The sequence below is a fragment of the Pezoporus occidentalis genome, unplaced genomic scaffold (assembly GCF_034315485.1).
Source record: "Pezoporus occidentalis ecotype Australia unplaced genomic scaffold, CSIRO_AGI_Poc_V1 ctg334, whole genome shotgun sequence".
NCBI classification, from domain to species: domain Eukaryota; kingdom Metazoa; phylum Chordata; class Aves; order Psittaciformes; family Psittacidae; genus Pezoporus; species Pezoporus occidentalis.
Window position 1 is genome coordinate 296603 of NW_026915313.1, and position 144179 is coordinate 440781.

The 144179-nt window shown below is 40.4% G+C and overlaps 1 protein-coding gene across 3 annotated transcripts; it reads right to left on the bottom strand.

Annotated features, from left to right (window-relative positions):
• Positions 1–58737: 58737 nt before the first annotated feature.
• On the bottom strand, positions 58738–108519 carry PCGF3 (polycomb group ring finger 3). 3 transcript variants are annotated; one of them, XM_062629387.1, is made up of 12 exons: positions 108368–108519; positions 103727–103785; positions 103212–103267; positions 76466–76557; positions 71817–71934; positions 70461–70557; positions 68130–68185; positions 67097–67207; positions 66534–66622; positions 65139–65276; positions 63085–63165; positions 58738–61671 (listed from the first exon to the last, which is right to left on the bottom strand). In XM_062629387.1, exons 4-12 carry the CDS (start codon positions 76466–76468, stop codon positions 61624–61626), a joined length of 741 nt encoding a protein of 246 aa, XP_062485371.1. In that variant the 5' UTR covers positions 76469–76557; positions 103212–103267; positions 103727–103785; positions 108368–108519; the 3' UTR covers positions 58738–61623. The 3 variants fall into 3 exon arrangements, with proteins under 3 accessions (XP_062485371.1, XP_062485372.1, XP_062485370.1); XM_062629388.1 differs by having other exon boundaries at positions 76515–76557; positions 108368–108518; XM_062629386.1 differs by lacking the exons at positions 76466–76557; positions 103212–103267; positions 103727–103785; positions 108368–108519 and having other exon boundaries at positions 71817–71949.
• Positions 108520–144179: the final 35660 nt, after the last annotated feature.

Below are 144179 nucleotides of genomic sequence, written 5' to 3' on the forward strand. Positions count from 1 at the left end.
TTTTATGTATTTCAACATTTTTTCTTTTCTGCACTGATTTGAGCTATTCCACATGAATACACGATTGAATATGAATTGTGCCCAGAAGGACACTAGTTCTATCATCCTTATAAGAGGATATAATATTTTTTTCAAATGTACAGGAGATGGAAGTTCAAATCTCTACTCTCACCTATATGTTCTGTATAATGAATATGAGAAATGCATCCATTTAAACAATGCTTCTTCTATTGTTTCAACTGCATAATTGTTGCTTCAATTTCCAAAACACAGACTCTTACCTTCATACAATATTCAAACTTATCAACCCTCCCAGCAGTATGACTTATTAGCCTTGTGCTTATTTTATCATTAAACATTATACGGTTTCCTTGGTTTCTGCTTGTGCCTCCCTTCACTATGCATGACAGTGTCTTTTCTATAGGTTCACCAAGGACCATTGAGACCCTATATTTTTGCACTTACTTGAAAACTGTGCTGCTAACATTGACCTGGATTAAGTTATATGTCAGTTTCTATTACCATATCTGAGCACTTCCCAGTCATCTGCTTAGTTTTACAGTTCTCTTCATGGATACCCCTCTGATGCAGCAAAAACAATTGCCTACCGTCTGTTTCAGAAAGAACAAACTCTGCATTAGACATGGAAGAGTTTTGAACTGGCCCTATCTTCATGTATCAGACATTGTAGGACTGCTGTCTAATATTTAGGATCTTACAACTCAAGTACCAGGACAGAGAGTTCTTTTTGTCAGTATAAGTGCCACAAAACAAAACTAAACCAAACAAAAAACCCCAAACAAAAAAGACACATACACCCCCGCCCCAAATCAACAACAAAAAATCCACAGCAATCATTGTTTAAACTACATATTTAGCCATTTTTAAAAATTGGGAAATAATACCTCATATTTCTTAAGAAAGCATTGTAGATTACCTATATATTTTAATAGAATCTATTTAATTTAATTTCTTTTTTTTCTTTGTTTTGTTAGGAATAATTAATTTCATCTGACTTTCTGTAACTCTTGATCGCATCTGCTTTGATTTTAGTATATTTTACACCAAGCCCTACAAGAAAACGAGATGCCTTCAGACTTCTGTATGGTTGGCTGCTGCAGTTCATATCACAAACATGCTCATCTATGCCATTCCATATCATGGCAATGCGTACATAGGCTTTCTCGTAAGACATGCTCTCAAGCTATCATCACATGTCTCTTCACTCTCTTCTTCTAACGATCTACCATTTTTCTCAGCCCCTCTCAATAGGCTGAAGTTACTATTTTTCTTTCCCATGTTCATAATTCTTTGTGTTTACCTCTCTGTTATGATTATGTTTTGGTTTTTTTCCCGTGCTATGTCCACCATCTTGTTTCACTCCTGAGCCCTGACATTTGCCTTCTAACATTATACCTGAGATTCTTTTTTCTGCATTTTCTTATAGACAAAACCTTAAAAACAAATGCTGTGATCATATATTTATCTATTCTTACAAGTTATTTTTCTGGCCAAACTAAGCAAAAGTGAAAAATGAAACCCAGATTTTTTTTTTGTATGTTTTATTCTTTAAATGCACAGATGAACAGATACAAACACCTATCCTAGCCCTCACTTTAACAGCAAATTGGAACCACATAATCCAAAGAGCTCGCTGCCCTCTAGGAAGTTACCTAAGAACTTGGGCTGCCTGGTAAATTCATTCCTTGCATACACACATGCAACAGCAGATTTTTTTTCAGGGTTTGTTTCATTTTTTGATGTGAAAAGATAACAATAAATACGAAGAAACAGGAGACAAAAGTATTTTAATTAGAATTTTCTGTTTAAAGGTAACATTGAGATTATGCGTGCTAAATCTATGTAAAAAAAAAAAAAAAATTATATATTAGACTATCACAGTCAGATTTCACTTCATTTCTCACCAGAAAATAAATTTTGAGAAATTAAGAATTCTTTGAATAAGTAAAACTGGAAGGGCTTCTATTAGGTGCTCCCAAGGCCCATATACGTTGCTTTCTTTAATGTGGACTACTCTTCCGAAAAATAAGTAGGTACCTTACACCCCTAGAAAGGCTGAGGGTCAGATTTTTAAGACCTAAATACTCAGCTGGTCACTTAACAAATGATGTTTTACCTAAAGACTTATTTCAACATCTGCTGGAGGCTTTGAAGGGATTGTGGGGTTTAGTGTGTATGCCCGAGCCCTGGAAGTTTCTGAGGAACATCATATGGCTTTCTCTCATTTTCTTTATTTGAAACAGTACCTTTCATAACGAAGTATATGTAGCTTTCACCTGTTCTTAACAGTGAGTTAGCTTCATTAAGGTTGTTATTTCTGCTTTTATTTCTTGATCTGGTTTGAAATTATTAGGAAAGGAGACGCTGAAAACTGCCTTCGTGAGTGTTATCTTGGCTGCTTCAGAAGGTGGTCTGTCTGAGCTCAGAAGTCAAAGGCAGATTTACTTTCTTGGGGATGTGAACACAACCAATGTACCTGTGCCATAGACAAGCTGAGCTCTGGCATCCTGCCGCTGACACAGGGAACAGGGCTCTCCTTCAGAGGGGAGAAACAAGACCAGTTTTCAAAAGCTTCTCAGAGTGGGATCTGGTTGTGGTTTTGTCCTTCTCAAAGTTCATGTATGATACACAGAGAGAGAGTATGCTGGGTTCTAGTTGTCTTCTGTTGCACTTTTGGAATTAGATGGTAGAAGGAAACACGGAATGAAAGCTTCTTTTCACTCTAATGGTAGAAAATAATAAAATCTGAGTATGCTTTATGTAAAAGGTAAAAATATTCAATTTTTTTATTCCCAGAAGCTTGAAGGAAAATATTAAAACTGGATTGGTTTTGGTTTTATCTTTAGTTGTCCATTATGTAAAATAGAGAACAAAAAAGAAGAAATAACACTACCTTCTATTAAAAATGCAACTCAACTTTTGTCACTATAGAATAGAGGCTTTCTTGACCTCCTTGAATTTCTTCTCAAGTGAAGTTTTGGGAACAGTGGAGATTTTGCCTAATGTGTCTTACTGTCCTGGGTTCAGCAGTAGCAGTCATGTTTTTCCTTTGTGGTAGCTGGTGCAGTGCTGTGTTTTGACTTCCAGCCTGGGAACAGTGTTGGTGAAGCCGATGTTTTCAGTTGTTGCTAAGTGATGTTTACCCTGACCAAGGACTTTGTGAGGCTCATGCTCTGCCAGGGAGGAGGGGAAGCCGTGAGGAAGCAGAGATGGGGGGCCTGACCCGGGCTAGCCAGGGAGGTATTCCATACCACAGCACGTCATGCCCGGGGTGGGGGGTAACTGGGAGTTACCCGGAAGGACACGGGCTTCGCTCACTGACCCGGGCTGGCCAGGGAGCCAGCCCGGCCCCTGTGGCGCGGTGCCGCCTTGGGCCATCCATTGGATCATCAGCTCTGTGCCACAGTGCCTGAAGGACACGGGCTTCCGGGTGGAACTCGTTTTCTTGGCCGGTGGTATTGTATTCTCTTCCCTTGTTATTTTCCCCTATCATTGTTGTTGGTGGTGGTAGCGGTGGTGATTTGTGCTGTACATTGGTTGCTGGACTGTTCTTGTCTCAACCCGTAGGAGTTGCACTCTTTCGATCCTCCTCCCCGTTCCTCTGGGAGCGGGGAAGGGGAGAGCGCCGGTGGGGGGGATGGGGGCCCTCGATTGTTGTCAGCCCTGCACCGCTCACTGGGAGTGAGTGAACAAGTTGCCTGACTGGGTTTAAACCACGACACTTACAAACTCTTATAATTTGGAGAAATAAGGGTCCAGAAGAGAGCAAACAAAAGGCAGACACTTGAAGATGTAAATGAGCAGAACATAAGACCTCTGGTTACATAAAATCCTGCAAGAAGTGACCAGCCCCCAAGGCTGCTACTTCCTACTGCAGTAGTCCATCACTCGTCTCTGTCTGCTCTCTGCTGGGTTCATTCTGCTGCTTTGGATGACACAGTCTCAGCCCTGAAAAGGGCTCTGAAGTCTTGTGTTCTCTACTTACCTCTCTCTGTCTTAAATCTCTATCAACATTAAAAAAAAACAACAAAACAAACCAAAACCAACAAAGATCATCTATCTACTGGCTTGGCAATGTACCAGCTGCATCCTCATACACCAGCATCAGCAAGAGGAGGTGGGAAGGTAAGGAACATGGATGAGTACGTCAGCAACTTGATCTTGTCTAGACAGAGACTTAGACTACCTTGAGAATATTACCAAGGCAAAGCAAAATTATTATTTAACAGGGCAAACACTTTTTCTACTTTTTTTTTTCTAGGAAGACTTGTGAACATAAAATGTTCTGTGCATTTTTGCCTGGCTCTAGTTCATCCAGTATCTTTGAGCAGTCTGTCTGTTTGTGGTTCATGAAATTTATATTGCCTAACATAGGGGATGACATCACACACTGTTTTGTGCAACTACCTAAATCACCACAGGTAGCAGATGATTGACAGAAAACCATGAATGCCATGGTTAAGCAGAGCTGTATATTTGTCTTTTACAGAGATTAATTCATTTCAGCTTTTATACACAATTTTAAGTAGTGAAAAAAAAGACATGCCTTGGCAGAAAAATACGTATACTTACAACCAACTCGATTATTTTCTGCCTTTTTTTCTGCAGGGTACAAGTAGTGCTGTATTATATCACAAATAGAGCTGTGTCGGAAGAAAAAAGATTACATTTATTTGCCATTCATAACAGACATAAGAAACATGAGTCATAACAACTGCTTTTTGTACATGATAGAAGAAATTAAATTCATACAAAATTCATCTAGAAAGACACTGCTGAGATTTAAGCTTCAAATTAAAAGTAATGACATATATGAATTTTAACTAGAGTATAATTTTATGTTCAGATATTTCTTCACTTTAAAAATAACTGAACTTTGCATCAGGAAATCTTCTAAAAGCATTGTGTGAGGGATAGGATTGCCTGTGGTAGTGGAATACAGAGTCCCTGTTTCTGTTTCAAGTCATATACACAATCTTGATAAATTATCATGTACAAAGCTAGCATTTTACTGTTCTAGTGAAATAAATAGTTAAAAGCATGGAGTTCCATAATATATTGTAAGAATTTGAAAGAGTAACTTAATTTCTCTTGATGAACAGCTAGCTTGGAGAGTGAAACATGAAATAAATATAAGCCACCAATACAAGGAAAGCTACTCGGTTTCTTGTGATGCACAAGAATGAGACACGACAACCCAGATGGCCAGTGCACTTACCCATGTAAGTTAAAAGGCAAGACTCAGCTCTTGAATGTAGACTTTTCTCCCCAGAAGTCAGTTAGCTGATGGACAGTAGCCGAGAAACTTTCCATCTGTAAATGACATATTGACATTTATGACAGCATGACGTAAATCAGAAAAAGCTGAAGGTGAAAGGTGAAAAAAGTCAGTTTCTATAGATCACAGATAAATGGTTTCCCCATTGTTGCCCCAAGGAAATAAATAAAAGAAAGAGATGTAACCAAAGGAGCTAGAAGACAGCTCTACACACTTACATTTTCTTGCACTGACTGCAAAGCCAGAGAGACACTATGAAAACAAAAGCTTTGGAGGAGGAAGGGACATAGCCACTGTCTTGGAGACTGATTCAATCTGGGAATGTCAGAAGCAAAACAATGCTCTGTCCAGCTGCCATTTCTGACAAAGCTTTTTTCCAGGTTTCCTGTCCCCCTTACAGTTTATAGAGCAGCAGATGGTGTTTTGTAAATAATTGTCCCAAATAATGGAGAGATACTGCTCTAAAAGTTTTTCTTCAGTGCTAAAAAATCTCCAGAAAAAAATACAGAATCTGTTTGAGAAAAGAAAAAAAAAAAAAAAAAAGTAAATTAAACTTTTCTCTAACAAAGAAATTAGCTCTAAAAGAAGGGTGCTGAAAGCTTTCCCTAAATGCAGGACGGTTCATTCTGGTTTTACCAGAGCTGAAACTAAAACCTTAAACTCTCACAGAACCAGTTAGTTTAGGAAACAGCTCTTGCGAATGGAAATGTCACTGCTATGCACTGATAAAAGTTTAGAGACCAGAAAAAGAAATTGTTAAATTCAGAGCTGTGTTTTAATTTCCCTGCTTAACCAACAACTATCTATATGATTGTTGATTTGTAGAAAAACTCTAAGAACTCACCAACAAAGTTTAAGTTGACAAGCAGGTATTCTTTATTGCGGCACCAGGAGGCACTGGGGATAGCTGCTCCAAGCGTGTCTCGCTCAAGCACCAAACAAGCCATGATTGTATAGTCATCAAAGAGTGTCAATGGCACAATGTCCAGCTGGAGACCAGTAACAAGTGGTGTTCCTCAGGGATCGGTGTTGGGATCAGTCTTGTTCAACATATTTGTCAGTGACATGGACAGCGGGATTGAATGCACAAGTTTCTGATGACACCAAGCTGTGTGGTTCAGTTGATACACTGGAGGGAAGGAATGCCATCCAGAGGGACCTTGACGCACTTGTGAGGTGGGCTGATGCCAGCCTCATGAAGTTTAACCATGCCAAGTGCAAAGTCCAACGCCTGGGTCGGAGCGATCCCAAACACAGCTACAGGTTGGGCAGAGAAGAGATTCAGAGCAGCCCTAAAGAGAAGGACTTGGGGGTGTTGGTCAACAAGAAACTTAACGTGAGCCAGCAGTGTGCGCTCACAGCCCAGAAAGCCAACCATATCCTGGGCTGCATCAAAAGGAGCGTGACCAGCAGGTAGAAGGAGGTGATCCTGGCCCTCTACTCTGCTCTCATGAGACCTCACTTGGAGTATTGTGTGCAGTTCTGGTGTCCTCAATATAAAAAGGACATGGAACTGTTGGAACAAGTCCAGAGAAGGGCCATGAGGATGATCAGGGGACTGGAGCACCTCCCATATGAAGACAGGCTGAGAAAGTTGGGGCTGTTCAGCCTGGAGAAGAGAAGGCTGCGTGCAGACCTCATAGCAGCCTTCCAGTATCTGAAAGGGGTCTACAGGGATGCTGGGGAGGGACTCTTCATTAGGGACTGTAGTGACAGGACAAGGGGTAATGGGCTCAAACTTAAACAGGGGAAGTTTAGATTCGATATAAAGAAGAAGTTCTTTACTGTTAGGCTGATGAGGTACTGGAATGGGTTGCCCAGGGAAGTTGTGAATGCTCCATCATTGGCGGTGTTCAAGGCCAGGTTGGACAAAGCCTTGGGTGAGATGGTTTAGTGTGAGGTGTCTCTGCCCATGGCAGGGGCATTGGAACTAGATGATCTTAAGGTCCTTTCCAACCCTAACTATTCTATGATTCTATATTAATTACATTACATGCATATTCATAAAACAACTTATACATGACAACATTCTTCTAGAAAATTCCTCCCGCATGCTCACAATAATGTGGTAGTGGTCTTTGGGACCCCTGGTGGTAGTTTCTTCATCATCTTCCTCTTCATCGCTTTGTCCTCTGGCTGAACTTTGGGGTTGGCTAGCCTTGTTGTTCTTTTGCCAGCTCCTTTGCTGGCTCTGACTGGTTTCCCTAAACATTAACTGAAGAGTTCTCTTCCTTATTATTATTACAGAGTCTACCTAGAATCCAGGCTGATTAGTTGCAAGCAGAAGGTTCGCTCTATATACAATGATCTGTCCTTCATTCTGTATTTCTTGTTCTTTCCCTATCTCATTATGTATGAACCAGTGAGGTTATTCACTAAAGCGATGAAGGCTTTCACAGCATTATCTCCACAGAATCAGAGAATCATTAGGGTTGGAAGGGACCTCTGGAGGTCATGCAGTTCAACCTTTCTGCCAAGGCAGGGCCACCTAAAGCAGGTTATACAGAAACGTGTCCCGGTGGGTTTTGAATGTCTCCAGAGGAGACTCCACACCCTCCCTGGTCAGCCTTTTCTGATGCTCTGCTACCCTCAACATAAAGAAGTTCTTCCTCTAAAATATATAACACATTAAAAAATGTAGCAGACATATAATTTAAAATTACGTAATTTAAAATTCATTTAACCAACTTGGTTTTCCAGAACTGAAAATTCTGGATTGCATTTGTTATTGCTTATTTAACTTGGAATTGGGCCTTTTAGGTCTGGTTTTGATTTGTGATTCTCATTGTCATCACTGGTTCACTCACCCCCTAACATTGGAGGTACATTTTATTCACATCTCCTCTACTTGCTTTTATTTTTATGCCTTTTGTTAGTTTCTCTGTTGTAATTCTCTTTTTTTATTTTCATAACTTCATCTTATAACAAGTTTGAGTTAATTCGAATGCAGTTTGACAGAACTTTGTTCTGTAGCTATAAGAAAACGTATGGCTGGGCCAGAGGCATATTTGGTTGCCAAACATTGTAACTAGATACATACAAAATTAATTGTAGATAAGGCTGGAATAATTATTGTTTCACCCAGGGAAGGAACTAACTGAACTGAGTTGTTTCTACGTGCTTGCATGCCACTGTTTTGAGGGTACTGGGATGGGAATTGGGCACAATTCTAAGAATTAAAATACATTGAAGGGGAAAGGCCTAATGAAACAGGACCTATTCCAACAGCCATGTGGTGGACTGTACAGTGATATACCATTCAGGAAGAGGCAGAGTGCTTCTGCCACTTCAACTCCCCCTGAATTAGATGAAGTGAGTTAACCTGCTCTGTTTTAGGAGGATGTCAGGCTCCAGACAAACTTCAGATTTTGACGTTCAAACTCCCCCTTGAACTTTAACACCTGTGAAAGTGCTCAGCACAGAAGAATTCAAGACCATCTCACTTGCTGATGCCCTCAGCATTTTCTTAATGTCCTGTCACTTTCTGGCTTCTTGCTCAGTGTCTGCATTACAGAGAAAGCCAAGTCAACCAGCTTTGGGATTTAAGTCTCCTCATGCACCAGCTACCCAGTTTCCTGACACCTCTGTACTCGGTAGCATTCACAGCTTGCTTGGGCAACCCATTCCAGTGTCTCACCACCCTCACAGGAAAGAATTTCTTCTTTATATCCAATCTAAACTTCCTCTGTTGTAGTCCCTCCCCAGCATCCCTATAGCCCCCCTTCAGCATCTATGACATCTCAGTTTTCAGTCTGGAGTTTTACTTCACTGTCTATAACTGATGGGAAAACTGGGGCTGCCAGAACAAGTTATGACTCTGGGAAACTGGAGCAGGATATTCTCCAAAATGTGCTCTGAACCCAGGGCAAAGGTGTAGGATTCTTTGTCACTTCAGTATAGCATTAATAATTGAACTAAACATGTTTAAAATCTCAGTGTTCTCTGTGAATACAGAATCATCACGGAAACCTTTCTTCTAGGGATGAATGAGACAGTTTTGTTCTGGGAACAAAGCAAACATAGTTAACTCTACAAAATGGCATATTAGGAGTAAGAAGTGATTTTCTATGTAATACTTGAATAAAGGCTGAAGCAAGCTGTGAAATATATTGCAAATAAAGGTACAGCTTCAGATTCACCAGGCAACATATCTTTCAAATAAAACAAGTCATTGAAAATGTCTTATTTTTCACAAGGAAAAAAGAGAGACAGGAGGTACTTCCTATGCTATTGTTCTCTTTAAGAGAAATGCCTTTGATATCACCAGGTTGTTTATCTCAGGAAGGAAAATTCATTCTTGAAGGAAAAAAAAGATGGGTTTATTTCAGGTTGTACAGACTTTTGTCTGCTTAAAACCTTCAATAGCAGTGACATCTTCAGTAATCAGAACAATTTATCATGAAAGAGCTGGAAATCATTTCTGCACTGCCCACCACCATCTTAATAAAAATGTTACAAACACCATGGAACCTTACCATACTCAAATATGCAAATGCCTGTGAGTAAGGCAGAAATTTCCTTTGATCCTTAAGTCACTGCAAGCATTTGTGTGTGTTGTGGACAGAAATAATTAATTTTTTGGTTTTGTCTTCCCCAAACATGTTGATTCCCAATGACAGAAGTCAATACTATAGCTGCAAAACAAAGGCTCATACCTTGCAGCAATGCAGCAATGCAGTATATCACTAACCCATACAAACTGTAGGAGTTCATATTAGTGTAACTAACACACCCATGTGCCATAGCCTGGGCCTGAGAGGATGCTACTCTAGATATAAACCCCTAGCACACATAGCTAATAGTTTTTAGCTGGATCAGCCACAGCTCTCTTGCATCCGCACAGCAGGATGTCCATGCCCGTCAAAGGCAGCAGAGGGCTGAGATCTGAGGCTGGTGCCAATGGCCTCACCTGGTCTTCACACAGGCAACATGGCAAATGGCTGGAATGCAGGTCTCCGTGTCTCATATGTGCAGTGCTCCACACTCAGTGAGTCAGGGCCACTCCTTCAATTGACTTCTATCCCATGTGGGTCCCTGGTTGGCATGTTTGTAATGCAACATGAACAATGACCTGTTTTCTTGGTAACCTTGTGAACTCCCTATAGTGTTTTAACTTGGCTTTGTTTCTACTGGGGGGGGGGATTTTTTAGTAGCTGCCCTCAGTAACTCTTGTGTTACTGTGCACATGGTTTGATAAAGGCTTGTTTGGGGCTGCTTCAAGCAGTCTGGAGGACCTGGTGCTGTGGGCCAGGAAAGCTGGATCCTCCCTAACTAGCATTTTGATCCCAACCATCTGCTGCAGCAGGATGCACACCCAGCAGGGATGCCCATGTTTCAGCAGTGCAACTGCCAGGAGACAAACAGCCAGAAAGAAACAAAACTACCATACAAAATGGGTTATCAACCATCTCTTCTTCCAAACAGAGGTAGTAAGCTTTGAACGCAGCTCAAGTCTAGCAAGTGACATGCTAAATACCAGTCTGGGAAAATTTTATATGCTTCCTGAATACAGCAGAATACTAATATCAGACTACTGTCAGTTAAAATAAATATTCAATTCAAAAAAGTCCTTAGCTTTTGCATACAGCTCTTGAATTGTGCTGAGAGGTATGCACTAATACCTACTCCATTATTACATTTGTTAGAGCTTTATAATAATAATAATAGTAAGTGCTGAACTACTGCATTTCATTGACAGGTCTCCATTTATGGAAGAACTTGATCTCTCTACCTGGGACTCCAACCACAGTGTCCATATACTTCACCCTCTTATAATTGGCTTGGCTGTAGTTTCCAAGTCCGTATATTGTGGAGGAGCTGAATGCTCACAGCCCAGATGACAGCCAGCAATTAAAACCTGAGTGCTTGTTTTTTGAAAATTTCAAACCAAGCTAATGGCACAGCAGTTGGATTTACTAGCTCAATGAGGTGATCTGCACTGCTGTTCAGATCATCTGTGGTTTTGGAATGTATCTTGAGCTAATGAATCTGCTTATTGGTAAAGCAAACTACATAAAATGGTCTTCAGCAAATATACATCTCTAATTAATTTTATTTAGTGTCACCTCTTTAAATGAACATCAAGTAGACCCACTGAAAATTAACTTGGAGCATCCTAATATTCCTCACTTCTTTAACTGAACAGCAAGTGAACTCACTGAAAATTAACTTGGAGTTACCTAATATCCCTTGTCTTTAGATGTTTGGGGTTTTATTTGTTAGCTTTTCTCTTGATGTCAATTATAACCTAAGCTGTCATGGAATACAAACAAAACACCCATAAATAAAGGTGTGTGGCATATGGATATAGTCTGGCTACATGTAGTGCATTGCTTAAAGATATACCCCAAAGAGAGAAAATAGTTTGCATATTTTCTGCCTGCCTTTACAAACTAACATCCTATTACCATTGATTCAATTGTCAAAAATAATTGATTATGCTTTCTAATCACTTACCATGCAATTTTCAGAAGTATTCTATCATATGTTTTGAAAAACTGATCACACATTTGATAGAGTGAAAGCAAAATACAGAGCACATCCAAGAATCTAGCCCATAGAAGAAATTAAAATACACCTGTATTTATGAATCCAGAATTAGAGGTGAAGTAAGCACAGCATATTTTCAGAGTCCTGGAGTGGTTAATGTTCTCAGCTGGTCTGAACTCATAACCTCTTGGAAGTCCACAGAACTAATATATACCTTTCTGTGAGGACAATGTAGCCATAAAAAAAAATGGTTCATTCTTTGCACGTCATCTTAATAATTATCATTGGTACAAATATCACTGAAAAAAAAAAATAACATAAAGTTTCATTTTTTCTAAATTTGGCATGTTAGCAGTCTTTATGGACTATGTAACTCTTATCTGAACTTTAATATTAATCTCATTTTCATCTCCATGCTAAATATGATTTTCATGAAGCCAGACAACAATAGGGGAGCTGTTATCCAGTTAATTTAAAATCTGAACATTGCTTCAGATTAAAACCAATGACAGTGCAGCTACTTACATAGAATAAAATTGTCTGCACTGAATTTCAATGTTAATTATTTAAAATTCTGTTAAGGTGATTGGTCTGCTTTTTATTGACTTTTTCCTTTAGCACATATTATTAATTTTTCATGTATCAAGATCCTACTCATTTTCTCTCTTACTCAGTTTCTTTCATATGTCACTAAAAGAAAAACATTCTTCCTTATAGGGAAGAAGTGATAGAGATGAATAAAGTAGGATATAATTAGGGATGCAGTTAACAGTTTTCCAAATAAGTGCCCGATTCAGAGGATCCTGACTTTTCTGAGTGTCTCTAAATGTAGTTATATGCTTAATTATGTATTTGTTTTGAGAAAGCCACAGAAACATAAATATTATTCTATCAGAAATATAAATACAATAAAATGCAGGCCAATTCAAGAGGATTTAAATGATTGAAGTCTAAAGCTTATAAACTAAAATAAATTATTTAATTTTATTTAAAACTATTATACCTGTGAACATCTTGAAACTGGTCTTACATTGTTTTAATTCTTTTTGTCAATATTCGTTTCTTTTATCTTTCCACAAACATGTAGTTTAACTCTTGCACAATTTAGAAAAACTTTTCATGTATTAATTTAAAATCTAAAAATGCAGATTTTTTCCCTTCTTAATTTCATACATATACAAAATAAATTAAAAAAAACCCAAACCCATATATTAAAATGTTTTCTGATTAATTATGAGTAGTGCTTAAGCATGCTGCATCTTTCTCTGCTGCTGCAGAAGTAATGATGAGCCAGGAGACTGCTCTTTCTAGATATTTTTAGTTGTGGGCAGCCAGCAGCAAACTTTACATAAAACATTACTGTCCTTTACCATAACAGATGACGTAAATGAGAAAGAGATAGAAAATTTTTGTTTTCAGACTTGCCTTATTCAAAAAAGAGGTTAATATGACTGTACGTATATGAAGTTTTAATGACACTGAAAGCCATGAGTGGTATATTTTTAGTTATTCATTCCAGGGTACCTTGAATCCTTTTCTAGTGCAGCAGAAATCTAGACCTCATTTTGTCCAATGAGACCAAACTGAAATATCAGCTGCTTTTCCTTACTTGTTCTTTGTAGTACTTCACTTAAATTCTTCTGTTGAAAAATATAAGGCTGTACATACATATATATATATATATATGCTGTACATATCTCTGTGCCTTTTGTTTGTTTGTTTGGGTTTTGTTTGGGGCTTTTGTCTTGATTGGTGCATTCCTTATAATCTCCATTTTCATTAGTGCTTATTCATTAGTTGCTGACACGCTGCCTCAGATAAATCTAATCCATAGTATCACTGATGTTTAAATTTCTCAGAGAGAAAGCTTAACCATTCATGTTAAAAGACAAAATTCCTTAAGTATTGTGGAAGACAATAGTTTTTTCTGCATTGGGTCACAGTTGCTTAGACATTACTAGGTGGCTTTACACACATTCACAGCAGAGCAGCTTCTTACCGTATGGTAACTAGCTGTAGAATCTGTCACTTTGACATATTTGCTTATTGAATCTTTTATTTCAGCATCATTGAAATTGTCAGTGAATGTGCTTGGAGATCATATTTAAAAACATTTTGACTCTTTAATAATAAAGCTATTACAGCATTTTCATAGTTAGCTCAAAATAGGAAAAGCAGCCAAGCTATCCTATGTTTTCCTAAGAGTTTCAAGACTTCACTCCATGTCTGAAGTACGTGTGTAAGGGCCTTACAGTTCTCTAGCACACACAATGGAACACCTTTCCTAGGAGGAAAGGCTGAGATGGCTGGGGTCGTTCAGTCTGGAGAAGACTCCAAGGAGATTTTATTGCGGCCTCTCAGTTTTTACAAGGGGGCTATAAGAAAGATGGGGAGCGACTTTTTAGCAGGTCCTGCTGCAACAGGACAAGAGGTTAATGGTCTAAGACTGAAAGAGGGGAGATTCAGGTTGGATGTGAGAAAAAGATTCTTTACAATGAGGGTGGTAAAATACTGGCACAGATTGCCAGAGAGGTGGTGAATGCACCATCCCTGGTGACATTTAAAGCCATGTTGGATGTGATTCTGGGCAACCTGATCTAATCGAAGATATCCCCTCTTATTACAGGGGGGCTGGACTGTATGACCTTGAAGGTCACTTTCAACCCAGATGATTCTGTGATTTTATGTTTCTACTGTCCTATTACTAGAGAAAGTTCCAAATGGGTTTTGAAGAGGGAAATGAGGCTTGCTGGTGTATAGCGCAATGAAACACTGACCATTCCAGCAATATGTTGCTAGAGGTAAAATCCTTCCCCACTATCCTCCATGATGGTAGGAGCTTGAACTTCAGCTTTGGATAAAACAGATTAATTGGACACGTTCTTTTTGGTCTAAATTATCAATAAACACAATACATATTATTTGTAGGACATCTAACATCTGCTATACAAATTGTTTATTAAATACTTCATATAAAACACACACCACAGTAGAGGCTGATTAAGTAAGTTTTTCAAATTCTGCACACATAGTAGAAGACCGTATTAAGGAAAGGAGCTCAGAAAGTGCAAAATCCTCACTGGAGTGCCTCTGCAAACACACTCCTACAGTGAACTCAGTAACTTTTCTTTGGTGGTCTGGCATCCACTAGCTGGTAGGAATTGCCTTGACCTAAAGATGAGCCTGCAGTGTGCCCAGGCAGCCAAGAAGGCCAACAGCATCTTGGCCTCTATAAGAAATAGTGTAGCCAGCAGGGCCATGGAGTGATAATCCCCCTGTACTCAGCACTGGTGAGGCTACATCTGAACTGTGTTCAGTTCTGGGCCCCTCAGTACGAGACATTGAGGTGCTGCAGTGGGTCCAGAGAAGGGCAATGAAGCTGATGAAGAGTCTGTAGCATAAGTCTAATGAGGAATGGCTGAGGGAACTAGGGTTGTTTAATCTGGAGAAGGCTCAGGAGGGACCTTATTGCTCTCTACAGCTACCCGAAAAGAGGACGGAGCAAGGAGGTGACAAGTCCCTTTTCACAAGTAACAAGTGATAGGACAAGAGGAAACAGCCTCCAGCTGCACCAGAGATGGTTTAGACTTGATATTAGGAAAAATTTCTTCACCAAAAAGGTGATCAGGTATTGGAACAGGCTGTCCCTGGAAGCTTTCAAAAACCAGGTAGATGAGGCCCTTTTTTGAGACATGGTTTAGTGGTGGACTTGGCAGCCCTGAGGTAATGGTTGGATGTGATAATCTTAAAGAATTTTTCCAACCTGCCTGATTTTATGATTCTAGCGTGTAACAAAACTGAGATCAGATACTGCAATTTCTCTAAGAATATTGTAAGTGAAAGCATCCAAATATTAACAGACTCTGGCAACTTTGAAAAAACACAAGCGCTATTTTCTGTTGCAGTTATTTGTTGAAATGTTTGGCACCACTAGTGAGTTTATGTTGGACAGTTTGTCTGAGTTTCTTTCAGATTCTGGTTCAGGTCATGATCTGCTGCTTACTCTGTAAAAGATACCAGAAATGAACCTTCATGTCATGTTTTTTTCTGGGTCCCATTCAGTGAAGAATTTACTTTTGACAGTGTTGGGGTTTTTTAAATTCTTTTGTTTTGAGGTATTAAAAAATGTTTATCAATGAACGCTTTGTAGAGGCAAGATGGATATGATCCCACAAAATGCTTGAGGCCCCAATTCAGCAGGCTCACTTCAACTTGAAAGAAGGCAATATATCATCTGTGCCTGGGGACAATAATGCTTCAGTTATATTTCACAGGTATTCATGAAGAAAAACAATCAAGACCAAGTAACTCTGAGAGATTATGCTAATGGAAGTGAAAAAATAGCCTGACAGAGAAGATAGGGATACTAGTAGGGAAAAGCTTCTGATACAGCTTTCATGCATGTCATTGAGTGAAATCCCAAATAGGCTGGCCTGATAAGTCAAAAGTCTTCAGCTGAAATATGAATAAACCTCTCTTCTAAATATCATATAAGACCCATATATTTACAAAAAATGTTAGAACCTTGTGACAAGATTCATCAGTTAGCAGGAGGTTTTTTCTGTGTTATTGAGATCCTAAGAGCCTATCTACAGTAACATGGGATGGATTTTGTGACAGGTATGTTTTACCATTCAGTCACTCAGAGTCAAAACAGGAGCAAATTATACAGATGCGCAGTTATCTACCTAAAAAATCTTTACTAGCTTTCCTATTAGCCAAACAATAGTTAACACCATAGTTTTGCAGACTGTGTTAGGAGGTTTTCCTTCAGTAAATATTCGGAAAATGGGTGCTGCCACTGTTCTTCACTAGAGCTGTTACCATAAAAGAGCAATGTTACTACTTTGCTTGCTAACTGAATTGGCCCAAAGATAAACCTGAAATATTTTTTTTATATTGGGCAACAAACTTTCTTTCTTTTTTTGTTTCCTTATTTAATTGCAATAAGACAGTGATCCTTCGATGAGTTATCTTTTCTATAAGTGCTTAAATGCTTCTCTTTACAAAATGAGAGCATTTCTAATAATGCATATATTAGACAAATAAAATGGAGAGATTGTTTCCACCTCTAAATAATCTGTTCCCAGCTCAACTTACATACAAGGACCATTAAGCACAGAACAGAATTTACTTGATCTAAGCAGCACTTGGAGAGATTTAAGAGTCTTGTCCAGGCTGTACAGAAGGCTGGTAGCTTCTACCTCTGTATCCTCTATTATGACTCCATTATGAATGCTTATTTCTAATATTTTATATACCACCCTCAAAAGGTCATGTTCCATTAGTCACCCCTTTTTTACTCATTAGAGAAATCAAGCTCATCAGTACTTACAGCTTTTTAACAATGTCTCTTTAGGTGTGTTTCATACTTTCCTGATAATGGGTCCTTGACCAGTGGCAGCAGCTAAAGAGAAATGAGCCAATAACTTCTGCCATATTCTGAAAAGCATTCTGTACAGTGACTGCAGGTAACCACCAACTGGAGCTACTGAAATTCTACACACCAAGGTCACCATGGAGGGGGTCAGGCCACCTAAAGCCAAGCCAGCCTTCACACTCTTTAAAATAGTGGATGTGGTACAACACTTTTGCTTGATGGATTCTCCAAAAGGCTGACAGCAAACTGTGAGGTCATTTGTGACATTTCAATTATCAGTATAGAATGAGAAAGTGAATACTAAATAAGCAAAGGAAGTAGTTCAGATTGCTGTGAAGAGAAACACCTAAATGACTTGGTGCACTGCAAGCATTCTGTGTGGCATTTTTGCCAATATCAACCTTTGTTTCTCTTCCCATTGCCAGGATTAGATAATGCTACTATCCCTCCCTGCTTTAAACCCAAAGTAATGATTAATTGATGAACAAAGGAGTTTTCTCTTAAAAAAAAAAAAAGAAACAAAACCAAAACCAAAAACAGTTATTCTTCAATTTAGAAGAATTTGGTGAACTTCAGGAGTTAAGAACTGCAATTATTTTACAATTGTAAACTCATTTTTTCAGGTGTGGATAAAATAACAAGTACGTCTACCAAAGCATTAAATGTTTCCAGTAACAGCTCACACTTAGAGCTCTGCTTTTGCTTTTTCTCTGACATATAAACATGGGAAGCTTTGTCCAGTCTGTCTCTCATCATCGCTGCAGAACCCAAACATCAGACAGCACTGAAACACCTTCACAGTAGAGACAAGTGTTTTCTCCCAAACTCTGCAGCTCCAGTAGAGCTGCAAAAGATGGCAGATGGCCAGTGCAGGAGGAGCCCACACTGCGACCAAGCTGCCTCAGGTCTCCTGACGGCCAAAAGTTTTCTTCTCAGAGCCCCACCATGAGAAGTAGCCACTACTGGCTTGGTCCATCCTGTCCAAAACTGAGGAGTTCCATGAGCTCTAAATTGAAACTTGCCTTTAACTTGGAAAAGAAATTTCCCAAGCATCAAGACTGCACATGAGATGAAGGGAATGGAAACATGTTTCTTGAGTCCCTGCGGTTCCAGGGTGAAGTTGAGAGGTATCTGCAAAGCAGGTTAATTCCTCACAGCGGGATGAGGTTGCAGATGGCCATTTGCTTTCTGAGGCAGTTTCCTGCCATGACTGGCAGAACCCTTTGCCCTTTCTCCATATGCGTCTGCAGGTCAGCCTGCTCGTACTGCAAGTATTACCCAGGGACCTGTCCTGGGGACTGAGTCCCACAGGAGTCAAGAACCCAGGCTAGAAGGCACCAACATGCTCCGGCCAACACATCGTACTTCCCTGCACTTTTTTATGTTCCTGAAGACTTTGTCAAGTTCTTTGTGCATCAGACATAGTAGCACCAACTGCAGACAACAATCAAATACATCTTATGGGTACCATGCATTTCTGAACAGTTTGTTCATTTGCTTGTTTGAGGTTTTTTTTGCCATTCCTTAAAGAAGGCTGCTCTGTAAGCTACTATCACTGAGGAGCCCTTTCCTAATTATCAAGCTAAATTTACAGCTAGTTTATATTGCTTATTCTTCAGCTTATAATGCTTCTCTTTCTCTCTAGAATATACTTCATGCCTGTACTTAGAGACAGGAACCATAGCTTTTTGGTTTAAGCTTCATTTATTTCTACCGAGTACACAGTCAGGAAACAAATCTCTTCACGCCTGGCTAATTTGCTTGGAAAGCTCTGACCACACTTGAGATGTTGCAGCTCCTGTTCACACAGTTCTCTTTTTATCTCGAGGTTTATGAGGCGTCCCAAAATATCAGACTTTCTCCTTTTTGAGTCATATTTTTTCATATTTTAAGCTCTTAATTTCATTTGGTATCAACAGCTGTATTTAAATAAAAAAACACTGATGTTGAATGAAGGGAAAACAGTTTTCAAAGTGATTTAACCATATAATAAAAAGAAAATAAAACATGATATATATGCAATAAATTGATCTGATTATAATGCCATGCTGCAATGCAGCTAACAGATAGAAAATTACCAGATAAGTCATTGTTTCTGTTGCAATAATGAGAAATTGAGAAAATCCACCAAGGGAAAAATAATATGTACAAGTTCACAAAAACTGTGAAAAATTTTAAAAGGTTTATACCCCTAGGATATTAATATGTACAAAACTACTGAACTTGATAGACTATAATGTGGGAAAATTGCAAAGTTTTAATTAGAGCGCCTGTGATTGAAGACCTTGGATATAGTTTTATTATGCAAGAACATTTTATTTTTTAATGTGTGTTGTTTTCATGTATATTACTAAAATGCATGGCTTCCTCTTTTTGCCATTTAGAAAAACATTTGTTTGAAATCTTGCACTAAAATGTGACACACATGTAGCTGACTCTCAAAAGGCTTGTATTGTTTATAGGATGGTTTTGCACTTTATAGTTAAGAAGATGAAATGATCAGATGGCAGAGAACTGCATATCCAATAGTGTGATCCATTTTGGCACAGCAGCAAAAGAATTTGGGGAGGGTAAAACATCCAGATACTCAGTTCCATCAGAGTATCAAGTGCCCACTATCTACTGCTCGGTACCAGTCTATCACTGCAGTAGCATACTGTCTTTCCTGCTGCTTAAACCGCAATAGCATTTGGAGGTACCATTGGAAATGGATGCTCCATAGTGAATTTGGAAATCACTGCACCAATTCACAGAAGAAACTTCCATTGAAGGCTACTAAATAAATAAAAAGGCACCATCATCAGCTCTGAAAGTTCTTGACTGTCATTTCCCTACTTTCACACCTACTGTTCACACCTACTGCTGCATCTACCATGATGTATCTGCAGAGACTGATGGTCTGAATCCATGTGTCTGCTGCTAGATGATGAGTGCTTGGGAATAAAAAAGTCCTTCAGGACTAGATCTCCACTTCCAGAAGGAGGCAGTGCTCCCACTCTGCAGTAGCATTTTCTCTGGTGAAAGGTGCTGGTGGAGGAAGCCGGTTCCCATCCAGACAGAAGATTCATCTCTGTTTCACATGCCTCCTAAGGAAATTTTGTGTCATTGGAAACATGTTTAGAAAGGGGTCTTAAGATTCTGTGCTGATGGCATTTCACACTAAAAATACCTCCATGAAACAAGGATTGACATCCTTCCTGGGGGGGGTCGCATTCAGATAGGAGACTTCTCAGTCTCCTTCTCTTTATTTCACAGTATCACAGTATCACAGTATGCTAGAGATTGGAAGGGACCTCAAAAGATCATCTAGTCCAATCCCCCTGCCGGAGCAGGAACACCTAGATAATGTTACACAGGAATGTGTCCAGGTGAGTTTTGAATGTCTCCAGGGAAGGAAACTCCACAACCTCCCTGGGCAGCCTGTTCCAGTGTTCCGTCACCCTCACTGAGAAGAAGTTTCTTCTCAAGTTTGAGTGGAATCTCTTGTGTTCCAGTTTGTACCCATTACCCCTTGTCCTATCATTGTTTGCCACTGAGTAGAGCCTGGCTCCATCCTCGTGACACTCCCCCTTTATATATTTATATACACTAATAAGGTCACCCCTCAGTCTCCTCTTCTCCAAACTATAGAGACCCAGCTCCCACAGTCTTTCCTCATAAGGGAGATGCTCCACTCCCTTAATCATCTTCGTTGCCCTGTGCTGGACTCTCTCCAGCAGCTCCCTGTCCTTCTTGAACTGAGGGGCCCAGAACTGGACACACTATTCCAGATGCGGTCTCACCAGGGCAGAGTAGAGGGGAAGGAGGACCTCTCTCGACCTACTAACCACCCCCCTTCTAATACACCCCAGGATGCCATTGGCCTTCTTGGCCACAAGGGCACAGTGTTGGCTCATGGTCATCCTGTCATCCACTAGGACCCCCAGGTCCCTCTCCCCTACACTGCTCTCTAACAGGTCGTTCCCCAACCTATACTGGAACCTGGGGTTGTTCCTGCCCAGATGCAGGACTCTACACTTTCCCTTGTTATATTTCATCAAGTTATTCCCTGCCCAACTCTCCAGCCTGTCCAGGTCTCGCTGGATGGCAGCACAGCCTTCTGGCCTGTCAGCCACTCCTCCCAACTTAGTGTCACCAGCAAACTTGCTGATAGTACACTCAATTCCCTCATCTAAATCATTGATGAATATATTAAATAATACTGGTCCCAGTACTGACCCTTGAGGCACTCCACTAGTTACAGGCCTCCATTTCTGTTTAAATGCCTCTTTATTTCAGGGGTGATTGGGCCGGGGGGGGGGGGGGGGGGGGGTGAAGGGATTGCTATGAAGACAGAGTGCAGCAAAAAGAATACCTTACAATTTGCTGATTGCAAGATGAGAATGTTATGCCTATAAATCCAGGTGCTCTGTAGATGTCTGTTTTAGCATATTAATTTTCAGTTTCCCTTTGCCATACTTTCTGAATTAAACTTTTTTTTTTTTAATGCTAAGTTTAGCAATTTTCCCATTCATCCTTTAAGTGTTTAATTTGTTTTACTACTTGTGTTTGTTTGGTTCTTCTTTGTTTGCTTCTTTGTTAAATGCAGCACAACTGAATTAGGCTCCCAGTAGAGATTTTGGGGGATTGTTGGGGTGCTTTTTAGCCTCCAGACTGCATCTAGGTGCCTTCTTTTGGAATTTCTTGGTTCAGCTTTTACTAGTTGCTTCTTTTTTATGTAGTTTGCTTTCGCAAAATGGAAAACCTGCATTCAGAATTTATTTGACCTGATCTCCTGCTACAGTAATAAACCTGCCATACTCTGGTTGTTACTAAGGAGTGAATCTCCACTAATGCCTTGAATTAGGCCCTGAAAACCAATCTTAATCAAATTAGAATGACATTTTCAAAACTAAAACAAAACTGCCTTTCTGACCAGTGTTTAGTGAATGCAAGAATTCTCTCCACATCTCGACTCAAGGTTTTGACATGTTCTCTCCATAGACAGCTGAAATCTTCTACTACTATTATCTGATACCAACTTAGTAGTTAATATCGGGACATTCACCCACAAGGATTACATTGTGGGCTGCTTAATTACTTAATATCATTCTTCCTTTGGCAGCATCACCGATCATCTTGACTCTATTACTCATGTGAAGTTCATTGCAGCTAACATTATCCCACTGATCCTATTTCCACGAAGTATCCCAGGTGCTTATTTTGGCAGGGTTAAAATCTGATACCAAACACCGTAGTTCTTCTTCTTTATTTTTAATCTCATATGCCATCTTTGTCCCCAGCATAAAGTTACCTAACAGTTTTCCCTAATGTCACTAATTCTGGTGATCATGAATTCCTGCATTCACCCCCTGCTTTTCCTTGTTTTGAAAGGGCCCTCTCTGCCCCAGAAGCACGTCAGACCTTGAGTCTCACAGCCACTAAAGGGTGGGACACATCCAAGATATTAGGTTTTGCCTTCCTAGCAGGTAATTCACCTTCCTGAAGACTTACATCCTGCCTTGTAGCACAAGGAGTGCTGCAGCAAGACATCTCCATGAGCCTCCACTGTGAACCCCTGTTTCTCTCTGGTGCTTCACCTCAATCACTCTATGTCAGAAGAACAAACCCGTCCTCTTACTGGGTACATGCACATCAAGTCCAGCACCTGGTCAGGTTACACTTTGAACTTTATAGTCTGGGTGATCCCCCACACTTCTGAGGGACCTTAAACAGAAATTTGACCTAGGTTTTGTTGAGTATAGATTTTAACTTTCTCCTTTGAAAGAGTGGCTAGGATTATTCTCTGCTTCTGCTCTATCATTATTTAGACAATCAGCAATGCATGAAATCACAGAAAGATGAGGTGGAGGTGGCTGATGTTCCCGTAATTATACCTGGTACAAAATCTCTCCTTTTTGACCTACCATCTTTTGTCTTGGTGGTCCTGGGCATTCTTTACTCACTACTCAGGGTATCAGGTTTACCCTGCTCAGCCTACTCTCTCTTCTGTACATGACTGCTCAGCTCTCACAGGAGCCTCTGCAGCCCAGCAAGCTCAGACCAGCCGATCTGAGGAACCAGTCACCATCAACGAAGTGGTCACACTAAACAAACTCTGTGCACAGTATTCTGCGCTCCAGGAGCCAGACCTTGCTCTTCTTCCTCCCATGGAATCTCTCTTGCTCAATGCCCTAATACGAGAAACTTAGAGTATTTGGTAAAAGTTTCTCAGTAAGTGGCACATAATTTTTGGTTGTTGTTGCTATTTTAAGCTTTACAAAAGTTGGGTTCTCAAATATACTGCATTTATTTACAGCAGTTCCATATCATTTGGCGTTTGGTTCAGCTCAACAACTAACTCTTCATCTACTGACTGAACTGCTTTGCTAAGTAAAGGCTTCAGAGAGAGGTATCACTGAGACCGAAGAGATTGCTGTAAAATAAAAGTCATCACATAAAAGTGGAGGACGGCTAGGGAAACCACTTGGTTTTCTTTAACAGCTATACTTCTAAAATATATGTGCAACTTTGCTACTGTTTTACAACAGATGTTGTCTCTTTGGAAAACACCTGCCAACATTCAGCGAAAGATAAAATTTTTCAGTATAATAAATTCAAACGATAAAATCCAAGGACTGGCAGATAAAATTAGGTGTAGGTTCACACACCAGTGAACCGTTGCTATGTATTTATAAAATTATCTTTCAATTGTTACCTAAACAGGATTCTTGTTGAGGGTAATAGAAACAGAGCACTAATATTAGGAAGGTAGAGGGTTATATTGCTGATGTTCTTGCAATCAACTCATTTTCACTGTTAAAACATTAAATATTAAGGCGGTGAACATGAAAAATGAATCCCTGTAGGTCCAAATGGAAACTCATTTTCTTAACCATTGTGCATGTATGGCAAAGTGGCTTTCAATTTAAAATCACAAATTATAAGGCTTTAAAATAATCTAAAAAACACAGAAAGTTAAGTGCTTTATGACCTAGTCATCTTACACAAATTGGGAAGCAATATAAAATTAAAAATAAGGATTATTTATTAATGTGAGAATAAATCATTAAAATGAAGATGTTAAAATTATCAATATTAATAATATTCTAAAGTACATGACGGAATTGCCATGTATTTCTTGTGCCATAAAATCTTCTGTTACCTTTAAATACATGAGGCTGGCATGCAGTTCAATTTCTCCAGTAAGAGTTTAACATATGACTGAAGAAAAATTAAGTCTTTGAGCTCAATAGAATTTAGATGGATAAAAATTTAAATTTTGGATTCTGGTTTTGGCCTAACTAATCCAATGGTGCAAATCAATCAACCAGTAACAAGAAAACAATGTTATAATAAGGCAAAACTGTCAAAAAAAAGTATGACTCTGTAAGTTCCTCTTAAAAACATGTCAAGGAGTATATCATCTGAAGTCCCAAAGGCCAGCAGAACAGTACTGACTTTCCTGCCATGTGTCTCAAGCCACGGCTGATCACAACAATCATCTTCTGCAGAGTTTTCACGTTGCTCAAGTATTTGGGGATTCCCAAACTACTTTCTCATTTTATTCTGCAGTTTCAGTGGGTAACACAGCACAGGCTTAAAAAATTAAAAGCAAACCCTTGCAAAGCCTAAGTCTTTTCTACTAGATTCTGCAGAGAATCGATAGCATTTTCTTCTCTTGGTGTTGCATCACATTTTATATTTTCTCATCCTACTGCAGTAGATTGCAGCCAAAATAGCTCTGTGACATGGGAAAAACGGAACCAAGAGATGGAGAGTTTTGGTTTGGTTTTTTCATTGTGGGTTTTTTTTTCTATTTTCCATTCCTTTTTTTAGCCTTTACTTAGCTCTGTATTATTTTACAAAGGGTAGGTGCAACACCACAATTGTCTAGTTCTGTGACTAATAGCTACTGATTTCAAGTGGCTTTTCAATGTAGAACAAATTACCTAGGAATCTGGAATCAAAGTGAAGCACTGACTAATCAGAGATGATGGATGATAGCAAAGGCTTTGAGCGTGTGGCCACAGAATGATACCAGAGACCCTAAGAAGGTAGGCAGATCACCAATCTTCAACAGAGGAATTGAGCTTTTGCAAGATGGCTAATTTTTATTTAGAAAGAACAGAAAAAAAGGCAGAGCAAGTATCTGTTAAAGTTAAAACACATTCTGTGTAGTAAATTCTGATGAACTTACACGCCAAGAAGAGAAGAACAACGGGACTGGGTTAGCAAGCAAGAAAGGGACTTAAAGAGTAGTAAGATGCCCCCATCATCCACTTCAAACTCTCACAGTGAGGGACTTGGGATGCTGACAACAACCTGCAAGTTCTCTCTCTTCCGCTGCCTATCTCCAGGATAAATTTGTCACCCGGGGAACTCAGAAGTGCATGGGAAGGGAAACCATGGCACCACAGAGAGAAAGAAAGGTAGTAAATTATTTGTATACACCGTTTGAACTGAGTGTAATTTGAACTAAAATCATTAGCATCATTGTAATTTGACTAAGAATGGTTCTATGAATAGACTGGCAGAACCAACCTTAAGGCGTGTTTCTTTGGCTCACATGGACTATGCAATTTGTCATGTAACAATTTGGTTGAGGGTTCAGACAGCCCAGTTTGTAATTTGGCTGCAGCAGAGTGCGCATAACAGGATCAGAGAAGTTAGCTAAGTCTAGGCTCTCCCTTGAGAAGATGTGAAGTTACTCTCTTCTCAAAGAGCAGATCAGTGCAGTTGTATGTTGATCACTACAGGTGCTAAGGCAAGTCATACCCATTTGAATTCACCTTTTAATGCACTAAGCATAGCCGCTTAACTTCAGTGAAACACGTAAACCAAGACCATTTAAGTGAGGAGAGTTACACAGCTAAGACCTAAGTGACAAATCAGCAGACAGATTTGCCATCACTTCAAGTAAGACCTTATTGCAGCCTTTCAGTTCTTAAAAGGGGACTATAAGAAAGATAGGGAGAGACTTTTTATCAGGGCTTGTTGCAATAGGACATAGGGTGGTGGTTTTAAACTAAAAGAGGGGATATTAAGCCTAGATGCAAAGAAAAAATTCTTTACAATGACGGTGACCAAATACTGGAACAGGTTGCCCAGAGAAATGGAAGATGAACCACCCTAGTTTAAGTCTAGGCTGGATGTGGTTCTGGCAACCTGATCTAGTTGAAGATGTCCCTGTTTATAGTAGGGGGGTTGGATTAGATGATCTTTGAAGGTCCCTTCCAACCCATACTATTCTATGATTCTAATCCCAGAAGGATTGTATCTCTAGGGAACTGAAGAGATCTTATTTGGCTGATCTCCTTCTGGCTTTATTTCAGAGTGAGATTCTTAATTTTCTTCTGTTTCTTCAGGTTTTTAATACTCTCTCTCAAGTTATATATATCAGTATAGCACATTAAAAAAAAAAAAAAATGGGTGGGCAGATTGCAGTCTAAAGCAGGTGCAGATGGAACCTTGGAGCTCTTCATCTTCTTCTTCTATGGGAACTACTCAGTGCAAAATGAAATCTCTCTCCTCTGCTTAGAATGAGACATTTTAAAGACCTTCTCAATTTCATATAAGGTTTTGCATTTTAGAACTTTCCATTTAATTAGCTTTGGCTAAGCCACAGTTAATTTATAATTAATTGCCTACTTATCAAGAATAACCTGGTGTGGCACTTTTCAGTATAAAGCACATTTTTTTCTAATGTGAAAAACTGCACCCTCGTTGCCAGGGGAGGAAGAAAGGGGAATGAAAACAAAACTATTTAATTTTCTTAATACCCTCTCCTGGGTTCTGCTGTAGCAGTCATTTTTCTCCTTCTTAGTAGCTGGTTCAGTGCTGTGTTTTTGGCTTTAGCCTGAAAACAGTGCTAATAACACACTGGTGTTTTACTTGTTGCTAAGTAATGCTTACACCACTCAAGGACTTTTCAGTCTCCTCCATTGCCAGTGAGGAGGGGCACACAAGCCAGAAGAAAGCAGAGATAGGACACCTGACCCAAACTAGCCAAAGGTGTATTCCATACCACAACACATCATGCCTGGTGTGTAAACTGGATGGAGCTACCCGGAAGGCCCAAATCACTGTTTGGGTCAGGATGGATACTGATTGGTGCGTGGTGAGCAGTTGTCTTCTCTTCCCTTGTTATTTCCCTTATCATTATTATTATTGGTGGTAGCAGTAGTACTTTCTCTAGTTGCTTCATAAACCTTGTCTAGTCTTTTCTTTCTAGAAAATAAAATCTGATGGAGTTTCAGGGAGAACAATGTTTTCTCATTACACACGCAGCTTCTCTTCATACAGTTGCACAGCTGGGAGTGCAGAATGGTGCCACCAGCCTTTTAGCCTACAGCTCCCACACCTCCAGTGCAGATCAAGAGTAGGAGTAGTTTGAGAACAAGAACTTCAGATGTTCTTTCTGCCTATACAACTGTCCAGCACATCAGAATCTTCACTGAACACTGGAAAGATGCTCTTCTTCTGTAAGCTTTTCAGTCTTTAAAAATCATGTCCTCAACCTTCAGGAATTTAAATAAGCAAATCTGCAGTTTATAGCCTGTCACACTCTGTTAGTCAGAATTATTAAGCATAACCATGGAGCTGTATGGCCACAATTTTGCAGGTATTATTCCACTTCAAATTTATTTCTTTTAAACTGGAATGCAAAGAAAGATGAGATTCACTAGTGATGTCAAGTTATGTATGACAACAAAAAAAAATTAATATTAGTTATTAAATTAGTATTAGCTATTGGTATAAAAAGTTGCAGGAAGGTTGTCTAATGGAGTCTAGTTAGCAGATAAATTTAGTTTTCATTAAAGGAAAAATAAGGTATATGTTGTAAAAAAGATCTATGCACACACAAATTCTCAGTGAAATGTAAATAGTCAGCAGAGGCGTCAGGAGTCAGTAATGTTCACAAAATGGCAGAGCTTAAATTCCAGAAAAGTCATTCTTTAAATTTAGTACTTAGCCATTCACTGGGACTTCCCACTAGCCTGGCCAATGATAATCCAAGACAAAAAGGAAATGAAAAACCCATCAGACATCTCCAAAGGATTTGAGGATCACAATTTTATCAACCAGGTACAGAGATATCACTACTTGGACATTCACTTCATTTAATAAACAGATTGAGTTTGCACGTAGAAATAAGAAGTCTGTCACAGTTTAAGCCCATCCAGTAACTCAGAACCACACAGCTGCTCACTCACTCCCCCTCCTTTTACACCTTTGCCCATGGAGACGGGAGGAGAATGAAAAGAATGTAAATCCCACAGGTTGAGATAAAAACAGTCCAGTAACTAAGGCATATTACAAAACTACTACTACTACCAACAATAATAATAATGATAAAGGAAATAACAAAGGGAGAGAATATAAAACTAAAAGGGGAAAAGGAAAAAAAAACACAAAAAACACAACAAACACAAGTGATGCACGATACTATTGCTCACCACCACACAACTGATACCCAGCCCAACCCAAGCAGGGATCTGGGCCTTTCAAATAACTCTCTTCAGTTTATATACTGGGCATGACATGCTGTGGTATGGAATACACCTTTGGCTAGCTTGGGTCAGGTGTCCTGTCTCTGCTTTCTTCCAGCTTCGTGTGCCCCTCCTCACTGGCAGAGCAGGAGACTGAAAATTCTTTATCAGAGTAAGCAATACTTAGCAACAACTAAAACATTAGTGTGTTATCAGCGTTGTTCTCTGGCTAAAGTCAAAAACACAGCACTGAACCAGCTACTAAGAAGGAGAAAAATTACTGCTATGCCTGGACTCAGGACAAAGTCGTAGAGATAATAAAAGTTTTCATGCCATGGATGAACATTAAAAATTTACCTAAGAAAGTGCGATAAACTTTGCACTTTTCTATCACTTGATTTCTAGAGCCAGAACAAAAATATTGTGCATCTTATAATAAAGCAGGAAGAAAGAAATTCAATCACATACTATCAAGATTTAAAGCGAGATAACGTTTCACACTTTGGATCAGCTTCACATCCCATATACATGTCATATCTTCATTTTTCTGGTCAAAGTATAAAAATTTACTTCAGCTGAACATTTTCACTGCAGTCAACACTGTAAAGCTTAGTAAAACTTTTTCACTTTGTTGTGTAGGTGTAAAGAAAAAGTTTTAATGGATGCCTCTTTCATTTAGATCACTAACCCAAAGTTGGCTTGAATTAAACTGGTTTTCAGATTTTCTATTCTTTTCTTCCTGTTGGGTCCAAGAAAAACAGACTTTGCTCAATTCTTGTTTTGCTTTCTATCTAGGAAAACATGGTTCAGTGCTATGTCTGGAATATTCCTTTGGTCAGCTGGGGTCAGCTGTCCTAGCTCTGACCCCTCCCAACTCCTTGTCCATCTCCCCAGCCTGTTCACTGGTAGGGTGTAGTGAGAGGCAGAAAAGGCCTTGACTGTGTGCAATAGCTGCTCAGCAGTAACAAAAACATGCCTCTGTTATCAACACTGTTTCCAGCACAAACCCCAGACATAGCCCCCATCCTACCTGCTATGAGGAAAATTAACTCCATCCCAGCCAAAACCAGCACAAACAGCATTTAATGAAATTAATACATCCTGTAGGCTGTACTCTGATCACTCCAAGCAGCACCTCCCATACCAGATTTCCTGGCACCTGGTTTTCAGCTCCCCTTGAGCTCAGTTTCCTCAGTTCATACCATAGACATCTTTGATAATGAGACCATGAAAAAATTACTTTCTAAATATATTGTTTTTCTTTCTTTCAGTACACAAGTTTGTCTTTATCCTATAAGGCAACTCTAGAACATAGTGTTTATATATTATAAACAAACAGTTTACACGGTGTGACCAGATCCCACCTGATCAGCTGTCTTGGCTTTGCTTCATATTTCCCCATAATGTTAGCAGTGATTTCAATTTCTTCAGCACTGCTGTGCTGTGTGGGCCTGGGGCGGGGCTTTCTAAAGAACCCTGAAGATGCCACTTTGGTTTAAAAATCAAAGAGCGAGGATGTTATTCATGGCTATCATTTAAAAAAAAAACAAAAATCTTTACTATTGCTGCCAGAATATATAGCTTGTGACTGCCTTTTTCAAATTAATGTATAAGACAGAGCTTCATTTTCATGCAATTCTTCAGCCAAACTATAGATGAACACAATGGAAGGAAAACAAAGGAGGCTGAACCCCACATATCCAGGTCACTTTGAACACAACAGCTACACTGAGTCTCAGCAGAATATTTCCTTCCCAAAAGCCCTCAGCAAAAAAAAATCCACTTTTTTGTGTACAAAAAAGGAGGCACTGATGGGCACAACACACGGGCAGAGCCCTGGTAGAAATGCTCCTGAGCTGCAGGATTTAAGGCATTACTGTTCCCAACTTCTTTGCTTATATTTTATAGACTACTTGATCTATGGGTAGTAGGACCATGTAAATCAAGCCAAACCTAACTCCCCTCTTCATCACTGAAAGTTCCACATTTTCTTGAGGTGCCCGCCTGGTAGGCTAACACCCTGAGGACATCATACAATGTTGCAGTTTTAAGTGTTTTTGCAATCTCAAACCAAAATTAGCTGGTTTAGAGTAAAATACTATAACTTAAAAGTTGAGTAATATCAGTATTTCTTACTTACAGGGCTAGTTTAAAAGACAAAGGAAAAATATTGACATTTTTTGTTTTGATACTTAACACAGACTTGAAATACGAAAGCAAGAAAATATTTTTTTCCTGCAAGCATAATGCCAAATGTTGCTGAAGAAAACAAGTAAAGAATAAAAATGCATTAAAGCTCAGGGGAAAAGATCTCATCATGGCTGTCGTGGTTTAAGCCCAGCCAGTAACTCAGAGCCACGCAGCTGCTCGCTCACTCCTCCCACTTTCTTCCTCCCCGCCTCCCTGAGGGATGGGGAGGAGAATCGAAAGAATGTAACTCCCACGGACTGAGATAAGAACCGTCCAGTAACTAAGGTATATGTCCTGGGTTCAGCAGTAGCAGTCATTTTTCTCCTTCTTGGTAGCTGGTGCAGTGCAGTGTTTTGACTTTCAGCTCGGGAACAGAGCTGATAACAATGATGTTTTGGTTTGGCCAAGGACTTTGTGAGCCTCATGCTCTGCCAGGGAGGAGGGGGAGCCAGGAGGAAGCAGAGACAGGACACCTGACCCAAACTGACCAAAGAGGTATTCCATACCACAGCACGGCATGCCCAGGAGGTAACTGGGAGTTAGCCGGAAGGGCTGGGAGACTGCGGGGTTGGAGGAGGTATGGGTCAGTGCTTGGTCGGGCTGAGGGGGGGCGAGTTATCGGTCGGCTGGTGGTGAGGTGTTGTAGTCTCTTCCCTTGTTATTTCCTTTATCATTATTATCACTGGTGGTAGCAGTAGTGATCTGTGTTATACCTTAGTTACTAAACTGTTCTTATCTCAACCCGTGGGAGTTGCATTCTTTTCGATTCTCCTCTCCGTCCCTCCGAGAGCAGGGGGAGGGCAAGAAAAGGGGGGGAAGTGAGCGAACGAATTACCTGACTGGGTTTAAACCACGACAGTATAACACAAACAACTACTGCTACCACCAGTAATAATAATGATGAGGAAAAGAACAAGGGAAGAGAATACAACCTCTCACCACCTGCCAACCGATACCCAGCCCAATTCAAACATCAGTCTAGCCCTTCCAGGTAACTGTCCCCAGTTTATATACTGGGCATGACATTCTGTGGTATGGAATACCCCTTTGGCTAGTTTGGGTCAGGTGTCCTGTCTCAGCTTCCTCCCAGCTTCCCTTGCCCCTCCTCACTGGCAGAGCATGAGACTGAAAAGTCCTTAATCAGAGTAAAACATTACTTAGCAACAACTAAAAACATCGGTTTGTTATCAGCACTGTTCCCAGACTAAAGTCAAAAACACAGCACTGCACCAGTTACTAAGAAGGGGAAAAATAACTGCTACTGCTGAACCCAGGACAGTAGATTTCAGGTCCTTCTTTCATTTCATAAAGCAGAATTTGCTTCCAATGCCTGTCAAGACCAAAGGTATAAAAGTAGATTTAAAAACAGATTTAAAAGCCTGTCAAGAGTAGGTTTAAAAATTAGAGGTGATGAACTCATTTCCAATTTGAAGGTTAGTTTTTTACCAATAGTCTGGTTTACACTCTACATGGGCCATTTAGCAGTTACCTGGGATCTCTCGCTATCACTTCACCAAGAATTCTTGTTCAATCATTTTGTTTCACTGGTCTGGTTGTTTCCTGTTTTTTGGTTTTTTTTTCTTCCAGCAATGATCACTTCAGGCTTTGATTCAGTGTAGAAAAGAGGTGGGGTGAGTTGGTTGCAAGGTGACTCTGGCCTTGTAGTAAACAAAAACATCTGATCCTCTCTTGTGCTTAATTAGCTGGAACTGAGTGGATGCATCAATTGGTGAAAGCTCCTATACGAAAAAAAACAAGTTGTCAGACTTACAGTTCAGGATAAAAACTGAGAAGATGGAAAATATTATTAAGCAATTGCATAATTAGCAGGAAGACTACAAAGAATTTGAGTGTCTATTTGTTTTTTAAACTTCATTACCATGGGGGGGGAAAAAACCTTCATTACCTTCATAATCCCACAGACATTTCTCTTGACACGTAAACTGAGAGTTGCCCTGTATTTACGAAATTTACAAAACCCTGTGGAGAGCCTACAGGACTGTACTCTGTACATTGGAGGCTAGAAGGAAAGGGACAATCCAGGGAACAAAGACAGCTATCAGCTTGATGGACTGGACTTGACACCTACTCAGACCTTCCTGATCTGCATTTTTGGGAACTGAATCCTGGATTCTTAGAATTTATTTAAATTTGAAAAAAAAATAATAATTGCAAACAAAGAATGTGAATATATTTTGAAGATACGGCAATGATTTACCAAGAAATTCCTCTTTTGATTATATATCTGTAATGCTCAGCCTGAACTTACAGAATCTGTCAACTCTTTTTTATAATCATTTCATGCCTTACTTGCATTCCTGACTTTGTGTTGTGTTTCTGAAAATCAACTTATGTTAACTAAAGTTTAACAAACTTCCTTTGATTCAGGCGACACCGTGCTAGGATGGGATTTCTTTCCTATCCAATTTTGTCTGAATAGAAATCAAATACTGAGACAGATATTGGCATGACACAGCTGTTCTTATGTTTCATAGTAAATAAAATACATCTGTTTCATGAGGTCAGGTTGCATCAAGAGGGAGATGAGGGAAATGCTGAGATGGTTAAAAACCAAATATTCTTGAAAGCATAAGTCTGTTTCCTCTAAGATGGGGAAAAAAAAAAAAAATGAAGAGAGGACAGACCAGATGCTGTAATGAGAGTCTGCCTTATTTCTGGCTGGATGTACCAGCTCAGCTGCCCATTGCACATAGCTCAAAAAAAAACCCTGTTATGGATTTAAATAAAAAACAGATTTCCCCAGCTTTTTCTGGAAGGAAGCAAATTATGAGTTGCTGGCAATTCTCTGACATGCTAGTTTTTGTGAGATACGGTAGCAATGCAAATTATTATCCATTCACATCCAGCCACAATGCTCCTAGCTGACATATAAGATCACTTATATGATGTATCTACTTTTCAGATTAAATTATGCAGAGTAGCTGATGTCTAGGCATCTACAGCTGAGCTAAAATTAGAACTGAGTCTTATGGAGAACGAGTAGAATTTAAAGTAAACACCATACTTAAGCAGTGGGTTCTACTCTAAAGCCACCGAGCAGGTTGTTGTCTTAAAGACTGTTCATGGCCCTGATTCAGGGCCCTGATTCAGGGCCATGTACTGTTGTCTTCAGAACAGCAATTAAGCACTTCCCCAGAACATGGGACTTCAGTAATGTAACTGTTTGTTAGGATGCTCTTGACTCCTAGTTTCTGACAAATGAAAACAAGAGATGTGAATCTTAAGAAAATTAACCCCTCCATAAGGAACATCAAGAACATAATAAATAGGAAGGTAGAGGACTTTTGAGATCAGGTTTAAATTATCAAGAATGTTTTACACCTCTCAGTCCACTGATACATCAATTTATAGCCTACAATACAAATAAATTTTACCCTCTTAGCTTCCAAAGATGAATCCCATCATTTACATTATTATTTGGTTCTGGGCCCTGCCTTCCTGCCAGCTTTACTTTCATTTATTCAAAACTACCATGCTCCAATTATGAACAGAAATGGAACTGTAATAAAAGGAAATGGAGGAGAAAGAAACTTCATTGGACTATATTAATTGCAATTTTTTTAGGGTATCCTTCACTTCTATCTGAATATTATCTATCATATGCCCTGTATAAAATGAAAGGATGAAAAAAGGTTGCCAGAAAATAACCATAACAACATTTAATATTTAATTTGACAAGAAAATGAGGTCATGCCATGAACTGAACATATTTATTTCACACTTTATAGAAGTCTCCACTGCCAGCAACTGTTTATTGCTTTGCTTCAGGAAATTATAGCAGAAGGACAAGTCTGACAACTAAAGCACCTGCCTAACATGACATGGCACTTTCTTTAGGTAAGATAGTAACGAGGCACAGAATTTAACTCATGGTGGACTTTTCAGCAATAAACACCAAAATTACCTGTTCAAGTATTGTGGTGATGGTGCCAAAGAAAGAATCACTTAATAAGTGAAGACAAAGCTAGTCAAGACACTTCCAGCTAAAGACATTTTACACAATATTTACACTAGTCTACTTTGTCTGCAAGAACATGAAAAAGCAGATTGACAGGTTTATTTGTGATAAATCAAAACAAAATCCACAGTCTTTCTGCCTTTTTCAGAACATTCTTTGGGACAATTTTCTGAGAAAATTCAGGATAATGAATTCAGGATAATCAGTATAGTTCCTATGGATAAGGGACTCCTTTAGACAGGTAACCACACATGTTCAAGTCTCAGCTTTAATCTTTACCTCTGGTAAGAAAAATGCAGATGAAATTAAAAAAATAAATGAAAACTCATAAGGACAGACTAATTTGATTTTGGTTTTTGTTTTTTTTTGTGTGTTTTTTTTTTTTTAATCTCTGCAAAGCACAAACTGGCTCACCTCAAAAGTAGGTTTCACCTCAGTTATTCATAAATATCTGCAGTATAGGTGTCCACCTATAAGCTACTCATTTTAGTTTCATGCAGTTAGTAGAGATCGGGTCAGGACCATCACTGGTCAGTACCTACACCATCCTGTGTAGGACTATTCATAGAAGCAGATGAATATGACTGCTTTGGGATGAAACGAAATGTTCTTACAGCTTCCTTGACCATGTTGGCCAGATTACGTCTGACTCGAATGCAGGCTGATACAAGCTGATCTGTTGGCTTTTGTATTTTCAGGAACACTCACAGATCTTGCTGAACTTCCATAAATTCCTTTGCAAAGAAGAAGGGCTTCCTGAGGACTCATCAGTAAATGCAGAATCCCCCAGAAGCAAGGCAGGAGAGAAGACATATCTGGACCAGTTAATTGACCAACATCACTTACTGTTCTAATCCTTTAATTCAGGTCTTCAACTTGCAAAAGACAGAAGAAACTCCCTGATCAGCAATACCTTGCCACTGTGAAAAGCGAAGCTTCTCACAGCCGTTGTAGGACCTCACATGGGGCAAAAGAAAAACCTTCATAATTTAGCAGGAAACTTTTGCCTTCAAAATTAAAAAATGTATTTGAATAAAAAAGAAAGTCAATAGAAATCACCTCTACCAAGCACTTTAGGGTTTCTATCAAACCTACTATGTTGTTTTCATTTAAATAGCATAGGGCTGATAACTCTTCATACTTAAGAATGAGATTTGGAACTTTATCTAAGTGCTTTGTTATTGCCCACACTGATACAGAAATTAAGCACTCCAGATGTATTGTAAAACAAACCAAGACTATTATCTTTTCCTCATGTTACAGTTGAGGAACTGAGACACGAAAAACCTGACTGATATTCTTATATCCTACAGGAGTCTGTATCTGAGCAGGAATCCCAACCCACTCTCAAATCTTCAAAGCCAATGTCCGCAGTTCCTCTGTTGCTTTCATCCTCAATACTCCATGAATTGATCATGCAAGTATTACTGGGGCACGTAGGCACCCACAGGTGTCCCTTGGAACACGTGTCCATTGAGCTAAGGACTATCTGGAGCTTAACGCAACAATTATTCCAGACCATTCTGACAATCTAACAAGAACTTTAAAGGAAAAAACAGGATGTGAAAAGACTATGATGTTTCTGCTAACCATTTCAACAGAGAAGACCCTGCACTTTTCTAGGTTTCCTGCAAATGTTCTATACTTCCCTGATTACAAAAGACTTAGCATATTTAAATTGTTCTAGAAATGCAAAGAGAACAGATCTAAAACTAATTAATGCAGCATAATCTTAATCAAGTCCTCTTGAATGGCTTTAATTTAACTAAAAAGGTCCAATATATTTTGCTGTAGTTTTCAAATTAAGTAATTTGTACCAAATGTCTGTAATAGATGAGAATATTGCACACAGTAGAATTAGATCCTGAGCCATGTTTAACTGGAGGTCTGCCTCAAGTCACATCACATGAATATTATTTCACTATATGGACTATCCATGAAGCTGCTGTTTCAAGCAAAATTCAGGGCTTTTTTTTGTTAGAACTATAAAAATTATCTTCTGCTAAATATATCTACCTGAAGTATTAAATCATTATGAGTTGTACATAAGCACAGTCTTTATGCTTTTACTGTGACTTACTCCCTGAAAAAAAAAAAAAAATAAATAAATAAAACACAAAACCAAAAACACACACACAGAAAAAAACAACCAACAAACCAAACAAAAAAAAAACAAAACAACACCCAAGTAGAAAAGCACTGGAACATAGGTCAACCTGCAGGTGTGCTCCATACATGCCAAATTATGAATCTGGGAGACTGCTAAAAATAAAAAAACTAAAACATACAGAGCATTTTTAACTCTTAAAATCAGATTACTTTTCCTAAGAAAAAGAAAAAATCTTTATAGTCTGATGTGTTCTTCGAGATGGATACCAGGCTAGCAGATGGACTTCTGACTGCGTGTCTCAGCATGCAAACTTGCATTATGTTTCCTAACTGAAAATCCATTTTCTTGTTTTAATACTTCACTGTACAATTCAATATCTGTTGAGTCTACTTTGTCTGCAAGAACATGAAAAAAGCAGATTGAAAGGTTTGTCTGTGATAAATATATCACTGATTGTAGAGTCTCTGTTCTAACTCAGTGTGGTAATAAGCTCACCACCAGATACACTCTTATATGAAGGAAAGAAAGCATGACACCTAGATTCATGGAACTGTAAATTAGCCTCTTCCATGATTTCAGCAGAAACATAAGGAAAAAAAGACATACCCATGAATATTATAAATGTGCTGCAGTCCGCAGTAAATATGAGCATCACTCTACAGAAGCTCTACAGTAGCTTCTTTGCTCATCTCTGCAGATGGTGAATTGCTATGTACTTGACTCTCACAGTCATAACTTCCTGCAGTGCTATGTGTTGCCTCCCAGACACTTAAAGTCTAGCTCTGGAAAACTCCAATTTCTCTTTTTTATTTTTCATAAAAGCTTTTCACTCTGAAGCAAACTCCAAGCATGTAGAAGTAAGGCTTTATACAGTGCTGCTGTGATCCTTTTGGCATTATCTCAAGAGCTGAGTGAACATCTTTTCTTCATGCAGAGACTGTAAGAAGTCACTTATCACTGGTGGTCAGCAGCTGGTTAGTGAGCAGTTACTACTGCATGTGTTGACAATGTCAGTATACACTGAGCCCTGGCTGGCTGTACACGAAGATTTCTCCAGTCACTTCCTGGGAAGTTTAGCTCTTTGAGACATAGAGGTTCATGCCATACATTAGATAGACCTTTATTTCAGATGTTTCAATTTGCAGTTGTGGTTGCTAAATAACATTTTAACAGAGAAGGATGGCTTTTCCAATCAACAACATTAATGGTGAGACACTGAGGTTCAAGTTGAGAAAAAAAAAATTGCTGATTTCATATTGTTGATCTCTACTTTTTCATTTTAAATGTACTCCTCTTTCTAGAAGAAACTTTCCCTAAGAAACTTTCCCTAGGTGGACATTCTAAGCTACGTTACTCTCAGTTATCTCATTAATGACTGTGATTCTCTTATAAGAGCTGGGGTTTAATTGCAAGTGTTTCTTACCCATGCTATCATGCTTTTGAAAAAACAGCCTGCAATTCATCTTCTAGTAATGTATAAGAAAAAAAAGCCATGAAAAGGATGATTTTAATTTAACTATGAGTTTGAGAGTACATTTTTTTTCACCATTTCTAACTCTATTAAGCTGTTGCTTGTAACCTTTGCTTGTGCTGACAAATAGAAGAATTCAATAAAAATTTGAGACGCTGCAGATCCTTTCAACAGCTGGAAGCTTATCCTTACCTCATTTTCACATATATTTCTGGCAACTTCAGTGGAGTTTGTACTTAAAAACTCAAATGCATCTTTTGTAATGCAAATACACAGATGTACTGCATCCTCACAGTAAATTGTCATCAGCTTAACGTTGTGGTTATGAATAATTACAGCATGCCTCTGCCCTGGTATTTTTCACTTCAAAGCAGGGCAGCCTTGAAAGCTTAGCAATGAGTTTGTAAATGCCAATATTGCTAACAAAATTCAGGCTTTACAGAACCACAGCTGCTCCTCAACTTTGAAAACTGCTAGTTCCCTTTTGACTTACATTCTAATCTTAACAATCAAGGAATTTGTTACTGGTTTCCATGTCATCACAAATCAATTGAAATAATTTCATCAGATTTCAGTGGGAGCAATAGCAGACCTTGAGAAGATAGGCTGGGGTTCACAGACACACTTCATGCTGTCCAACCACTGTTCTTCTTCACTGTGAAAGATCATTTTTTTAGCTTTTTTACTGAGAGCAAAGACAGATCAACCCACAGTCCTCTTTCATCATTGTTAGGAACACGAAATCTAATTCTAATTTTTTTAGTAATAGAAACCTAAAAAAGGACAAAGAACAACAGAATACTCTTTCTTGCTATTACTAGTTCAGTACTACTTTCCTCCATGTCCTCCACAAAAAAAAAAAAAATAAGAATTTTTTTTGAGATTAAGAATATTTTGTAAAACTGTTTAGTTCATATACTGCCTGGAATTTTGCTGAAGGCATTAAGTCAATTTGTGTAATGACTATGATCAAACAATTTTGTATTTAATGACCTTCTTTAAATGCTTTCTACTTAATGAAAATGAAATTTAAGTCATTATTGCAGAATATAAAGATAACTACCACTAAATGCTATTTAAAATTATCACAAGCAAGGGTAGTAATTAATGTAACAAATCACAGACAAGAGTCAGAATGTCAATGCTGTTTTCTAAATAAGTTTATTGAATAATATGGAGTGTTTTCATCTTTGTTACTGGAGTTGGACAAATAGTTATTAGAAGAATCTACATTTGAATCTACACTACTTGGAAAAATGCTTGTAACACATTTCCTAAAGCACCTTTTTCTTACTGCTTTGTGTCTTCCTATTAATAATTACCTGCATTCAGATGAAACAAGCTGCAGAAAATATGTTATTCATTATAGGAAGCTCAGACTACAGCTGAAGGTAAAGATGGATAGGTGTGCACCCACCCAGGTTCACAGGAAGAGGGTAATTACTGCTCATCCACTGTGTCTCCTGGTAAAGAGTATGGAGTGTTGGTATTTTCCAAGGCAAAGTCACATCTGTCTAAATGTTATGTGTGTGGTGAGGGACCTAGTCACTGAAGGCTTCCTATAAAGTCAGTCAAGGGAAAGGCTCCAACATAAAATGGTACTGCTATGTGTTAGTTCCAATTGCCTTTTGGAGACTTTTGTTTATGGTTATTATAGAACAGTAGTACATTAACCTCCTAAAATTTGTAAAGCCAAACAGTATGAACACTTCATCTTCAGTTTCTATATCCTGTGTGTCTTTGCACCTGTACATTCCCTGATCAAAGTTGTATGTGAGATAAAAAATTATGTGTTTTCTGGTTTAGTTATATCATATTGAATATATGGGATATCAGTGCATAAATAGGACTTGTAAGTATTTCAATTTTATATGAAGTTAATAATTTAAAAAAGTGATGACTTGGAAGGGTCTCATAACCCCCACTGAGGAAAGGAAATAGGACAAGGTTTATCTTGGGCCATTTCAGTAAATATTCAACAGCGCTGGTTATAAATTTAAAATGATGGATCTATGGCTTAACAATAGTTAATAAAAAAATGGATCTATGACTTAATAATAGTTAAGCCTGTTAGCGGAATTGTTGCTGGATATACAGTTATAACAAATCATGTCAGATATCTTTACAGTATGTGGTAAGGCAGCACTGACCCAATGGAAGATTGTAAAATTTAGCTGGATTGAATGTGTGCCTAGATACTTCATACCAAGATTTTTGAAGACCACTTTGTTTCCAGAGGTTTTCAGGTATCATAGATTGCTATCAGATATTATCAGTCGGTATAAAATTATATAGGAGATAACACTGATAGCTTCATTAAGGGCACAGATAGTGGGATTGAGTGCACTCTCAGTAAGAGTAAGATGAGTGTTGCAGCTGATGGACTAGTGAGAAAGAATGCCATCCAGAGGGACCTTGACGGTTTGAGAAGGGTGGCCAGTAGGTTGCAGAAGCCAATTTTCTCTCTCTACTGTGCTTTCAGGATACCCCACCTGGGCATCTGCAACCAGTTCTGGGTCCCCAGCACAAGAAAGACTTGTTAGAGTGAGTGCAGAAGAGGGAAAGGAAAATGCACAGAGGGCTGGAAGACCTCTACCATGAAGAAAAGCCAAGAAAGTTGGGGTTGTTCAGCTGGAGAAGAAAAGGCTCCCAGGAGACCTTTTAGCAGCTGTCCAATACTTAATACAAGAAAGATGGAGGGGGACTTTTTGCAAGAACATATAGTGATAGGACAAGGGATAACGGCTTTAAGCTGAAAGAGGATAGATTTAAAGTAGATATTAGGAAGAAATTCTTTCCTGTGAGTGTGGTGAGGCACTGGAACAAGTTGCCCAAGAAGTAGTGGATGCCCCATCTTTAGAAATGTTCAAGACTGGGTTGGATGGGGCTTTGAGCAACCTTATCTAGTGGAAGATGTCCTTGCCCATGGCAGTGCAGTTGATCTAGATGATCCATCCAACCCAAGCTTTTCCATGATTCTATAAACTAGAAATATGAATGGAAACTAGACAGAATGACTCCTAACCCAGAAAGCCACAAGTCTCTTGCCTTTGTTCCCATCCTTCCATCCTTGATTTTTGCTTCCTCTCTTCTCCACCATCTCCACATTAAAAATAAATTAAAAAAAATAAGTAAAACAGTAATTGGGTTGTAGAGAAAACGCAATGGACAATTAAAGCCTGAAATTATGGGCAAGGCTTTTTGGTTTAACTAGGAAAGAAGACAGGTACAATAACACAGAAATATGTACTTTAATATCACATAGGACACATACTATCATGTACTAAGATGACAATAACAATAATAATGTGTAGATTTCACGTATTAATGTATAATGTATGTATGCCAGTATATGGAAGGATGGTAACCTTGCATGCTCTTTGTCCTAGAGTTCCTCAAGGACATAAGCATTCTTATATAAAGGCGTATTCTAGTTTTGCCATTAGCACTGTTGTGCTCACCTGCCAGTGCTACATATTTTGCATAATTTTCACTCATAATTGAAGCCTGCCTTTTCATAGGAGTTAACAGACATAAACCTATCAAGTAAATATGCAAGTGTTGTGATTTAAACCCAGTTGGCAACTAAGTACCAAGCAGCTGCTCACTCAACCCCTCCTCTTTTCCTCCTCCCCTCCGAGGTGAGATGGGGAGAAGAATCAAAAGAATGTAAAACCTGTGGGTTGAGATTAGAATGGTTTAATAACTAAAGTAAAACAACAACAATAATAATAAAAACATTAATAATGATGATAATGGAAATAGTAAGGAGAGAGATATAAAATTAAAAAGGAAAAGAAACAATAAACAGTAGTGATGCACAATACAACTGCTCACCACCTGCCAACCGATACCCAGCCCAACCCCAGAAGCGATCTGGCTGTCCAGGTAACTCCCTCCAGTCTACATACTGGGCATGACGTGCTGTGGTATGGAATACCTCTTTGACTGCTTTGGGTCAACTGTCCTGTCTCCACTCCCTTCCGGCTTCTCGTGGAAGAAGCAAAAGACTGAAAAAGTCTTTGATTGGAGTAAGATTATTTAACAACAACTAAAAACATCGGTGTGTTATAAGCACTGTTCTCAGGCTGAAGTCAAAAAAAACAGCACTGCACCAGCTACTAAAAAGAAAAATAACTCTGTTACAGCTGAAACCAGGACAGTGGGACAGACTAAAAACAAATACAAAATTTAAAAAAATCAGTTCAGAATTTTATCTCAGTGTAAACAAGAAAAGGTAATCTACTTAGCAAATTTTAATATGCAGATATCTTTGACACCTTTCTCCAGGCACCCTGATTTGTCTGACACAAATCACTTAATCTTTGCTTATTCCCTCTTTCCCTGCCATAATATTGGCAACAACAAAGGTCAGGCTCAACAGCCTTGTCTTATTTTCCTTTATTCTTGCAGAAAATGTTCTTAATCTGGGGAAAAAAAAAAACAAAAACACAACTCTAAAACAACAGTTTACTTTTTTTTTTTTGTTTTCCAGACATTTTTTTTCCTTTTCTTCCTACTTCTTTGACATTTTGTAAAAATGTTTGTGCAGTTACCTAGAACAGCAGTTTTTGTACAACATGGCTGCTAAATACCAAGGGGCATATGAAGTCATGCTATTTTAATGAAGATGGTGCTGCAAAGTTCATAACAGAATAGCTTGTAAAGTAATAAAGCCCCTAATTATCAGCCTATCCCAGAATTCATTGTTAAAGTGTTGTTCCAATATTTTGCATTTGAACATAACTCACATCAAGGAAAATGTTTCCCCTACTTACCCTTTCTAGTGGCTACTTTTCAAATGTGTAACTTAGCAGAATCTGCCTCAAATTACAGACCAAATTAAGACTCTGACTTATGAAAACAAGTTTTCATATGTTTAATACTATGGAAAAGAGGAAACTGTTTAGACTTGTAGGTCTAATTGGCTGGAAAGAGTTGAGAGAATAAATAACTTCTTCACTGAATTCCTTAATTAGCAATAATTTCATCTTCAGGTTTAGAAGCTGCCAAGGATAAAAAAAGTTCAGGACATTTTTTTTTACTCAAACCAAAGCAGCAGCCTGGCCAACTGTTAATAAAACAATAGTAAAGGCGATAGCTTTTCCCCTGCGTATTATTTAGTAATTTTTAGATGAGTTTTCATTTACACTCAATTTTAATAGTGCCCTTTGTGTCCCTATATTGAAACACCATGAAATTCGCAGAATCACATAGCTGAACTAAGTACTACATTCTGGGCTACCAGGATAACAGGTGCTGTAATTGCATACATGTGTTATAATAGGGGACTGAGGTGGAGAAGAAATTAAAATGATCTAGTTATGCTATTTTTATATCACTCCTTTTTATTGAAATGCATTTTTTCCTCCTTTAATGACTTGGACCACTTTTCTCTCCACTATCATGAGTCTCTTGAGAAATATAGCATAAAGCTGAAGCTTAATGGTGGCTGAACAGAGAAGCTGAAGCGTCATTTTGATGACTGACAAGAGAGAGAAAAGCAACTTAGAAAAATAATCTTATTGTGCCGCAGTGGAATTTATGATAAAGGCTTTTTATAAAACCTCTGCTGAGGCAGTCACCAAGGACTATTAGCAAAGCAAGTGAGAGGGGAAATGAATTGCAGAAATGGGGGGGGCATGAAAAAAAAAACATGGTACTTAAAAATGTAGAAATCTTATTCATCAGCAACTAAGCAAAATTACAGTTTTAGAGATTTAACATGAGTACATAGAAGAAGAGTTCACCTTTTCCTGTCCCTACCTCAGTGTCCCCTTGACTTTTTAGTTGTTTGCCCATATTTGCTTTCTATTCTTTTACATCATGTCCTTTGTACATTGATTTCTAACAGCCTAAGTACACCCATACATGTGTGTGGAGACAAGTGCACTCAGTTGTGCATTCTCTGTGAAGGAAAAGCAGTCTCCAGCTGTGCTGCCCCAGAGCTTTTTGGGTTTGATTTTCATGCCAGAGACTGGTAGCAGTTATTGCTAGGAATACCTTTGAGCCTATCACATCAGCTTGGACTGTACAAAGGGCTGGAGAAAATGCTGCTTGGTACCCAGCTACTTAGTTAAAGAAGTAGGAGATAAGGGAAAACTGTTTATCCTCAGACTGCTCAGTCTAAAAGGTAAAGCAGCTACATGCAAATAGGAGAAAGAAAATTAGAGTCTAATTGTTCTACCCCCAGGAAAAAGGTACACCACCTGAAGTGAAATCTGTTCTAAAGAAGCACAAACCCTATCAAGGCAGCAACAGGTTGTCAGTAATTACTGATGTGAAGTTAATAAGGGGGACAACACAACAGGATGAGCTTTAAAGAATGGCAGTTGCTCAGCCACTGAGCATGAAAATCAGTTATGTGAAGAATAATGGCACAAGAACGAAAATTAGTCTCATACTGGAAAGCAGTAAGAGACTAATCTAAAATAATTCCAACAAAAACAAAAAGGAGGATGTTGTGAGTAACAGGAGTGGCTTAGTGTAAAATATGGCAGCTGGTGGGTGCTGCTTTTTCAGCACTCATCACTAGTGCCACTACTTTATTCTATGCATTACCAAAAAAGATTGAGTCATAACTCACCGCTGTTCTAGGATAGAAATTAGAGAAGACCTTAACAAAACTCCCACTAGAAGTGAAATACCAAAACAAATTTTCTCCCCTCATATTCATACTTTAAAACTTTTTCAAGGCAATGACAGGGGAAAGGTATCTATCTGTTGGTCTACCTAGGAAGGAACTATCAGAAGCAATTTTTTTTAAAAATATGTGGAAAAGCAGATATAAACCATAAAACCCTTATGATAAAACAGAACTGTGGTACAGAAGAAGAGTGAGACCTGTATGACCAGTCTAGGTTAGTCAACACAGCTCTAGGTGTTAGGTATTGAAAGATAACTCCCTGAATATGCAGTAGGAATAAAGCGTAGTTGCTACTCACTCACTGTTGCCATTCAGCACATATGATAAAGAAAACATATTTTTTTACAGATCATTCTCTGAGAGAGGCAAAGATTTTCATGGAGTTACTTATTATGTATACATTTTTTTTTCAGGATTGCTAGGAGTTAGTGATTGGGTAGCAAAAGAAACAATTCCACAAGACTTGACACATATGAGTACCTATAAGTAACCCACACATTTCTGGAGAACCACATAGAGTACAAGCAAGAGAGAATCATAGAATCATAGAATAGTTAGAGTTGGAAAGGACCTTAAGATCATCTAGTTCCAACTCCCCTGCCATGGGCAGGATCACCTCACACTAAACCATCTCACCCAAGGCTCTGTCCAACCTGGCCTTGAACACTGCCAGCGATGGAGCATTAACAGCTTCCCTGGGCAACCCATTCCAGTGCCTCACCACCCTTATAGTAAAGAACTTCTTTCTTATATCCAATATAAACTTCCCCTGTTTAAGTTTGAGCCCATTACCCCTTGTCCTATCACTACAGTCCCTAATGAAGAGTCCCTCCCCAGCATCCCTGTAGACCCCTTTCAGATACTGGAAGGCTGCCATGAGGTCTCCACACAGCCTTCTCTTCTCCAGGCTGAACAGCCCCAACATCCTCAGCCTCTCTTCATACGGGAGGTGCTCCAGTCCCCTGATCATCCTCGTGGCCCTCCTCTGGACTTCTTCCAGCAGTTCCATGTCCTTTTCATGGTGAGGACACCAGAACTGTACACAATACCGCAAGTGAGGTCCCACGAGAGCAGAGTAGAGGGACAGGATCACCTCCTTCGACCTGCTGGTCACCATCCTTTTGATGCAGCCCAGGATACCATTGGCTTTCTGGGCTGTGAGTGCACACTGCTGGCTCATGTTAAGTTTCTCTCCCATCAACACCCCCAAGTCCTTCTCTGCAGGGCTGCTCTGAATCTCTTCTCTGCCCAACCTGCAGCTGTGCCTGGGATTGCTCCAACCCAGGTGTAGGAATCTGCACTTCTCATGGTTAAACTGAGATTGGCATCAGCCCACCTCACAAGCGTGTCGAGGTCCCTCTGGATGGCATTCCTTCCCTCCAGCATATCAACCAAACCACAAAGCTTGGTGTCATTGGCAAACTTGCTGAGGGCACACTCAATCCCACTGACAAAGATGTTGAACAAGACCGGTCCCAACACTGACCCCTGAGGGACACCACTTATTATTGGTCTCCAGCTGGACATTGAGCCATTGACCACGACTCTTCGCATGTGGCCATCCAGCCAGTTCTTTAACCACCGAGTGGTCCATCCATCAAATTGATGTCTCTCCCATTTAGAGGCAAGGACGTCGTGTGGGACAGTGTCGAATGCTTTGCACAAGTCCAGGTAGATGACATCAACTGCTCTACCCCTGTCCATCAGTTCGATAGCCCCATCACAGAAGGCCAACAAATTGGTCAGGCAGGAGCTCCCCTTAGATGAAGTCATGCTGGATGTCACCAAGCACCTTGCTGTTTTTCATGTGCTTCAGCATGCCTTCCAAGAGAATCTGCTCCAAGATTTTGCCAGGCACAGAGGTGAGACTGACTGGTCTGTAATTCCCTGGGTCATCCATTTTCCCCTTCTTGAAAATGGGGGTTATATTACCCTTTTTCCAGTCATCAGGAACTTCACCTGACTGCCATGATCTTCCAGATATGATGGACAGTTGCTTAGCAACTTCATTTGCCAGCTCCTTCAGGACCCGCGGATGGATTTCATCAGGTCCCATGGACTTGCATACATTAAGGCTCTTCAGATGTTCTCGAACCAGATCCTATCCAAGGTCTTCATTCTCACAGTCCCTGCGTCTGCCTTCCAAGACTTGGGTGGTGTGGTCAGATTATTTGCCAGTGAAAACTGCGGCAAAGAAGCCATTAAGAACCTCAGTCCTTCCCTTTTGGTGAGCACGAGGTCAAGCATGGCACCTCTCCTTGTTGGCTCCTTTATTCCTTGCAGAAAGAAGTTGTCTTCCACACAATCATGGAACCTCCTGGATTGCTTTTGCCAGGCCGTACCATCCCTCCAACAGATATCAGGGTGGTTGAAGTCACCCATGAGAACAAGGGCCTGTGAGCGTGAGGCTGTTCCTATCTGTCTGTAGAGTGCTTCATCTGCAGAGTCCTGTTGATCAGGCAGTCTGTAACAAATCCCCACAGTAATGTCTCCCATAGCTATATTCCCTTTAACCCTGACCCACAAGCTCTCTGTTGACTGCTCACCTGTCCCCAGACAGGGTTCCATACTTTCCAGCCTATCCCTAAGAGAAAGAGCGACTCTCCCTCCCCGCCTGCTGTGCCGGTCTTTTCTAAAGAGCCTGTAACCTTCCATTCCAACACTCCAGTCATAGGAGCCATCCCACCATGTTTGATACCTATTATATCATACCCCTTAGACATGCATACATCTCTAATTCCTCTTATTTGCTCCCAATGCTATGGGCGTTTTTATAGAGGCACCTGAGCCGACCTCCAGATGAAGCTGGCTCATTGGCTGAAGCAGCTAGAATATCTCTACATTGCTCCGAGCATTTATTATAGCTACCAGCAACTGACTGGGTGTGTTGGGATGAAATGATCCCACCCTCCCCCAACACATCTAGTTTAAAGCTTTCTTGACCAGCCTGGCAAGCCACGTACCAGCTCCACCAGCCTCCAGTAGACCTGGCCTCCCAAATCTAGTCCCATGTTCTAAATACCCAAATCCCTGACTATGGCGTTGCTGTTCGAACCATTTATTAACCTGGCAAATCTGCCTAGCCTTTTTGAGGTCCTCCCCTTTATCCTGGAGAATTGATGAAAAGACTACCTGAGCTCCAGAGCCCCTAACCACCTCGCCCAGGGCTCTGTAGTCCTTCCTAATGTTTTCTGGGCTACTGCTATCTATATCACTAGCAACGACATGGACCACTAGAAGTGGGTAGTAGTCAGTGGGCCTTACTAGAGCAGGCAGCCTCTCTTTTTTTTTTTTTTTTCTGTTACTAATTCCCAGCTTCCCAGGTTAACGGCTTCCTTCTTTCCTGCATGGGCTACGATGGACGCTCGAGGCCCCTGCAGAGTTTCAGCCTGAAGCAAGCATTCCTGCTTCCTCTCGGCTTCCCTGACATCTCGCAGCCTATTAACAGCATCCCGCAGCTCAGCCCCTGCTGCAGGAGGACCTCCACCAGGGAGCACCGGGCGCAGGCCTGCCCATTGTGCACGCTCCCGTCACGAGACCAGTGCAGGCACAATCTGTACCCCGAGCTCTGCACTGCAGCCTCCCCTCTCACCGGCTCTGTCTGGGTGCCTACGCCGGGGCAGCCAGAGTTGAGCTCCCAAACCGGGCCCTGGGCATCTGGCAATTGCTCGCCTGCCAATGGCCCTGATGCCTCGCGCTCCCTGGGTCAGGTTTTCACCCACCCAGGGCTGGTGCCGCTCCTCCTGGCTCCGCCCCCTGTGAGTCAGCTGCTCGCTCTCGTCAGCTGAGCTGCCGGCGCCTGGGCAGGTCCCGTCGAGGGCTTGAGGCTCCCTCGGTGGCTCTCGCCGTTCCGAGTGGAGGCTCCTGGACGCTGAGCTTCTCCCCACTCCGGTGTTGAAGGCGTCCACTGTGGAGCTACTCAACAACTGGAGGTTTAGCAGATCAAAGTCACCATTGCATCGCTTTCTTAAGCTTCAGCTGTGTCAGCAGAAAGTAGAATGTTTCCTGTTCATGTTGAGGACAAAAATTAATACAACGGGTGCAGGTTATTTTAGAAATACCTAAACCACTAACAAAAAAAAAAACAGCTGCAAGGATTTTTAGGCATAGTAGGATACTGCAGACCCTGGATAAAGGGACTAGGGGAGTTAAATAAGCCTTTAACAAAAGCTACCAAAGCAAAGGAAGTGGGAGCCTTTACGCTAAGGTCCAGCGAGAGAAAAGGCTTTCCAGTCTATAAAAGGAGATTTAATTTCTGCTCCGGCAATTCCTCCAAGCCTTTTTGAACTAGTTGTGCCTCAGAGCAAAGGAGTAACCAGCAGTCCTCGCTCAAAATCTAAGTCAACACCGCCACCCTGTGGTTTAGGACGTAACTCAACTAGGTCCTGTAGCTGCGCAGAAAAATTTATGTGTTGAAGCAAGAGCCTCAAGAGAGGATGTCATAAAAAGAAGCAGACCATTAGCTCTGGGCCACGTAACTACTGTGTATGTACCACATGAAGTATAATTCATTCTTCAACAACATGCTACACAAGAATTGTGCCTACAAAAGGCACATAGTTATGAATTAACAATTTTAAATGGAGACAATATCACTTGAAAGAGATGTAATGTTTTTAAGCCAGCAACTTTACTGCCTGTTTGCTCTGGTGGTGGGCCACATCATGACTGTGCTAAGGTAGTGTTTCACTCCAGCTGCCTATGAGAAGTCCTGCAAGGTCAGGTTCTGGAGAACTCATGTGCTGTTTTGACTGGGATAGAGTCAATTTTCTTCATAGTAGCTAGTATTGGGCTAGGTTTTGGATTTGGCCTGGAAACAAAACACAGCACTACACCAGCTATGAAGAAGGAGAAAAATGATTGCTACTGCTGAACCCAGGACAAAACTGTATTGATAATACAAGGACATTTTAACTACAGCTGAGCAGTGCTTACAGACTCAAGGCCTTTTCCGCTCCTCACACCAGCTCACCAGGGAGTAGACTGGGAGTGCACAAGAGGTTGGGAGGTGACAGCTGACCCCAACTGACCAAAGGGATATTCTATACCATGATACTGTGCTTAGCATATGAAGCCAGGGGAAGAAGGAGGAATAGAGAAATGTTTGGTGTGGTGGCGTTTCTTCCCAAGTAACTGTTACATGCGATGAAGCCCCACTTTCCTGGAGATGGCTGAATGCCTACCTGCCCATGGGTTGTAGTGAATGTATTCCTATTTTTTGCTTTGCTTATGTGTGTGGCTTTTGCTTTACCCATTAAATTTTTTCTCAACCCACAAGTTTTCTCACTTTTGCTCCTCAGATTCTCTGCCTCATCCTAGGATGGGGGGTGTGAGCAAGCAGCTCTGTGGGACTTAATTGACGGCTGGGGTTAAACCACAACAACTCTGATCCAACCCTTTTCACTGATGGATTTTCATATCACATGAAAAAAAAATACACACGAGCTATCCAGTGGTGAGAAACTTAGAGGTACTTGAAGCAGAAGCTTTACAACCCTCCCTGAGTGTCCAAGGAGCTGAAGTAACTGCATTAACAAAAGCAGCCTGGTTGGAATGTATTGCATAAAAGTATTACAGACCATTAATAACTGTTAGGGAACTCATACAAAGTGTTTTAGAGGCAGCTTTAACAGCACTGATTTTTAATACAAATATCTTACTTGGGTGATTCCATGATTGTGAACTCACTGGAAAACACGATGGGATCCATTCATGTCCACTGCACCCAGGGGTGGTGATGCTGTAGCAATTTGCCACCTGCTGCAACTATTTTGCATCTGTGGCATTTGCTGAGATTTGTCTTAAGGGTGGAGAGTTTTGCTTTGTAATCTCATGCATACCTTAGTGAGTTATTATACACCTGTTGGTTCATATTCTGTTAGTAGGTAACAGCAGTGACACCTTTGTGAAATATTTGTCAAAAACTTGTCTCACAGGAACCAACACAGAATCTGCCTTTGTAGAGACACCTGATCATATATGACACCCCTTCTAGCAAGGCAATTTGCAACACACTTCTGTTAAAATAAGACAAATAAATCACTGTGTGAAATCACAGCAATCCACAGCTAAATTATTACTTTTGCACAACAAATTTATTTTACTAATGTTCTTCTGTGGACAGCCTTATAAATATCACCACCTGAAGAAATACAAACACAGCTTAGGCAGTGTAAATAAACTGGCAGTAAAAGAAATAAAACCCAGGACATAAGAATTTAACTCCTGTTCATTCTTTCTATGATATTCTTCACAGTATGAGCAAAAGCCTGAGGGCTCTTATATAGCACATGCTATACAGTATAGGTAAAGCAGCTTATATTGTCAGTGATTTTATTGATGCTGAAGCATTTCTGTTTCTTGTTTCTAAGAGCTGATTAGTTGATTTTTCAGAGACAAATGAGGTGCTAAGCATGACAGATGAGAGTATTTGTGGGCTAGTATGTCTTTCCTAACCGTTTTTGGTTTGCAAAGAAAAAGTGAGGAGGGACATAAGTTATATACCACTCTTTGTTGATCAGCAAAACTATAAAGTTCTGCTTAACAAAAAATTTAGTGGCCAGCAACTCTGTGAGGGGAAACTTTATTCCCCTCAGTGAAGAACTGCAGCAGCCCTGCTAGTGCTGCTGGATGCCTGGGCCTCCTGGGCTAGCTGTCCCTGCCCCAGCTCCGAGGGGAGCAGCTGCAGCCCTGGGCAGAGGGACCTGCTGCCACCGCAGCCCTGGTTCCTTCTGGAGCTGCCCCTGCTCGTGCTCCACAGAGGCAGGCACAGGTGGGGTGCAGCCGGGAACCCCGTGGAGGGTGGTTTTGAATGTGCCCTGCTCCTGCTCCCATTCTGCATCCTCCGCTGAGGTGGTGTGGCTGGAGCTCCTGGAGGAGGCTGGGGGGGTGGCACGGCTGGAGCTGCTGGAGGAGGGCAGGGAGCTGCCACGGCTGAAGTGGGTGGAGCTGGCCACAAACCAGTCATCCTCCTCTGGGTCAGTGCAGGAGAGCAGCAGTCTCTGGGCCTCTGCAGTGCTCTGGCCCTCAATGATCCTGATGACGCCATTGACCAGCAATTCTGCATATTCCTCTAGGAAGGGGTGCAGAACTGGGACCATGAGCTGCCTATTCAGGCCATAGAGGCAGAAGGCATGCAACATTGTGGCCTCAGCATTCTCTGCCACCCGCCAATGGGCCCCATATATTGCCCCCAGCTGCTGGAGCAGCCAGGGCACTGGGATCAAGCAGACACTGGTCTCATTAAAGAAGTTCTGCTCATTCTTCAGGGAAGAGGCCGGCCAAAGCCTGTGGCCCTGCAGCCTCCTGTGGAGAAGATGGAAGGGCCGTTACCTGGCTATGGCGGCTCTTTTCCTTTGGGTGGCCAGGAGCTCCTCCTGCCTCACTGCTGGCATCTGGCAGCTCTTCCTATGAAGCACTCTATAAAGGATCATGCCAAAAGGAGCAGAAAAAAAAATTTGGGCATTGTGAGTACAGTTACTGTGGTTCATTTGGTACCAGTCAACTGGCATCCAGTCAGCTAGTCCAGCATGCTTTGCCATTGGTTAAGGCATGTTGTCGGTCTCTAATCACCCCTCTGTGAGCCATATGCTTCAACAAAACTTCCTGAAGGATCTGTTCCATGGCCTTACCAGGCACTAAGGTGACACTGACCACTCGGTTAGTTCCCAGAGGCCTCCTTATTACTCCTTTGAAAAATGGGTGCAGTTTCCCTGTTTCCAATCACCGGAACTTTGCCTGACTGACGTGACTTTTCAAATGTGCTGGAGTGCTTTGGAAACGACATCTGCCAGCTCCTTCAGGACCCTGGGAGGCTTCTCACTAGGTCCCATGAACTTAATAGAAGAATCACAGAATGGTTTGGGTTGGAAGTGACCTTAAAGATCATGTAGTACCAAGCCCCTTGCCACAGGCAGGGACACCTTCCATTGGACCAGCTTTCTCAAAGCTCCATCCAACCTGGCCTTGAACACTGCCAGGTTCTCTGGACAACCTGTTCCTCACCACCCTCATAGTAAAGAATTTCTTCCTAATGTCTCATCTAAATCTATCATCTTTCAGCTTAAAGCCATTTCCCCTTGTCCTATCACTACATGCCCTTGTAGAAAGTCTGTTCTAAGGTCTCCCTGAAGCCTTTTCTTATCTGACTTGGCCATGATCTGGTCAGTCTCTTTTGCCATTTCCTTCACCACATTTGGCATCGCTTTCCAGCAATTCTGTTCAGGTTGCATTTCTTGTTGGGTTACAAGTTGTATGGAGGACACCTTTTGGACTTCGCTCCCTTCTGTGTGGCTGGTTTGAACTCCAAATGAAACACATGGTGAATACTAAGAGCACTGCAGTAGCACCGAAGTATCTGTGCAGCTCAGCACTCAGTAAAAGGCTACTTGCCTCCATCCTGGCCTGTATCAGAAACAGCATAGCCAGCAGGGCCATGGCAGTGATCATCCCCCTGTACTGGGCACTGGTGAGGCCACACCTTGAATACTGTGTTTAGTTCTAGGGTCCCTCACTACAAGAAGGACATTGAGGTCCTGGAGCAGGTCCAGAAGAGGGCAACGATGGTGAAAGTTCTGGAACACAAGACTTACGAAGAACAACTGAGGGAACTGGGGTTGTTTAGTCTGGAGCAGAGAAGGCTCAGGGGGGACCTTACTGCTCTCTACACAAGCTGAAAGGAGGTTGTAGTGAGGTAGGGGTCGGTCTCTTCTCCCAAGTTACAAGCAATATGACAAGAGCTAACGGCCTCAGACAGCGCCAGGGGAGGCTTGGATTGGATATTAGGAGAAATTTCTTCACAGAGAGGATGCTCAGGCATTGGACCAAGCTTCCCAGGGAAGTGGTGGAATCGCCGTCTCTGGAAGTGTTCAGAAACCATGTAGATGAAACTCTCGGTGGTATGGTATAGTGGTGGTCTGGACAGTCCTGGGGTAATGGTTGGACTTGATGATCTTTAAGGTCTTCTCCAACCTAGTTGATTCTTGATTCTGATTCTTGATTCTTGTTGCTGAGGTGTAAGCAAACAGCGTACAAAAAATTCGGTGGCAGTAGTAAGCTGCTGTCTCAGACACGTGTGCTTCCCACTGCATATGTTGCTGCTAGCTAACCAAAACAAGCAAACATTTGGCTGCAGCTCTCGCAGAGTAGATGGAAGCAACCAGCACTCAGGGAAGTGTTAGAACCAGGGAACTTCCGTTCAGGGAAGTACTAGAACCACTAATACTGAGCGCATGGAAGATTTACAAAACGTAACACTTGCTCAATTAGTGGTAACATTGAGTCACTTTTAAGTGACTCTACAAAGCTAAAGGGACCTTTCTGCTCCAAGTCTCTCATGCTGGTGTCTAAGTGAAGTTATTAACTGGCAGAAGCCTGGTTTCAGGACAATTACACGTTGGTACTGTCAGTGCAACTAAGAAATACGCATGTATGAATAAAACCAGCTCATAGTTGTCAGTAGTTCCTAACAAGCCAATAGCAGGAATAAAAGCCCTTCCTACTATCTATAGGGCAGTTCACAACTATACTTTTGCAGTACTGAAATAGATCCTGTAAGAAATACAAGTAGTGTAGCATCTGCTTTGCAGCTTGCTTTCACAGAATCGCAGAATCATTAGGGTTGGAAGGGACCTCTGGAGACCATCCAGTCCAACCCTTCTGCCAAGGCAGGGCCACCAAGAGCAGGTTATACAGGAACATGTCCAGACGGGTTTTGAATGTCTCCAGTGAGGGAGACTCCACAACTCCCCTGGGCAACCTGTCTGCTGCTCTGACACCCTCAACGTAAAGTTCCTCCGCATGTTTAGGTGAAACGTCTTGTGCTTTATTTCATGGCCATTGCTTCTCATCCTGTCACTAGGCACCACTGGAAGGAGTCTAGCATCATCCTCTTTGCAGCAGTATTATCTCAACTAGGCATTTCAATTAATTTTATCTAAAAATTCCCCCATACCTTTGCTCTGTTCAGATATTAAAATAAGTGCAATGGTTTCAGCCAGCTGGTAACTCAGAAGCCACTCACTCACTACTCCCTGTGTTTCCTTCCCCCATCCCTCCAGCAAAAATCAAGGGTGGAAAATCTCCAGGGTGGAAAATCAAAAGAATGTAAACCCCATGGGTTGAGATAAGAACAGTCCAGTAACTAAGGTATAATATGAAACTATTACTAATGATAAGAGAAATAACAGGGAGAAAATACAAAACCAAAAATAGAGGAAAAAAAAAATAAACCCAAGTGATGCACAATACAATTGCTCAGCACCCACCAACCAATGCCCAGACAGACCACAGCAGTGATCTGGGCCTTCTGGATGATGTCCCTCAGTTTATATGCTGCGCATGACGTAGTATGGAATATCCCTTTGGCCAGTTTGGGTCAGGTGTCCCATGTCTCTGCTCCCTCCCAGCTTCCAGTGCCCCTCCTCACTAGCAGAACACGAGAGACTGAAAAGTCCTTGACTGGAGTAAATATTACTTAGCAACAACTAAAACATCAGTGTGTTATCAGCACTGTTCCCAGACTAAAGCCAAAACACAGACCTGCATCACCTACTAGGAAGGAGAAAAATAGCTATTACAGCTGAACCTAGTACAGTAAGTCTCAAGGATTTTGAAGGAAAAAAGGTCTTGAAGTTATGAAGAGGGCAAGCACCAATGTTTGCAATACCACAACAGACCGATTTTTTTAAAAGGCAAAATATATGCAGTTCATTAGTCAAAGCCTTCTCTAAGTAAGAGACCTTTTTTCCCCCCTAGCAGCACATCAAACTAAAGTTAAGTAAAAGTGGAATGTGTGTGGATATGCTTTTCTATTTGTCACGTATCTAAGTGAATGTGTTCTGCTATGCTGCAGTCAGCCCCTGTGTATCAACACTGCCAAGTAAGCGTAATATTGAAGTGTTCAATACATACAGGTTGGGTAAGTACCTTTCCATCCATACATAAAGACATCAGGACAGCTGTGTTATCCTTTTTCTAGCTGAAGCCGTTTCATTTCCTCACCAGCAGTTACTTGTCACACATTTGTCACAGACATATGGCCATTCCATGTAGTGGAGTAATGCTTTGGGCATGCTTGTGTCTTGAGTAAAAGGCCGATCATAATACAATGGCTCACCACCATTGTTTCCGTCATGCTTTATTCAACACTATGGTATTATGATGGCTAGGTTCCTTATGTTCTTGGGGAAAAATGGGACAATAACTTCCAGCCTGACAGTATTTCAGTTAGTTTCTCTGCTTTTATTAACAAGCATATAATATTAATTGGCAAAACACTGGATACAAGCTTCACTATCATAAAATCAAAACATTAAGCAATAATCCCCAACGGCTATTCAGACAAAACTAGCCACCAATAGTACAAAAATTACACAGCAACACAAAGCATAAAAAATTGTAAACTTTCAAATGAAGCTAAGCCAAAAATATGGTTTTACACTGTGACAGTTCCAGAATCTTTATTATGCCACATATGAGGATAAAGGCTTAGTGGTTGCACTGGCTTATTGTCCCTTAACCATAAAATCTTGTTGCAGGAAAAAAAGAACAAACTCTCCTTTTGTCCAGGTAAATCACTTGAATGTAAGATTCCACTAAACCAATGCTTTAGAGTTCCAGACTAAAAAAAATAAAAGTGGAACATCAGTACTCAAAAATCCTTCCTTCAGCCTAACCGTTCACACAAATGACCCCACTGCTTTCTGTGGACTGTTGAAGCTATTCATAAAGTTGCCAATGTAAGTTTCCATAGAACTGGATGTTTAGTTCCTATCCTACCACTACAGTCTTCTCAGGTCATTCTGGCTTCAAAAGATTTCCAAGAAGCCCTAAGAATGATCAAGCATGGCTCAAATAGCAGGACCAGAGCTTTAATCTGTGTACAGATGAAACTGGAAGTCCATAGCAAAACGTTACTGTTGGCTTGCAACAAGACGCAAGTTCCTAGAAAGCATCTGTGTCACTGGCAAGTTTTGATTAAAGCAGAGATTGAAGCTCTGTTCCATGTTTCTTCATGTTTTTCCCATTGCAACTTCTTACTTCAACAACAGATCTCAAAAAACTTAGTTACAGTTAATTATAGCTTATGTAGGGATTCTAGTGTATGGGACAGTCTTTTGCCCTGCCCTAGGTAGACTTAACTGAAGCGTAGGTGGCATCAACATTTCCATTGAAACATCCAAACTGATTACCTGAGGAAATACAGAAACTTGATTTCTCTGTACAGTCAAGGCTTCTGTACAAAATATATTTTAAGTACTTAGTAAGATTTATCTTGCTGATGTACAGATTGGTTGGCTTTTTCCTATTATCTCTAGCTCAATGGTAAGATGCTGAATGCTGTAAAACAGGCTAGTTGTACAATTTTATTAATCATCCAGTAGAAAAAAACCTCTATCAATCTCCTACGACTATGTTATAAAGACAATAAGAGCCAGATAATCTTTTAAAGGCTCATAGCCTATTGGGAAAAAATAGCACCATTATAGCTGTGGTCTGATATTTCTTATGGTCCAATATCCCCAGAGGTGAGTGTTGTGTATACTATTGCACAACCAATAAAAACAAATATTCCTAGGTTTGATGGTACACAAATATACCAGACATAACAATGGCACAAAGCATCTTCAGATAGGCTGCAAGTCTTGCTGATTGCTTCCACAATTCACATTAAGGTTTCTTGCAAGATCATTTATTTTAAAATATTGCTGACAGACAGTTCTTGTACTTACACAAATTTAAACCCCACACTTCACTCTGAAAATTAAAAATAAAAAAATAAAACTAAAAAGCAAACAAGCCCAAAACTACAAATCATGAAACAACCCCCCAAATCATAGCTCCAAATAAAAGACCCCATTTGAACAACTCAGAAAAGCCATCTACATTCCTTTTAACGGTAAGTAGATGCTACATTTACAATTTAAACATATGTCTAATAAATGCATGTTTCAAACCTATTGCACAAAAGCATAAGTAATGCTTTTTATCCATACAGAACAAAAACAAACAAAAGCTACTCAAACTCAATGTAAAAGGAAGAAGCTTGTAAAAACATCTTACAATTTCATTTTATATGCCCGTAAATAAAGCTGGATCACTGAAAGAAAAATACTTGGATGGTAAAATAAGACAGAAGGCTTAAAATAGAATAAATAATTTTATAAAGTTAACATTTAAAACCCCCAATCTTATTTAAATTCAATACTATATATTCTGTCTGAATTATCTATTTTTAATGAAACTATATTTAATGAGACTCTGAGCCTGGGTGATTTTATCAGTCTCAATTGCTGCTGAGGATAATGCAATAAGATACTTCTTTACTGCAATTATTTACCAGCAGAAGCAATTGTGATAACTAATTCACCATAATGGCATCTTCACGAAAGCCAAAATAAACTAACTTGATCTCACGAGGACAAAGAGATACCTATGCTGAGTCTTAACTCTGAAAAGTATCAGACTTGTTTTACCCAATCTAATCTTGATATAAACTAATTGTCTCTTAGGCTTCACAGAAGTGAAAAAAGGCTGTGACCCTAGGACACCTCCCTCTGACCTCCATTTAATTGCACTGTAGTCTTTTAGTAAGGCTAAAGGAAATAAATATATAGTCCAGACACAGTCACGGTTTCTGCAGGAAATACATTGTGACATGTGATTTAGAAAAATAACTGGGTGGCTTTTTATTTGTTTGTCATTTTTATTTTTCTTCTTTTTACTTGTGAGGTTTTATCAGATTAAGCACATTGCAAAAGCAGTAACACACAATTATGAGTAAAAAAAAAAACAACAGGTGCAGGCAGGGGGGTTGGAACTGGATGATCTTTAAGGTCTCTTCCAACCCAAACCGTTCTATGATTCTATGAATACTGGCTTGAATGTATGTATCCATACAGGTATAAGCAGAGTTTTCAATATATTGATAGCACCATAAAAATTCAAGTGATTCTGAAGGTGGTTATAAACTTACAAATATATCTTCTATACTGTAGACTGTTACAGCAAGAGAGAGATTTGAAAGACTTGTGAATTTACATGTTTGTTATTGATTTCTCAGCTGCACAACTTAAGTATAGGAAAGTACTAAAATCCCAATGTGCTTCAAAAGCACCGCGTCAATATCATTGTACAAAGCTTCTGCAGTATATAGACTCTGAGATAGGCAGATCTCACACAAATATATATATATTTGCTTTTATGTATATATGTATCCTGATTAAGTCAGTTAAACAGAATGCTCTAATTTCACGTCTACATCAGGTACAGCCAGTGTCTGTATACTCAGCGTGCACAGAGGGAGAACACTTACAGCCCTGTTTATATTCTCAGTGCCTCAGTGGCTAGAGAAAGTCCTTATTTACAGTAGGACAGTTAACAATCACGGAAACACCTCCAGAAGGCCTAGAATGACAGTTTGTGTACACATCCATGCCACCTGCATTCACTGTTTCGTGAAAAGATTAGAAAAAATGGTAGACTCATTATCTCATTTGTTCTTTTCTGCCAGTTCCAGTAATGTTAAAGACAGGAAAAAAAAAAATCCAAAACACATATATTTGAGTTCACAAACAGTAAGACAAAACCAGAGCGAAGCTGGATCCCATTGCTCATATGGATGTACACCACTCCCCACCTGCCCTCCCAACCCAGCCAAACCCAGCTGTAGAATTCTGCATAACCCAAGTTCAAATGCAGCTATCCCCATATCCTCATGTGCAAGGACAGCAGCACTTTTTGGCCTTTGTGTAGTTCTCTCTTCAATCTCCACAGTTCAGTAAAATCCCTTTCATTCTCTGCTCACACACTTTTTGATTTCCTTCCCGTTGACATCTGTGACTGTAATTAAAAATGAGGAACCCTGTTTTCAAACATAAACACAAGTTGGAACATCCCTTCTGCAGCAGCAGAGGACTGAAGACTCCAAAGACAGACAGAGTCTTTGGGACACATGCTGAGGAATGTGGTGCTTTGAAAACTCACGAAAAGAAAGAGGATTTAAAATGCTTGGATAAACATTTTGCAGTATCAAACTCCTGTTATCAAGTAGCAAGTAACACTTTCTAGCAGAAGAGGGGAAGGAGCACAGCTAGAGGAAGCAGGACAGTTACAGACAAACTTGTTTTCTTATCCAAAGACAATTTATATTAAAAAAAAAAAATACAGGCTTTAATAATAGGAATAGCAACAAGCATTTTCAGTTCACTGGAAAACTCTTCCAAAAATTAGAAAGTTAATGATTTCCAGCTGTCAATAACATGGCATAGCCTGTTTTCAGTGACTTGACACTTATGCCAGACAAACACTCTATCCTACTATATATGCTGTATCATAATGTATGCAGCTTGCAGAAATCACTTTCAGCCACTTTTTCTGAAAAGCCAACTACCTCAAAAAGCCTTGCAAAAAGTGCCGTGAACCCTGCTAAATGCTATTGAGGGTGCATTCTATAACATACGTAGTTAAATGTGTGTACAGATGTATGCATACATGCATGCATGTGTATTACCTTGCATCCACTAGTGCTGATGCAAACAAAATTACCAGTTAAGGCCAGAAGGTGCTAACATAATCTTGTCTGACCACCCCCTAACAGTTAGGAATTGCGCTAAAAAAATACCATGGTTTCATAAGAAAACAGGTAAAGGAAATATAAACCTGCTCATAATGATCTATGGAATTCTTAATAAATGAAATGAAAACTGTGATATCACCCAAAGTAGCCCAAGAGACAGTGCTTCAATAGCTAGTGAGAGCAAATTCTCTCTAAATTAAAAACTGATTTCTGCAAGCCACAACTCATAAGAAATGTTTTGGGTTGTTTTTTTAAAGTTCACAAATCTAGCACTTTTGAGTATTCGTCATTATGTGGTGCAATTTATGCCACAGCAAAATATCAGGGCACATTAAAATCAACTGCAATAATTTCTATTAATCTTACCAAATCAACATGCATCAGGGAGTATCAAAACTTTACTAAAACACAAAGCAAGGGAGAGCAGTAACTGGGAAAAATGACAAACTTATTGGTTTCCCAGATTTTTAGAAGTTTTCAATGCAGCATAATAAATTATCACCATATTAGGTATTTTCAATGGTCTACATGATAACTTGAATAAAGCCAATGCAATCAGGCATACTATATAAGACAATAACACTTTGCAAAAATATAGTTTTTAAAGATTCAGAATGTGAAAAGTAACTAAATGCAACCTGGTGTCAAAAGCAACATTTTTAAATCACTCCACAACATTCTAACTTACTTCTGTGTAACTGTAAGAGATAAATCAGGCTGAGCTACATAGAACTGTGAAGTGCTTTCAGTATCTGTAAACTTAGTGCTGGTAGTGTCTTGTTGAGTTGCGACTTACTTCTTTTGTACAAAAAAAAGTATAAATATTTTCTGTTCAGAATTCTTGGTAGTACATCCCTAGAAGAAATATTCAGAAGGACAGTCCGCTATGAAAGCCCTACAGTCTTCTAAATTTATTCGGCTGGTTTGTGTCATTTGATTAGTGATGCACTAAGAAGGTGCCAGATGATAGTCTCTGCAAAAAACTCTGTCCAGAAGGACAGTAAAGTTCTCTTACAGCAAGTCCATTTTGGGTCTGTAGTGTAGCAGTAATGGTGCTTTCTGCAAGACAGAAATATCAGATAAGTTCAGAAACAAAACCGGAAATAACCTGTTCAGTAGGCAAAACTTCTGTTTCATAAAGTAAAGCTTAAATGAATGATCAGAGTAGCTATCTGCCCTGTCAAAAATTCAAATACAAGATACAATCTCATCAGTGAAGCTCAAAGAAGAGATGAAGAATCCTTTTGCTTTTCTGTCTCAGGAACTGATCTGTTTAACTCATAAAACCCACTCCCATTAAGGGAGAAATGCAGATGTCTAGAAAACAGTGTATGAGCACGTGGTACTTCACATCACACAGCTCTCACATGATTCCTCTTCTGTGAGTGTATTCACTGCTTTTTTACAAATAGGTAAAACTTTTACCATCCACAACATCCTGTATGAAGGAGCTCTGTGTCTCATGTCAGGAACTGCTTCCTCTTGTCTGTTCCAGACCTCCCACCCTCCAGTTACATTTTACATCCCCCACCTCTTTCACTTGAGAAGGCAACTGACACACAGTTGTGTAGATTTCCATGATCAAGGCAAACTTGCAAACTTGCAGAGATGCACAATTTGATTCTTCTATGCCAAGACAAAAAAACAATTCCCTGCTCCCACCTGCACCTCTTCTAGATACACATCAAAAGCCATCAAGTGGTTCTACCTCAGTGTACACTGTAAACTTTGACTGTGTCGCTTGTCCTTTATGAATACTACATCTTAGTTCAAACATCTCCAAATACACATATACTGACTCTGTGTGACTTGCCTCCTAAGTGTTCAATTTTGCAATTCATTCTTACACTCATTTTACTTGAGCTGTAATTATTAATGTGATAGCTTATACTCAGAATGAATGCTCCACTGTTTACTATTCAGTCTGAAGGAAGCTGTTTAAAGAAACCACATTAAGCAAGTCAAAGATGTACATTTTTAACCGGCCTTGTTTATGCCTACTAAATGCTACTAGAAGTTTCCTTAACTAAGGCAGACAAGAACTGCAGTTACTGCCTCTGCATTAGAAGAGAAAGAGATTTCTTGAGGTACAGAAGACAGCTGTGCTGAAATTTGCTGCCTTTTCTGCATCACAGTTGATTTCCCCACCTATGTGGATTAAAACCAGTTTTACCTAAAATAGGTAAAAATAATACTTTCTTCTGGCTTCCACTTCCTTTGCCAGACTTGGTAACAATTCTGACAGTTGAGGCAGTGTTCCCTTTTCCCTTGCAATTAATACTTAATTCCTCTTTCCTTCATTTTCTTGTAGATGAAAATCAATACTTGGTGTTCAGGTATGCTGTACAAGATACTTATTGAAGAATCTTTTGATCAAGTCTGCAGTTACTCCAAAATAGTTCCAAGTGATGCTTGTTTTAGAAACATTTTATTTGGCCACTTCATGATTTACTAGGAACCACTGTGTCATACCTTAAATCTCCATCTAGTAACAACTACAAACTTGAGTGTGTGGTCCTTGCCAAGAATCTCTTCATTGCATAATATGTCCAGCTGACAAAACAAAGGCAACAATTAATTCACTGGGACATGTACATGGAGCAACATATTTCAGATAATACTACAAATGTTTGTCAAGATTTATTTTTCTTCAAAGACACTGGAAGCGGTCATCTTGCAGCTGCTCTGTAGACAAAAAAGAGTACCAGGAGAGAAAAAAGCATGTCTTTTCTTATCACAGAGTGCCAAAACACTATGCTTGTGCCTACCTAGGAAATATTGCATGGACTGGACTTGACTGACTTAACTGGTTTAGCTTTCCAAGCAATACTACTAATGCCCTTTCCTGAAAGCTTCACTTTTAAAAAGGCCCCATAAATGATCAAAGAAACAGAATTCACAGATCTCAAAGACAGCTCTAACATATGATGAAAATTCTTTACCTGACATCAGCCAGGTGGTTTTCTGCTACAAGGATGCATTTAAAAAAAAAAAAACAAAACTATCTGCCACCTCCCTCATACACTATATTTATGGGTCCTTTGCAGATACTCAATACCCATTTTTTCACTTTCCTATCTCAGTGCTGAAAGCTCTTGATATTAGAAGCAGTGAGGATATAAACACAAAAACATGAGAATCATATGAGTCCTAATCAGTTGAACATGCACTAAAACAGGGAACATGCATGAAAACACTAAGCTTCACCAAGGTGACTTGTATCAATACCGCTTTACCACACAACAGAAAAAGGCCTTACTGGGCATGCATTTCACATACATGGCTCATCTAACTGGCAATAGCTCAAACCTGTAATAGTCAATATGCCCACAAGCTTAGATCCTTCTACTATGCACCTGTTACTTGGTAATTGTACACAGATTACACCACAATTTATGTACTCTTTAAGAAGGCAGGGAGGGATAGCAAAGGAATAAACAGTAGTTCTGAAACTTCTTCCTTTAATAAAAGCCAGGCAAGTTGTTATATCACAGACTGACACAGTGGAATGGAGAGCTTAAACACACAAATACTCCCTTTTGAACAGTGATGGTGGCTATGTTGATGCTGTGCTACAGCCAGCAGTCAACCACTTCTAAGCCAGCTGAGGACAACACAGGAAATACAGTTTTGTTCAAGAAGGCTAGCAGAGCTTGGGGACATACTCTGACCATAAAAGAGTGCGTTGGTTTGAAGCACACAGAAGCTAGAAGGAAGAGTGATACAGATGCAAACTGACTGCTGGAGAAGCTTGAGCAGAAAGGTGTTAACAATGGACTTGAAAGCAGACGATCTGACTGAAAAGTCTTACTGAAATTCAGTGGATCAGTGACATAACGTGGGGTTGGGAGATGTCAAGCTCAGAGTCACCTGAGATGTCTAAAGACTGTGACCAAGAACCAGCAAAGCAGTCAACAGAGGCTGCATTCATATGTTTCACCACTGGTAGTTTTGAATCTGAACTAGAAGTGCAAAGAATTGCCTTTCTTTCTGTACCTTTCACCATAAATTCTTCCCATGATTCGAAGTATTCCCTACAGAGGAAGGGAAAAGTAGGTACCTGATAACACTCTAGTCACGGTAAGCAGAAACTTCAGGCTGAGCTTCACTGAAAGCATGAACAAATACCTGTGGTGCTTTCTCTTACTCTGAGCTCCAGCAGTACAAGTGTTTGCTACTGCGTGTCCCCTGCACTGTGTGTGGAATCTCTGAAGGGCTAGGGTACACCCCACCACACAGTGTCAAACAAAGCACCTTGCCAGAGTGCATTTCAACACACATGGAAACACAGAGCCAAGACTTTTCGCTCAACTATTTATATATAGACATGAAAAGGTGCACAGCAAACTAAGGGGCAAGTCCTGTATAGCTTCAAGAAAGGATATGAAAACAGATATACAACATATAATTAAAGAAATAGTGTATACTTCTGTTTTCTGAAAATAGAATCAGACTAAAAGAACAACCCCGCACTTTTCACAAAGCTTTCATATCTGCAAAATAACTTTAAAAAAAGAAAATATTACCTCATTGAAAGAAGAAAGGTTTAGTTTTTTGGCAATGAACTTCTTTAGATGCAAGACAGTTGCTTGTGCTGAGCAACGAATCCATTTTCGTTTCAGTCCACGCAATTTGCTGCTATTGCATTCCAAGCAGATGCTTACCTTCAGGAAAAAGCAAACAGGGTTGGCTGGAACAATTTACTGCAGTCCCCTCTATGTATTCCATATGCAGTTTTCATTAAGACAACAAAGTGAAAAAGTACAGTACTAGTATTTCTTAAACTGAAATGCCCATAAAAAAAAAACAAAACAAAACACAACATCACCTAACATCTGGTCAGCTTAGTGATAAAACCAAACTACAACCAAAACAGATCTAGACAAAAAAGTTCAAGAAAGAATTTTTGATGTTGGAACAAGACTGCTCCGATACAAATTCACTGGCTGCCAATAGCTCAAGAGGACCCTATATCAAAAGCTAGAGTAAGATACGCAGTAAGAATACCGCTGCCTATTTTTAATGATTGCTTCTAACGTGATTTCTTGCTTGTAATGCAATTGCTAAATTCAGTTTAAAACAATTTTAACAGATGTTTAAAAAAGAACTTAAAGTTTAAAAAGAATGGATACAAATTATGTGAGAAATTTTCAAAATTCTAAACGTTATCCCTCCAAAAGGTATCTCTGATTTCTATGTTTCAGTTCTCACCTCTTCTCATTCAGCTATTCACTACTTAGTTTAAACTCTTTGTGATGATTTACTTATCCACTGAGAGGATTTAGTACTAGGGACAATCACTTTCAAAGTTCTCTTACACTGCAATTTAAAAGAAAACATCCAAGTTTAATTTGCCTTGGGCACACGTTAACAGGAAAAATTAAAAGGGAATGCTTGCTTATTCGAAAAGGAGATCTAACTTTCAAACATGCTTTGTATTGACAACCCAGTGGTGAACTTACCAGCTTTCATACTACTTTTATGGTACAGGTATAACACTGTCCTTACATCAGAGGTTTAAAACAAAATAAACTAAGTTAGTGAAAGTGCAAAAGGTTTTATTCATAATTATTAATACGCATTCAGCTGAATGCATCACAAGCACGCTGGGATATATTCCTTCACAAGGTGGGCCAAATAACCTGAATTTGTTTTGAAAGTAAATAAATACTTTGGAAACTGGTGAAGAAGCAGTCAGAACTATCAAATGCTAATGCAAATGTCTTTAACATACTCTCCATTCCTGACAAAACACAGAGATGGAACTCATGCTTGCACAAAAGCACTGGGCAACACTGTATCTTGTTTGCATCAGGTGACAAAAAAGTAGCCTGTAACAGTTACTTTTCTTCTCTGTTTGCCTACCAAAGCACTAAAGCTAAACTACAAGATAAAACTAAAACATGCCCTTATGAGCTCACCTGTTCGTCACTTCGGTGGTAGTCATTATCTTCTTCCTGTTTTTCCTCTGAAGTTTCTTTGTTTGAATTTTCATCTGGTTTTGTTTCACCTTATATAAGAAACCAGATATATGCGATAACAGCAGCAGCTTGTAATGCTGATACGATTAAAACAGCACAGTTCAGAATTGCAATATAAACAAGCTTTGCACTTCCCAAATGATGCTTGTCTGCTTAGGTAACACTAGCTGCCAACAGTGTGAAAGAGAGAAATACATACATAAAATACACAACCTTCAGTCCAACCATTAGCGGCCCAGAAGCTGGATAGTTTCAGAGGGTCCCCATGTAGGCACTATTATGGAAGATCTCCTTACTCCACTCATATGCTACGACCAGGTGAAAAGAAAGATTCTGTACACAAGTAAGGGACAAAGCAACAATCCTACACTCACTGTACTCTTTCGTGTTATACACCAACTGTAATTGTAATAAACCAACTAGGCACATTACCTCCAACAGCTCTGTTCATCAATTTACTAGCTGTCACCCGTGCAAGACAGAATAAATTAAGGACCATTTACCATTTCGATGGGCATCTAGGTGCTGTTTTGTAGAACATGTCTCTCCTTTGATGTCCCCTGGAACTTCCATGCCCAGTTTGTGATAAAACTCCCTTTGTTTTTTCATTTCCGCTGTTTAAAATTGTAAATATTAATCCCTGTAATAAAGTTCTAATGCAATATTTATGAAGTTATTCCAAATCCCTTCCTCTTAAGTGAAACAGGCTTCCCAAAAAGTAGTTGTGTTGTCAGGATTTACTGTTCTTCTACCTCTATTTCTCACGTCATCACACCTCATCATATTTTTGGAATTAGAATACTACAAAATCATCTGTATAGCTACTATTACAATGTTCCTATTAGAATGAGAGTATTTAAAATACTACACCTTATTTTGAAGCCCTCCCACTGTCAAACCTTTCTTTCTCAATTTTTATTTATAGTTAAAATTTTCAGTGTGTGAGAAAATTTTTTCAATGTTCTATTCAGTCTTACTGATCTTTGAGAATGTTTTGGGTTTGCAGCTCAAGTGACTTAAAATACTGCATTTAAATTAAAGTGGTAACATACATTAAGACAAAAAATACTGAGCAGATACTAAAAGGACTTATTTAGTTGAACAGATCCAGTCTCAGAAACAATTTTGAAAACATAAACTGAAAATTATCTGCTAAAAAAGGAATCACACAGTAGCAGAAACTGAAACTAAAAGCTGTTCTGCATTACATTCAACCTCTGAGAATCCTAGAAAATTGGCACAACAGGTTTAAGTACACAGTTTAACAAGAACAAATGACAGCTACATTGTGCCAACATTCAAAAGCTAAACTATTATTATGCTTTATCTAATGCTACTTTTAGAAGATATACCGTCTTTCATCCCACCAACCCCAACTGCTGCTAGCACAGGTATGAAAATAATCACCAGAAATGACACAAATAAGGAACAGATTTTGCATCAGTGTTCCCCCCATCATTTTCATCACCTTAAACTTTTCTTAAGCGTTGACGAAGTATGTACAAAATGACTTCTAAAGGTCAGACTACAACTCACCTTCTTGGAGGCCTGGCACAAGTTTGTAAACAATATCTTGCATTGTTCTGTCATGACTAGCAAGAAAAAAAAACAAAATTGAAAGTTTAAGCCAATCATCTTGATTCAAAACATTTCTCTTAAAAAAAAATTCCAGTACTAAATTGATGTAAGAATCTCTAAATTCACCTAGAAGAATTAATATTCTCAAGTCAGTATTTATGTCAAAAAAGAGAGAACAGTAACATGAAACAAATTATGAAAAAGTACAGGCTAAGACAGAAACCCAATTGAAGTTTGAGGAAGAATAGTCCTGGACATGTGGAGGATGATGAAAATGACATACTTGCTGATATAAAGTAAATATGACACTAACACCCTCAAAATCATTTGACAAATTTGCAGTAAACTCATTTTATCACAAACGAATCCAGAACAGTCTGTTTCTTCCCTACAGACTCATCTCTCACATTTCTAGATTACTCAGTTATATTTACAAAGCTTCTCCAAAACCACAACAGTTCACAGAAAAAGACCACAACAATAAAAATCTTACTTTGCCCTAAAAACCAACATTGTAATTGTGACCAACATTACATAGCTCAGAAGCCTGTCATGTGGCTCAAATAAAAGAAAGGTAATAATTCTACTAAAACTAGAGCAGCAGGCCTGGTTTTAATTCCCAGCTCACCTAGACAAAATTCTGTTTTAGTCTAAAATAGGTCACTTCTCAGACTGAAGCCAAAACACAGCACTGCCCCAACTACTAGGAAGAAAATTACCTCTATACCAGCCAAAACCAGGACAATCAGCTATCACTATTAGGTCAGAGGTGAGAATTTAACAGCATTCAAAACCGTGAGATAGAAGACGCATTTTGTTTACCTATTTTCCAGAGAGAGGGAGATGAACAGGAGTGTAAATCTACGTTTTAAGACACAAACCACCTGTCAATTCTTTATAAATGTGTGTGTGTCTATACGCAGAATAGGCTTGTTAGCATGTTATAACTAGTTCAGACAAAACACTTCCTTTGAAGTGTATTCAAGGACAAAAACCAAGTTAACAAATTCCGTTCTAGTTCTCTATTTGGTGCTATTTCCTGGCCCCTTTTGGCACAGAAAATGGCTTCTGAATCAAGGCACTGGTGTATTCCTGTAGCTTTACATAGAACCATAGCATAGTTAGAACAAACATGCTATCGTAAGTGTAATTTATTAGTTCTATCCTATCAGCATCTGCTTGTCCCTTCAAAGCATACACTCATATAGGGTATTATCAGTGTATCGTACAACATATTATCGGTGTACACTGTTATTCTTCAAATGCAAAAACGGCATAGCTAGTTTCAGGCTCCCGATTCAGGATCAGCTTTAGCAGTGTAAGCATGTATCGAACATCAACAGTTTTCTGTGAAAGTGAACAGAAATCACACTCATTTTCCATAAGCATTGCTTCAGAAGTTGTTATGGAACTAAGAAGGGCACACTGAAACAGTCACAAATCGAAACAAACTCTGTACAGAAAGTTAAGACAGAACACTACCTAACAGCAGCAACAACTATTGCAATCACACTGTCACAATGGATTTTCATCAGAAATTACTATAGTTTAGTAAATTCAAAGGAAAGCACTAAAGGAAAAGGAATGTCTTTCTGAAAGCAAAAGGGAAAAAACAAACAACAACAACCACCAAAAACACAAAACACCACCAAACAAAAAAAAAAAAAAAACTTAGTTAAAAAGAAATTAAAAAGGGAACAGATTAACAACACCACATTCATGTTAGGTCAGAAAGTGAGAGCAGTCTGTCTAGGAATCAAAATAGAACAAAGGACAAGATTCTTCCATTCTATCTAAGCCACTGATCTAATATTTTTGCTGCTGCCATGTTCTTACCTTTTCCTATGTACTAAATAGACCTTTGAAAATCAGCTGAACAATAAAACCAACAATTTTTTCTCTCCTTACTGTCAGGACACTGAAAAGCAGTGCTCAACAGAGATTATTTTGAAGACTTTGTAAAAGTATGATTTCTACAAATGTTTTGTTTATGTAACTTTTATGACAGAAATACAAAATGAGAGATTACTAAATCCAATTATAACCCACACAGATATTAAACAGTAAAGTGCATACTTTCCTTGCTTTTAAGTCTGACAAGAGCTAACAGATCTCAAGGACTTGCAAATTCATAGCAAAGCTTGATTCTGTATTTCCTCAATCACCTTCAAAATTCCTTTTTAACGTTTAACATGCTGATAAGTAAGAAAATTTAGGAAAAAGCTGTGCTGCATTAAAGAGGTTGAAAGTCTACAGTGAAGATAGTTGCACTTCTGCTTTCATACTTACCCAATATACTGTAACGGGTGGCTCTGATGTATAACAATTCTACAGGTCGGACAGGTGTTGTTTTCCTCCAAATATTTCACTAGGCAGCTTCTACAGACTAATAACAAGGTCATTCATAATTAAAAAAAAATATTGATAACAGAAAAAAGTTTTTATACAGTCAGAGAAACACACCTTACTGCATGTACACAAAGGTCATTTTTTACATCATGCAAGCATGATGTCAAATCATGCAGAATAGTTTCCAGTGTCCTTCATTAATGTTCTTGATGCAGGGAAATGATGCACTAGAAATAAGGCATCTGTACCTAGCCAGAGTCTTCCTAATAATGCATACAACACACAGTCCCACTCTGGAATTGACTAAAACAAAAGGTTCTAGTAGCTTATCAAACTCTTAGCAGGTTACCATGATATTAATTACGCTATTCAGCTTCCACAGATGCTATCATAAGGGCCTGTATGCCATTAAGATACTAAGCCTATTTGCTTTAGGCATGGCCACATAGAGAAGTGTACAGTTGCAATGAACCCAACACAAAGAGATATTCCAAAATCGGATACTTTTTAAAAGAAAAGAAAACTTTTAAGAAGTGGGTATCCAGGTGCCATTTTAATTCTCACTTTCACAGGGCACACAACAGTTAAATTTCCACCAGAAAAAAAATTGCATTGGCACAGACCTATAGCATTTTTAAAATTTCTTTGCAGAAGTTGCTAAAGCAGTCATTCATTATAGGAAGATTATAGAACAGAGCCTCCCAGAAACCATGCTAAAGTACATGGAGGACAGGGAGGTGATTCAAGACAGCCAATGGTTTCACCAAGGGCAAGTCTTGCCTGATCAGCTTAGTAGCCTTCTAAGGTGGAGTGATTACATCAGTGGACAAGGGAAGAGTCAAAGATGTCATCTCTCTGGACTTCTGTAAGGCCTTTGACATGGTCTCCAATAACGTCCTTCCTCTCTAAATTGGAGAGAAATGGATTGATAGACTATTCAGCTGATAAGCCATAGGCTGGATAGTCACATCCAGACAGCAGTACTTAATGGCTCAATGTCCAGATGGAGATCAGTGACCCTCTCAGGGTCCATACTGTTACCAGTACTGTTTTAGTATCTTCATCAACAACACAGGCAGTGGGACTGTCGTCAGCAAGTTTGTATATGGCTTCAAGTTTGTGCAATACAACTTTAATGTTCTCTTCATTTGCTTTGTTAAAAAAGCAGTGTCTAGTGAAGCACACCTTATTTTGGCTGGTGCACAGTAGACTTTTTTTATTTGAACTAAAAACCATTAAAACAAGTTACACATCAAGTAAAAAAAAAAAGAATAACTCAATTATAATTCTACTTACAGGTATGTAAGCATTCTGTTACTGTAGTAGCATCAATCAGGTACCCATTGCACAGACGACAGGTTATATGGGCATTAATGTCCCAAAGCTTAATCTTTCTTGTTAACATCTTTGGTGTCTGCAGAAAAGACATATGATGAAGTAACAAATCTGTAGTGACCAGGTCAAAGTCATTTGGGAATAAATTATCAACCAGAATTAACCCTGCTGATGTTTGTACAGCTTTATGCTCCCATATACTGTATATGTGTGTGCATGCTCAATGATAGCACTAACTTTAAAAGACCTTCCCAGAAGTGAAACAATGTAAAAACCACACTATTTTGCATGTTAAACATTTAAACAGCATTGAAAATAGTCTTTATAGAATGTTGTTAATGAGTTCCTTTTACCAACCACGGGACTTGGATTTAAGGTGAAACCCTACTATTTTAGCAATCTAAGTGCCATCACATTCAGCCTAGCGTTGAGGAAACATTCACAAAAATTTGGAGACAGAAAAACCCCAAAGCTGTTTGAGAACTGAAAGCATTTTCATAATTGAAAGGTAAAAATTACTGGGTCTGATTTGGCATAGTAGGTTTAACCATGCTTTTTCGTGTTTGCTCTGTGCCAGTATATTTAAAGCATAATTTTGAAGCTGTGTCTTAGTAAGAGAGCTGAGAAGTAAACCTTCCGAAATACCATTTTGTTTAAACTCAAGTTAATTAAAGAACACATTGTAAGCTACAATAGTCTCATTGGCAGAGCTGCAGTTTGTTGTACTAAGAAATCCAAATTAGATCAGAGAAAAGGATGACATAACCACCGTTGAAAGGCAGTTAAATCCAAAATTAAACATTAAGCACCTCATTTAACTTTTTTTAGTAACCAACTACTTTTAGAGAAACCACCACACAATACCCATGCCTTAACAAACAGTTGCCTTCTAAAGATAGCTATATTTTATTTTTCAAAATATATTGAAAATTGTGCCCTTACCACAACTGGACAGCATCTGAGTTAATGAACAGAGCAGGCCAAACGAGCTTACAACATACTACATTTGGTTCCCATGCTGCAGAAGTCAACAAATTACACTGTTTTCCATTAAAGTGACTTCACTATCCCACGTTCACAAATACTAGCTTTCACGTAGCTTAAATTGGACTTCAATACAAAATACGAATGGCAACCAACACATGTTCCTCAAATTTCACGTAGTAATAGCATAACAGGGTTGTCTGCTCTTTAAATGTCTCCTCCCCCCTATACTCCCATGTTTAATAAAGTAGTATTAAGCAAAAAGAATTAGTAAAACGCAAAATTCCACACTAATCTGAACTACACCAACGTTGGCAAAGTACTTTATATGCCACGCAAACCGCATCCAACACCCACCAAAATCTGTATTGTCCTATACAAAAGTGACTAGACAGACTTACAGTTCTCACTCCTAAGAAGTAAATGACACAAGCCCAATTTTATTTTATGGTATTTGAGGTTTCTTAATTAAGCTACTAATTAGCCATTACAGAATAATAAAAGCACTCCTTGGTTTTGCAGCACACAAGACAGGTCAGAATCTATGCTAAGAAACTGAATTACTTTTCTAAACTGTATTTTATAGCAGATCTCCAGGGTGGGCACAGATAAACTAACTGATAAGTAAAAGGACAGGATGATTGCTACGCTTGGGCTGTTAATAAACCCATTAAACTGGTGTAAGCATCTACTAGGGAGTACCCCGGACTAGCAGATGTCCAGGATGAGAGCAGTTAAACTAACTGGTAAGTAGAAGGCCAGGATGATTGCTATGTCTGTAATGTTAATTAAGCTTGTTGGGAAAAGTAAACGACCCTTAAAGACCACCATATTTTTGTATGCATGCCGGAAACCTTTTGGAAAATGATGTAATATGCTCAGTGACCATATAAGGATGACCTGTATAGCAATTCGGGGACACACGTTAGGAGGAGCTATCCCCCGTGTCTCCCGGCGCCGCAATAAAGAATACCTGCTTGTCAACTTGAAACTCTGCTGGCAAGTTTGTTCCTGGAGTTTTCTCCGAATCAATTTCTAACCAACTGACAGCCAGTCACACATTAAGCCCTTGCATGCATGAGGTCTCCACTTAAAGAAGTTACTGCATAAAGCAAGTACATGTCAATAGAACAGGGGAAGAGCTACTGAGTATCACTCCAAGAAGAGTTCAGGAGATTTCTTAAAACCAACAGTTAAATAGAAAGCACAACGAAAAATGCAATTCATGAGAGGAAAAAGAGAAATTAAGGTACAAGAATGCTTTAAAAGGCAGTATCAATACAACTGTAGTTACTTGCCTAGGCAAGAATTCAGAGAAAGGTGTTCAGGATCACCACAGACTGAATCCAAGCACTAATAAGGCAGAAGAGCCAAAGATATTACAGTGAAAACTGAAACACAAATTATTTTTTTTTCCAGCAAATGCATGACACTTCAGCAAATAGACACTACAGAAACAATCACTGCCATTAGAGAGAAAAAAAAAAACACCACCAAACAAAAAAACTAAAAACACAGAACAACAACAAACAAAACAAAATAAAACACCCCATACACATAAAAAACCCTGCAACAAATAAAAAAGCAGTTCAGATGGGGCATACATAATATTGTAAGAACAATGAATGAACCATGCAATGAAGTTATCCTATGCAAAAGAAGGCAACTTCAGAGGAAGGACCGTAACCTGAATATTTACATCATTTTATGACTCTTAACAGCCCCTTTTTCACAGTTGAACACTGCAAACCTTAGGCTCCCACTAAGCCTCTACAGCAGTTAACAGATCACAAAAATACCATACCTTAATTAAGTTTCTAGAACACCAAAGCCAATCAAGGCAAATATGTTAAGACACAGAAGATCATTAGTTCTCCTTTGAATAGTCCATACTACAGCAAACAATTTAAAATAAACTGTAAGAACTGCAGGCAACTTCCTGAGACTCTCAATCCACTGACTGAACCATGACATTTGAGAAACAATTGAAGTTTCTCACTCTTAACCTAGCCAATAAGTGAATACTAGTGTCAAAGCACAATCCTTTCCCCAAAACCATACTGGTGGAATAGGATGAAGTTACTCCAATTCCTTAGTTCTGTAATCACAAAACACTTCTCAACTACAGATGCTTCTTTAAAAGCAAAACTCAACCCAAACCAACAAGAAAAAAACAGCCAAACACCTCCCCCCCACCACCACTACCAGCTTGAGCCTTACCTGTTTTTACAGGAAATGTAAAATGCAATAAAACTGCCCCCTCAGCAGGTCTAGCAGGTTACATAGATTCTCAGCATAATGTAAATTGGAAGTAATCTCCAAACAGCTCTAATCCAACCTTGCACTCAAAGTAGGCCCACATAATTTGAGTTGCTGTAAGCCTATTCCTGCTGCATTCTGAAAACCTTAAAGAATGCATATTCCACAACCCAAGTAAGCTGTTCCAGGGTCTGACAACCCTTATTGGCAAAAAGTGTTCCTACTGTCTCGAAGGAATGCCCTGTGCTGCAGCCCCTCTCATCCTACAACTGTGCACCTCCAAGAACAGTGTAGCACTATCTTCTTGATTTCTGTCCACAGGTGTCTTGCAAACAGCAATAATATCTTCCCTTCTTCTTAGCCTCATTTTCTTTAGGACTTTGGTGAGCACAGCTTAAGAACCAGCAGCACCAGAATCTCAGACAATAACTGCAGAGCCACTTTTAACCCAAGTTGTTAGTACTTCACACCAGGTATTATTTTGGGGTCAGAACACAACAAATCAACACTGAACTGTGTTAGATAAATAGGAAAGCTTCTTAAAGTGCCTAAAAGAGAATAAAGAGGTCCTGTTTAAAAAAAAAGCCAAACAAAACAAAAACCAAGAGCCCTGAAAGACTGGGTTACATCAGTCTTTCTCTCTGAAGGACAAACAAAGCCTACTTTCCTAAAATCTGCCAATTATGATTTCTGAATTGGATGGGAGACATAATAGAAGAACTAAATTCAATTTTGAAGAGACAGCTTTCCTAACAGCTGCGAAACAATGAAATATTCAGAAACAACATACCAACAATAGGAAAAGAAGAGGCAGTAACCTCAAGTGCTGGAACATGAAATCCAAACACACAAAACGTTCCAACCATCCGGCTAATATGCAAAAATCATAACTTGCACAAAGATTAGTACTTCTTCACTTTGGTTCAAACTATTTTATTCCACACTGTTGGCATGGTGTCAGCCTCTCACTGTATGCTAAGTCTTATATCACACTAGGAAGAAGTGAGTGAAGACAATTACAAAGGCATCTAGACTAAATTCCCAAGTGAAAAACAGGCAAACGAACAAAAATAACACACACAGTCAGGAGAGGTCCACAGGAGATATGGACACATCAGATAGCCAACTGGTTTTGTTCATGCTGTGATGAAGTGGATGCCACTACATCCACTAAGGAAGTGTTCTGGTCAGGTGAACAAGCAAAAAGGTTAAGCAGTATATTACAGCTCTCGCTACTAAAACTGTTACCAGTAAGACAAGCCCAAGTACCTCTGTACAAGCTTTCACCTTTCAGAGAGAATTTAGCACTGAAAACTATTGTTAACAGAAAGCATCAGCGGAGGGACTCCTCAGAAGTATGGCCATACCATTTATATATAAATTAGTCCAGAATATTTTGGCTTACATGTGGCATACCTCTTAAAACAGCATTTCTTTTCAGAGTCTGCCATCCAGAGACCTGAAATAAACAGGAAAAGTCTAAAAGTTAACATCCAAAATTCCTCAAAATCCAGCTGCCGCAAAGAAAACCTTAGCACAGTAAATTTACCTAAAAGTATCTAATTATCTATAGTAATTAAAGATAATAGTGGGAGTAAGAACAAGAAAGGGGGGAAAGACTGCCAGAATTAGATCTGTGGCAATTAAAAAAAAAAAAAAACCAAACAAACCCCACCAAAAAAACAAACAGAATAATACAGTCTACTATGAAAGGACACACAGAAACAATAAAAACTACTCAAAAATCCAAGAGGTCCTATCACCATGATGCCAAATGAAAACAAAATCATTATCTTCACAATGATAGGGGAAATGACCAAATAAATAAGCAGAAACCTTGAAACACAACTTACAGACTAGTGATCAGTCTGTAAAACAGAGATTTTGAAGATACATAGCCAGATGAGTAGTGTTCGCAGTTTTCAACCTATGCTTGCAAGTGATCTGCTCATTGTGATTTAAGTTTCTAAAAACACTTTCAAGGAAATAATACAAATTTCCAGAGTCTCTAGATATATTCCAAAATAAAATTATATTTAAAAAAACCCCGTCAACAACAAAACACAACAAGAACAGAACAAACTTAGAAAAAACAAAACAAAAGAAAACAAAACAAGAAGCACCACAATATACTACTTCTGTCTTCCTGCTCCAGAAAAATCAAAGGCATAACCTGTAGTTAATTTTACTGTGATATTGCTAAGGGAATTACAAATACAATGAATCAAGATTTTAATGATTGCACTTGGCAAGAATTTCAGCCCAATGCAAATGAAAATCTCTTAGCAATTAAATTACACTGTGAACTTCTTTGCATTCAGAGAAGAAATTACTATTAACTGAAAGCAATGCAAAGTTGCATGAGATACTCTTTTATTGGAATCCACAAAAAAAGTCCATATTGAGGATGAAAAGCCCCTCATATGGACAGGAGACCAAACTCCATGAGGCATCTGCCGCAGAAAAAAAGACCTTTTTCTGAAGCACAATGTGGAGAATGGAACAATGCATGACACTGCTTCTGAAGAAGCAGTCAGAGGCTTATCACCATTCCAAGAGCAGATTACAAGATAAACTTCTGAATAACAGTCTTTCAAAAGGAATTGTCTTGCATCTTTCCTCACTGCTATTGTAAGAGGACAAGATAACAGCTTGGTTCAGCTGTAAAAAGAAAGTGCACTCAACTTGAGAGAAAAAAGCCAACAACCAGGCCAGTCCTTAAATCCCCACCATAGTGTTATTATTCTGGTTACAAGAAGATAGTGATGTGCTATAAAAGCTTTAAAAAAAAACGAAATTCAGTTCATTTTTATATCTAGACATTTGTTGGAGACCTGACAAGGGAATGACTCTATTGCTCCTGCACACTAACAAGTCAGAACTGAGAACTAATATTCCCAAATGGATTTTCTTTAAAGGACTCTATAACTGCTACGACGGCTATTGATTATTTGACTGATTATCAAACTGTATTTCTTGTTTGTACCACCTAGCTTTGTAAAGCAAAACAGGATTCTTACCAGGAACAAATCCAGAACTGAAGTGAATGCCTGAAGGAAGTTACAAACCATTACAACCTTGCTCTGTTTTAAAAGGATACGCATATATATTTTTCTTTTGCTGAAATATAGCATAATAATGTCTCCTGGTTTTGACTGAGTTAAGTTTGCTCTTAATAGCTGGTACAATGCTCTGTTTTTGATTTAGTATAAGGATTATGTTGATAACATACTGATGTTGTTAGTTGCTGCTAAGCAGTGCTTACACAAGAGTCAAGACTTTCTCTGCTCTCAAACCGCTTCACTAGCAAGAAGGCTGGGGATGTAGGAGTTAGGAGGTGACACAGTAAGGAAAACTGACATCAGCTCACCAAAGGGATACTCCATATCACAAGGCCTCACGCTTAGCATATAAAGCTGGGAAAAAAGTGTAAGAGGGGACCCTTCAGAGTGATGGTGTTTGTCTTCCCACATAACCCTTATGTGTAATGGAGCCCCGATTTCCTGGACACAGCTGAACAGCTGCCTGTTGATGGGAACTAGCGAATTCCCTGTTTGCTTTGCTTGTGCACATGGGTTTTGCTTTACTTATTAAGCTACCTTTATCTCAACCCATAAGTTTTCTCACTCTTACCCTTCCAATTCTCAAGGGTGGGAAGTAAGTGAGCAGCTGTGTGGTACTTCAGTGATTGCTGAGGGTGAACCATGACAGTCCGGTTTAGTGCCCAAAATGGGGCACAAAAAGTTGAGATAATAACAGACCTGACCTGATGTTAAGCCAAATGTGTTATAAGCATTCATTGTATTGGTTTAAGATTAACATCACAATGCAATTTATTTACTTTCAGAGTTCCTGCACATCTCTCACAGGTACTTCATGTGATACCTTACTTGCTGTATGTATTCTCTGTGGAGATGATCATTACCTTTGGGGCCTGGGCTAAGATTATAATTTTGTTGTTCTCTGTAGACCTGGTTTATATGCTATCACCATTGGTCGTGAATAATCTAGTATGTGAACTCAGCATTGCTGTGACCTCTTCACTTCAGGAGTCATCTAGTGGGAACTATTAATAACTACACTTTTCCCTTTTCTCCTTGAAAAGCCAGCCTATGGGGGAGACATCTTTCTACATCTTCCTTTCTCTCTTCCCTCCTTCCTTCCAACATCCTCCCTCCTTCTCCTCCAAGCTAATTACCATAGTATTTGTGAATTTAAAAGTTTTTGAATATATTTTGAATAACCTTAAAACCACATTGGTCCTATTGCTAGGAACCAGTATATTGCCTAACATCATCCAGATCTTGCTTGGGGTTAAGCAACTAACTGCAGCTACTCCAGCCTGTGACAAGCACTGTGATTACTGAAACTTGTGTGAAAAGCACAATGGCTACTCAAACTGTCATCACTTCACTCTCTGTGACAAGCTACTCCCCAAGCAACAGGCACTGCAGCTACTCTGACCCTGGTCATGGGCAATGCAGCTGAACTAGAAAGAGGGAGGGGAAAGTGCATGAGAATCTCCTAGTTGCCAGCTAGGGTTAAACCATAACGTGCCATCAAGCCATCAATGGGCAGAACCCATTTGTATTTCTGGAGTGACAGGGGGATCCCAACAGCTGACTGTACTAGAGGCTGAAATCAGCCTGACTGGGAAGCAGTGGAAAAAGGACCCCATTGTGACTGGCAAACTCAACATAAGGGTGAATTATTTTTAGCCTGGTGGGCCCATGGGACTTCAGGCCATAAAGGCAGAAATGCAACATACAGGCTTGTTGTCAAGGGGTGGACCTGACCATGGACATTACTGTCCAGGTTATTCATGAATGTGAAACATGTGCTGCACTTAAGCAAGCCAAGCTGTTAAAGCCTCTCTGGTATGGAGTATGATGGCTGGAGTACAAATATGGGGAGGCCTGGCAGATTGACTATATCACACTGCCACCAACCCGCCAAGGCGAGCGCCATGTGCTTACCATGGTGGAAGCAACCACTGGATGTCTGGAAACATACGCTGTGCCACATGCCACTGGCCAAACACTATCCTGGGCCTTGAGAAACAAGTCTTGTGGCGATACGGCACGCCAGAAAGAACTAAATCAGCCAATGGGACTCATTTCCAGAACCTTACAGACACTTGGGCTAAAGAGCATGGCATTGAGTGGGTATATCACATACCCTATCATTCACCTGCCTCTGCGAAGATCGAATGGGCTGTTAAAAACTACACTTAAAGCAATGGGTGGTGCGACTTTCAAACATTCAGATACACATTTAGTAAAAGGCTCTAAAAACATCCAACACCTGAGGATATGCCAACAGGGCTGGCCGGCCCAATCAGAACTATTACATACTGTGGAAGGGGTTAAAGGTCCCATAGAATACATAAAAATATATCCTAGGAAGAAAAGTTTGCGTTATTCCTGTCTCAGGCAAGGAAAACCCAACTGGGTTTAGTTTTGCTTAATGACCTGAGTACAGGTGGTGAGCAATGCAGGAGAATGAAGAAGTCCAATGTGTAACTCTAAGGTGACTGGATCTGGGGTGAGAATAACCAATAAATTAATTTGCATTATGTTAATTGCTATATAAACTGTGTATTACCACTTCTAGGGCAGCTATATGCCCATCACTGCACTGGGCATCTCACAGCACAGTCAGGATTTGTGGATCTAAACCCAACTTCCTTTTGACTGCCATATTAATGAACTTTGATAAAACTGGAGTGGACAAGTGCAGCAGTGCTGAAATCAGAAATGCCTTCAGCATGCAACTTCATTAAAGAGCAAATATATGGTGCTCACACTGGAGAGTGCGTGAAGAAAAAAGCTCTATGTGGCCAATGCTAGTAATCTTGCTGAATAATTACTGAAAGGTACAAAGGTCATACAGCATTGAAAGCTGAATTACAACAGTAATAGAAACAGCACTTATAGCTCAGTTTGCAAAGACTTGTGTCATTAAAGTGAAAGTCACAGCTGTAAGAACAAAACACTACAACAATGGAACTTGGCTCAGACCCAAAACTTAGTGTGGGAAGCAAAATTTTCAAATCTGATGCTTATGATGGCAGGCACAAGCCCTACACACTTTTGTTAGTAGCTGCAAGTAGATAAAATCCAGTAGACACGCCAACAGGTCTACAGAGCTGAATTAAACTGTAGGAAAAAAGAGCCCTTGCTATGGCAGTCAGTTTAATTATACTCAGAGATATCCAATAACCATCGATAAATTAACTATTTAAATATTAATTTAAATATTAACCTTAAATTCTTAAATATTGTGAAGTATTTTCAATTTTAACAGCTGTTTCACAGAATCACAGAACCCCAAGGGTTGGAAGAGACCTCAAAAGATCATCTAGTCCAACCTCCCTGCAAGAGCAGGGTAACCTAGAGTACATCACAGAGGAACTTGTCCAGGCAGGCCTTGAATATCTCCAATGTAGGAGACTCCACAACCCCCCTGGGCAACCTGTTCCAGTGATCTGTCACTCCCACAGTAAATAAATTTTTCCTGATGTTCACATGGAACCTCCTATGCTCCAGTTTACACCCATTGCCCCTTGTCCTATCACTGGACATCACTGAAAAAAAACCTAGCTCCATCATCCTGACACTCACCCTTTACATATTTGTAAACACCGATGAGGTCACCCCTCAGTCTCCTCTTCTCCAAGCTAAAGAAACCCAGCTCCCTCAGCCTCTCCTCATAAGGGAGATGTTCCATCTAATTCCACAATCTACAGTATCTAAACAGGCCTGCAAACACCTCATTCCATCAAGATAGGATCCAGAAAAGGCTCCTGACATTGTAAATATAACTATGTAACTAGAAAGCCAGTGCCTGGTTAAAAGGAAAGTCTAATTCAGGCTTTCAGCACAATGCAACTGAAGGCAGTATTGCATGGAGATTATAGAGGAATACAGGCACAGAATGTAATCACAGAACAACCAGGCTGGAATGTCTGCCTTTTCAACTCGCTGGATTAAAACATAAAAATAGCCTGTTATTGTAATAAAGCGCAATAGAGTGATATAAGTTGTTAATGGCTGAAGAGACAGACCTCTATTCCATAAGGAAATTTATTTAGCAGTAACTTATTAGAATAATGTCACATTGACTGCAACAGATCAAAAGAATTATGAATAAATGAAACAACTTGAAAACCCTCACCAGCTTTATAGAAAGTACCTTGCACTTCTCAAATCTTTCCATCACATGGCAAGATATTTACAAGTCAGAAATTTGTTTCAAAAGAACTGGAGAACTAGTCATAGTCCTACTTTCATTGCTAACAAGGCAAACCTCCCGTATGAAGACAGGCTGAGGAAGTTGGGGCTGTTCAGCCTGGAGAAGAGAAGGCTGCATGGAGACCTCATAGCAGCCTTCCAGTATCTGAAGGGGGCCTACAAGGATGCTGGAGAGGCACTCTTCACTAGGGACTGTAGTGATAGAGAAGGCGTAATGGGTTAAAACTTAAACAGGGGAAGTTTATATTGGATATAAGGGAGAAGCTCTTTACTGTAAGGGTGATGAGGCACTGGAATGGGTTGCCCAGGGAAGTTGTGAATGCTTCATTGCTGGCAGTGTTCAAGGCCAGGTTGGAGGGAGCCTTGGGTGTCATGGTTTAGTGTGAGGTGTCCCTGCCCATGGCAGGGGGGTTGGAACTAGATGATCTTAAGGTCCTCTCCAACCCTAACTATTCTATGATTCTATGAAATACAGCCTATACAGTAGTCTACAGAATGATGAGGGTATTACATCAGGTAAACAACTTAAGATGCAGGACACCTTTTTAAGAGATGTAAGCATAAAGACAAGGCTATTTGGTTGCTTTAGCTTCAGGCATTAAAGTTGTTTATTTCAATAGCTGTCAGGTTTATACTGTGAATTTTTACTTTCAAACTTAATATAGGAGTCACTTAAAAAAGGAGAACAGTAACTTTGAGCATACTAGAAGTGAGAAGGTTGTGCTGCGTTTAGAAAAATGCAGTAACAGAAGAAAACTTTTCTTCCGAATTGAGTTTTAAAATATTAACTTCTAGTAATATTAAAATATAAACTTCAACAAAACTCTTTGTGTTGTGTTTGCAAAGCACTATTTAATTAAAGAAACTACAAGAAACAAATCTCTTTAGTGAGCAGAAATACAGTTGAAGATTTAAATTTACTGTAGCAAGCAAAGTTATGATTAACAGCCGATGTACAGCCTTATATGACCTGCTTCAACTACATAATGGTACGTTAAGGCAGCAAATATATCTGTGTACTCTAATATCATACCAGCAACTTCTTACATTTCAATGAACTCAAGTCCCCCTATGTTTGCCAATTTCTGGAAGTGTATTAATACCACCAGATGGCACCAGTGCCCCAACTTCAATAAAACAGTTAATAAAAAGGACACATACCCAAACAGAAAAAGAAATTAAAAACAACCTTTACATATTTGTTGTCTCCATTTTTATAAAGCAAAGATCTACTGAGTACAAACATAAAGTTAATTCGAATCAGTATACACTGATTTTGACACTACTATGAAACCAGCACTACCCTCAGAAGAGATAGCAGCATGTTTCCTGCTATATTTATTCAGCAGGGTTTGTTATTTTAAGTTTACCTTCTATGGACTAGAATACTGCATTTCAGTTCTCTGCCCATTTCATTGGTGCACTCAGCAATCTGCAGAGATCACATCACACACGAAGTAACTGACAGGTCAGGTTTCTCCAGTTCCAGTTGAAATTAAGGAATTATTTTTTTATCATCTCAGGAAAAATAGGGGTGACCTGCAATACTAATTTTCCTGGGAATTTGCCTCACTGTTACATGGCTAAAAGACTAAATTGATATGCAACTGATCCCAAAGACAGATTTTATATCGTTTAGTATTACTTACAGAATTGAGAGCCATATTCTATTACAGTACACTTGCAGGCAAAGCCATTTGTCTTCCAGCCTACTTGTGGTACTTTTTCTTTTCCTCTGCAAAGTTTCAGCAGTGATGATCAATCTCTCCACCAGTGAAAACTGTAGCGAATGGCAGAGCACTGAAGGAAAAATCAGGCTGCACACGGCAGCTGAGAAGAAGCAATGCTGCAGCAGCTCCAAGCCCACAGATACAACTAGAAGTGAGGCTGAGCACATATGCCCAGCAGGTGAAGACAACATGCATACACACCACAGCTAGTGACAACAGATCAACCAAGACAGAGACACAGTACACTTATGAATACAAACAGCACCAACAGCCTCACCCTGCTCCCCCTCTCTGCCCTACAAAAGGGAAATACTTAAACAGAGGGCACAGAACACAGGATGGATCCACACCAAGAACAATTCTTCCAAGAAGGTATTCCTCAGCTGGCCAACAAGCAAGCATTATTTTCTCTGTACCAGTCCTATCAAAGTAGGGCATTCCACTGCATGCTCAGAAATAGTCCTCTCTCTTTAGTTTCTCACAGCAATGACTGCATGGCATATTAAATGCCAAACCAGAGTAAACTGCTTACAGATACATACTTCAGTTGCAGTTCAGAAAATAAGAGAAACACCTATGCATGACAAAGTAGTGCAACTTCACTTTCATAAGCTCAGGTCTAAGATAGTGCAGATAATCCCTTAAGGAAATCCACCAGAAAATTTGCTAAATGAACGTTCTTGTGAAAATCCCTTAATATTTACAGTTTATCCCAACTGGGGAAAAAAAAAAAAGAATTAACACCAAAAAAAAAACACAAAAAAAAAAAAACAAACAAAACCCACAAAACATGATAGTCATCAGGCCTATATATCATCTATGTTTTGGGGTTTTTTTTAATCCAGTTGAAGCTAGACCAAAGACTATTTCCTTCATCATCCAAATCCAGAATAGTCTACCAAATCTACCTGACCATAGTGAGTATCCAAGGACTTTAGCTCAGCCATGGTATCTTTTACTCTGGGTATTGGAAGCTGAAAACATGTAGAAAGAATACAGCCTCTCAAAGTTTGTGTTATCTTAAAAATTGTACCTAAAGAGCCTTAATTTACAATCAAATCTAAAATAATAGCTGCCTTTACTGCTAGAAAGATTAGTTTAGCCCCCTAACCATTCCAATTACAAAGCACAAAGTGCACATAACTGTTCAGACTGGCTACCACTACCGGTGTTTCTTTTAGGGAAATGCTTGCCTTTCACAACTAAGTGTGGGTTAACAGCGCAATTCATATAATCAGCATTCTCCACTATTTTATTTTCTAGCCAACTACAACCCAACCTAAGGTCCTTCATGATCACTATTTCAAAATAGAAGTTAATTTCACTTAAGATCATAGAATCACAGAATCATTTAGGTTGGACAGGACATACCAGATCACAGAGTCCAACTGCAAACCTAACACTGCCAAGTCCAGCACTAAACAATGTCACAGCACCTCCACGGATAATGACTCAACCAGCCTGTCCCAGTGTTTGACGACCCTTCTGGTCAAGAACTGTTTTTCTAATAGCCAGTTTAAACCTCCCCTGGCATATCTTGAGGCCATTTCCTCTTGTCTTATTGCTAGACATGAGGAGGGACCAAGACTCACCTCTCTACAACTCCTTTCAAGTAGTTGTAGAGCGTGATAAGGTCTTCCTCAGCCTTCTGTTCTCCAAACTAAACCCCAAAGGCATTCCTGTAGCCATTACTCATAAGGCTTAATCTTCAGACCCTTCATTAGCTTTGTTGCTCTTCTCTGGAATTACTCCAGCAGCTCAATGTCTTTCTTGTAGTGAGTGGCCCAGAACTGAACACAGGATTTGAGGTGCAGCCTCACCAGTGCAGAGTACAGAGATATTATCAATACCTTGGTCCTGCTGGTCACACTACTGCTGATACAGGCCAGGTTGCTGTTGGCCTTCTTGGCTGCAGGCGCAAGCTAGCTCATCTTCAGCAGCCATCAATCAGCACCCTCAGGTTCTATTTGCCAGAGCAGCTTTTCAGATACTCTTCCCCAAGCCTGTAGCGCTGCATGGGGTGGCTGTGACCAAACTGCAGGACCCAGAGCTGAGCCTTGTTTAACCTCATCCAATTGGTCTCAGCCTACTGATCCAGGCTGTCCAGATCCCTCTGTAGAATCTTTTCACTCTCAAGCAGATCAACATTCCTGCCCAACTTGGTGTCATCTGCAAGCTGACTGAGGGTGCATTCGATTCCCTCATCCAGATCACTGATAATGATACTAAGTAGAACTGGACCCAGTACTGAGCCCTGGGGAACACCACATACGACTGGTGCCACCAGCTGGATTTAACTCCATTCATCACCACTCTCAGGGCTCAGCCATCCAGCCTCTTTTTTTTACCCAGTGCAGAGTCCACCTGGCCAAGCCATGAGCAGCCAGTTTCTCCACAAGAATGCTGTGGCAACAGGCATCAACAGCTTTATTAAAGTCCAGGTCCCTCATCCACTAAGTGGGTCATCTTGTCATAGGATTGACATCAAGGTAGTCAATCAAGATAAAAACTAGGATATTACAAGGCCCTCCTAGAGCAAGTAAGCATCAACAACTAGTTTGTTTTTATATGTTCTCATGCTTTGGCAGTTTTAGGATGAGGGGTTGAAGTACTGAGACCTGAAAAATAGGCCCTGAACTAAACTGACCTCTAGATGAACCCCACAACCCAGCAATGTATATATCTAATAGGCATAGCATTAATCCCATATGCAATGTATTACCTATTTCAGTACAAATTTGCCAATCTATGAAAGCTGTGCTGTAATGCTCACTGTGTAATAGTAACCAGCAGAATGATCCTTCTTTATTTAGAGACACATTGCAAGGCCAAGAAATCAGGCATCTGGTCTTGTTCAGAAAATAGATACTCCCTTGTTGGGAAATACATGATCAAATCTAAAATAAGAGATACTCCCTTGATGAGAAATATGTGATCAAAGCTAAAATAGATGGAGATACTCCCTTGGGCTCCTCCTTAAACCCTGGCCAGGGAGAGTGACACCAGATGTTTCCACACCTGAAGTTTTGCCAATGTTTATTTAACTAAACATTTTTCTCTCTGAAATATTCCCCAAGTCTTAGTCTATTTGTTTTAAGCATGGTTTTGAAGAACTAGCAAAAAAAGAACAACAAAGAAAAACCCACCTTATTTCATGGACAGCAAGTAAAACCTCTTCAAGAAAGGCATCTAAAATTTTTTAATTAATACAAGAGTATTGCTATCCCTACAAAAATATTAGAGAACATAATAATAATAATAAAAACCCACACAAAACCATTGATCCCAGTTTTAAACTATGTGATGGTAACTAGAAGGTAGAAGGGTTGTTTGAGGGTTTTTTTGTGGAGGTTTTTCTTTGGTTTTAAATCTCTCATCTGGGTTCCCTAACTAGACAAATGAGTGAGGTATCTTTTCTCTCTCTCTCCCTGCAACCACCTGGCAACTAAAACAAGCACTTCTTGAATACTTCTGTAGAGAAAATGCCTGTACATAGTAAGTAAAACTCTATCTTCAATATTACTCCCCAGGTGACTGCTCCAGGGATGGGTTTTACACTAGTCAGATTTTCAAGTCATCAATTCCTACTATTCACTAGTCAGTACACATTACTCAAGTTTTTATTATTCATGTTCAAAAGTCAAAAAGTAATACCTGACTAGACAAGTCAAACAACATGTGAATAAAGTGATATTTAGCAAACTTACTTGAAATAAAAGTCTGTCATGTTATTTTAGAGAATGCAGATCATGATTAATGGTAACATCAGCCATCAGGTAATAAAACCAAGAAGAAATTCTAGTATCACATAACTTCCACGAAAACATTGTCTAAAAATGGCCATGTACTACCCACTTCTTTTATCTGTTATGCTCAGGAGTACTTTGGTCTTTTTTGAGGAGACTTGACCAACAGGTTAAATAGAAACTACTTTGGGTGTAGTCACACCATTACTAACAGTTGCACTAGCGTAGCTTAAGAAACATCCACCCCAAAGCAAAACATACTCACTTTTACATGGGTCTAATTCATTTCAATGAAAACTAAAAGACACCATTGTTAATAAATTACAAGTAAAAATGACACAAACGTTTGAGGTAAAGTAGAAGTAATAATCAGGACACAGCAGTATTAAATCTACCCATTTGCTCCTTATTCACCCCCACATACTTACCTTTTACGGCACAATGACAGACTGATCAGTATCATAGTTTTACATAAACACCTGTTTATGTCTATACAAAATCACCCTGCTGTAGGCTGTCAAAACAGCAAAGATGACAGTTCAAAATTTTACCTGCATATTATTAATGTAAGACATATGAGGAAGGAGAAATAGCAATGCAGTTGAAGACAACTGAGTGACTCAAAACTGGGACCTATGCCCCTTTACACAGATTTGGGCATCATTTTTCATCATTTCACTGTGAAAAGAAGAATGAGGAACATCAAACACCACCTCTTCCCAGCTTTTACAGGAATTAACTTTCTTAGAAATGTCACAAAATGTAAGTACTGTCAAAACATTAAATATATTTAAAAAACAAACATATATTTAAAAAATAAACAAACCAGAGGCACTGAATCTCACTTTGGCATCTAATCTTAAATAGCTCAGTTACTAGACACATGTTTAATACCAGGTGCCAGGCCTGGATATTAAGACATTTTAATGTAAGGTTTTATTTAATTTTTTTCTCTTATATTGCTTAGATTTGGAGTCTGTATTAAAGTCAATTCTATTAGACTCCTGAACAGTCAAACATCTATTACCTACTTGCTAAATTTTAGCTAAAAATGGTCACACAACTCATCTCCCAAAGTGTCTGCAGCCAAAGAGGTATACAAACACCCAAATTATGGTAGTTCTTTTCACCTGAAACAGGTGCTGATGACACTTTGGAAATCTAGTAAATAATTAATTGTTATTCCTGCAATAAAATCAACTAAATACGATAAATACCAGCTTGTCACTAAAAAAAAAAAAAAAAAAAAAGAGAAAGATTAAAGAGTTGTAATATCCAGTATTTTACTTTGGTTTAAAAACTCACCTACATCTTTGTCTACCCCTTAGCATAACGGAACACTGCAAAGGAGGTGGACATCATCCCTGCATTGAATCTGTTTCATTTTCAGTAAATGTTGAGTTTTATTAGATTGATAATAAAGCTGAATTCAGAGTCACCATGACTTAGTAATATAAAATCCCCCATTTTCAGTGCCTTCCATCCAAACATGTGAAAGCACAAGTTTCAAACATTAGTACTGCAGCCATAAGCAGATATATATTAACCCAAAATCTGTCATGGGTCAATTTCAATAGCCACAGTCTGCTGTCAGTACAATTTTGTAAGCTGCTGGTGAAACACCTTCTGAAATAATGTCCAATTCTAGTTGAATACATTAAGGAAAAATGTATTCACTAAGGCATGAAACTGGACCAAGTACCAGGAAAGGTTATCACAATTAAGAGAACATGAAGCATGAATGAAAAAACCTTCTGAGTTTCCTATATTCACCTATCACATACTGGTCCAAGAAGGCAGCATGAGTGCTACTTGTAAAACAAGGAGAAAGCTGAAAGTTAAAAATGTACAATGGAAAGAAAACATATGATTAAACCATCTAAGAGTTAAGTTCAGGGGGACTTCAGAAAAACGTTCCCAAATATCTGCAATAGCCTTATACTTCAGTTAACATAGGTAATCAGGAACCTTGTTTACTTACCTAGAAATGGCGGGATATAGTGGAGATATAAGCAAACTAAATGATCCAAACTACTTTTCAGGCTTTTACTGCTTCTCCAAGATGGAGACCCTGATACAGCAAGGTGTTCTGCTAACAGGCAGGCTACGCCACAAAATGACCACATGCTAGCTGTATAATATGCACAGTTTATTAAACAAGGACACTAAAGTGAAGAAGCACACTAAAGCAAACACGCACACTAACATGAATAAGGAATATATATCTCTATAGTAAATAAGTACAATAAAGCAAATCATATATATATATATATATATGCATGTAAAATATGGAGGAAAACTAGAAATGCATCAAATCATTACTGCATAGAGAGAACTGAGATTAAGAAGAAATACATCACCAGTCACCAGTGGATCATTATCCAGGCCCGCACTTCAAGCTGGGAAGCCCCCCTGCAGCCAATGCCCAGAGTCTCAGGCAACTGGGAGAGCCCCTGTGCTGTGTGTCCACCCAGAGGTGAGGCTTCAGATTCAACCACAAGAGGGTCCTGCTTTCATGCCCTTTAAAAACAGCAAAAAACAAACAAACAAAAAAAAAAAACAATCAGCTTTATGTCAGATCTTTAATTGTTTACTCATAGGGCCATGCAGTTTCTCATGATCTCTCTGTTCTTCATGTGGAGAGCGTTGGGCAGGTGCCCTTGTGAGGGCAAGTATGAAGGTCACAGAACAGCTGCATACCTATGTTTTCCTGCCTCTTTCTGATAAACAGTAATGATGAACATAAACATATATACTCTACTGAATCACTCTGACAAAAACCATACTTTGTTATGTCTCAGTCATGAGAGAGAATCAAGCCTCAGCTGGGTTCCCATCCACTGCATTAGGTCACAGCAAACTCAGGTAGAGGAGAATAAATACATGGTTTTCCTTCTTAGTATGTCAAGTGCAGATCAATAAACACATACCATGTCGTACCTTCAACTCTACAATTTGCAGTGTATCCGTTATTAATCCCCTCTTGCAAAGACTACCTTTAACCTATTCAAATCTTTCTTGTAGAAGCCCATTATGGAGCTCTGTTGCAGGAATATATATAAGGAATGAAAATGAAAGGACATTTAAAATGCACAACTGGGAATTCAAAGGAGCACAGAAATTAAGCTCCTTGCTTTTTATCAAACTGAAGACAGACTTTGGCACTAGCTGCCTTCAGCTCTGAAGGTGAAAGCAAACACAGCACAAAGAAATGCAAGACCAAGATTCTCCAGACTTCAAGCAATGATTATTGAAAATTGCCTTATATGAACATGCCTAAAGCATCAATACTGAATCAGAGCTGACATTTCAGAAGGATCTGTTAAGGAAAAGGATGAATAAGAGTAAAAAGAGAATGGCAGATCTTTAAAGTAGGGAAAATGTATAGACACACTAAATGCAACCTGGCCTACTTACTTCATTGCTTTCCACCTACCATCCTAACTGTCAGCCCCAGTGTGTTATTCCCCATATCTTTCCTCCTCCACTTTTTGCACTGCCTCAACTCTTCTTGTAGAGTCAGTCAAGGAATAAATATGTATTACATCCACCCAAGACACACTAGCAAGTGTAATTATGGAAGAGATCACATTCTCATAATTCAGCAAAGGAAGCTTTTCAAGTGGCAACAGATGGCAGGCATCTCTTACAAGAAATAAAACATGATCAGGAACATAAAAGAATACATGATATGAGAATTTTTTAATAGAGACTTTGTTTTCTTTCAATTAGTGTGTTAACTTAAGCTACCCTAAATGTGGTTATAGTGATCTACTTAAGCTTATAGATTTCAAGACAAATTTCATTGTATTATGATGTGTTACCTTAAAATCAATACTCAGAAGTCATCTGAACTAACCCAAAAGACTGCTACTATGTTACAAAAGAGTGGGGGAAAGTAAAATATAAAAAGAGCTAAGGAGTTGACCATTGGCTAAAGCCATCAACCTACACAAAGAAACATTAATTAAAAAAATCATGCATTCATGTAATTACCAAAAAGTATAAAAACCACAATATTAATCTTCCATTTTCTGTCTTCTTTCTGATGAAGAATCACTAATTTACCTACATTCAAATTTCTCTTTACATCCTATTTCCTGTTTTCAGTGCTGAGGGTGCAAGATAATTTCTGATCAACACATATAAAATGTGCATAAAACTGGGAAGAGGTATTAAAGTGTCAGCCCTCTGAAAGTCTTTAAAAAGACTATAAAAACATAGCATTATCTCAAGAGTAACCTTCATTTCATTAACAAATACCAACCTTCTCTAACCAAATACAACCTTCTCTAAATAAAATCCGGCTCATTATCAGAAATCAAAATCACTGCCAGCAGCAGAAGGCTTTTGAAAACAAGGCTATTCTTAACCTGAGTACTATCCCAGATTAAGACTTTATAAAATGTTATAGACACATTTGTCATACACTGGAAAAACATGTTCCAACATCCTCTATGTTAAGAATTTAGGGACAAAACTACAAGCTATTAAAAAGGCACTTTGTTCCAATTCAGTACACAGAGATAAAATAGAAATTAAGGGATCCTTGACTTCGTGTAATTAAAAGACAGTCCAAATCAGCCTTGAATCCCATGAAGAACAGTGTCCTTTAAAAACAAAACTTTAGTGAGATTCTGCTATCTGCACCCACATCACTCTTTTAATCTTTACTATGATACACTTCAGAAAAAGTGATTTAGGACTTAAACACAGCTGGAAGAGATTGTAATCCTCATAACTACGCCCTCTGCAGAGCATCATTTTTTTGAATGTTTAATATCCATACACTTCAGAAAAAGTGATTTAGAACCTAAACACAGCTGAAACAGATTGTAATCTCATTACTACGCCCTCTGCAGAACAGATGAGCAACTCAAAATACCAAGTGACTTCCAGTTGTCATTTGAACTGATGGTGTACATCTGCACCGACTGCTCTGATTCCAACCAAGATAACAAAGGCTTTAAATGTTTACCATGGAGAAATAAGAAGCCTTATGGACCCATCCCATTAACTCCTAAAAAACTTCCATTGTTGAATAACCCTAATCTTACAATGAAAATATCTGGTTACATAAAATGCTCCATGCGATTACACAACCCCGGAAACCAACCACTTACAAAAAGACAATGAAAAGGAGTTTCCCTAGTAAGTAACTGTATGATAACCTGAGTACTAGGATTTTTATATCTTTCATCCATTTATATCTTTTATCTGAAGCAGTTATGTATCTCTATATATAGAATTTCCCCATACTCATGCAAATATTGCCTATTTTTGAAAAAGAGAGGATAAAGAATCCTCGTGTGGGAACCAGAGACAATTCCTTTTGATATTTAGTAAACAGCCTCTAAAAATACAGATTTTCAGTCACCTCACTCCACTTCTTGGTCCAGATACACTGGCAGCCCAGTAAAGCAGCAGCTGTCAAAACGGAAATCTGTATTGAGAAGCCAAAAGCTACCGGGAGGTAAGAACTAAGAAGGTGCTACAATTCAGATCAATGCAGATTTTATCAGCAATCACTCTTCTTTTTAACATCCCCATGTAGTTTAAACCCAAATAACAGCACTTGATGGTTAATTAATCCAAACAAAACTTTAAAACGATCTGAAAAAATTACCTTGTCTTTGGTTAAAAAAATCTCAGTGATAAAAGCTTTTAACTTCACTGAACTGCCCAATAATTGCCTCTACTGCTAAGACAGAAGATGAGCAAATGCTCCCAGTATTGCCCCATACCTTGCAAATGGTTAGTAGGTACTCTGTACTCTTCCTGGATTCAAGTATACACATAGTAACTTTGATCAATTTATCTACCCATTAACCATACAATTCATAAGCCTTGGAAAAATCTTTCTTCTTTTGTTCTGGAAATCCCAGGAGGACTTTAACGTGCACTCTGCTCACGCTTTATTGTTCTAACATTCAGCTATTTCAGACATAAATTGAAGCAAGATAAAACACAGTTGCTTAGTCTCCTTGGAACTCTTGCTGATACAGCCTTCTTCAGACACAGTCCTAGCCTTTCAATTGACTGCAAATGTGAAAACAAACCTGACAGTTACCATTATTTAGTTAGTATTGAAGTATACAGTAAGACTTTAATCGATAGTGATATCTACCAAAAACTGTTCACTCCTCTGTATCTTCCAGTACCAGACTGCCTCAATTCCTATCCTGAGGTTTTGATTCTTCAGTTTTGAAAATATTTTCCCTCTTTTTTTTCCCCTCTCTCAAAACTAGTATGATCGCTAAGGTGAAACACTGAAGAAGGAACCCAAGAATGCAATAAAAAAAAGCAGGACCATCTGAGCTGGGACTTGCAGGTATTAAAACAGAGCAAAGAGCCAGAGGCTTGTATGTGTAACTTCCAGAGACTGCAAAATTTCTCCTTGTTAATAACATGGTAGAATGTGCTATTAAAAGCTTCCTTTTTATTAAAAAGGAGACGTATGAAACATTTCAATATATATCAACCCATTAACAGCTGGAATAAAGCTGCACTTGTCAATCCCTGCCAGCAGGAAAAATACTCATTATCTCTGAAGTTTACTCCAATAGCTTGTAATTCTTTGTCAATATACCTGCAAAAGGCTGGATTCGTCACCCCAAAATTTTCTGCTTTATTTCACTAGTGGGGCATATTTTTTCACGTAGCCAAGCAGTCTCCTCTCATTACAAACGTTGCACTTTGTTCAATATAAAGGACTTTCCACTGCTAGCCATTGTGAACTTAAGAGAAATAGTTAGCTTTTTCACTGTTATAAATCCAACTGATTTTAAAAATGAAAATTGTATGGTTTTTAAGCATTGCATCAATTTTAGACACAACTGCTATTTTTATAGCAGACAGTACTCTGCAAGTACTTGTTTAGAGGATTCTAAGTACAATGAGCATAAACAGTAGAGAACTTTGTCTTTCCTATGCAAGGCATAAAGCAACGTCTTTTAACTAGATGTTACTGCCAATGAAATAGAATCTGTTTTCACAGTGACCATTTTCAAAGTTTTTGTCGTGGTTTAAACGCAGCTGGTAACTCAGAACCATGCAGCCGTTTACCCAGCCTCTCCCTTTCATCCCTCTCTGGGCAGTGTAGGGAGGAAAATCAAAAAAATGTAAATCCCACGGGTTGAGATAAGAACTAAAGTACAATACAAAACTACTACTAAAAATGATAATAATAATGATAAGAAAATATCAATGGGAGAGAATATAAAACTAAAAAAAGAAAAAGAAAAAAATAACAAAAAAAATAAACACATCAGTTGATGTACAATACAGCTGCTCACCATGCACTAACCTAGCCAGACCCTAGCAGCGATCAGTCCCTTCTGGGTAACTACCCCCAGTTTATATACCGGTCACGATGTGCTATGGTATGGAATACCCTTTTCACTACTTTGGGTCAGGTGTTCTGTCTCTGCTTCCTCCTGGCTTCTTGCGCCCCTCCTCACTGCCAGAGCATGAGAGACTGGAAAGTCCTTGATCAGAGGAAGCATTACTTCTGAACAATTAAAACATCAGCGTGTTATCAGCACTGTTTTCACACTGAAGCCAAAACACAACACTGCACCAGATACTAGGAAGGAGGAAAAAATAACTGTTACAGCTGAAACCAGGGCAGTTTTATGGGAAACACCTGTTGCAACAACTCATCATTGCTTTAAGACCTCAATTACAACAGAAGAACAGAGAGTGAGATCCTCAGATTACCTGCACTGGCACCATTTATGATGAAGTGTGAGCAATACCAAATAGCACTGCAAAGCAGGGCTAGTTTTCTTGACACGTCCCCATTAATTTTTTTTATTTCCACCACTGCTCAGCATAATGTGAAGAAGCTGCAGGTGCCAAAACAAGTTGCTAAGTCTAGTATACCTGCACCTTGAGGTCCACTACTTTAATCAAGGACTCAGATAACAGCTTATGCCAGTGTAGTTCTGGCCTACTGATTGCTAATTTGCAATTCTCATTCTGCTGTGCACATCTGCTCCTTTCCTTGAACAAACACACCAGCCTAAGCACACACTCAACCCATTCAAAGAGACAATTCAGTCCAAAACTAAGCTGAGATACAACTATACATCTGCCCAAAAGCTCCAAAGTACAGAAAACCTCATCAGGTGATAAACACCACATCAGTATACTTTTACTTTTTTCTGATAAAACTGACTGTACAAGTCAAGAGAACCTAGACAAATTCAACACCATTTTATGTGCAAAAGGCTTGATTATTTTTCATAACAGGCACACAATAATCCTAATATTTGGAGACAACAGAGTAACATATGACTCTTCTGTTATGAGGACTTGTAATTTTGTTCATTAAAGGTATCTTGGACTCTGTCAAGTAAACTAGTAAAACATGTTAGTCCTAGGCTGACCAGACCAAAACCAAGTTTCAACTTTTCAGTGAGACATGAATTGTCATTTCCACTTCTTTGCTGAGTAGAATCTTTAGCATAAATGAAATATTAGGAATTTAAGTATTTTTAAAACAAAATTAATCTTTAGTTCAGTATGCTTATGACAGTAGAAACTAGTATCTGAAACACCGAATTCTATCTTTTCAGATATCTTTTAGGGAGAAATCTACAGTACTTCACATATCAATTTCAAGTTTAGTGCCTCAGTTTTAGTTTTAATGCCTTACACAGTAAAGATGCTATGAAAAACTATTTTGATCACAACAGTAACATAGAACTTTTCAAATCCTACCATGGAGCTCCTAGCCCAAATTATATGTCACCTAACTTTAAGCCAAACTATACTTATTTGTTTGCTGTCTTCCTCTCTCCCTCCCCTTCCACCAGTAACAGCCACACTAACATACCAGGAGAAAATCATCACTTATTAGAGAGGGTACAGTTGTCATGAAGCAGCATCAGCTCCTATGCTAGCAGACCCTTCTTTAGTGTTAGCACTACAGGCCTCATGCAGCATACATATTTCTCACGTTAAGTCTTCAATTCAAGTATCATCCATTATACGTGAAACCTCCCTTCAGAGACAGCAGACAGCCAGAGAGAATGCTGAAGGCCCAAAAGGCATTTCATCAACCTTAACAGAGCAGCTGAACTGCAAAGACGCTGTGAATCTCTCTCTATTCCACAACTGTGCAAAAAAAAACCCTCAGGACCTTTTCCCTCTGCAGAATCACAAGCAATGAACAAGCACTTGTCAATCCTTTACAGGCACACCGGAAAACCAGCAACCTGGACAAACAAGTGCACACAACTCTGCTTTTCTCTTGTTTTCCCCCACACTCAAACTGACTGACTGACTGAGAAACTGGCTTCATTATAAACAGCACTTACAATGAAGACTGCCATTAGAGTGACCAAAGCATGTATGCCTCTTGTAGAACAATGAATAGCTGAGAAGTATTAGGAAAGAAATGGCAATGTTCAACAGGTAATAACAGATAATGAAAAACAGTATTCTGAACAAAGCAAGAAGAAAAAAAGTTAATCTCCTAGAAAAGAGACAAACACCAAAATGTAATCTAATTTACTGTGTGAGGTTTTTTTAATTCTTTCCTATTTATAATGAAATAGATCATAAAGACAGGGGGAGGGGGAAGAAGGGAGAAAGGAAAGTCTGCATTCATGCAGTAAGATCAAAAAACATTTCTCCAACTCAGTAAGTCTAGGTTTTTGAGCTCTTGGCTTATTTTGACATGCTGACCATACCAACCTTACCATACTAAAACAGAAAAGAGGCAGCCCAAAGCTACTGATAGTCTAACCCAGTCATTTTAACAGTTTTATATCTTGGAGGGGAGGGAAAGGGGGGGGGGGGAAGACAGTGCTGAAGAACTGAAGCAACTGTCCATTTCCAACCCAGCCCCATTGCAAAAAATTAAAAAATGCTCAAACTTTCCAGTGCAAAAAGGTTCACAGCATTCTCAACAAAGTAAAAGTGACTGAAAGCTTACACTTGTGGAATTATGCCTTTTAAACTCTCACATGCCATTTATTTTCATTTCCTCCTCATCATTAGACCTAGTGTTCTGCATGCATGTAGGAAGGAAGGGAAGAAGTTAAATTCTAACGATATGAAAACTTGACACTTCACAGAAAAGGCATCTGCAATTATGAAACCCTTTCTTTGCTTAGTTGTTTGGCTTTGTTTAGTTGTTGGTTTGGGGTTTTTTTGTCCAGATTCTTTGGGGATTTTCTGAGGTTTCACTGGCCATGTCACAGCAAGAAAACATTTCCAAAATGTAACTGTTAAAGACATTTTTTCACTGCATAATCTAATAATATGTCACAGTTCAAGAAAAACTCACATAACATATGGAATATTATTCAATGTAAACTGCCGATCAAAGTCATTACTAACAGGTAGTTTTACAAACTCTAGCCAAAAATACCATTACGGTATCACCATCTTGTCCATCAATCCTAACACTGCAACATGACACTGGTTTAAAGAACAAGGAGGACTCCAGACAGAAAAATCTATTGGAAACCAATAGCATGAGAGGATTCAGCCCTTATAAAACTGAATTCTTCACTGTGACCCAATCACGGCTGTGACATTTAACTTGACTATTGCCATTCTATTTAAAATGGAGAAAATCTCCTCAGCTGTAAGGAGGAGCTGAAAGGTCTCTATTATTAAAGCAACAAAATAATCTCACTTGTTTCTTACAAGTTTCACTTGTGTAAGGTCTTTGACAGCCTTATTTCTGCTGGTTTAGAAATTACAGGCTGCAACTGACCCCCCCCCCACCCCCCCCCCCCCCCCCCCCCCCCCCCCCCCCCCCCCCCCCCCCCCGTTGGAGAAGGCACATTGAAGCAAAATATCCTTTACATATCAGGTGCTTATTTTAACAGCATCGAATATTTGCACAAACCACTGATGACCGCAGCTTTATGCCAGTACAGTCTCAGTGTAGAAGACCAGGAGGAAACTCTTCAGGAAAAAGGCAGGTGGAATGAAAGCTAGGTCAACAAACTTGCCCGTCAGCCATAACCCTCAAGTGCTGTTATTAGAGCATATATTAGTAAGATCCTCCCAAATGATAGTCTATATTTCCCTTCGTTTGCTCAGAAGATTTTTAATTTAATAAGGAGTAAACATGAAAATATCTTCTAAATTCCCAAATACCAAAATCTTAACCAAATCTCCGAATAAGTGATTGCCAGTTTTTCTTCGTACAACTTAGTTAGTACTTGCTACAGCACTAACAAGCCACATATTCCAGCTGGTTTTCCTTTCCAGCCCCGCATATAGTCATTTTGTCACATGCACAAGTCTGTCTCTAGAGTCAGAAGTATAGAACACACACCTCTGCACAGTACAGAAGCTAAAGTCGCTTCTATTTATTCGGTCACAATAAAGGTACTCTACAGCCTCTGGGATAGTTTAGCTCTAGTCCATAAACGAGCTCAAGACACGCTCTATGATTAGATCTTTGCACAAAACTCTTCAGAAGCCCTTAAAACCAGGCACAGATGTCAGCTTTTATAAGTAAGAGAAGATTGTCTTTAAAGAGAAGTTGACACAGAAAACCAGTAGTTGAACAGCTAGCTCTTTCCAACTTCAAGCAAACAAAGACAGCACTAATAGCTAGATGAAACAAAGTAACAGACAATAAAAATGTTTGGTTTTTTTTAAGAAACATCTTTGTGGAAAACTAGTATGAAAGCAGACAAGTAACTACCTCATGGTTTTTATGCTGTGAGGAGTCTGGCATTCACAACAGCATTTCACATGCACATAGTGATTCTGTGATCTACTGCAGAACCTTTCTAATCCACACCAGATCAGAAATTAGCAAATTACAAAGAAAGCTTTGGTGAGACAACTACAAGCTAAAGCTTTTCATATCAATCTTTAATTCCTTCTATATGAGAAGGTATCCATCATTAAAAACATCACTGAACTTACAGAATTATCACAGAATTGATAATCAGCATTCAAAGAGGTGGCAGCTACCAATAGAACTCTTCAGCTACACATTGATTCAAAGCATTCAGTAACTGTAGGAAGAAATCACTCTCTGAAAAGGTTCAGTCTATACAGGGTCAGACAGTCTGCGCAAGAAATAAGTAAGTAAATAAATAAACAGTACCTTTACTATGTCTCATAATAATTGTATTCCAGGTATACCGTAAGTCTCCTCCCAAGAATTTTTAAAAGCAAAATCACTTTCATAGACCCTTATTTCTTCCTATAACAAATTTCAAAGACTAGATGGATGTGTGACATGTACAGTAAAAAGGGAAGAAACAGTCTGTCAGTGCAAGATGTTAACTACTGCAGCCTGCAAGAAGTATCTATATAGGCTTCAATTTGGTTCCTCTTTGCAGTTCACCAAGAATTGCTTTTGGAGACTGAACTGTCCCATAAGGGACAATCAAAATAATTTAAAAACATTAATAAAAATATACCAGTTGTTTAAATAGATGACATCTTCATGGACACTCTCTCCCTCCATTCTTTAGAACACAAATTAGTAAAATACAAGAAACACACATCATTAGAAGTTTGTGTGACAAGAACAAAGAAATCCTTTTGTCTCAGTATGTACCATGTGTAGATCTTTTCATACTTTTTCAAATGCTTATAATGTATTTTCCAGGGGAAAAGGTTTATTCCTTTGGTTTTGGATTAAAGCTGGGAAGAGAGCTGAAATTCTCCCCCCCACCCCCATTTGCATGCTAAAATTGTCAATGTCTGCAGAATGTGAAAATGTATGACTAACTCATAGAAAAGGTTATACTTATCATGGGAAGCAGTAAGTAGCTACAGAATCTCAAGGAGAAGAAAAAACAGCTCATTTTTCTCTTGTCTTCACTCTTCTAGTGAATATCTCTTACAGTAACATCAGATCTAAAAGGCTACAGAAGAGAAATCTGGAGTCTTTTTACTTATGCTTATACTCTGTATTTTCATATCTAAAGATAAAACAAATCTCCATGAAACCTTCCAATCACCTCCAGAAACTCCGTACAATGTCAACTCATGTTTGTGACTGGAAAATAAATGACATGACAGAGAGGTGGCCTTAGAAGTCTACCGAAAGTTCCACTAGCCAAGTCATCTGACCCATTTAGATTGGATATAAGGAAGAAGTTCTTTACTGTAAGGGTGGTGAGGCACTGGAATGGGTTGCCCAGGGAAGCTGTGAATGCTCCATCCCTGGCAGTGTTCAAGACTAGGTTGGAAAGAGCCTTGGGTGACATGGTTTAATGGGAGGTGTCCCTGCCCATGGCAGGGGCGTTGGAACTAGATAATCTTAAGGTTCTTTCCAACCGTAACTATTCTACGATTCTATTTGGTGAAGCAATGGAAGAGAAATTGAAATATGAGGACAGAATGTATTTTCCATTCCCAAAGACAAATAGCAAAAATTATAGAATCATAGAATGGTTTGGACTGGAAAGGACCTTAAGATCACCTAGTTCCAACCCCCTGCCACGGGCAGGAACACCTCACACTAGACCATATCACCCAAGGCCCTGTCCAGCCTGGCCTTGAACACTGCCAGAGATGGGCAGTGTTCTTCTTCTTTGGGCAACCTGTTCCAGTGCCTCACTACTCTCACAGTAAAGAGCTTCTTCCTTTTACCTAACCTGAATTTCCCCCGATTCAGTTTAAACCCATTTCCCTGATGAAGAGTCCCTCTCCATCATCCTTGTAGGCCCCCTTCAGATACTGGAAGGCTGCTATGAGGTCTCTATGCAGCCTTCTCTTCTCCAGGCTGAACAGCCCCAACTTTCTCAGCCTGTCTTCATAACTTACCGCAGCATGGCTTATATATCAAGTTAGTTCTACACTTATTTGTGTCCCATTGCACTGTTAATTTCAATAGAAAAATAAAATAGGACAGGGCAAAATACCTTTAGTGGAAAAAAAAAAAAATAAAATTAAACAAGCCAAGGCATTCTCCTGTCTGCATCTAACTCTTCATTCAAATTCAAGCCTCTTTTAGTCATAACATCATAACCAGACAACCCATGAGCTACATCATACTCAGATGATAATAATCTGAGTAATTATTTGCTGTGGTTTAAGCCCAGTGGACACTATTACAGTGCACAGCAAACATATTCTTGATAAACAATTTCTGGTGTTAGCACCTAAGATTATACCTAGAAAGTTGCATTAAAAATGACTGCAACTAATACAGAGATTTTTACACCTACATATTAATAAAATTAGACCTTCAAATGCCAACTTTCACTTAACACCATATGGATCAATATGCACAGACTGCTCCTGGTAACTTCTGTCAAATCTTGAAAGAATCTGACACGCAAGAAGGTGAACTGAAGAAAATTAGCTCCACTAGCTACCCAGAAGTCTTTTTGTCTGGTCCAGAATAAAGCATTTTATGAACATAAATATCTTTTCTGAAAATGTTACAGAATGGCCTAATCTTGTGAGAAGTATTTCTATCTCATTCTAGCCAGTCAAGAAACAGAAGTATAAGATTATTAGTATGCAAATAAAGTATTTGCTCTGGTGTCACCAAGCATAATGTTATTATTAACAAGGACAAATAAGTTACTGACACAGTATTTTCATACAGACTAAATTTTATATGTCACTGCAGAAATAGACACCCTTTGTAGCAACACACTTCAGAGTTTACAAGTACAGATTCAAGGCAAGATAATGACAATTTAGCAAGTCCAAACACATTATGAGAAGAGGGTTGGGAAGAAAGATGCATACATGGTTTTTCCTGGGAAAAAAATACAAAAATTAGGCATCTCTTTGCAATTTGCATGAGAGCAGTATAAGCATAAATCAAACAACTTTCTTTTACCAAGATTTTAACTAAACACCTGTGAATTCATCATAGTCTTATGGCAACCCAGTATAAAACGCGTGATCCTAAAGCTTGAATTGATTTAAGCTGCGAGGCAATTTTGCAATCAGTCTTAGGAAACTGCTACAGGAAAAAGCAGTTTAGTTACTTATTTCATTCAACAAATAAATCCAAGCAACTGATCCTAAAAAAAATTCAGTAAAGCTTGAAAAACAGTAAACAACCAATTAGTATAATGCTAAAGCAAGAAAGACTGAGGGAATCACTGCAGCAGTGCAACTGGGAGGCTTTTATAAGTGCAGACAGAACTGACTAGGCAAACACTATACACTGGTTCAGGGTCCACACCTTGACAGGAAGGAATAATTCAATGATGGAAAGAAAAGCATTTCAAGCATTAAGCAGACTGATTTGATTACAGTGTGTTAGCACACCCTTAAAAGTGAGGAAATAATATTCAAAGCATCTCTAACATATACCAGTTTAACAAAAGTTAAAGTTTTAAATATAAATAATTTGTTTTAGAAACGGGCATTTTCAGCAGTGAGCATAATTATGTACTTAAGCAAGCACATTAAAAATTCCCTTACCTCTTGCCTAATTTGAATCCTCAAATCAACATCAAAGTCCCTGTGTCTAGAACACACTTCATATTTTAGGAAAAAAAAAAAATAAAAAAATCCACAGTTACTATCATAACGAAACAGTACGTAACACAATTATCTGAAACACAGGAGTTAATGTAAGATCCCAGACATTAGTCCCAAGACAAAACTTTAAATTCCAAATGCCTCTTGGTGCAAATAATTTTTTGGAAAAGTCACTATGAATGAATGATGCATGCCACTATGCTAAAAAAAAAAAAAAAAAAAATCTATTCCTCAAGTAAATTCTACTGATTGCCGCTGCTCAGTACAGTGAGTTTTGTTATAATAAGCATCTTGTTTAGTAAGTTAAAACAAATTTGGCCATGTCCTTCAACTAAGTAATCAACTGACCAATGGCTTCAGTATGCCAATCTGTGCACCCAAACTAATAGTTCAGACACAAGAAATGTCAATTATTCATAAATAAAGAATATATAAGTTAGCCAGCTGTACTGTACCTTTCAGCTTGTTCTCTCAGATGACAAACTAGAAAAAGCTGTACAGCACACCACATTACCTGGGGAAAAAAAAAAAAAAAACAAATCAGCAAACACTGCAATGGCAACGCTTATGGTTGCAAACGTTAATAAAATGTTCACATGCACACTGCAAGAGAAGACAGCAGAGATGACTCGTTCCAGCATAACATCACATATAATTCACACAGTTATATCCAGCAACATCACAATGATTATATAATAATCGACTAAAGATAGCATCATACACTGACTGACTGGTTATGTAGAGAGCGACAATTAAGTTCTTAACTAAAAGTAAAAAACTTGACAGGATGGCCATTTGCAAGTCACCAAATAACATGATACTCATTCTGGCAACCTGAAAAAATAGCTTTTCTATCTTAATTAAGCAAATACAGCACAGCACATTTTTGCCCACACACAAGACACACAGAGTGTTTCCTTCCCTAAATCAAAACGTGTTTGTACTGTTCACAAAGCAAAGATACCACATTTTTCCGCAATAAGGAGAGCCTCAATTTCAACCAAGAGGGATCCTTATTGCAGTCAAAACATGAGTCTTTTTAATGCAGAGATCTAAGTTTTTGTCAGTCACAAGGACTGTTAATATCAACCTAAATATATGTATGTAAGGATAATAATAAGTCTCCTTCTTGCCACTTTGCAGAGGTGGAAAATAATGGTAGAGCTAGCTTAAGGAAGTTCTTCCACTAGCAGCGAAACTACAAAAAAGCCTTGTTTTCTTCATACTTGCATATTTCTTTCTTGCAATCTTAACCAGCATTGTAGTAATGCCAACACACACACACACACCTTGATTACCTTCCATTCTCCCCACCACCTTTTCAACAATTTCCCCCACTGACTCTGTCAACTTATAACTGTGACTTGAAAAAGAGGCAGTCACAACTGAGAGCAGCCACTTGAACTCACCATACTTCATGTCATTCTCTCTACTTCTGAATGATTTGTACTACCCACTATTTTTGAATAATGCATGCTGTGTTTGACAAAGGAATAAAAAGACCCTGAAGTTTCTACATATAGTATGAAGTTTGTAGTGTAAAGTACTTTTTCTGATTAAGGTTAAAAAAAAATAAAGTAAGAAAAAACGGAAAACAGTATCATTGATCAACTCACTGGTGTTTTATTCTTTTCTACAGTGCTGGCTCTGCAACACCACTGCAAGACTCGAGGTCTCTGCAGTAGCAGACTCCAGTCAAACTTTCCATAGCAAATAAGGCTTTCAAACTCCCTAGTTCTCACCACACTGAGTATTTAATTTTCATAGTTTATTGATTTAAATACAGATGCACATATTCAATAAAATTCACCTGAGAAAGTATAATTCAGGTAAGAGCAGCAAGTTTTATCTTGGCTTTTTAGAGCAATTACAAAGCACGTACAGTGTGTCTTCAGCTAGCAATGAAAATGTTACGTATCACAATAGCAAAGATTACTTTTAATGCAGATTAACCCCTTTCTTTCTTCCTTCCTTTTACTGCATGTATGACTTCCACATACCAGGTAAACTTACAATCTAATACAGCAAGCTTGCATTTTAAGAAGGGGGGTGCAAGGAATACAGAACTATGTTTACGTCAAGCCAGAGCTCTGGATAAGCTAAAAAGATACGGACAGCTTCTGTCTGGCTTTTAACTTACTCTAATCAAACTGCCCTCAGCAGGTGTTCTCTACATTTCCTTTAAACATGACAGCACACCTAACATAGCAAACCAGTAGTTTCAACTACCATTAAATATCTTTATTAGCAATGAAAAAAAGATTAGACTTCAAACCACTAATCTCTCAGGACTGCCAACAGTCTTAAATCCATTGCACCTTCAAACACCTTTATCAATACAAACTTCCATTTAGCAACTTTACTTCCACATGTACACTAAGAGAACAACAGTTCCAAAAAAAAAAAAAAAAAAAGGAGAAATGTTTATTTTATAGCATACAAGACACTTTTTTTGTAATATATTATCTAAGACAGTAGCTGAGAAGTGAAACATTATCAGAGTTTCAAAATACCATGTCCTCACACATTTCATAGGCGGTATCTAGCTTAGAGCTTCAATGGAAATTCTGCTTCTACTTCTTACAGAGTTTCCTAGAGAGATCAGGAATTCAAGATGGAATTATTTTAGTCCTGGAAGATCACTACCTGACAAAAGCTAAAAAGGCCATCTAGATTACTCAATCATATGGGAAAAGGAAAATTGAACCTATTAAAGTAAATACGTAACTTTTGCTTTAGAAATGTTAAGAACTTTCTTGACAAGAAAGCTTAGCTGTATGGCAAATATAAAGTTTAGAGATCAACTTCTCTAAATCATGACAGTAATCAGGAGAATTAAGAGGAGGTTCGGCAGTTGCAGCAAGTAGAAGCTGTATTTTACAGTCTCTTAGTAGAACTTTTTCATAGCATCGTAATTAATTTCTGCCATTCTAGGCATTAGTATTAGGCTACCGTCGTTACAAACACAAAGTCAAGCTTAAAATCTAACAGATTGTCCTCAAAAAGTGGTTTATGAAATGCCTTTTTTTTTATTTCCTGTTGCAGTACCCCTGTGCATCTCTCCAGAAAACTGCCTGACCCTTTTCTAACGCGTTGTATATGATCTCACCAAGTAACTTCAGTTCTGCACAGGTTCATACTGTCTGAAAGAGACTGCAAAGTATCTAAAAGTACAACTTATACAAAGCTACTGGAAGAGTACAAGGCTTCTATTGGCACTCACATGGTTATCAATCAAAGAATTTTATGAACTGCAGAGCACCTTTATGAGACACATGATTAAGTATCACAGTTCAGATTCTCACTGGCCCTGCCACTAAAGGAATGAACATAAAATTTGTAAGTATCCCACCCAACAACCAATAATAATTTTTAAAAAGCACACTACCTAGTTCTAAAACGATTCCTAACAACTTATTTAGCATATGCCTAATTGTTCACGCTGCACAAGAGAAACTAATTTACAACAGAAAATACATACAAGGGATGCTCCTTAAACATAATGTTCACCTCAGGTGTGTTTTGGGGTTTTTTGTTTTTGTTTGTTTGATAGTTTGCTTGGACAACTCAAACCTTTTCATCCACAAACTGAATTCTTCTTTGAAACTCTGGAAGACAATTATGTAGGTTATTTTGAAAGATACCAAACAAACTATTTCCAGAAGAAAATTCCGGCGCATACTAAGATAATAAAACAGATTTCCTTGAACTGGTTTCCCAGAGACAGGAAATTACTAAACTGATTTGACACAAAGCATACAGAGACTGACAGCTTTTTAACAACTAAAGCCAAATAAACAAAAAAAAAAAAAAAAAAAAAAACAAAACAACAATAACAAAACAAACCCAAGACATGTGAAATGTGAAGCAACAGAAGAACATCCAAGTACTTCATAAACCGTAAGAATGAAATCTCCTGTAAGACTTACCAACTTCAGAACATGATAAGCTTTCCACACAGGGCACTGTGAAGCAATACCCAACAGACTAAAAGTGACCAACATCAGAGACCAGATCTGACAGCACCACAACTCGCCAAAACTCAGTGACTGAGGAAACATCAGAATTTTGTAATATCATACATTATATGTGTGTGTGTGCACATGTGTGTATATCCTTAAACCAACTCAGACCACAGGCATTCCATATTTTACCTATGTATACCACTTAATTTCTTATTTCCCACAAGACCTTAAAATCCCATATGCCACTCAGATACACAGCACTGAAGCCACATTCTGGCACAGCTGAGGTCATACACACCTCCTACATGTCCCCTCTACTAATTAGTTTGGTGGAAGTGGTATCTCAACTACTATCAACCACCACCCCACCTCCCCAAAGCGACCCTTTCTCCCAAAGCTGTGGGGGTCTGGAGCCTTGCAAACACAACCCTAAATAGGAAGAAGTACTGAGGGACAATGCGGGACAGCTCCATACACGCCGGGTCCCCACGGGCAGCACCACTTTGCCCGCAACTGAGCTGCCCCAGTGTGTGCCACTCTACACAAGAGGCACTTCATCTCGGGTTAGAAACGGGCGGACTGGGGGTGTCGGGGCTTCCTTTCCCCCGGAAGACAAGAGACACCTCCCGCTGGAGCAGGGGAGGGAGGTTAAAAGGGGAGCTGTCCATAAAGAGAGAAAGATAAGTGACAGACGCTAACCTGGCGCACGTATGACTCCCTCACCTGGGAGGGGTGTTCGGGGCACAGAACCCCACACAAAACTCAACCTCTCTTACTAACACCTCCTCCCTCCCCGAGAATACAGCGTGCTTGCACGGAAAGTTCAACCACCGTGTGCCCGCCCTCCCCCCGCCAAACCCCAGACACACGGAGGACAGAAGGCCCGCTCCTCCGCAGTCCCCCACCCCGCACCCTTCCGCACCCCCGTGCCGGGAGCCCCCTCGCAATCCCCCACCGCAAACACCTCAGAGGAACGCGGGGTAAGGCCGCCCCGCCTCCCAGCCCCTCGCCTGGCCTCGCACGGCCCGCAGCCCCACAGCGGGGCGGGGAAGGCCGGTACCCCGGCCCAGCCACCGGAGAACCCCCACGTCCCCCCTTCCCCACCACGCCACGCCGCGGCCCAACACTGACCTTACAGGGGAGGGGCGCGGTCGCCTACTCGGGGCTGGCGGGGGGGTTTCCTCCCCGCCGCTGACCACCGATCCTCCGCTCCCCGACCCGTCCTTCCCCAGGCGCCGCCACAGACAGAAGGCAGAGGACCTGAGCGCGGTGGCGGGGGCCAAGGAGGAACACCAGCCCCTGCGGCCCTGCCACGCTGGGAAATTACAGCGGGGAAAAAGGGGGGGGGGGGGGGGGGGGGCGGTGATGGGGGGATGAAATTAAAAGGCTCGGCCCGGAGTTTAAAACAAAGAGGCGGAAATAGCCGAGCGCGGCCCGAGCGTAGCCGAGCGGGGGCGCCGCGCTCAAGGGCGCATGCGCGCGGGGCGCTCACCCTGGCACGGTTTCGGCCGCCTCCTTCCTCTCCCGAGCTGCAGCATCGGGTCTGCCTCGCGCGTGTGGTGTCCCCCGCTGGTCGGGTGAGAAGTGACCGCCGCGGGCAGTCCCGGGGGCAGAGCGGGGAGCCCGGTCCTGCAAATCCATTGGACCTGTGCGCAGAGCCAGGCTGGTGGAGGGGACTGAGTGACTGAGTTTTCGGCAGGTTTGCTTCAAAAGCACAGCGGTGATTTTTTTAACTGGTGACCATAGAAACTTCGACAACTTGCTGACAAACTGCGGGTGGGTCAGACGCTCCAGCTGATGAATGAAGATTTTGGCTTCCTGAAAGTGGAAAGGTCAAGGAGTGTGCATCAAGCTTGGGAAGCCTGCACCAAGTTCTACTTCACACTAAGTGGCTGAATAGCAAGGACAAGTACTTAAAAATTCAGTTGAACCTGGGGCTGAACAACTCCAACTCTCTCATATGAGCCTGTCCTCATGAGAGGTGCTCTATCCCTCTGATGATTTTTGTGGTTCTCTTCTGGACCCTCTCCAACAGGCCCATGCCTTTCCTGTACTGAGGACTCCAGAGCTGCACACAGTACTCTCAAGTGGAGTCTCACAAGAGCAAAGGGGCAGGATCACCTCCCTTGACTTGCTGGCCACACTTCTTTGGATGCAGTCCAAGATACAATTGTCTTTCTGGGCTGCAGGACTGTGGTGACCCTTAGCCACCCAAGGCAATGGTTTGGTCTTCTTAAAACCTTGTTACCCTAATATCAGTTCCAATGCTTTTGGCAAAGTCATTGAAGAATGTGGTAGCCTGTAAGTGATATTTCTGAAATACAAGCTTAGCCAGTGACTACACTATCCAAGATCATAACCCAGTTCATCCGAGTGCCTTGTCTAAACTGCAGCACTTCTTATTAGAAAATAAGTGAAACTTTTTTGTTAGCATTGCAGTCAGTGAGCTGTGATCAAACTACAGAAGTCCAGTAAATGACTCAGGGAACTAGAAATAACATTTAAAGGATTTTTTTTTCCTTTTTCCTGTGAGCTTTACATGCCGTAGTCCTCATAGTTTTCATACAAGTAAAAGCATAATGTGAACGCAGGTAAATTGAAGCTCTGTCTCCTGGAAGCATGTATTTGCTAGTTGGAAAAAAAAAAATCATGGACAAGAATCTGAGACCTCTTGACAGAAAAAAAAAAAAAAACATCTCAGGTGAAAGAAGTTCATTGTCTTCTTTAGGACTGATAACAGTGAAAAGGTATTGGTCAGGATGAACACATTGATAGTAATGGTACAAACAGGGAAATGGCTAGAAAAACAGCAAAATGGCTGTTTTCATGAAGTTGTAAAGCACAAAGTAGGCAAATGTATGACAAAATTATTCTAGTTTAAGGCTGACCATAATACAGTGTTTACAAACAGCAAATATGAGGACTAATATTTCCAGTAGTTGCTCAGAATGGTAGAGCTGCATTGATCCCATAGGTCATGGACTAGATTGATTGCATCCAAGGGTGCTGAGAGCCTGTTGGTACCACTGCAAGACAAATCCCTGTTACCTTTGCAAGATCATGGTAACTAGGGGAGTGCCCCAGCACTGGAGAATTGCATTTCACCCATCTTTAAAAACAGCAAAGATAATTTTGGAAACTATAGCCTTACTTTGGTCAATGAGAGAATCATGGAGCAAGTCCACCCATGCTATTTCTGAATGTGTGAAGACGAACATATCTTACTGAAGACAGACACAGAAGACAACCTAATTTTCTTGAATGATGGATAAAATTACTGGGTTTGTGGATGCCAGGAATGTTGTGGGTGTTGTATACTTAGGCTGTAGCAAGGCTTTTGATACAATGTCCCACAGTATTCTTGCCCCACATTAGGACATTACGGCCTGGATGACTACTGGATGACTACTGGATGGGTGAAATACTGGCTGGATTGTTGGTCTGAAAGAGTACTGGTTAATGGGTCATAGGCTGGTGACAGAATGAAATTCTTCAACAGTTTTCCCTTGGATCTGTTTAGTAACTTGGTCAGTGACTTGGACATACAGAAATAAGTTTGTGGACAACACCAAAGTGCAGTCTATATGCCTAAGGACAGATTTGTCGTTAGAAGGGACCTAAACAGGTTGTGGGAATAATATTCGACAAAGTCCTGCAGCTGGAACAAACTTGACTTCCTGCAGCAGTACAGGCTGGCATGTGACCAAGTAGCTGTAAAACAGGTCTGTTGAAAACACTTTGTGAGTTCTTGGGGATAATAGACTAAACATAAACCACCAGTTGCCCTGTCATTGATAAGAATTAACAGCATCTTGTGTATTAACAGGTCAATACATTGGGGAACATGGCTGTTCCTCTTTACTTGGCACTTGTTAGAACAGATCTGGCATAGTGTGTCCAGTTTTGGGTGCACCAATATGAGAAAGATACTGATAAACTTGATCAAGTCCAGCAGAGGCCACCAGGATGGTAGTAGGTCTGGAGAACATCTTCTACAAGGAGAATCTGAGGGAACTGGAATAGTTCAGCCTGCAGAAGAGATGGCTTCAGGGGGACCTAATAGCAACCTTCAATACTTACAAGGGTGTCCACCTACAAAATGCAAGAGCAAAACCCTTTAGTGAGGCAATTCGCAGGAGAATGAAAGCCAGTGGTCATAAAGTGAATCGGGAAAGATTCTGATGGGACAGAAAGAAGAAAAAAAAAATCACTCTTGAGGATAGTTAAACTTTGGAAGAGGTTTCCCAAAGAGGCTGTGCTTTGTGCGTCTGTGGAGGTTTTCAAGATAAGGCTGGGCAAAACCCTGCTTTAACAAAGAGGTTGTACTACAGACCTCTGGATGTCGTTGCCATATAAATGTTTTTGTAATTCTGAGATAAACTGTAAAGCAGGGAAATCAAAATTGTCCAGGAAAATTAAGATAAACAGAAGAAAGAGTACCTAAAATGGCTGAATCATTCTGGTCAGACAGCAAATTTCTGAAACTGTTTTTTTAGATGGTGTTTGTATAGGCTGTTCTAGGAGACTAAACTTTGTTAGTTAACTGTTGGTTGCTTTTTCCATGCTTCATCTTTCAGCTTGGCTGTTATTACATCCCAACAGGTCCTCACCAATTACTGGCACTCTGACTACAGATACTTACCTGTTAGTTGGATCTGAAAACTCAGATAATTTCTCATCACCCCTTTCCCAGTCATAAATCTTCAGTTAGCACTGGATTCACTTAGATGTCTTAACTTAGGTTCAAATAACAGGCAGCAAGCAAAACACTGCAGTAGTAACCAAAGATCTCAGAGGTGGGCTCCAAACATTCACCAGCTTTTGTCTTCTAGGTGAATGTACTGTGCACAGATTATTTGAGTAAGCTATTCTTACGGAAGTATCTACAAGATTTGGGCATTAACATCCCAAAAATATTACATCAGAACCACACACTATACATGCACATATACAGATAGATTTATAAATTAAATCCTATATTTTGAAATGTAACTTTTTACACTTTATACACTGTCATGTTTCTTTTGTAGATACTTGCACAAAGGTATGCGAGTTTTCCCCTCAAATGCAATATATATTAGGTAATGTATATTATATATATTATATGTTATGTATATTATTATATATTAATATTATATAATATATATATAAATTGCTCAGGTGAGTATCTCGAGAGAGGACGCCTTCAACACCGGAGTGGGGAGAAGCTCAGCGTCCAGGAGCCTCCACTCGGAACGGCGAGAGCCACCGAAAGAGCCTCAAGTCGTCGACGGGACCTGCCCAGGAGCCGGCAGATCAGCTGACGAGAGCGAGCAGCTGACTCACAGGGGGCGGAGCCAGGAGGAGCGGCACCAGCCCTGGCTGGGTAAAAACCTGACCCAGGGAGCGCGAGTGACCAGTGCGGGTTGAGGGAGTTTGCGCGGGCAGGAGAGTGGGATGGTGAGCACTGGCTGTATGACCAGAGCCCGGACTGGGAGTTCTGCTTTGGCTGCCCCGGCGGTAGCCAGCGTGGGCACCCAGACAGAGCCGATGAGAGGGGAGGCTGCAGTGCAGAGCTCGGAGTGTAGAGTGCCTGCACTGGTCTTGTGAGGGGAGGGGGCACAACGGGCAGGGCTGCACTCGGTGCTCCCTGGTGGAGGGCCTCCTGCAGCAGGTGGCTGAGCTGCAGGGTGTCGTTAATGGGCTGCAAGATGTCAGGGAAGCTGAGAGGAAGTAGGAATGCTTGCTCCAGGCCCAAACTGCAGGGGCCTCAAGCGTCCCCTGTAGTTCATGCAGGAAACAAGGAGGCCGTTAACCCAGAAAGCTGGGAAACAGCAATAAAAAAAAAAAAAATGAGGAAGAGGACAGTCAAAAGCATGGAGCTTCCTCCTAAATCTATCGTCCCCACCCAGAACCCCTTTGCTGTCTTCCAGGGGGCTGATGAGGAAAACACCCTCGCACCAGAAACAACCGGCTGGTGCACTGCTAAAGATCTCTACTGGTGCTGCTGATGTGTCACTGCCAGGAAAAATCAGCGAGTCGTAGTAGTAGGGGACTCTACTTTGAAAGGGACAGAAACATCCATCTCTCGGCCTGACCCAGTCTCAAGGGAGCTGTGTCGCCTACCAGGGGCTCAGCTCAGGGGTGTTGCAGAGAAGCTACCTGCTCTAGTAAGCCCCACGGACTATTACCCGTTTCTAGTGGTCCATGTCATTGCTAGTGACATAGATAACAGTAGCCTGGAGAACATAAAGAAGGACTACAGAGCCCTGGGAGAGGTGGTTAGGGGCTCTGGAGCTCTAATTGTCTTTTCATCAATTCTCCAGGATACAGGGGAGAACCCCAAAAAGGCTAGGAGGATTGGCCAGATTAATAAATGGTTAGAACAGTGGTGCCATAGTCAGGGGTTTGGGCGGTGTGAACACGGGACCCAAGTTAGTAGGCCAGGTCTACTGGGGGCTGGTGGAGCTGGTCTGTGGTTTTGGCAGGAGGCTTGCCAGGCTGGTCAAGGATGCTTTAAAGCGGTTGTGTTGGGGGAGGGGGGCATCACTGTCTCAACACACCCAGTCAGCTGCCAGCACCTATAATAAATGCTCGGAGCAATGTAGAGATATTCTAGCCGCTCCAGCCAATGAGCTGGCTTCATCTGCAGTTCGGTCAGATGCCTCTGTACAAACATCTGTAGCATGGGGAACAAACAAGAGGAATTAGAGTTGTGTGCACATCTACTATATATACTATCATACTATATCTAGTATGATATAATAGGCATCACAGAAACATGGTGGGATAGCTCCTATGACTGGAGTGTTGGAATGGAAGGTTACAGTCTCTTTAGAAAAGACAGGCATGGGAGGCAGGGAGGGGGAGTTGCCCTTTACGTTAGGGATAGGCTGGAGAATATGGAACTCTGTCTGGGGACAGGTGAGCAGTCCACAGAGTTTGTGGGTCAGGGTTAAAGGGAGAAGAGCTATGGGAGACATTACTGTGGGGATCTGTTACAGACCGCCTGACCAAGAGGAATCTGTGGCTGAAGCACTCTACAGACAGATAGGAACCACCTCATGCTCGCAGGCCCTTGTTCTCATTGGAGATTTCAGCCACCCTGATGTCTATTGGAGCAACAGTACAACCTGGCACAAGCAATCCAGGAGGTTCCTCAATTATGTAGAAGACAACTTCTTTCTGCAAGTAATAGAGGAGCCGACAAGGAGAGTGCCATGCTTGACCTCGTGCTCACCAACAGGGAAGGGCTGGTTGGAAATGCGATGCTCCAGGGCAGCTTTGGTTGCAGCGATCATGAGAGGGTCGAGAATTTGAGATCCTCAGGACAGTGAGAAGAGCGTGCAGCAAGCTCACTGCCCTGGACTTCAAAAGAGCAGACTTTGGCCTCTTCAGGAACCTACGTAGTAAGGTTCCATCAGATGTAGCCCTAGAGGGCAGGGGGGCCCAAGGCTGTTGGATGATATTCAAGGATGACCTACTAGAAGCTCAGGAGTGTTGCATCTCAACTAGAAGGAAGTGTAGCAGGAGTACCAGGAGACCTCCTTGGATGGATAAGGGGCTGCTGAGGAAAATTTGAAGGAAAAAAGAGGCTTATAAAAGGTGGAAGCAAGGACAGGCAGCCTGGGAAGAATACAGGGATGTTGTCTGGGAAGCTAGGGACCAAATTAGAAAAGCTAAGGCCCAGTTAGAATTAAACTTGGCTAGGGATGTTAAGGGTAACAGAAAGGGATTCTACAGGTGCATAACAAATAAAAGACTAGGGAGAACATAGGCCCCCTCCGGAAGCTATGAGGAGAACTGGCTACCCTGGATTTGAAGAAGGCCGAGGTTCTGAATGACTTCTTTGCATCAGTCTTCACTGGCAAAGGCTCTGACCAAACCACCCAAGTCTTGGAAGGCAGGCACAGGGACTGTGAGAATGCAGACCCTAGGCCCACTGCAGGAGAGGATCTGGTTCGAGACTGTCTTAAGAACTTGAACATACACAAGTCCATGGGACCTGATGAAATCCATCTGTGGGTCCTGAAGGAGCTGGTGAATGAAGCTGCTAAGCTATCATATTTGTCGGCCATCATATTTGAAAAATCATGGTAGTCAGGTGAAGTTCCCGATGACCGGAAAAAGGGAAATATAACCCCCATTTTCAAGAAGGGGAAAATGAATTACAGACCAGTCAGTCTCACCTCTGTGCCCGGCAAAATCTTGGAGTAGATTCTCCTGGAAGGCATGCTAAGGCACATGAAAATCAACAAGGTGCTTGGTGACAGCCAGCATGGCTTCACTAAGGGGAAATCCTGCCTGACCAATTTGGTGGCTTTCTATGATGGGGCTACAGAACTGATGGACAGGGGTAGAGCAGTTGATGTCATTTACCTGGACTTGTGCAAAGCATTCGACACCGTCCCACACAACATCCTTGTCTCTAAATTGGAGAGACATCAATTTGATAGGTGGACCACTCGGTGAATAAAGAACTGTCTGGATGGCCGCACACAAAGAGTTGTGGTCAATGGCTCAATGTCCAGCTGGAGACCAGTAACAAGTGGTGTCCCTCAGGGATCGGTGTTGGGACTGGTCTTGTTCAACATCTTTGTCAGTGGCATGGACACAGTGTGCCCTCAGCAAGTTTGCCAATGACACCAAGCTATGTGGTTCAGTTGTTACGCTGGACGGAAGAAATGCCATCCAGAGGGACCTTGACATGCTTGTAAGGTGGGTTGATGCCAACCTTATGAAGTTTAACCATGCCAAGTGCAAGGTCCTACACCTGGGTCAGAGCAATCCCAGGCACAGCTACATGTTGGGCAGAGAAGAGATTCAGAGCAGCCCTGTGGAGAAAGACTTGGTCAGAGAGAAACTTAACATGAGCCAGCAATGTGCACTCACAACCTAGAAAGCCAACCATATCCTGGGCTGCATCGAAAGGAGCGTGACCAGCAGGTTGAAGGAGGTGATCCTGTCCCTCTACTCTGCTCTCATGAGACCTCACTTGCAGTATTGTGTACAGTTCTGGTGTCCTTACCATGAAAAGGACATGGAACTGTTGGAACAAGTCCAGAGGAGGGCCATGAGGATGACCAGGGGACTGGAGCACCTCCCATGGGAAGACAAGGTAAGAAAGTTGGGGCTGTTCAGCCTGGAGAAGAGAAGGCTGTGTGGAGACCTCATAGCATCCTTCCAGTATCTGAAGGGGGCCTACAAGGATGCTGGGGATGGACTCTTCATCAGGGACTGTAGTGACAGGACAAGGGGTAATGGGTTAAAACCCATGGGTGTCATGGTTTAGTGTGAGGTGTCCCTGCCCATGGCAGGGGGGTTGAAACCAGATGATCTTAAGGTCCTTTCCAACCCTAACCTATGATTCTATGATTCTATATATTATATTCCACTCAAAGTCCTGCATTATATTGCATTAGCTGCTCTGAATCTTTGCATCAAGAGTGTAAAATATTCTTCATTACCAACTTTTGCGAAGTTAGCATGCATTTTTATATTAAGATTCCTGTTCTTGGAATATGCAAAACAGAAGTTCCTGATCATGCAAGAATATCCAGATTTATTTTACAAACTTGAAAATCATGTAGTTTTAGAGAAATGCTTACACAATGTGACTGTGCTTCAAGTGTTTAATAACAACAGAATTATATAGAAGTGCTGTTCTGGCATTAAGTCAGTCATAGTATTTGGAACGGAATAATGTTTTTTTTAAAATCTTGGGAAGACACCACGGACATTTCTGAGTTGGTGGTGTTTCCAGCCCTGTAAGCCTCCATCCTCCTGCTAATGCCCATAGAAGTCTTTAAACAAGGAACAGGTGGTCCACAACATTCTACGATAGTGTTGCAGAATGGATGAGGCTCAAAGGGACCTTTGGAAATCGTCCATGAGAGCCTCCCTGCTCAAAGTACAGTCAGGTAGAGCAGGCTTTTTTGCTTCCTCTGTTTATCACAGTATCAAACTGCCATGCTTACATTGTACGTTCTGTATGAATAACCTAATGAATGAATTATAACTTCATTCTTGTTCAGGATCCACTGAGGACTAATCTTCTGAATGTCACTTTTACCACAAGTAAATTTTGGCTTCAGAGATGTAGTCTATCATCCCTCTCATTTAAAACCCAAGACCTAGAGGTCCTTTACAGGAGGAAATATGATTTAGTGTTTCCTCTACACACAGCTACATAAGTGACAGGCCAATCAACCAGAGAAACTGACTAAAGAACGTCTGTTGCTTCAGCAGTGAAACATGCTGAAGTAGATGAGAGGTATGTTTCATGTAACCAGTGCACAACCTGTGTTCAGTGTGAAGAATTGTTTGCTAAGTGGCCTTTCTGGTACTAGCATTAAATCCCCTTCATGTGCTTTGCCAGCAATACTAGCCTTAGGAGCTCACTTCCTCACCCTTTCCCCAACCATTTGCTGGGAGGATGAGGTAAGACTATGAAGGGTCATTTGATCTACTGAGGAATATGATCAGTGATACCTACTGTGTAAGCTTCTGACAAGTGAGTCGTGAAGACATAGTGTTCCATCCACTGAAGCTTTCAGATAGGTTTGACAATTAACCTTGCTTAGTTGGTCTTACCATTAGAAAGTATTTCCCAGTTTCTAACCTTGCTCTTCCTGCTAGGATTTTAGTAGACAAAGTAGTTCATACCATTTGTCTTCTCAAATACTTGTGAAATATCTGATATTACCTCTAGTCAGTCCTCTGTTGACTAAATAACCACTGTTCCCCTCATTCTGCATCATGTTCTTTGCCACAGCTATTGCCATTACCTGTTCCAATAGATTTTTATTTCTCTTCAGGTGACCAGCACCAGTCATTTCTTTCCAGACAGGCACCTTGCCTTACCTCAGGAAAGCACCTTTAACAGGATCTGCTTTTACAGATGCTTTGCTCTTATGTGTACAAACCCAGAGATGCAGTTTGTTGACAGAAATCTGACTTGGGACCCACACTCTCCCAGAAACATTGTGACAAACAGGAAAGTACAGTCTGTCATGCAATGCTTGTGCTGGGGATCTGTAAATCAGAGGCAACTTGGAGTTTCACTGCCCCACAAAATTCAAACGCATTCTGAAGTATTAATTGGTGTTTTGTTATAAATTTACTTTAAGTGTAACCCGTAACAGTTTTTAATCTCATAACTGTTAGGCAAACTCCTTTGTCTGTGAAGCAGTAGGGTAACTCAATGTCTTTCAATATTCTTGAATATGGGGAAAAAAAAAAGAAGCATATGAGGTTTTAGGAAGTTCCCTATTCTCTCTGCTATAGTATTGACAAGGCATGTTGTCTTGCCCTGTCAGTTTTATTGCTATTTTGAGCGGCAGCATTTTTTTATGATTGAAGAATTACTAAGAGAGATCTAAACCAAAGAGTCTGATATTTAACTATACCCTCAGTCATTCCAACCCACCTGAGCTCTTCAATCCTCACTGTTATTTGGCTTTCAAATTCCCCCATTTCTGGGGGGCAGGGGGGACAGGGGGACCAAACTTCCCTGATTTTCTCTCTAGTTTCAAACTTAAATAAATCAGGTTCATTAAGCCCTCTAGCCAGATCCACTCAAGTCTACAAGACAAACAGATTAATCAGTTATTTGGAAAAGATGAGGCACACTACTTTAGCAAATACTAGCCACTTAATGTAACTCTAGGTTTACAAATATTCCCACTGCTAAGTGAAAGATTAAGTCTATTGGCAGAGAATGTCAGCAACTGTTAACTAGCAATTAGTAACTTCTGGGTATGTATTCTTTCTCACTAGAAGACCTCTTCTTGCTTCACAGATGAGCATTAGATAGATATGTGGAAATAGAGAATGACTCAGGAAATAAGTAGCTGTTTGTTACCACTAACTACTTACATAAGCACAGCTTATATCCCTTCAGGGATTTTGTTTTTAAACACAAAAAGGCTCAGCCATGTCCTTACTGTTAAATGAAAAGATGTACACGGAGGGGAGGGGGCAGCAGGGAGAAACAAAAGAAAAACCCACACTCAGTTCCCAGGAGTTCTGCATTTGGGATGTTCCATTCTCAGAACTTGGAGCTTGCTCCAGAAAGATGAAAGCTGTCAGCAGCCTACTGCATTGTGCAAGTCAATGTGTTGTGCCTTTGACTGTCAGCTGTAGTTACTTCATTAATGTTGAGGAGGAAGAACTGACTGGTGCAGTTCTTTATGACCATCAGTTATCATTTGGCTTCTAACACACCAGACTACACAAATACAGAACACTGGTGAGATTTCTGATTGCCTACACATGTAGAAACTACTAAGAATACCATTTAAATTCCAGTAATTCAGTTTCAGATACACTCCCAGACAACCTTCACAAAATCAAAAGCAGTGATGGAAAATCAGAAATAGTGAGAAGAGGAGCAGGCTACAGGAGGAAGTGACAGACATTTAGAAAAGGCTCAACAAAATTCCTCCTGAAATTATCAATATGTGCTGCTCCTAAATTGCGGTGGTAAGGGGTTGTTAAGCAGATAGGCTCCCAGGTATTTGAATGTAGTAATCTTTTCCTTGAGGATTCCTTTCTTTTAATCTGAGTTGCAGCCTTGATACAAAACTGAGGTGCAAACAGCAATGATACCACAATGAAATTTGGCAGAATAGAATGCTACCTGTTCATGATGAACCACTACTGGTCAAGTATCATCCTGGAGAAAGAAATGAGAGAAGGCATATGAGGATAAATGCGTGTAGAAAACAAGATGTAAGAGGAAAGACTAGTGGAGCATGGTTTTTTTTTCCAGTATCCAATTGTGAACGTGCAGGGAAGGTGTGTAGTCTCTATCCTAGGAGGCTGAACAAGCATCTGACAGGCTGACAACAGATATATCTGTAAATCCAGTTGATTTTACCATGGGGTGAGTGGCCTATTTTTTTATTTCTGGGAATCTGACTTCCAGTGCATCCTCCAGGAAACTGTCCTCTTTCAAAAGGGCCTTCATCAGAACATTAACTGAAGTGAACTTAGTATAATCACCAGTTACTTCTATGTATATTTCCAAGACAGGAACAGTTTAGCAATCATACAGAACTATATTTTGTAGGGTGACAATAGCCTTCACTTCTGGGATTAAAGTAATTTCAGTGAACAATTCAAACCTGTTAGCCCAAGAGATCATCTCTGACAGCTCCCAGTCAGTTTTCCTTCCCTTCATGCATATACCACAGCTATATTTGATTCTTGTATTCTAATTTGCTTTTGCAAGCATCTTTTTTAGCTTCACATTTACTGTGATCAGGTCGCATTGGAATTTCCCATGCTCTAGGGTGAATCGCTGCACTGTAGAGGGATTACTATATACAGTGCCCCTTCAACATTTTTTATTTCTTTCTGAATACTCCTGATTGTAAAATTCCAGTTATATCTTCTCACTATTTTTGATCTGCTATGTGGTTCTCCATTTCTAAAAACAAATTTGCTCTTCAGGTTTCTTAATAGTGTCTTTTAAAACACAACTTTAAAATCAAAACAGCGTATTTTGTTAAACTGGCTTAATCAGCACAAACCATTTTTGCTGCTTACTAATAGAATAATAGAATAATAATACTCTTACTAATACAGGAACTTGAGCCCTAAGTGTCAATATTTTCTACAATAAAAAGAAAATACTGTTATTGTAGACCTGAACAAGACTTTATGTCTTGTGAGTGAAGAAGCACATTCTTCCCATATAGCCCATGCTGTGATCTCCAGTATGGCTGAGGGTTCCTGTGGCCTGTGATAGATTATTTTTAGGCTTTTCCTGAGCATCCTTGGACTTTCCCCCCTAAGCTTTCAATTTATGTACAAGATTCCCCTATAGCATTTTACACAATGGCACTTCAGTTTATTTTAAGTCCATTTCTTTCTGGTTGGTCTTCATTATTCTGTCTCACAGGCTAACAAAAGTGCCCTGCTTTTATGGATTTTACTTGCAATACTTTACTTACTACTTTACCCACGAAGGAGGAAGAGATGTAGCCTGGAGACAAAGAGAAATTTTTAGTGGTGAGTGTAAGTTCCCAGAGCAGCTGTTTCTTTGGGATGGGAAACATTAATGACTTAAAGCAAATACTTTTGTGGAATAATTGTCCAAAAGCAGTCTTAGACATCTCAAGTCAAGGCAAATCTCTTGTAGATATTAACACTGTAAGCATTTGGACTCTACTACTTTATTACCACAGAACCTAATCATATATTGTTTGTGTGTTTTGGTTGTTTTTGTTGTTGTTTTGTGGTGGGTTTTATTTTTTTTTTTTGGGGGGGGGGGTGTTTGGGAGTGTTTTAGTTTCGGTTTTGTTTGGCTTGTTGGGTTTTTTTGGTTTGGGTTGTTTTTTTTTTTGTTTGTTTTTTTTTTTTCCCAGAGATGACATGGCTTGGGAGCTTGCATTTAAGGTTCTCTGATTGCCAAGTCAAGTCCTTGTGCCGTGTACTCATCACGGAAAAGACAAACTCTCCCAACGAAAGAAACAGTGGACCAGCAACTGAGGCACACTGGAATAGAAATCTCAGTGTCTGACTCTACTACTTCTTCTGTGCCTCCACCTCTCAGCTAGATGAAAAAGACGAAGAGTCACTAGTCTTTCATTCAGCATTTCTGGAGAGCCTATGCTGGTCTGATCAAAGGTTTACAAGTTTTCTGAGGTACTACTAAGCCACCATTGAGGGAGAAGGCTGAAGTCTGTTGGGGCAAAAATTGTGAAATGGTTTGCATATCATTACTAGGACATACAGCATAATTTGGGAACCTCTGAACTACAGAATGACGGAAAAAGAGGGATTCTGGATTCTTACATCTAACAATTAAATGGACAAATATGTTGCTTCTGCCTTGAACCCTACCAGTTAAATTAGCATCCCTCTAGCATGCCATTCTTGTCCTGGCTGACATTTTGAAAGTACTTCAAATTTTAGAGCTCAGCAAGATTAAAAAAATATGGGCCACAGAATAAGATCACTCTTAGAATTTGCAGGATTGATGGGCAAGTAAATGGGAGTTAGCATTCCAGTGACTGCTTCAAAACGGTTGCCCCTTCTAAGAGGTAAGATGGGTGGACAGTGCATCCTAAGTCTTGTTTTGGTTTGTTTTATCTGTGAAGAATAAGGGGAAAACAGGAAACAGCTGACTGCTACAAGGGAATATTATATGTTGACATTCCTATCTACCATCTAATCCACCAAGAAAACTAAAACTAAAATGTTAAAGATTAAAAGAGAATGAAAGTTGGTTTTGAAATTATTAAATACAGTTTAGTTACAGTTGTCTGATTTTTGAGCTGGTACCATTTTACCTCCTGTTTATATCTGCCCAATTCTTTATTTAACAGTATTACTTCAGATATTTAAATATCTAACAAAAAAAAAACACAACAGTTTTGTCTGTATCTGGGAGACAAACCTGGCTCAGGGTTATGCAAAACCATACAAAAGTTTCAAAAAAATGTTACTGTTCTAATGAAGGGCTTTAGTTGTACTAAACATTGGTACAAACTCACATCCTACTGGGAACAGTATACATTGCCCACTTTCTGAACAGCTTCCTAGTTTACATTCATGCAATTAGTAACTGGAGACCAGAAGCAAATAGGCATGTCAATCAGCCATCCCTAGCAAGGGGGAAATCACTTCGGTGTAGAAGCAGGGTAAACAGCTGGAAGGTAGGAGTGGCCACCATCTGCATACACCTGCAGCCAGATGTCTCCATATTTGCCACTCCTTGCAGAATCTTGCCCTAGGCAGAACCATCTATGTTGTCTGCCCATGTCAGCACTGCGGGGAGATGTAGTACTCAAGGCAACAAAAGTCACTGTCAGTTTTATATTTAAATTATTAAGTAGTTGTACATTTTCTGTCTGTACCACTGGAAAAATTAAGGTCCCACACCAGGTCATGGGCAGGTTTCCTACAGTCTGCTTCTTGAATTCAAATAGACAATGTTATAATAAACCAGGCCAAGCAACTTGCTAAATAACGGACACTCCAAAACCAGTGCAACACTTACTCTTTCTCAAGAAGCTTATTTCAAACATTACTGCTTTCTTCTTAGCTCTTCCCTGTTTTCCCATGTTTAAATTTTGCTTTGGGGGAGGTTTGCACACCTCTCTATGTTTTCATCAGGACATGTACAATAACTTGAAAACAAGGAAAATTTATGGTTTTTTAGTACTTTGGTTGCAGCACGAGCTTTGGTTAAGTTCTGCTTGCCACTGCACCAACATGCAGTATATCCAGCAGTTCCTCCAAGGATACTTCAGCCTCAAGAGCAATTGTGCAGAGCCAGTACTTGCTAATCTTTTTAAATGGGAGCGCAATTGTCAATGGACATGTTAAATCACAGGTCAGATGTTATGTAAGTTATCTGTTTCAATGTAAAATGTTTTTGAAATATTCTTAGCTAGAATATAAGCTGAATTTTTTGAGCCTTCTAAGGACAGCTCTGTTTCAGTGAATATATTACAAGTTGAAAGAACAGATTTGCTTTTTTAAGCAGATATGTACTCCAAGGCTCCGGATCACTCTTCATAGTTCTGCAAACAGAAGAGGGTTTAAGGAGAAAAGGATTATCTTTGGAGGCTGCAGGTGGGCTTCTCTCAGTTTCCTAAGGGTTTTTACCCTTTGGACAAGCAGACAAAATAATTTCAAGACTTCAACTCTGGGTGAAATTTTAGATAATTTAGGAGAACAAAAAACAGTTCCCCAAATGGTACAAAGACTTAGAGCTGATAAGCAAAAGGTGTACCTGCTAATGTGTGTCTCCTCCAAACCTTCAAGCTACTGAAGAAATTTTGCCAGGACCATCCATTGCACACTATAGGCAACCTGGACAAGCTGCCACAACCACACCACTTCAGGATAATTTATTACTGACTATGGAGACAAGCATCAAGGTTTACATTGACAGCTCATGTTGACTTCTCTGGGAAAATAACGAATCAGTAAGACCACAGAGGGACAGACCTAGCTAGAAGCCATGGGGGAAGGTTGAAGTCCAAAAGAACCATCTACTAAACGAAGCAGAAAGTCAAGAGGGAATAGAAAACATGTCCTAAAAGGAGTTCTGAGCCATTGGCAAGCTCCACTGACAAGCCCGTGTCTCCAGTGACAGATCTGAAAACCGGAGTTCTGGAACCTTACGTGGAAACTGCAGCCTAAAAACAAATACTCAGTCTGCTTAATAAGGTGGAAAATAGTCATATGGCCAAGAGATATGATAAAGGTTCACAGGTCGTTACATATCAAGGGCTTGGCAACTGCCAAGTAAAATACAGAGTACTGCAACTCTTCTTTGCCTATGAGCTAGGCAAGATATCAAGTGATGTCTTTTCCAGACAAGACAAAATTTCCCAGTTCTCCTCCACTGCATCAACCTTCTTTCCTTTCTCCAAACAGTCTCAGTTGCCACTTTTTCTGGTGTCATCATCATTTTGCCTGGAAAGATGCTATAAGGAGTCCTCCTTCCTCCCAGCAGGGCAAGTTAGTTTTTGTACTGTTTCATTCCAGCAAGATTATTCTTGATGCATTCCCTTATTTATGTCCTGCATTGGCCTGAAAGGACTGGCCAAGCTAAAATGTTTCTAGTACTCACTAGACAGGAGTTCAAAGCAGCAAGCTGATTTTGAGGGATGAGCAAACCGAATTCCTCTTTGCCTAAATTATCGCCCTTATTTCTAACATAGATACACTATGATCACTTTTTTCCCAAGAGGCAGAGGTGAAGCTTGGTCTTTTGCCTCAGTGATGCTAAAGAGCTCCGAATACTTATGTGGCATGGGAAAGGCAGATGGTGGATAACACTATATTCCATTTCTGTAAGGTAATCCAGCCCAGTCGTAACAAAAATGAGGTTGTCTTCACAGAGTGGTGTCAGCTTGCCCATAATTGCTTTTTCTAGATAGAGCAGTCAGCATCAGTGTTGCCTCTAGATGTCACCTCCTTTAGTAGCTAGGAGAAGCTGCTGTGATGCTTCTTCTTCTGTGCTTGACTGTTAGTATCTTAGGGCAAAACTAGGCAGCCACTGCCCAGGGTTGTAAGCGGCGAGGAGAAGCAGACAGGCCAACCCAATATGGGTGATAAGCAACTTCTAGTTTATTTGTGACGCAGTTCACACATATATAGGAGTGGTATCCAGCCACTCCTTCTTGGCATAACAGTATTGGTTAGCCCCCACAGCTTCCTCCACATTCTCCTCCCAGGTCCGGTCTCTGTCCACCTGTGGGGGCCACCCCCTGCCTTGCTTGCAGAGTCCTCCAGAACTCTATGGTTCTGCTCTTAGAGTCATTCTGCAACACAGGGTAGCAGGAAGAAGCTAATCAATAGATGCCAGTATGGGATTATAGTGAGTGGGGATAATGTAGGGGAAGTTGTTACATCAAAGAATGGAGTGTGGACGCCAAGGTGAAGTTCAAACCAGATTTCAGAAGGCAGCTGATTTCTGGATGTGCTAGATCAGAGAACTAGCAGTGAGAACCCACATGGTTAGAGTTGCAGTGTCATGTCAGAATGGGACAGTGATGGAGTCCCACAGCTAGCAGGCAAATCACAGACAAGCAGTGAAGTACCAGGGAGTCCTGGGCAAAGGAGAGAAGAGTACTGAGGTAAGTGTGGAGAACATCTGTGGTGAAGTTAAAAATGGAAGTGCACAGGGCTGACAGTCCAGTTAAAGGAACTGGGCAAGGGGAAGATGCTCCTTACCAACAGGACAGAGTGAGAAAATACGAGGGACAAGCTCATGGGTCAATTTGCTTGCCAGTTACTATCACAGGCAAAACACACTCAACTTCATGAAAATCATATGCATTTATTGCAAATCAGAGTAGGATGTTGAGAAACAAAAATGAGTAGAACATTTGCCCTCACCCTACCCCTTCTTCTCAGTCTCAACTCCACTCTTTCACTCCCAACTCCTCTACTTCTTCTCACTCCAGACACACAGGGAAATGCATAATGGGGGTTGTGGTTCGTTCATAACAGCCCTTCTCTATTGCTTGTTCCTCCACACAGTTTCCCTGCACCAGCATGGGGTGCCTCCCATGGGATCAAGTCTTTCACAAACTGCTCCAACAAGGATCCTGTCCACTTTCAGGAGTCTTTCAGGAACAGTCTGTTCCACTGTGGGTCTCCCATTGGTTGCAGCTTCTGCCAGAAAATCTGCTCATGAATAGGGTGCTCTGAATGGGCCACAGCTCCTGCCAGGAGCCTGCTGTGGCATGGGCTCTCCATAGGCTGCAGCGCCTTCCTTCAGGGCATCTTCACCTGCTGCAGTGTGAGGCCCTCCATGGGTGAGTATCTGCTCCACCATAGTCCTCCATGGGTTTTTTGGGGGACAACATGTTCCACATGGTCTTCCCTATGAGCTGCAGGGGAATTTCCGCTCCAGCATCTGGAGCACCATCTGCCTCCTTCACTGACCTTGGTGACTGCAGAACTGTTTCTTACACTTTTTTTCTCCCCTTTCTTTGCCTTTGTGGCATTTTTGCTGTTTCTGAAGTACTTCCTCCCTAAGGTGCCACAATCTTGGCTGAGGGGCTCAGCTGTGCCCTGTGGTGGGTCTGGCACAGAGCAGCCCAGGCGTTTACTCACAGAGGCCTTCCTACAGCCCCTCCACTATTAAAACCTTGTCACATAAGCCCCGTACAAGTGAAAAAACTCTGCAGGTTGTGTTTGGGTTTCTCCATGGAGAGATAAGGAGCAGTGGCTACCTAGAAAGAAGGGGGAAAGCTGGAGTGAGGTTAGGAGTGCATGAGAGCCTCAGCTAGTGAGGAGCAAGACTTGAAGAAGTTACTGAGGAACTTGGGGAACAAGACAAAAGGAAAAAAATGGGCAAAACCACATAAGACTAATGAAAAAGATGGGAAGGAGCAAACAGTAAGGACTGCAAGGAGGCAGAGACATGAAGGAGTGGCAAATCAATGGGACCATGGCTGCAAGGAGTGAGGAAGAATAGCCATGAGCAAAGCAATGGGCTGTGCAAGAGGAGCAAAGGGAGGCTGGGAGACATGCACCCTGAGATCTACTAGGAAGCTAAGCAGGGAAAAATTTAGCACAAATTAATACTGAGGGAGAAAAGAATATTGCAGAGATGGGAAGGAGTTCAATATAAACTGTTGTGAAAGTCTGTAGGCGGGAAAGAAGGGGAGGGAGACAGAAAGTGAAGGAGACAGCATATGAGGTTTGGATTTGTATTTTTTCTTTAGTTTTGCAGAACATGTAGAGCCTATATATAAAAGCTGATTCTGCATTTACCATTTTCAGGTATCGATATTGCAAACACATTGCTTTCTTGCATGCATCTTGAAAGCATTGGCAGGCAAAATGAAATGGGTGGACCCCTTTCTGTTTGGTGTGTGACTAAGCCCAGGAGGTTCTAAGAGGGTAGCACAAGATTATGTGCCATGACCTAAAGCCACCTGACTTGTTGGATTTGTATGGTGTTTGCAAATTGACACTAGTGCATTGCTTTCTCTTACTTTCCAGACAAGGTACACTGCACTAAGGTACAGCTGAAGCTGTTAAATTACATCCAATTTTGAAAGGATATTTCAGCATGTAGGCCTTCTTCTAAAAGCCAGCCACTATAAATCCCAGGGACTTCTGGGATAAGCTTTTCTAGATTTCTTTTAAACAGCTTTAGTTAAGGAATTGCCAGACTGGAGCACTCAGCTAGCCTTTGTCCAGCTGTGTGTACAAAGCCCTGCAGTACTTTAAGCTTATGACTAAGATAATTTTTTAACAGTAATTTATACTAGAGAATCCTAAGACTTGGATAAAGTCTAACTGCCTCCTTTTAGTGCCCTTCATGCCTGCAATGTCTTTCCTGTTCTGTAACTGCACACTGGGATGCAGAAGAACTATTTACCTCAAAACAAAAACCAGAAATAAGTCAATTGTCTGAGTGGAAAAAATGCAATTAAATCCTGTGGAAATCTGCAATTGCATATCTAAAAACTCTTCTTTAGTGGCCACAAAGATGCACAGGAGGAGAATCTGCCTCCCGCTGTCATGCACTCACTGGATGTAACAGGGAAGGTGAAGTCCTGGCTTCTGTACCCCTTCTGTCACTCAGGTTTAGCAAGGACTGCAACTGTTTCCCTTAAGAGAGTGACAGTAATGTGGTGCGTCTTGACCCCACCTGCTATTACAAACCTGGTGGCAATTAAAGACTGAGGTCACTATTGCTTAATTTTTTGGAGACTGTCAAAGGAAAGCAAAGATTTTGGGATGGCAGAGAAGACAGGGACATTTTAAGTAAGCTGTCCTTCTTAGGAAAGTAAGGATCAAAATGAGAAGACTATAGCTTAATGTAAAACATGCAATTTATTTCAATCAGGCTTTCCCATAAAGAAGCAAATCTGAATCATGGCTTGTGGCACTTAACTTCCTCTTAAACAGCGTAACTTTTAATTGGATATAAGGAGGAAGTTCTTTACTGTAAGGGTGGTGAGGCACTGGAATGTCAAGGCCAGGTTGGATAGAACCTTGGTGACATGGTTTAGTGTGAGATGTCCCTGCCCATGGCAAGGGCGTTGGAACTAGATGATCTTAAGGTCCTTTCCAACCCTAACTATTCTATGATTCTATGATTCCATAATGTAACAGTCATTCACTGATTAACAATGTTCCTCCAGGGTTAATGAGTCAGACAAATCACCCACACTTTTTGAAAACTACAGATAAAATTTAGAAGTGCTGTCATTTTCCTTGAGGAAAAAGCAGTGCTGACTAATGAATCTTAGTCTGCTGAGGTCCCCAGTCATGGGCAGGAACATATTTATATCTTCTGTAAACTATGAAGATGATGTTATTAATGAGTAACTAATAATCTGGAGTGTTTCAAAGAGGTGCAGCACAGGAAGTATTGCTTGCTCACTCACTCTGAAAGTCAGGCATCTGGTTTTGGTTTCTTAAATTGATACCTTTAGTCCCTTTTGAAATATTTTAGTCTTTAATTTTTTTTTGTTTTAATGAGAAGCAAAATTATGTTAGCAGCCTACTTCCATTCTTAAAGCTCATTTTAGGTTCCCTAAAGTTTTTGTCTTGAATAAAAAAGTGCCATGTTTCTATGAGAATAAAGAAGATTGCTTAGGCTACTTGAATAAAACTGCAGGCAGTTCCTAGTACTAGATTTTTTCCCTAAGATTTTTCTGCCTTCTCTGTACCTCAGATGCTAGCTTACTATCACAATTTTGATTTTTTTTTTTTTTAGAGAGTTGGTTCTCACTGTTAACCTGGGAGAAAAGCAGGCTGACAGCAAAGGACTCTGGAGAAGGTGAGCAGTTAACAGGGCTAACACCAATCATATGGTACTCTGAAACTGGGTTCAGCCACCAGTGTCAACCTGAACAGGTTTGTGAATACCAACTTCTGTACTTAATCTATGCTTAAGACATTTTAATCAAATTGCCATTACAGTTAAAGAGAGAGTCAAAAGTCAGCATTTACCTTCAGTCTACCGAAGTGGGCACTCTGCTCAATAGGCTATTGCACAGATTGAGGACAGTGTTTGGACCATCCAAGCACAGAAATACACCTGTTCTAGCCCCCTCACTTAGAAATGGACCCCCCAGCAGATTGCTACAGGAGGACCTTTCAGTTTGGTGGAGCATGGGGAAGGTCCTACTGTGCAGCCCAAATCACTGGCAAAGACAATTCTGTTGAGTGCTGCCAGTTAGAACTGAATCAATTACTGAAGATAAATCTCTAATGTTTAGAATCATAAAATCATAGAATCCTTAGGGTTGGAAAGGACCTTAAGATCATCTAGTTCCAACCCCCCCTGCCATGGGCAGGGACACCTTATGCTAAATCATTTTACCCAAGGCCTCGTCCAAACTAGTCTTGAACACTGACAGGGAGGGAGCATTCATAACCTCCCTGGGCAACCCATTCCGGTGCCTCACCACCCTAACAGGAAAGAATTTCCTTATATCCAACCTAAACTTCCCCTGTTTAAGTTTTAACCCGTTACCCTTTGTCCTGTCACTACAGTCTCTAATGAAGAGTCCCTCCCCAGCATCCCTGTAGACCCCTTTCAGATACTGGAAGGCTGCCATGAGGTCTCCACACAGCCTTCTCTTCTCCAGGCTGAACAGCCCCAACTTCCTCAGCCTGTCTTCATACGGGAGGTGCTCCAGTCCGCTGATCATCCTCGTGGCTCTTCTCTGGACTTGTTCCAACAGTTCCATGTCCTTTTTTTGTTGAGGACACCAGAACTGCACACAATACTCCAGGTGAGGTCTCACAAGAGCAGAGTAGAGAGGCAGGATCACCTCCCTCGACCTGCTGGTCACGCTCCTTTTGATGCAGCCCAGGATATGGTTGGCTTTCTGGGCTGCAAGCGCACACTGCCAGCTCATGTTCATTTTCTCATCAACCAACACCCCCAAGTCCTTCTCCACAGGGCTGCTTTGAATCTCTTCTCTGCCCAACCTGTAGCTGTGCCTGGGATTGCTCTGACCCAGGTGTAGGACCTTGCACTTGGCATGGTTAAACCTCATGAGGTTGGCATCAGCCCACCTCACAAGCATGTCAAGGTCCCTCTGGATGGCATTCCTTCCCTCCAGTGTATCAACCGAACCACACAGCTTGGTGTCATCGGCAAACTTGCTGAGGGCGCACTCAATCCCACTGTCCATGTCAGGGTCGAAGATGTTAAACAAGACCGGTCCCAACACCGATCCCTGAGGGACACCACTCGTTACTGGTCTCCAGCCGGACATTGAGCCATTGACCACAAACTCTTTGTGTGCGGCCATCCAGACAGTTCTTTATCCACCGATAAATTGATGCTGCTCCAATTTAGAGACAAGGATGTCGTGTGGGACAGTGTCAAACGCTTTACACAAGTCCAGGTAGATGACATCACCTGCTCTACCCCTGTCCATCAGTTCTGTAGCCCCATCCAAATTGGGTCAGGCAGGATTTCCCCTTAGTGAAGCCATGCTGGCTGTCACCAAGCACCTTGTTGATTTTCATGACCCTTAGCATGCCTTCCAGGAGAATCTGCTCCAAGATTTTGTCAGGCACAGAGGTGAGACTGACTGGTCTGTAATTCCCTGGGTCATCCATTTTCCCCTTCTTGAAAATGGGGGTTATATTTCCCTTTTTCCAGTCGTTGGGAACTTCACCTGACTACCATGATTTCTCAAATATGATGGCCAGCGGCTTCGCAACTTCATTTGCCAGCTCCTTCAGGACCTGCAGATGGATCTCATCAGGCCCTATGGACTTGTGCACATTCAGGTTCTTAAGATGGTCTCGAACCAGTTCCTCTCCTACAGTGCGCGCAAGGTCTTCATTCTCACAGTCCCTGCGTCTGCCTTCCAAGACTTGGGTGGTTTGGTCAGAGCCTTTGCCAGTGAAGACTGAGGCAAAGAAGTCATTCAGAACCTCAGCCTTCTCCAAATCCTGTGTAGCCAGTTCTCCCGAGAGCTTGCTGAGGGGGCCTACATTCTCCCTAGTCTGTTTTTTATTTGCTGTGTACCTGTAGAATCCCTTCCTGTTATCTTTAATACCTCTAGCTAAGTTTAATTCTAACTGAGCCTTAGCTTTCCTAACCTGGTCTCTAGCTTCCTGGACAACATCCCTGTACTCTTCCCATGCCACCTGTCCTTGCTTCCACTTATTATAAGCCTCTTTTTTCAATTGAATTTTCCTGAGAAGCTCCTTAGCCATCCAAGGAGGTCTCCTGGCCCTCCTGCTGCACTTCCTTCTGGTTGGGATGCAACACTCCTGAGCTTGCAGCAGGTGATCCTTGAATATCAATCAAGAGTCTTGGGCCCCTCTGCCCTCTAGGGCTGTATCCCATGGAACCTTCCTAAGCAGGTTCCTGAAGAGGCCAAAGTCTGCTCTTTTGAAGTCCAGGGCAGTGAGCTTGCTGCACGCTCTTCTCACTGTCCTGAGGATCTCAAACTTGAGCATCTCATGATCGCTGCATCCAAGGCTGCCCTGGCGCGTCACATTTCCAACCAGCCCTTCCCTGTTGGTGAGCACGAGGTCAAGCATGGCACCTCTCCCTGTCGGTTCCTCTGTTACTTGCAGAAGGAAGTTGTCTTCCACACAATTGAGGAACCTCCTGGATTGCTTGTGCCAGGCTATACCATCCTTCCAACAGATGTCAGGGTGGTTGAAGTCTCCCATGAGAACAAGGGCCTGCGAGCGTGAGGCTTTTCCTGTCTTTCTATGGAGTGCTTCATCTTCAGGTTCTCCTTGATCAGGTGGTCTGTAACAGATCCCCACAGTAATGTCTCCCATAGCTATATTCCCTTTAACCCTGACCCACAAACTCTCTGTGGACTGCTCACCTATCCCCAGACAGAGTTCCATACTCTCCAGCCTATACCTAACATAAAGGGCAGCTCCCCGTCCCCGCCTGCCAGGCCTGTCTTTCCTAGAGAGCCTGTAACCTTCCATTCCAACACTCCAGTTGTAGCAGCCATCCCACCATGTTTCTGTTTAATCTATACCCATTAATTTGAAGATTCAGCTTGGCTGATGTAACACTGGCTAATTCAAAGATTTGTTGCATGCCAGAATATACATTTTCCATACGGGTGCTTTTCTCTTTCCTGACTTCAGTGTCATTATAACACTTGCATACTGTGCAGCTATCCGGCACTTCATTAATACAACCTGTTTGGCCAATAGTGCCAGCTCAATTACGATATAGTCTAAGATACATGTAATGCTCAACTATAGTTCAGAAAGCCTAGCAATAAAAAAACCTACAAGAGCTAAGAGACCTACGCTTGAGTAAATGGCTTCAAAAGTAATTCCTTCTTACTATCTCTATATATAACACCAAGACAGATACTGGAAGCCTTGAAACTCCTGAATACAAATCAGTGCATGATTCTTCTGTGAGGAGGGGAAATGTTCTTAAAAAGATCGTCGGCACATCCTGTTTTGGTAGCATGTGTAGCCTTCAAGTGGTGCACAATGCAGGAGCTACTGTACCCCTAAAATAGGAGCTTTGAAGAAACAGCTCTGCAGGGAGAAGTAGGGAAAGACAGAAGTTACTTCCATTTGACCTGATCTGGTCTTTTTGGTTCCGAGTTGTAACATACACTCTGTGCAGACAGAAAACATAACACAGTTTGACTTATTTACTTGATTGTTCCAACCCCCCTGCCATGGGCAGGGACACCCTACCCTAGACCATGTTGCCCAAGGCCCTGTCCAACCTGGCCTTGAATACTGACAGGGATGGAGCATTTACCACTTGCCTGGGCAGCCTGTTCCAGTACCTCACTACTCTCACAGTAAGGAGCTTCTTCCTTTTATCTAATCTGAATTTCCCCTGTTTCAGTTTAAACCCATTACCCCTTGTCCTATCACTACAGTCCCTGATGATGAGTCTCTCCCCAGCACCCATGTAGGCCCCCTTCAGATACTGGAAGGTTGCTATGAGGTCTCCACGCAGCCTTCTCTTCTCCAGGCTGAACAGCCCCAACTTTCTTAGCCTATCTTCATATATAAGGGTGCTCCAGCCCTCTGGACTTGCTCTAACACCTCCATGTCCTTCTTATATTGAGGACACCAGACCTGTACACAGAACTCCAAGGGGGGGGTCTCACGAGAACAGAGGAGAGGGACAGGATCACCTCCTTTGACCTGGTGGTTAGACTCCTTTTGATGCAGCCTAGCATAGAGTTGGCTTTCTGGGCTGTGAGTGCATCCCTTCCAACCCTAACTATTCTATGATTCTCCGATTCTATGACTGTAAATTAAAAAAAAAAAAAAAAAAAATCTTTAAAAATCTATTTATCAGCCTCACTTACGGCTTTCCTACACGTGATAAGAAATCCATTTTTACTGTGTGTTTCCAGAGGTACTCCTCTGTCTATGGTCAGAAGAGAGCCTATAATGCTGTGCTTCCCTCCCTGGGACAGGACTCAGCACAGAATGGGGATGTCACAGCTCTTCCCCATGTTCTGTTCCTCCCACTCCCCCCGTGAGCCCCCAGTGAGTGGGTTTAAACACTCCTAGGGTTCTTGTACATAGTCACTCTCCCCCAGTATGAAATCCCCTGACAGCACACAGCTCCATCTGTGCAACATTTCCAAGCACATGGGGGAGGATCTGCAGGCTGCAGAATTATTTCAGTGGCTTAAGACTTCCACAAACTTTTGCAGCCCTGAGTGGGCAAAAGCCTGAGGGCAGGGAAGGTGCTGTCCCAGCCTTCTCCTCCCAGGTTAGCCTTAGTATCAAGGAGCAAACTGGGAACACAGAACAAACAGAGATGCCATAATCCCACAAAACAATGACAGTGATTAATAGTGTGATCATGCCAAGACATTTGTGGGCTAGCTTACTGCAGTTCAGATTTAAAAAAAAAAAAGACACGTTTCTGCATGATGAAGAATGCATGAAAGACTCACAGGGTATTTCGTATATCGTATATCGTATTTAGACTGTAATGGTAAAAGATGTTAATGGCTCCTGAAGCAGCCAGATCTTCAGGGAAGCTGAGTACACTTTAAAAAGATCAAGAGGATGTTTCAAACAGCTGGAAATGCAGACAGAAAGACTGCCCCAGCCATGTAGGAATCTGGAACTGAGGTGAGAGGGCTCGTGGATTTCCAAGAACAGCTCTCTGACTCCAACACTGTTTTTTCAGCATTTCTAGTGCAACAGGCAGAAAACAAGCAGAAGCAATGGGTACATTTGTGAAGCTGGATACCAGAGGAATACAAAGGCAGCATTTTCAGCTTCTCATTAGAAAAACATCACAGCTAATTTTTTTCAGCATGGACATCGAGGTTTTGTTACTAAGGAAGCCAAGGCAAATCATGGGACAGAAGACTGAAACCCAAGACTTAGAAAATAATTCCGAAGTTCCTATCTAGGTATGAGCCACACAGTATTTCGTAGAAGAGCTGTATGTAAAGAGAAACATGTTATCCCTTAGTTCTGTGCTGATTTCCTTGGAAGAACCTTCATGTTCTCAGCAAGCCAAGCTGATAGTATTCCCCTTTTTTCACAAACTGAAATCATATGCCCATGTTAGATTCCAGCTCTGTCCCATTCCTTGCTAAGCTGTTTTTCCTCAAGTAACACCTTCATAAACATCTTCTTGTTGTTTGTACTTAATCCATGCTTAAGGCATTTAAATGAAACTTCCATTTATATGTAAAGAGAGAGTCTAGAGCAGGCCATTAGCCCTTTCTACCTGCTTGTACCTGGTGCTGCAACTACAGTTTCAGCCATCATTCTTACCCCTCTCCAGTAGATAAGGCATCATGTAGGTTTACCTATGGAGGCCCCAGACTCCTTTTCCTCCTGTAAGGCTTTCTTAAAGCTATAGATGTAGATGAATCACACCTTATTTGCCAGGCTGTAACATGACACATTAAAAGTCTCTTTTTTAAAGCACTATTAACTTCTGAAATCAGGATTTCAGAATCTGAGGATTCAATTAGTTTGTTAAAGAACAGGCAGTAGAAATATATTTGCTGATTTGAAGCCAGGATAGTTGTCACCAGTATTACAACTTCAGTGCAAAGAAGCCTCACAACAAATTATCTCCCCTTGCCTTCACTTGTCCTCCAAAGGGGTAATTCAGTCAGCACACAGAGTACTACCCCTGTTAGCTCTAGAAAGCTAACATATTGCAAAGGGGTATTTCAGGAAAATGAGCAGAGCTGAAGCAACATTCAGGAATCTGTGCAGTAGAATTACAGGTTCATTACATTCGCAAGAGACTTGTAGAGAGGTCTGTGATCTATTACTTGCCCATGACCGCCCATGGACCTTAAAGGAGTGCCAGCTGAATTGCTGCAAGCCTTGCCCAGTAGAGCTAGGAAGATCCATGGGAGTGGAGATCCCTTTGCTCTCTTTGTGAGTCAGGCATCTTCCTGGGGGAGAGTCCTTTTGTCTCTGATGAGTATCTTTGGTGCTGTCCTTCTACACCTCTGAGAAGAGTATAGCTGGTTTCCTTCTGTTCCCCCACCCAAAAAAAGTTGAAGACATCCAAAGGAGTGCTCCTTTTCCTTCTTATCTCCGTACTGAGCAAAGGCCTTTCTCTCTGCCTCTTTCCAGTTGTGCTGTGCTCCAGCACCCTCCTCATCCCTCTGGCATCTCCTGAAGTTTTTCCATGGAGTCAATGGCTGCCCTGCTCTGAGAAGGCTGAACTGGATACAGGTCCCCAGGTGCAGTCATGCTCAATGGTGCTGATGCAAGGGGTAAGATACCAAGGATCAGGATGAAGTGGCACAGAAGCACGTTTAGGCTGCTTAATCTATTGGGGCTGTCCAAAGCAATGGCCTTGGTTCTCCCGTGGGTTTGAGAGGGGAATTCCTGGATTAGAAGCTGGTGCACACAAGGTACTGATTTTTCCAGGAGGAGACAGCAAAGTGTGTATGACACAGAGCAAGGTGTTCCTTAATGCTGTGCCAGCACTGCACGGGAACACCATTTAAAATTGCCTCCTAAGGATGTTGGAGTACATGTGTTCCTTCCTATTGTCTTCTACCTAAAGTTCAGTCTGATTTTCTTTGGCCTTAGAAATAAAAACCTTGTCATCTGGTTTGTGCCATGAGACCTCCTAAATAATTGCATTTATTCATTTTGGTTTTTCATTAGTGGCACATGTTGATGTGTGAAACAGTGATCCAGAGTCTTGCATAATAAAATGGATGCTGTTCCACTGCCTGTCTGCCCACAGCACAGGGTCTTCTTGTCCAACAGAAAACAACTGAAAGGCTGTCTAACACTGCCACCTTGGGACACCCTTCTAATTCTTAAATATAGCTGAAAGTCTTTTAGTTCAAATTTTTACAAGTACCTTTCAGAAACTACTTAGAGACTTACAGTGATTTAAAAACTATTTGTTTCCATTCAAATAAATTTTCGGGACTAAAGAATTTATCTAGAGCTGTCTTTAAAACTTCCCTCACAAAAACACAAATTAAATTTTAAATATAAAAAAGTCTGGGAATTAGATTCTTTAAACAAACTATTGGATTTGGAGCATGACTTCAAAGATGATCAGTTACAATTGCATTTTAGGTAGCTTAAGGAAGATCTGATTTTGAAAAACTAAAACCAACTGGTTTAGCAGAGCACACCCCATGGTTCAAACTCAGCCCTACTGTAATCATTTTGAATACGAGTGACTTGCAAACAACCCTAGAGAAAGGGAAAACTAGACCAGTACTTTCCTTTCAGTAGCAAGAGCTTATTATTCACAAACCTACAGTGTCAGTTCCCATACAACGGAGAAGTGAGAAACCACATATAATTATTAATGTAGGATGTTTATTTAACACTGGTCTGGGAGCCATTAGCTGCCTTTAATTGCAGGGAGTTTGCACACCCTCTGTAATATAAACACTTACAGCAGTTCCAGCTCACTCTTACATCTCACCTGTCTCTCAGGGGCCTTGTGGGAGCAGCAGGGTTGGACCAGGTGACCTCCACAGGTTGCTGTCAACCTCAGTCCTTCTGGGGCTCTGTCATTCCTGTGATCCCCACCACAGCAATAAGGAGATGCTGTCAGCAGCCATGTCCCTGAGATAGCCCTCCTCCCTGCAAAGAGGAGGAGGGCCCCTGTCAAACCCCAGGTCAGGAGTTCTCACCTCCTTACTCCAGCCCTGCTCTACAAAAGAACCCAGCTAGGTACTTACTAGCTACAATGGCAGGCTGAGGGGAAGAAGTTGAAGCATTTCCTGCTGGCCTGAAGTCACTTGGTAGGAACTTGCACTGAGAAGAAAGCTGAAGAGGGTGTGACAATGGTGAGGCGCTCACCTGAGCACGAGATGCAGCACTACAGAGCAGAACTGTACCACCAAAGCTGAAGCCCTGTGCATTCATTGGCCTGGGGATCAAGGACATCCCAAAACTTAGAAGCCCATAAAACACAGGCTCCCACCTGAGATGGGGTAGAATTGTCTTTCAGATGACACAGGCTACTTCTCTGGAGGCCTGTGCTGGCAATGAGAGTAGCTTTGTCCCTTCTTCCATGATTATGGAAGAAGAAAAACCTATGCTTGGTGCTGAATAAGCAGTTTTTAGGAACTCATTGGTTGATGTCATTGCATATGGAAGAAGTGCTTTGTACAGATCAAGCCTCCAGGCAGCCTCAACAAAATAGCTGTGGTCAGTACATAGGACATGTTGGCAAGGCAGGGAAAGTCCACAGGCTCACAGGCAGCATGATGCAAGGCCTAGAGCGGCACTGCCTCGTCAGGACAATTGACAGGGAAGCAGAAGTGCAGCCACTGTGATAAACAGGATAAACTCTCCAAACACCAGACTTTGAGAGCCCTGACTTGTCTTTGTAATAACATTTCCACGTTCCAAACATCCTCCGATACCCATCCACAGCAAACTACCAGCCGGAAAAACAGGCTGCACATTAGAGACAGAACATCCAGTTTGGTGAAGGAGATGACATGAGTCTCAGTTCATTTTCCATACCCTTTAGGACATTATTAATATGAACAAATACATTCCAGCTCTGAAGTAATTTTAAAAAGCAATTTTACAGATTATATGTAGAAATGGCATGAACATGGCTGATGTAACTTACAGTGTTCTTTAATCTTCTTGCAAGAAGAAGATCTTGTCATTCTGCCCCCTACACAAACCCTGTTCAAAAGAATGCTTAAAGAAGTATTAGCCTAACAAGTCATTCTTGCTGGTCAAAACTGAACGATTATAATGCAGCTGCTGACTCAGTTTAAATAGAAGCAAGAGGCGAAATTCCTGAACAGAGAGTGATTTAGAGATGTGGGTAGGGCAGTAATACATTGACAAGTTTTATGCTAAGCATGAGTCTAGGTAAAAAGACCCCTAAGGGAAAACACTGGACAACGCAGAGACTGATGTGAATGGGTGCTGGGGTTTCCATACAGGTGGTATAGGTTGCAGTCCAGGTCTCTCTGCAATGAGACCTAGTTTTCATGGCTCTGATGACTGTATGTGAATGCCAAATTTTCACTAAAAAGACCTCTTGAAAATGCAGGAGTAAAATTCCAGTCTTCTGGAAAGAATGTGGAAATCAAATGAGGGAATCCTAAAAGCTTGGAGACCAGGAAGCAGTGATAAAGTTCACATTTTATTTCTCTTAAATGAGTGATTTACCATATGGGTATCATTGGGAAAAACAAGGCAGAGTAGGGATTGGCCTTTCTTGATTTGTGAATGTTTACATACGGCAAATGTAGGGCTGACCACTAGGCTGAAAATCTATTCATGTTTTGCTGTTGCTGTATTATCTGAAAAAGAGTTTTATGAACCATGTTGTCATACCAGATGTGCTATTGTCTCCCAGTTTGCTCAGGACACAGCAGAGTTTCGTAACAGGCATTTTTCCACTTACAGTTCTTGCGCACTCAGCTGCTAAGCCTATAAATTACGTTGTTAGATGCCTATTGTAGGAGGATTTGATGAAGATAGGTACTTTGCTATAAAAAAGGGATTCATTATTTTGAAATGTGCTTTTGCTGCTGTTTTTAAACACAAGCCAAACCTTTCAGCCTGCTCTGCAGAAGGGGTACAGCAGCAGATTTCGGAAGCTTTTCTCCCATTTCTGAAGCAGTAACCCTGCAGCAGGCTAGAGACCTTAGTTCCCAATGTCTGCTTGGATAGATGGAAAATACTCCAGCAAAGAGGGAGGCAGCTGCCCATCAGAACCCTCTACGGCTTAATTAAAACCAACATACCTGTGTCAGGTGTTTAAATCTTGATAATTGGGCAGATTCCACCAGTTTTTTTGTTTTTTTTTTCCAGACATTTAACATCAGCAAGATATGACAAACATGCTAAGTGTTTCTTTCCACACTGGCAATATGGAAAAATTCCTACAATTTCATGCAAGCTAGTTTTAGTCTAGGAGTTGCCCTGCAGTGTGTGTGGTATATATTTCTTTGTGCTAGTAGTGAGATTAGCTAAATTGTGGTATTTCTGATTTGCCTTATAGCTACAGGTCAAAGGGGAATTGACTAACAGTATGGGTCTGGCTCTTACTTTGCAGCTGTTCAACCATATTTCCAGGACAAGACATTACTGCATTTGACCCTAGGATCCAGAATAATTCATTGCAGGAGGAAGCATCCAGAAGAAAGCCAAAGCATAGCCAACATCATAGAGCTTGAGAAGTTCTGGTTTAAGTGGAGCTCGTTGTTTCTGCCACATGCTTGTTTTCATCAAAGGGCAGTCCATGCTGTTAGGTTTTATCTACCTTCCCCTATCAATGGGCTTTGTCACAATAGGTATTTCTGTTCATGGTTTGTTCACTATTAACTTCAAAATAGCTACTCTAGTTTAAACATTGAACATAGAATCATAAAGTGGTTTGGGCTGGAAAGGATCATCTAGCTCCAACCCACCTTCCACTAGACCAGGTTGCTCAAAGCCCCATCAAACCTGGCCTTGAACACTGCCAGGGATGGAGCAGCCCCAGCTTCTCTAGGCTACTTGTCCCAGTGCCTCAACACCCTCACAGTAAAGAACTTCTTCCTAATATCTAAGCTGAACTTCCCCTATTTAAGTTTAAGCCCATTACCTTTTGTCCTATCGCTACAGTTCCTAACATTACCTAACACACTTGCTGTTCGGTGATATTATTCTACCTAGTGTTTTATTTCCCTAATTAGTTAATATGCTGTTACTTGTAATGGTGCTAGTCTGCCAAATTAGAACCAGATTAAAGAAAACAACATAAGCTGTTAATATAGGACTGAAATACATGCTTTAAAAGCTCCCTGAGAGCTTCATTGATTGTTTTACTGTGAAGTCTTTTATCTAAGTGAACCTAGATGTTGAACCTAAGGAAAGATAGGAAAGTTATTTGGACTTTCTACCGTAGAATTAGCATAATAGGTCTACATTTCAAGCTGTTATAAAATAGTCTGAGGCCAAATAAAAAAAAATGGCTAAGTTTGAATACATGAATGGCTTTGGTTTTAAGAATTATAGAATCACAAAATCAGCTAGGTTGGAAAAGACCTTTAAGATCATCAAGTCCAACCTTTACCCCTTGACTGTGAAGTCTACCTCTAAGCTATGTGACGAAGGGCCTCATCTACATGCTTTTTGAACACTTCCAGGGACAGGAATTCCACCACTTCCCTGGTCAGCCTCTTCCAGTGCCTGAGCACCCTCTCTGTGAAGAAATTGTTCCTATTATCCAATCTAAATCTCTCCTGGTGCAGCTTGAGGCTGTTACTTCTTGTCTTATCACTGGTTACTTGGGAGAGGAGAGCAACCCCCATCTCACCACAACCTCCTTTCAGGTAGTTGTAAAGAGAATGATTCTCTCGATCACTGCTTCTCTTTCCATCACCATTGAGAGTATCATGACCCAGCCTCTCAACACTCATTTCAACCCCAAAGTTGTTACATCAGTACCTGCTTTCTCCTTGCTCTGTACAGCTCTAGGTCATTGCTCTTACAGCTGTGGAGCTGTTTAAAAACACCGTGGGCCTACTATCCCAGATGCAAACTGTAGGCATGATATCAACAAGTCTTCTGCAAGACACCTCTCTTTAGGAAAAAGAAAATATGGGAAAAAGGTTGTACAGCTAAGTTGCAGAGATGGCTTTTTTGCCTTCTCAAGGTATATTAAGTATTTATTCCAATATTGAGGGAAACTTTATTATTGGACAGTCTTTGCTTTTACACTAACATGCAGATTGTTGTAGATAAAGCAGGGCTCAGAGAAGAAAACCTGGCCTATATGTATTAAAAAACAGGTATTGGAAGCTAGGGTCTTAACCCAGCCCTGGGGTCTAAACATATTGTACCAGTGTCAGAAGAGATGAGCCTACAGTAGCTGTCTGCAAGGCAAGCTTGGGTATACTGTGGTGAAGTGCAAATCCAGGGAGTCCCTAAGTGTCTTGTACAAAATAATAGTTGACAATCCATTGCAGACACCACCTCTGCCCTGGCTGAGGGGCAAGAAATAAAGTCATGGAGGAGAAAGTGAGTTTTAAGATGCAGCCTTCCCCAGTTGGGCCTCTTTCTATATTTCAGCACCAAATTCAAAGCTTACCTTGACAAACAAAAGTCCTTGTGCCCTGTTGACTGTTCAGTAACTAGGCAGACTGAACAGTTTTACCGTGGAGCTCGTATTGACTGCACTTGGAGTCAAAGCAGAGGAGAGCAGGTTGATTTACAGTCAGCCGGAAGTCACCTCTTCCGCTGAAGGAAGCTGGTGCCTCAGGGCAACAGGAGCTACTGTTGTAATTCACAGCACTTCTGACATGAGAAAGATAAGGGCCACTTTTTTCCACAATAGTGTTATTAATTTTCTGTGTGTAGATGAAAAGTAAGCAACCTCACCTTTATGAAATCAGAATGCATCAGTATGCGCACTTCCCCATTTACGTTAAAAATACAGGATCTTACAGGAAACCTTTCACTCAGCACAGGAGCCCACCTGAAAATGCAACTGAGGGTGTAGTCCATGTGGAAATGCACAGGTGGGTTTTTGAGCATTAATATAGCGAAATTTTAATAAATTATTTTCATGTGTGATTTTCCTTGCATTAGTAATGAATCAGCATAAAATACTGCAACATCAACCTGAATGGCTGACTGCATTGGCTTTGCTACCAGTTTACATTTGTTTTACAAGCAATCAATTCCACGTGGATTATCTTTACTGGCCTCTGTGCTATGAAGTTTATCGCATGGTCTTTGTATGAACAACTCCTCATTCTGTCTCTCTGTAACAGTATAATGTATGTCCTGAGCAAGTGAAAAGGCCATAATGACATTTAAATCTAAATGAGATTACTGCTGGAATAAAAAAATGTGTTCAGGTCTATCATTTAGAAGTTTTGCAGTCCATGCAGTCTACCAGATTTTCTAAGATAAATGATTATTCTAGCTTCCTTGTCTGAAGCCACAGGATGTAAAATCCAGTCACTTATACAGATGCTAATTACTCCCTGGAAGTATTCAAAATTATCTATAACAATTCTGATTTAAAAAACTTGTGCAATTAAGAACACTTAAATGGTGTAATTGCATTTTCAGCTATATTAGTATGTGTGACAGCACAGAACAGAAAACAAATCAGCCTCTGGGTGGTTAATTTCTGATAGGAGTTTAGTTCTACAGCACCAAGTGAAACTTTAGTGATAATGCAATATGGAGACACTAAAGCCAGCTCAGATCAGGTCGCTGCTGCACTTGCACTGTGTCTCCTAAGGTTTGTCCTCCATTGGTTCAAGTAGTCTCTGCTATAGTAATTCCTGTAACATGCAGCTCAAATAATGGGTTATAACAATTTAAATGTATTTCCAATATGATATCCACCCCGGTCCCTTTGGACCAGACCGTCTGTTTTAACATTGCAATGAACTTTCAGAACAGCCTGCACATGGAGCCTTATCTATGAGCCACAATCTCTTCAGGAGTACTCCTGCTGCTCACTCCCACACTTACATACTTAGCCACAGCCATGGTCACTTTGATGTGCAGATGTTCCAGTATGGCCTTATCCATGGGCCACAATGCCTTCAGAGAGATACCTGCTCCAGTGTGGCCATTCCCATAGTCACAGTTCTTTCAGAAGTCAATCTGTATTAACATGGCCTTACCCATGGCTGCAGACCCTCCAGGGTGTACCTGCTCTGTCATGAGCTTATCCATGACAACACAGCATGACCTCATGCACAGCCACTGCCATCTGCCATTCTAGATCTGTTGCCATTGCTGTTATGAAGATCTTCCCATGCATACAAGAGTAAGATGGCAAGCAGTACAGCACTCCAGCATGCAGCAAAAGCAAGAAACAGACACTAATGAGCGTTAGACTCAAACATAGTGAGGCAGGCAAGTCCCACAGCAAGTGCAGGAGCCTACCAAATAATAGCTAAACAGCAATAACAGCTCCCAGGGCCATGAGATCTTTTTGGTTGAGTGGACAGGGGTCAAGAGGCAATGTATGCTGTGGCTGACTTGGAACAGGACTCAGAGTGCCAAATGCCCAGTTTACCCCTGCTTACAA

Bases quoted from the DNA above. Each gene is read 5' to 3' on its own strand.
- PCGF3 (XM_062629386.1), bottom strand. From the start codon at position 71,949: ATGTCTTTTCTGCAGACACCAAAGATGTTAACAAGAAAGATTAAGCTT. The intron at 63,166-65,138 runs GTAATATTTTCT...TTGTTTTGTCAG, and splicing joins ACCTTTCTTCTTTCAATGAG to CTGGACATATTATGCAATGA. The intron at 61,672-63,084 runs GTATGACACAGT...TCTGTCTTGCAG, and splicing joins TTACTAGATGGAGATTTAAG to AAAGCACCATTACTGCTACA.